The sequence below is a fragment of the Mastigoproctus giganteus genome, chromosome 3 (genome assembly GCF_048544385.1).
Source record: "Mastigoproctus giganteus isolate SK-2022 chromosome 3, ASM4854438v1, whole genome shotgun sequence".
Lineage (NCBI taxonomy): Eukaryota > Metazoa > Arthropoda > Arachnida > Uropygi > Thelyphonidae > Mastigoproctus > Mastigoproctus giganteus.
The window spans coordinates 173,855,186-173,983,522 of record NC_143577.1 but is presented as its reverse complement, the minus strand read 5'-3'; the positions used below and the strand labels follow the sequence as shown (position 1 = coordinate 173,983,522).

Genomic DNA, 128,337 nt, shown 5'->3' with positions numbered 1-128,337 from the left:
CACTTGCACCACCTAGGGATGGAGGATACGAGAAGCCAAGAGGCTCAACGGCTGATTCGGTATGGTTATTAAAGATCAGAAGGAAGGGGAGTATATTTTCTGCCACTATTTCTAAGCAAGTGGAAAGAATATCTGCAGGGAGTTGGTTGCAACGAGCAATTAACAACGTCAAATGTCCGGCAACAAGGAACCATCGATGCACGCTTCAGATGCGAACCTTTTAATAGTTTCAGCACGATTAATTATAGGACAACCTCTTTCACAGTGCCCTACTAGCTTAATCTTCCCTTTTCGAGTTTAAACACACCTTCAGTCGTAAAAGGCGAAACAAAGAGCCAATTAGCGTCTTTATCCCGTTCGCAGAGGAAGAATTGGCGATTTTGTCCAAACACCAATTATTTTACTTCTCAATAGTGGTCAATTTTCTGCTTCGTAACTTTAGAAACCCTAACTTGGAAGACCACGCGATGCCCAGAACACTATTGCCTGTAAAAGTGCCTTAATTGTTTCCTTTACCGTTCATATAAACACTGAGAAAAGACGGACCACACCAGTTCGTATCAGAAGAACTCTTAATTAAGGTGTATGTAGCTTTAACAGCGCAGTAAATCAGGCCAACGATTCCAGAACTCTGAAATAGACTGCGTTAAAGACGTTATTTTCAAAGAAGCAGCCATAGATGGTCCACTACTCTGCAAGACACAAAGAAAAGGGAAAGAAGATTGTGGTTTCACTTCCGTTATCTGCCCAGAACTAGATATAAACTCCCCTTTAGCCCTGTGAACAGAGAAGTTTCGATTTTTGTGAATGCACATTGCTAAATTTTCATATGCCAACGAAACCCCCTCCCCAAGCTTTTTATCTTTTGTTTTCCCTTCTCATTTTGCGCTTGGGTGTAATTTCATCTTAGTTTCGGTCTGCCAGCTATTTTCCCTCAATTTCTTCAAATGCCCGTGTCAGAGCAAAAGAAAGGAGCGTCGACCCTACTTGACCCTTTGTCAAATCATCAACGTATAGATCCATAATCCTTAGACTTCAATTTGGAATTTTCTGTTCAAACGCTGCTTCAGTGCACTGTGCACAATTAACTTGTAATAAACTGTATTATAATGCTTTGATTACTGTACCACCCTTTCTTTGTTACGCTTTTTCATGTTCCAGTAATCTATTACATCAGTTAATTTGTAAAATCACCCAATAATGCAAGAAGCTAGAAAATTTGTTTGGGTCAATAGTTTACAACAGATGAAGATCAAGAAGGTGAAATAATAAACTTCACGTCAGCCTTCTAAGGTACCAGCATTTAATTTTAGTAAAATGGTGCCACTTTTGTCTGTACACGCGCTACTCGTATATTATTGACTGCATCACAAATGATCGTTGGTTGGCTCGAGGATTCCATGACGCATCGACTAGCTTTTTGACGTGTTACTTCATATTGCACCAGATGTAATCTGAATCTTGTATCACAACTATAAGTGTGTTAACTTGTCAGATGTAATTAACTTTGATGAGGAATTGATTAAATTGGCATTTAGAACAATTGTTAAATATATGTTTTAATAACCGATATCTCTGTAATACGAATGATCCACGTGGAGTGTTTTGTCTTTGCTTAACCGCGAAATATAAAATTTTAATCATGCAATAGAATTATGAATATTTCGTAAAAAAAGGGGGGGGGGGAGAGAGAAAGGTGAGAGACTACTAGCATCAAAAGTAACAAAGAGAAATTCAATTGTTATTTTAAGGAAGAAATTTCCTGCTATACTTCGACAGCTGAAAGAAAGATTGATGGTTGTGTACAACAGTACTTTAGTCGCTTACCCTATGAGGAGAAGCGAGGGGGTGAAAAAGAAAGAAAGAAAAGAACTTATTAGTGGTAGCCACGTTTATCTTCGTTTCCTGTTGACAGGAATGTTCCACAAGTGCAGTCACAGCATTCCAGTGCGGCTGCAACTGATTTGGGTAGAACACGAGGCCACAGAGAAATTTAGTTTTTATTCCAATGAAATTCGCACTTGAAATGAAAAGATAAGAGAACACTTTCTGGCTCGCGGCATTCGCAGGAAGCTAAACGACACACGCGAAGTTTCTACATCCACTCGAAAAGGACATTCCAAAGGAAAAAAAAATATTTACTTTTGTTGAGGTCAAATATTTAGATGTCAACTTCGTTTTAGATTGTTTTTTTTGTTTTGTTTTCATCCCGCAACGGACTGAAGAATTCCACGCAATTACGATCAAATATACCGATGCCTCATAGCCTTAGTTACTTTGGCGTTTAACACAAGCTAACCAGCATGCAGACAGGTGTTTGTCAAGTGTGCTATTTAATCAATGTTACACAGCAGTATATAAGCATTAAGGAATAGTTTGTGGTAACCTGATTTTACGCACTGTCAGTGCTCGTAAGCAAACAGAATTCTTTTTTCCATCATCTAAATTTTTAAGCTCGATAATTCTTCTCCAAACTTTCGACAATGGAACTCGCATTTAGCATCTGTCACGTGGCAGAAAAGTTGCAGGGGCGGTACAACAGATACGGACTTGAGTTGGCAGAAACTGCGCATAGAATTAATGCAGGAACCGAAATCTCCAAGATGTCTACACTGGACTAAAAAAAGTGAAAACACTGATGGCACCAAAAGGCTAACAAGATGGTTAAATACTACTACTGTATTTCCGAGTTAATCATTCGGCTACATCAGTATGCAGCAGCAACATCACGTAATGGCACACTATGGCCACAGATGACGATGCGCCTAATAAATCCCCAAACAAACAAAAAAAAAAAAAAAAACATCACGTAATCACTTTCCTATTTCTTCATAGGGCGGGAAAAAATTCTAAACATTGGGATGCAGAACTTTGAAATTCACTTCAATGCATATTCTTAGCTGCGAATACTTCTCAGCTCTGTCATGGCTAGAGCAGATATGTGAAACTTCTGTTGTTTCTCCTCATTTCAGATGCGACGCCACTATTCATTTTCAAATTTTAGCGAAAAAAAAAACTGGTAAAAACGTACCAATTCTTGCACGAAACTGGGGTTTGTGAAATTAATAAAAATAGTCGAAAATAAATAAATCTAACCCCTAGCTGACGGTGACAAACAAACGAAAAGTTTTCTGAAATGCACTAACATACAGGTGAAGAAAAACTGATCAAAACACGGAAAAAAAGGTTACTTTATATTCGTTGTTCAATAAAATTTCAAAAATACAGCGGAACATCGAAGATATTGAACGTTCCCAAGGGAAGTAATTCGACTGCTACGTATCTTTTGTCACATTTATGCTCTCTCGATGAATTCGGTTTCTTGTTACCACGTTTCGTCTTTATATCGTATTTCCAGCTTGTGGATGATGTTCGCTCCCTTGGTTCACTACTATTCCAGTCAACTTCGACTTTTTTTCTTATCCTTCTTTCGAAACATGTCTGATATTCATAAAATATTTTTCATCGGGCTGGTTTTCAGCCCTTGATATTTGTGATTTAACAATAAACTGAACGTCAGAAGTATAAAAATAATTCCATTAACTTTAAAATAATAGATGGTAATAAGTCTTCTTCCACCAATGATGGGTTGGGTGGACTAGGATAAGCGCTGACTCAACCGAAGTCATTTCGATTCAGTATATTGTATCTGTAAAATTGTGGTCAGCTCCCTTTGTTTGAGGGCTGAAGCCCTACACCTGCAAGCGAGACTAACCAACTTTGCCACAGCTTCAAAAGTCCACAAGTGAAAAACAAATCAGAGACGGTGGTGATGTGCGCTAAAGCAACTAAGGCTGTGTGAGTCATCAGCACGGTGTTCTTCGATCGGCCTGCTTGTTTTCCGGACGAGAAACCACATTTCCGAGAAAGAACAATGCAACCGCGCTCTAGACCAACAAACTCGGCAACATTGTTAAAAAGGCAGGATTCGAACCCTTGCCTTTTTAACAAAGAATGGAGGATGATCAACTATAGCACTAACCGAACCCAAACTTCTTACAGATAGGAAAGTAGTTGAGTAGCCACTATCACCACCGAAGACCGGTTGCCAATTTACGAAAGTTTCACACCACTAGAAACATTTCGTGAGCTTATCGAGATGTTGCGTTCAAACAGGAGATGCTTGAAGAAAATGATCCAGTCTAATTATAGCACACACATTGGAAAGTTTTAAGAATTGATTCAACTAGTCCACCTGTGCAAGTGACCGAATTATGGGACGGAGTTGTTTGAGAAGTACCGAGTCTTAGGCTCCATCAGACGTCTGCAAATATAAAATATAAACATGGGATTCTTTTTCTATATTTGCAGTACTTGAAAGGATTTAGCAAAGTTTGACAAAGATGCAGGAAGTGGTCGCGAACCTCGATGTTTGTTGTAAGATATAAGATCTTACAAGCTAATTTAAATGATAATAGCTGGGTTGTCTTTCGCAAACTAAGAGATTAACTAGAAAAAAACGTTGGATATAGTGATATTGAAAGATGAAAAAAAATGTTACAAATTTAATAAAATAAAGATAGTGGGTTTTTCGCAAGGTGAGATTAAATCAGGAGAAAATTTAATGAAGGGATGGGGTAAACGTGAGAATAACTAGTAGCAGACGGATAAACTGGCAGCTCCCCATATACACGAAAACAAACAGGGACAGCAGGAATAGGTAGCGGGGATCATTTGTGAATAGGCGTGAAAGGAGTTGCTCGGGAGCAAACAATAGGACGGGAGATCGGATTAGTCGAGGCGTTTCCTTTGATCGGTGACACCGTCAGACCAAAACAGGAAGTAGGTGCACTTCAAATGTTCGGTTTCAAATTAAGACTGGCGTCTGGCTGTCTGTGATGTCAAGTTTCGTATTCTTTAGAAGACAAGGTGCGAGATGGAAATGAGTGTTTGTGGCGGTGGCCGGTCGACATCAAAGGGGCATACTGCCTGGGAACAAAAATAAAGATATTCAAAAAGGAGTTTGGATCACGCGCTAAAGGGACAGCATGGGAAAATGATATTAGCGAATGAAACGGAACGTAAATTTAAATAGAAAGGGGAAGATTGGTTGAAGTCCCGAACGGAAACGGGCCAGTAAAAAGAGGCAGTATGGAATTCAGGGGAATGCCGAACTGGAATTTGGGGAGTACAATGTGTACAGAAAGAATAGACAGGATAGGAAGGGAGGAGGTGTTATGCTGTTAATTACGAAAAACATAAAATCAAAAGAAGTGCATCCAATTGATATAGATGAACAGTGCACTGTTGAGTCAGTTTGGTGTGACATAAGCACTGCGAAAGCAAAAATAAGAGTAGGAGAGTGTGTTATAGGCCTAATGACTTGAATGAGTACAATGAACAATTGTACAGAGAAATAGAGTGGGCTAATAAATCGGAATGTCTTATAATGGGGGATTTTAACTTCCCAGATATTGACTGGAACTTGTGGGTTGGTCACTCACACACTAGTCAGACTTTTGTGGATTTATTGGATGATTGTTTTCTGCAGCACCGTGATCGAGAGGCAACCAGAGAAAGTAATACTCTTGATCTGGTTATCAACAGTGATCATTCGTGTATTAAGAATGTGCAGATAAAGGAACCACTAGGTGGCAGTGATCACAGTGTACTGATGTGGGATTTACTTAAAGATTTAATTACCATCAGGGGTAAAGGAAAGGGTTTTTGTTTCCGTATAAAGGCGAGTACAGTGGTCTCCGACAGTTTTTAAATTCTGTACAGTGAGATCAACTGACGATGTTACCAAAAGTAAATTCTAAGTGGGAAGCATTCAAGGAATTAATCGTGGAAGCTACTAAAAGTTTCATACCTATTAAGAAATATTGTTCAAGGTTTAGGCCTAAATGGTTGTCAAATGAACTAATGAGACTCGTAACAGAGAAGAAAAATGCATGGAATGCATATAAATTATCAAGCGACTCAGAAGCATATGGCAGATATAAGTTAATCTGTAATCAGGTCACAAGGGAGGTTCGGCAGGCGAAGGCAGATTACGAGAAATCCTTGGCAAAAGATGCTAAGAAAAACAGCAAGGATTTCTTTACTTATATAAACTCTAAAAGGAAGGGGATGAATCAGATTGGTCCACTTGACATCGATGGTTCGACTGTTCATGATCCTGCTGAGATAGCAAACAAACTGAATGAGTATTTTGCATCTGCATTCACACATGAGGAATTATTAAGATTTGAAAATGGCAGAAGGTTATCAAATTGTAGCAGGATACTTAATGATTTTGAAATAACTGAGAGCAAAGTGGAAGAGAAATTGTTGAAGTTAAACGTAAGAAAAGCACCTGGGGTGGATGGGATCTATCCAGTTATATTAAAGGAGGCGGCAAAGCAACTAAGCAAGCCCTTAGCCATAATTATGTGAGTGTCCTTGGACTAAGGGGAGGTTTCCACGGACTGGAGATGTGCAAATGTATCCACAATTCACAAAGGGGAATCGAAGGGTGACACGAGTAATTACAGACCAGTTAGTTTAACTTCTGTTCCTGGTAAAATAATGGAGTCACTGGTTAAAGATGCATTGCAGGATCATCTAGACAAAACTGCAGCAATAATTCAGACACAGCATGGGTTTGTTAAGGGAAAGTCTTGTCTGACAAATTTGATAGGATATTATGATGTGGTTACAAAGGAACTGGATGCAAAAAATAATTTTGATATCATATATTTGGATTTCAGGAAAGCTTTTGACACTGTTGCACATGGAAGACTATTGTACAAATTGGAGCAGAATGGTATTAAAGGTAAGTTGCTACAATGGATAAAAGGATGGTTAAGTGGGAGAGAACAGAGGGTGGTAATCAATGGGTGCTGCTCTTCTTGGACTAATGTTATTAGTGGTGTCCCACAGGGTTCGGTGTTAGGTCCACTGTTGTTTTGTATATTTATCAATGATATTGATGAAGGTATATCAGGCTTAATGTCGAAGTTTGCAGATGATACAAAGGTTGGCGGGGTTGTTAATGACAGTAATGGCAGTGTGCTACTGCAAAGGATCTGGATAATTTGGGCAGATGGGCTAAGAAGTGGCAACTGAAGTTTAACCTTGACAAATGCAAAGTACTGCATATGGGTAGAAGTAACCCCAGAGAAACGTACCAACTGTGTGGTACTATACTTAAGGTGGTAGAAAATGAAAAAGACCTGGGAGTAATTGTGCAGGCAGATATGAAGTTTTCTGAGCAATGCATACAGGTTGCCAGGGCAAGTCATGGGGTTTTGTCAATGATATATAGGAATTTTGCTAGCAGGGAGAAGGAGCTGATTATCCCTCTGTATAAGGCAATGGTCAGGCCACGCCTTGAGTACTGCGTACAGGTATGGAGGCCTCATTTTAGGAAGGATGTAGATTTACTTGAGCGTGTACAGAGAAGGGCAACAAGATTGGTGAGGGGAATGAAGGGATCCTCTTATCAAGAGAGGCTTAAGTTCTGCAAATTGCAGTGGCTGGAGACTAGGCACTTGCGCGGTGATCTGATTGAGGTGTATAAGGCCTTGAATGGGTTGAGCACGCTGAATTCTGATGGGATCCTTCCACTTGTTCAGATTACGAATCTAAGGGGGCATAAATTCAGATTAAGAAAGGACAGATGTAGAATAGATGTGCGGAAATTTGCCTTTAGCCAGCGGGTGGTTAATTGCTGGAACAAACTTCCATCTGTCGTTGTGGAAGTTGATAGGTTGAATAAATTTAAGGAGGAACTGGACAGGCATTTGGAGGGAATGGTGTGTTTTTTTTTTTTTTTTTTTTTGGCTGATGCTGCATAAGCTCATACACTTGCTTTCTTGCATCACATGCCACTACTACTACTACAAAAAGAGAGAGAGCGCAGGAAAGAAAGGGTGAGTCTCTCGAAAAACAAGAAAGGAGTTTGGGGGGGGGGAATGGAAGAGACAGAAAAATAAAGTAAGTCGGGCAGCGCCGAAATGTAGGGAGTGATTGAAAAGGGCCTAGACTAATGAAAAAAAATAGTGAATGGCAGGAGTAACGGGAAGGGCAAGGATGATAAGGAAAAGGAGTTATGAAAGACACTAAGTATGCCAGGAAAGGTAACGACCTCTTGGAGCAAGATGCATGAGAATGATCTTTAGTAAAGGAAGAGTTGCAGATTCAAACAGGAGAAAGGACACCAGACCCATGCAGCCAAGAGTTCCGGAAATTTATGTGAACCTGATTTAAGCGAAAGCAGATGAAGGAGAGCCATAGAAGATAGCCTAAGCTGGTAGCCTGAAACCTCCCTGGAAGGAAAGGAAAGAAAAGAAAGGGATAGAAGTAGGTGAGTGATATATTAAGTACACTAAGTTAGCAAGGACTGTTAGTGAAATAGTATAATAATTAACGAAAAGGGGATAGTGCTAGAAAGTAAAGAAACTTTATCACTGAAATAGAAATACTAACAGAGTTATTATGTTAAAAGGGGTTAGTGTATAATGGAAGGGAAACTAAGGAATGAATAGTAGATGAGATTGATATAACAGATATAATGTGTTAGGAAGGGTAGCAACTTTTCAAAGAAAGATTCTGAATATGTTTTAAAGTTATAGACAAGTAAGTTCTATGAGAAACTCTGGATGTGATGTTTTATTGATGAAGATTGTTGGTTTATCTGAAAAACTAGTGACAAGTAGAGACTTTAGGAAAGCTAAGACTGGTCTACAAGTATATTGTAACAGAGTGATGAGACCACAGAGCATAATGATGAAAGTATATTTGATTGTTAATATAAGAAACGGAATTGTACCCAGGAGTAAAGAAATGAGTATAGTGAATGTATAAGTGTTAAGAGTTAATTAGAGCAAGAAGAATGAATCAGGTGTTTTCATATAATGGTAAACTCAGATTATCTAGTGAATGGAAACTGTAATTAGAATGAAAGATATCTCTGAGTCGACTTTGTATATTAGGAATGTATGTTTTCTTTTATTCAATTGTATATAATATTGTATGTGTATGTAATAAATTTCATGTTTTGTTTTCACTTGAGTCCTGTTAGTCTAATCAACACACGCCTTGCTTGCCTAGTTAAGAACTTGCTCTCCCGCAATTAGGCGAGAGTCCTGGTCTCTGATTAAGGGGAATCAATGGAAATTACCCTCAAGAGCTTGAGAATCTTCTGTGATATTTGCAGAGCATGGCAGTCAAGTGGCAAAGAGTGGGGTCTTGTAAGTGAGAAGGCAACTAAGAAAACCTGAGTTAAATGTATAATAAGACAAAAGGAGATAATAATAAAAGGGTAAAATAAGGAAACGAAATCCCCCCCACACTGTGACAATGACTGCCATTCAGGGAATGTTCGCAACCCTGAAGCTGTTTCATTAATATGCAGTGGTGCACAGTAATTGCAGAATGTTAATCTCAACTTACTTACCTCTCATTTACAGAAGGAAACATCTCACACGACTCAACCACTGGGCACAGGAATAAAAACGCATTTCATAAGATCAAACGAAGGAATGAAAATGAAAAAGCAATTTCCATACGTCACGACGCGAGCGCTCTTACACATGAAATAATCCCTCCTTCCCATAATCCGCGCTTGAGCAAGGCCCCGTAATAAAGTAATAGCTGGATGATTTACCGTGTCAATAACTGTCAGCAATACGCCTTCAACTACGACCTCAGTTTGTACGTGCAGTTAAATAAGCCCAACCAGCTGACAAGATCCCAAGACAACACAGAGTGCGAGTGACACCGAGAGCACTACGTTAAAATCAATCGTTCCTCTTAGAAACAGCATTGGTGGGGATCGGGCAGAAATGTGGGGGGAGGTACTTGTAGCAACAGTTCGCGGTTTGCCATAAAATGATAGCGCATACTACGTATTTCATATGGGAACCATCGCAGACAATCTGGAACCTTTCAAACGTCGTTTGAAAGGTTCACTAGCCGCATTTAGAAGTAAACAGCAGATATGCAACAAAACAGAAGTTTCTATTGACAGGTTTAACAATCAAAAAGGAAAATAATAAACGTCATTCCGAGCGCATAGAAATGACACCTTAAGTTGAATTTCAATCAGGTTTACACAGCGTTACAGGGATATATTTCACGTTTAGAAACATAGCTTCGATATATTAAGACTTACATCCATATTTAATGGTAGAGGCCGGGAAAATACGCTCTCTAATGAAAGGCATTGATCTCTCAAATTGTATTGCTCTTTAGAAGTACAATTTCAGAGATATAAGGCAATCTGTGGTGGTCTCACACTTTGAGAGATCGATGCCCTTCATTCGTCTTTTGACGCTGTCTAATGAACGTATGTGGGAGGCTTCCTTAGCCGATTGGTCAGAGCAGGAGTACAGTAGCACATGCTCTGAGTAGACTGGGGTTCAAGCCCCTGACTGCTAAATACGGTCGATCTGCCAACCCGCACTGGATCAGCGTGGCAGATTATGATCCATTTCCCTTAACATGAATTGTTGAGGAGGCTTCCATCCTGCAGTGGATTGATAATGGCTGCAGTTTACCTTTTTACGCTAGTATGTTAAGAAACATACGGTGCACTTTATTATTTAAGCAACTTTGAACTTAGGCTGTGGCACTTAGTCTTAACTGTACTTAACACAGAGAATGAATTACAGTTAGGGTTGCTACCTCTTCAAAATCTGCGATTACTGGAGAAAGAAGAACTAAAGGCAATCCCGAAATGATTTTCATGTAAAATGCACATTTTTTAAAATTAATTTGTTAAGCGTTAGTTATGAGGGGAAAAAAAATTTCTAAAAGTGGCACTAATAATTTACATGTACGTATTTATAATTTACAGTTTAGGACCTCGCCATTTAAAACATATAATATACAAGTAAACTCTACTATTGTACCCCAGTACTGTATGGGAGCACATCAGCACACGCATTTGAGTTGACCCTGGTTTAAGACCACACTACGGCAATATTCTTTATCTTGTAAACGCTCCAGAGTATAAAGAGCCTTTTTTTGTTGTTGTTTATATTAAAAAAGCACATAATTTTAGTGGTATGAAGCTCTGGATGCAAGGAAGAAAGCTCTGGATTTTTGCTGAAAAAATGAAACTAAAAAAAATTAATAAACCACCTATTTCATTCTTTCCTCACATAAGTATCTATGCCACTAAGTTTTGAATTTTTGTTACATTATGTTTTAATATCTAAGCAATCTGCCTTTACCAGTGACAGGTTGTTAAAGTTCAAAAAAGATGTCAATGGCATATTTATTCAATGAAATACACTGAGTGGACAGAAATCATGGTATACCTACCTTTTCCCCGGATAGAGGCAGTCACAGGCATTCGGAGAAGTCAGTTCAGGAACGCGTTCCACAGGTATTTCCATCCATGCTTGCTGCACCGCTGTCTGTCCATAATTCCGTCGCATTCCTGTGTGGAGGATCCAAAGCTCGAACGGACCTTTCCACAGCATCAGGGGGAGGCCATTCCACGCTGGTAATTCAATGGCCTTAGAACCATGTTCTAGTCACCACGGCTCTGTGGGGAGGTGCATAGTCCTGTTGGATGATTCCATTGCCCTGTGGGTACACGATGACCATGAAGGGATGCAGATGGTCTTCAAGGATAGACACGCAACCTGGACCGTTCAGAGATGCATCTAGACGTACCTGAGGTCCCAACGTGTGCCAGTCGAACATGGCCCAGACCATTACCGACCGTCCACTTGCCTGAACAGTTCCTTGTTGACATGACGGGTGCATAGCTTCGTGCGGTTTCTGCAGATATTCACTCTTCCGTCCGCTCAAAATGAATGGAAACGGGACTTCGGACCAGGAGACCCGTCTTCAATCATCCAAGGTCCAGTGAAGATGTTCTTTCGCCCAGTTGAAGCGTAGAGTCCTGTTTCGTGGTAGTAGCAATGGGAATCTGGTGGGTAGGTGGCTCCGATAACCTATTGCGGCAAATGATCACCTGATGGTCTTGGTGGAGACGTTTCTGGCGCCTCCCTCGTTGAAATCAGTGGTGATTTGTGCCAATGTTGCTCTCTGGTTGGCTGAAACAATGCGAGACAGACGTCGACGGCCACGTTCATTCACCACCTTTCTCCGCCCACAGCGCTGTACATGATGAGACGTTATTCCGGAAATGGCGTATTCCCGATACACTCTTGATACTGTCGAACGGAGATAGTGACACATGGTTCGGGCACCCACTATCATCCCCCTTTCAAAGTCGGTTAACTCACGATGTTTATCCATACTGACATCGAATTACAATCTACGTGAATGCAGTGTACCTATATACCTGCCAAGTGGTGGGTTCGTCTACTAGCGAGAGGGGTGACAGCTTCGCGTTGCTCAGAGACCAGGTATCCTATGAATTCTATCCTTTCAGTGTACATTTGTGGGTGGAGGGAGGACAGCGGGTTCCGGCATAACCCATTATTCAGGGACAAGTTAAATCCTGCAATGAGGCAAATACAATTCGCTATGTGCTAATATGAAATAGAGAAACTCAAACTTCAAAAAATAACAGATTCGTTAATTGGCTGAAATAACATTTGTACTTGTAATAAAAATAGCGACTCAGATGCAGAGCTAGCTAATCGCCGTGCAGTTCACTGATATTTACAGTCATTTATTCGGTAAGCATTCTTTAATGAACTATTTATTAAATGCGTATGTTTATTACACACGAAAGAATGATTTCAATGTGCAGCTACTGAAGCACGCCGACGAAGTAATTATTTTAAGGCACAAAGCTGCACATCTTGTTGACAATTAAAACTGTTCAAATCTCTGGCTCAGCGTAATGTCTTTCACAATTCGCGAGGAAGACTACGTTAATGAAGATCTCCAAATAAGATATAAAACAAAAGCGTTTCGTTAATTAAACGCCTTCGCAGATGTCTCGCCTCCGCGAAGAACCAGCTGCTCCCTGTCTATAAAGTCCGTGGAATAATTACGGTTGCCACCTCCGGCACTATTTGTAGGAGAAACAGTTTCGTTTCTATCGCTACAGGTGGCACAGACGAAATGGAAACATGAGGGAATTCTTCCAGGACTTCAAACTGACAAACCAATTACATAAATAACACAACTAGGTGTACACGATTGATTCATTTCCTGATAAGTACTCTTGGCTGCATCTTCAAACAGAATCGAGTTGTTAAAGTCACTTTCCCTCTTTCACGAACTCGTTTACAAGAAGACGACGTTTGGCAGTTGAATCTGGGAAATACGTCCCCACAATGCTCGATTAGTTTAATGTTAAGGCAACTCAAGACATGATACGTTTCTGTTGTACGGATGTAAATTGTGCGCGAACGTTTCGAAGGTTGGTTTGTCTATAGCAACGCTTCAATTTTTTTTTTCCGAGGAAACCTTTTGAAAAATCGAGATCTTCCGCGAAACCTTAATGTCTTTAAGGGTAAGTTAATCGAACGTCTGTGACAATTCTGTTAGACGTGTGTGATTAAACACCTTTATAATGATTTTAAGTAGTTTTTAAATGGCATATTTATAAAATCTGTGTACTGACATGTTCCTTAGATGATTATCAAACAACTTAGATAGTTTTATGAAGTTTTCGTCAAGATAAGTATTATTTATTTAAGCTTAAATTTTTAGTGTGCAATGTTACTCTCTGAGCTTTTGTTTAGCATAGCTACAAACAGCAACGTTATTGACTTTTGACCCGAAGCCCTCTAGCAATTTTTCAGTTAGCCACTCCCACGTCCGAACTGTCGTCTTATTTCTTCAGACTTACTACTCTTCTCTTCGATTCCCAGCTGTGTCAATAACGGCCCACCTGCTTATTTGTTACATTCTGTTTGCTGATATTTAAAGCCATTCTCAACTCTTCAACATGCCACCTAAGGAAGCAGTTTCATGCAATGTATGTCAAAAAAAAAACAGTACGGAATTGGGTTATCTGCAAGGGAATTTGCAGTATGAAATTTTGTGATGCGTGTTCATTAATAAAGAACTTTTCTAAATTAGTAATTTAAAAAACAAAATCAGATGCCCTTCATGCAAAAGTGCTAACAAGGAAAGTGCAAATTTACAGTCCCCTAGTCAGCATCAGCTGACTAGGGGACTGTAAATTTTAGGGGAATGCCAGGATACCCCAACAGATGCTGATCTCCTTCGCAACGCTGACCATCCTTCATCTTCCCCCGTCAATATACTACAGAAGAGGTTCCCAACCTTTCTCGGTTCACGGCGCCCTTAGCGTCCCAGTAATTTTTTCACGGCACCCCTAGGCCAAAAGAAATATCTAACACAGTGGTTTTTCGACCTTTTAATATATACCTATATATAATAATTTTATTCTTTATATAGAGGTACTAAAATAAACATAAATTATAGATGGCCACACAATTAAAAAGATACAGTACAATTGATATTGTACCGTACCCTTTAATAATGAAATAAATATATAAATTTCAAAATAATAACTTTAAGTAACTTAAACCCAAATTACACGGTACCCCAAGAATGTTGTTGCGGCAACCTAATGTGCCGCGGCACTCGGTAGAAACCCACTGTACTACAGTCTCCTAAGTCTTCAGACCATATAAGGAAATCAACTAAAGATGCCTCCGCCCAAACGGATGACGCTTCCTCTCTGTCCCCCCTGCCTTCAACAGCCCCAAACAATGATCGCTCATCTGCTTCCCTGGAACAAATGCTGAGGAAGCAATTTAGAAGAACATGCAGATATTAAACAGCATCTTTTTCGAATAGAAGATCAGCAATGTAAATTCTACCACTTGCTTCTCGAACAAAAGGCTATGATCGAAAACCCTCCGGCGCCTCACCCTTCTGTTCATCAGGCTTCTGCAGTTCCAGTCCTCAGTCCAGATGCTGAAGAATTTGTTCCAGAAAAAACAGCTGAGCGATCCCAAAAATCTAGCTCTCTTTCTGTCCGAGAACATAATCGTGCTTCCTCGCAACGCGGTGACACAGGCAGACAACCGATATCTACCACTATTAGTAATCAACAAAAATCGAGCATTCTCTATATGTGCACTGTCAAAATGATTGCTCTGAGCAATATCCTGAAGTGCCTTCCCATAATAGCTTGCCTCCAAACACACCAAGTTTTAAGTTTCCCCGCAGAAACAACAGATATGCAAACATAATAGGAACAAGAAATACGCAGTCTTGTATTAAAATTAGAAACAGAAATAGTTCGACGCTTAGAAGTAGTAACATTTTTGTTAGCAGACTAGACCCCAATACTACCTCCCAGCAGATGGACCAGCTACTATTAGAGCTAGAAATTCCAGGTTAGAGCTTTCAAAATAAAAACCAAACAACCCACATATTCATCATTTAGAATTTAGCTAAAGAATTGTGACCTACAACAATATCTAAATCCTGATATCTGGCCAAATGGTCTACTCGTCATGCCATTTTATGGAGCCATTGGAGGATCGGTCAACAACTCTAGTGAAAAGTTCAAAACTAATTTTCAATCTGCTGAACTCTCTGCATAGGTAGAGAATAATAGTTCTGATTCTCATCCTAATCAATCATTTAACCTGACACCTAATACATCTGTTTGCAAACATCCTTCCACATGTCCATCTCAGCATTTTTCTTCAAAATGTAAGAAGCATAAAAAAATAAACTGTCCACGCTTATTCATTAATGGTTGAAGAATCGCATGACATCATGTTGAGTTGAAACGTGGATGCAGGAATCTTTACAAGATGTTTTCCGACTGCCGAAGACTCTCAGCTACACGCCATTCATGACATCAAGAATTAATCGTAGAGGTGGTGGGACAGCAATAATTTTAAAATCCAATTTTAAAGTTTTGAACACATAACTCTAACACCTTTAACTTTGAGGGAATTTCTCTACTAATCCAAGTTAAAGATTCTCTGCTTCAAATTTATAATATTTATATTCCGCCTGGACCTACTGATGACATCATTAATGAAGTAATAACCTGGATCAGTTCTGTTCTTAAGCCTCAAACTAACATCATTATAATGGACGACTTTAACCTTCCCCTGCCCAAATATAATTTACAAATGAAGCTGCTGTCAGACTCATTTTAGTTCTAGGAGCTAAAAAAATCGATGTCCCTGTTACAAGAGGTAATCAAGCGCTTGATCTTGTATACTCTTAACTTTCCACTGCAGGAAAAACTTAGCAGCAACATTACATTTAAATCTGACCACAAAACTATTGAACTGCAAGCAACAATTTGCTGCGGGAATCCTCGCCCTCCACCTCTGGAAATCACTAAAAGAATATCATCAATTAAATTCCTTCAGAAAGAAAAGTTTTTGCAGCTCTTAAAATACTACCCATGGGATTTTCTCAAAAATATTCCTATACAAGACGCCACCTTTCTTCTTATAAAATGTCTGATTTTTTTTTTTTTTTTTTGATTTGGTAGTTGTTGGCGCATCGGCTTCTGTGGCCATATTGCACCTCCCAAGGTTTTTGCAGTACTTTTGATCCAAGCCCGAGGCGAGAATCGAACCCGCGACCTTTGGGTTGCCGGGCAGATACTTTACCCACTCGGCTAGCCCGGTCGGCATAAAATGTCTGAATCAACTGAAAACAGAGTCGGCATCCAAACTAGTTAGAATATCTTCTCACCCCAAACCTTGGTCCAAATCCCACCTGAAACCATACTTTAAAAGTAAGCAGAAATACCACAGACAGTGGAAGAAATACGGCACTTCATCAGTACACATAAAATATAAAAAGAGCAGAGCCTTGTTTCAACTCAAAAAAATTCAGTCATACAAAAATTATGTTATGTCCACATTAAAGCACAATAAAAGAGCACTCTCTACAAAAACAGCAGCTACCTTACAGCATGAACTAGTTTTTGAATGGATAAGATGCAATATGGAAACAAGCAGATCTGACATTTTCACTGAAGGTATACAAAACAGATTTATAGCGTTTAATTCTTATGAACAAATAGACAACGTGCAACATGTGTCTCCGGGTCAAGCCCTGCTAATCAACCAACTTGTGAACAAGAATACAGTTCACCGTGCAGTTAACCAAATACGCACCGATAGCAGCGAAGGTCCTGACGGCATCCCTGGTTTTATTATTAGATTGTCCAACGTATACATCATCGATTCGTTAGTGCACATCATTTCCAGGTGCATTTCTCAGCCATTTCTTCTAAGACATTGGAAAACTTTCAGGATTACGCTGATTCCTAAAAAAGCTTGCAGAAATAACCATTCCGGCCATCGACCAATTGCCGTTTCGTCAATAATTACTAAAATTATTGAAAAAATCATGCTCCCATATCTTCAACGTGCAATCTTCACTAATGCACCTGTCAACATGCATTTTGGTCCTAGAGGACGCTCCACAACAACAAGCCTAGCTGACACCATTGTACGCATCCAAACTGCATTTCAAAATAAGGCACAATGCGATGTATTTTATTTTGACATCAATGGTGTTTTCGACAACATATATCTCAAAAAAGCTTTGAAATACTAAAAAATCATTTTCTCGTTGACACAATGTTTATTTCCTATCTTCAATAGTCTAAATCGAAGACTTCTCCTCTTCCCCACTAGTACTGACAATATTCTAGTCACAACCTCAACAGGCATTCCCCAAGGAGCCGTTCTCTCCAGTACTATATTTTCAGCATCTCTACAACCACTTCTACAAGAAAATCCAAATCTACTGGCATATGCCGATGATTTAAAGTTATTTATAATCTCCAAAGCCAGTGATGATATTCGCAAAGTTAGCAATGATGCGAATTCACATATTTATGAAATTAAGTATCTGAAAAATCTCAATCTGACTATAAATGCAAGCAAATCTGCTCAAGTTACTTATTCCCTTCAGAAACAACTCAACCACATTGAAATAAAATTTGCAGATGTCCCAATCCCAAATGTTTACGCTCACAAAGACCTTGGAGTTGTTTTTGATAAAAATTTCACCTTTAATAGCCACTATTTATATGTTGCTCAAAAAATTCAAAAAGCAAAATGGTTAATCAAACGAGAAACAGCAGCGATTCAAGACAGAAGAACAATCATTAAGCATGTTCAACGATGCATCTTTCCCATTCTGTCCTATGCTTCCGAAATCTGGTCTGGTGTTCCTCAATTAACCGTCAAGAAATTCCTTTCCATGGAATATTGGGCTCAATAATAAGCTTCGTTTTCCCCATACAATATCCAGGCAACAGCTTTATGAAAACTTAAAAACAAAGCCTCTGCAACAGATGATCAACAAGTCATGCTTCTTGCAAAGTTAATCACCTCTGCATGCGATTCACCAAACTTAGCCAATATAATAGCTATCTCCAACAGGGAAAATTCAAGACCCCAGCAATTCAAATCCAACCTCTCCAGGCTCAAACAAATGGACAGCATGTTCCTCAATGCATCTCCTCACCTCATAAATCATCACAACATTGATTGCAACAGGTTAATCAACTCTGAAGCCTACAGGAGTCAGATCTCCGATAAAATGAAGAAATATAATCCAACTCAGTACAGTAATTGCGACTGAAAGCCAAATGTCCTGTTCTGCAAATATTATTTTTAATTCATAACTATAATTCCTAGTCATTGTTAATGCCTATATGAAATCTGCTATATACATATATTTCATTATATTATGTCATTTCCTTTGTATTATTATCTGCCCCTAGCCATGATGTGTTGGGCCCATCATGCTGTGATGGGATAGCTGTATTTGAATTAAATGAATATTTATTTATTTTACAATGGATAAAAGGATGGTTGAGTGGGAGAAGACAGAGGGTGGTAATCAATGGGCGCTGCTCTTCTTGGACTAATGTTATTAGTGGAGTCCCACAGGGTTCGGTGTTGGGCCCATTGTTTTGTATATTTATCAATGATATTGATGAAGGTATATCAGGCTTAGTATCGAAGTTTGCAGATGATACAAAGGTTGGCAGGGCTGTTAATGATAGTAATGACTTCTACAACCAGCTCCAACACACGCTGGATTCAATTCCACAGACAGAAGTGATCATCCTCGCAGGGGACTTTAATGCCCACATTGGCGTGGACAGATCTGGTTGGGAAACAACAATGGGCAAGTTTGGCCATGGGAAGATCAATGACAACGGACTACGTTTGTTGTCCTTTGCCGCATCTAACAACCTGATCATTGGAAACAGCCATTTCCAGCACCCTCAAAAACATCAACTTACATGGCGAAATCCATCTGGCAAGGACTCAGCAATCCTGGACTACATTTTGATCAATGCCAAATTTCGCTCATCACTCATGGACGTTCGTGCCATGAGGGGACCTGATTGTGAATCTGATCACTACCTCATCCGGGCTAAGGTGCATCTCAAATTACGGCATGCAAAAAGATCATCTCGGTCACCCAAGCTGGACTGGAGGCAGCTAATGAATGCTGCCAATAAACAGGCATATCAGATCGCCCTATCCAACCGCTTCGAGATGCTGGCCGTGCCCGAGGATATAAATGAAGAAGAAAAGCAGATCTCTGATGCCATCCTGGAATGTGCCAAGCCCCTATGTCCACCTGCCCGACGTCGAACGCAACCATGGATATCAGACGAGTGCCTCGACCTCGTGGACAAACGGAAACAGGCAAAGTTGGTCGACTTTGAACGGTACCGGCAGCTAAACCGAGAAGTCCGACAAAGAATGACAGCAGAAAGAGAAGCATACTGGAACCAAGTGGCAGACGATCTTGAAGTGGCGGCATCCAAGAACGAGTACCGCACTCTATACCGCACCCTCAGATGTCTGAGTGGAAAGACCAAATTGACTAGTGACAACATCAAGAATGCTGATGGGACCTTCGTGCGATCACCATCCGAACGCCTGCAACGGTGGAGTGAATTCTTCAAAGCTTTGTATAATCACGACCCACCTCAGGGACCGCCAGCAACAGCACTCTCGATCGACCCCCCTGAGGTCTCCATGGTCGATGTTGAGCCTACAGTAGAAGAAGTGAAAGCAGCCATACAATCCCTGAAGAATGGCAGGGCACCAGGAGTGGACCAAGTCACCACAGAAGCGATCAAAGCCGGGGGAGATGTACTGCTTCGCCGACTACACTCACTCCTCAAAACCATCTGGTGCACTGAACAAATTCCGCTAACATGGAGGAAAGCCATTATCGTACCGATCCACAAGAAAGGTGATAACCGGGACTGCAAGAACTACCGTGGCATCAGCCTCCTTTCCATCATCGGAAAGGTCTTTATGAAGATCATCCAGTCAAGACTGCAAAAACATCGCGAGCAAACCTGTCGAGAAGAACGGGCAGGATTTAGACCCGGGCGAGGATGCTGTGATCAAATCTTTGCCATTCGTCAGTTGATGGAGGAGAGGATCAGGTGTGGACAGCGAACCGTCATTGTTTTCATTGACTTTAAGTCTGCTTTCGACTGTGTCCACCGGCCTGCCTTATGGAAACTACTAGAGGTTGAACATGTACCTCGAAAAGTCATCACACTCCTCCAAACTGCATACAACGGTTTAACCAGCCAGGTGAGCATCCAGAACGATTTATCTGAGGAATTTACCATCCAAACTGGAGTCCGCCAAGGGGATGTAGCCTCCCCGTTGCTTTTCAACATCGTGGTCGACGCCATTATGAGGCAAGCATTCAGAAACAGACAGGGCATACAATATGACAAGGATCACTATGTGACTGACCTGATGTTTGCTGATGATAGTGCTATCCTTGCCGGTAACGACGCTGAAGCCACGGACATCCTCTACGACATTGCCCGCATTGCCCGGCCATACGGTTTGAAGATCAATGCTGGTAAGACAAAGGCCCTGACAACAGATGGGTCGCAAGCCACCATCTATCTCGAAGGCGTCCAGATCGAGCAAGTGCAGGACTTTAAATACCTTGGGTCGCTGGTCCAGGAGAAGAAAGTTGCATCCACCATGGAAATCCACAGCAGAATTGGACAGGCGGCCACTGCGTTCGCCTCGCTCAAATGGTGTCTGTGGAAGAGGACTTAAAGACTAAAATCCGACAAAGACTAAAATCCGACTCTTCCGGACTTTGATCCTGCCCATTCTCCTTTACGGATCGGAAACATGGATTTGTCTCAAGTTAGATTTGAACAAACTTGAGGTATTCCAAATGCGATGCCTGCGGCAGATCTTGGGCATCTCTCTTCGCGACCGCATCACTAATGATACCATCCGCGCCAGATGCCAACAGCAACCAACCATTGCCGACCAAATCCAGAAGCGAAGGCTTAGATGGTTTGGCCACGTATGTAGAATGGGCACAAACAGAATACCATCCACACTCCTTTGGAGACAACGACCCACCCAATGGAGCATCCAACGGACCGCGCCTAGGAAAACGTGGGCCAAGCAAGTGGAAAATGACTTGAAGAGCCGACGTCTCGACCTTAACCAGGCCAGGACTGACGCCATGGATCGTAAGGTATGGAAGAACATCACAGAGCAAGTCCGAAACCCTGCGGCACCTACAGCAGCATACTGGTTGCGTGGCCAACCGCCTCCCCCAGCTGCCAGCTAAGGACCAAAGAAGAAGAAGAAGAATGGCAGTGTGCTACTGTAACAGGATCTAGAAAAATTTGGTAGATTTGTTGAGAAGTGGCAACTGAAGTTGAACATTAACAAATGCAAAATACTGCACATGGGTTGCAGTAACCCCAGAGAAATGTACCAACTGTGTGGTACTATACTGTGGTAGAAAATGAAAATGACCTGGGAGTAATTGTGCAGTCAGATATGAAGTTTTTCTGAGCAATGCAGACAGGCTGCCAAAGCAAATCATGGCGTTTTATCAATGATATACAGGAATTTTGCTAGCAGGAAAAAGGAGGTAATTATCCCTTTGTATAAGGCAATGGTCAGGCCACGCCTTAAGTACTGCGTGCAGGTCTGGAGGCCTCATTTTAGGAAGGGTGTAGAGTTGCTTGTGCGTGTACGGAGAAGGGCCACAAGATTGGTGAGGGGAATGAAGGGATCCTCTCTTACCAAGAGAGGCTTGAGTTCTGCAAATTGCAGCGTCTAGAGACTAGGCACCTGCGAGGTGATCTGATTAAGATGTATAAGGTCTTGAATGGGTTGAGCATGCTGAATTTTGATGGGATTCTTCCTCTTGCTCAGATTACGAACCTAAGGGGACAAATTCAAATTGAGGAAAGACAGTTGTAGAATAGATGTGCGCAAATTTTCCTTTAGCCAGCGGATGGTTAATTGTTGGAAACAAACTTCCATCTGTCGTCGTGGAAGTTGATGAGGGAATGGATGTGTGAAATAGTTTTTTTTTTTTTTTTTTTTTTGGCTGATGCTACATAGGCTGATACGCTGCTTGATTTTTTGCATCGCATGCCTGTATTACTACTACTAATCACTTTATTCTTGAGAACCACGACAGCTGTTACAGGCCGACATTTGACTTACATCCTCGTTTGGAAATACTGTTTTGAAGGAGATCTCGAGCTGCTACTATCTTCCCATCGTTCTTGAACCAAAGCCGATCACACACCGACTCGAAATCATTATCCAGTTATGTACGTTTAAACTGTGCGTGGATGCTCCGGTGTTTCTGAAAATCCTGTTGCTGCTCTTGCTCTGTATTACGCACTTCAGTCCCCCCCTACTCTAACTCGCAGTGTACGCACCACACAACTTATCAATTAATAACGTCCAAATGGAAACCACGCTTACATAAACCTCTCTCGGCCTTTTATATTCTAGTACAAAAACTCTACTGGGTACCCGACCTGCCTACCAGGGGCCAAGTGCGGTAACGGTGGGTCCCAACATGGGTCCAAAGGATAAATGGTCAGAAGAACAACGGTACACAACACTGCACATCCGTTCACTCCCCACATACGTTTTACATCGCACGCTGTAATTTCTTCAGATGACGAAATAGCTTAGACCTCTGCTTTGTACTCAATGGAGGTGGTTTGCGGCGGTCGCATAGCACGTACAAGTGCTCTATACGCCTTGCAACACTCATTGAAAATTATAATTTTCACTCATTACATTCAGTGAAAATTATAATTCAACATGACCTTGCCATGTTGAATTATAATTTTTTTGAAATTTTTTATTAAATACACTGAAGAATGACGAAAGAAATAGCATGACGCAATCAGTGGGGGTACCAACTGGATCATGCTTCGCTCGTGCCTGGTAGGAGTGGTAACAATGGTGGGGAGGAAAGGAATCATTTCGTGTCGCATTTTCTTGCCGATTTTTGTGAATCCACGGACGCATTTCATGTATACGTGCTCTATACGCCTTACAACGCTCACACGAATGGTGTGAGCGTTGTAAGGCGTATCAAATCACTTTACGATGGACACTCCACAACAAAATACCGTTCACTCTACGATATGTAGTAAGTGCCGGCCATTGTGATCACGTTTTACGAATTTAAATTCCATTAATGGCAATTCTAATGAGCGAAAATAGGAGGAAATTATCCACAGGATATAAAAGTAAAGATATAAAGCACAGATTTACACTTTACCTTACCAATTAACAAGATTAAATGATACGCGAAAATCGGAAGAATATTTCCCAGAGGTTAACAAAAGAAAGGAAGGCAACTGCACTGGGTATTCCCAGGTGGTCACCCTCTCAATTACTAACCCAGCTTAACGCTGCTTAATTTCGGTGATCGCACGAAGAATTTAGCCTGGTACGATAGCTGGCTGTTTAAAGTGCCTGGCAATGCGTTTACTTATAGCAACGGTAACATTTTCGTTGCGTTTTTTTTTTTTTTTTTTTTGTCAGTCCACGAATGCAAGTTTCTCCAATCTGAAAACTGCCTGGAGCGCGCCTAAAAGAAGTTTCACTTCAAAAGGGCCGGGTTCGAATCAATAAGTTTCTGGGTTCAATAAGTTCCTCGAGGAACTTATTGGCCTATTTTCACTCCATGGCGGAGTTAGTGTCAGGAGTAGACAGCAAGATTTTCACCCCAGATACTGGGATTTTTTGTTCAGCAAAACAGACAAATCAACCAGAGAACACACGCAATTTACAGACACAATACACATGAGTATTGTAAGGACCCGTCCTTACATTAATTAATAAAAATGGTTAAATATTATGAGAATTTAACTGTAATACGAATAGTGGTTTTCTGGTAAAAACAACATCAGTTAAGTAGCACTGGAATTCAAAAATACCTTCCAGTCACTCCTTGTGTAGTTGTAGCTTGTTTGTATGGAAGTTCTTTGACGAGTCAGTGAAAGTAATATACCATGACAAATCCCCCATTAAGACAGAGGCAGATGCACCATAGTAAGGGCCAAGAGTGCTTAAGCTGACCCTCTTAAAGATTTCACGGTGAGACGCTATTAGAGGTAGGCGACGTCACCAGGTGTGCGCGCGTGAGGTCACGGGAGGAGCTGTGACGCTTCTCAGTTGACCTGAACTTCCGCTTCTCTTTCTGGATTGTTCTGGTATGTTCGAGGTCCACGGAAGTTGGGGCACAAAGAATAAAGAAGACCCGCCCACGGAAGAGGAGAGGAGACAAATGAGAACACAGGAAAAAGGATGTGCAGATCTCCTATTGGCCAGGAAGAAAATAGAGGGAATTTTGAGAGGGAGATTCTGAAAAGGTTTTCGTGGCATTCTGGAAAAGTTTTCGTGAGATTCGGAAGAAGTTTTCGGAGGAGTCGGAAGAAGTTTTCGGAGCGGTCTGGAGGATGATTTGAATGAGTTGGAGAACGATACAAAGCAGAGCGGTAGTCTAATTTGGGTGATAGCTGCAGACCTGAGATAGATGGAAGCAGTGATAGAAATTCGGCATATCCCGACAGCCCGTAGGAATGTTCACCTGTAAACATGGAAGCCGTAGTGAGGAAGAAGGAAGAATCACACCCTGAGAATTATATAGGCAAAGTCAGTCGAATGAGTGGTCGAACCATTGACCTACTCGAAAACCCCTCTATCCACGGAAGAAGAAATGCTGACCGGTAAAGAGTATGCGACACTGATTGATTCCAGCCGTACAGTATCCGGTAGGGAAACACCGTAATCACCGAGATCCCCAAAAGAGCGCCCCCGCATTCCAGTACCTGAATGACCGATATGAAAGGAAGCCGAGCAGAGAGGGAAGTTCCAGGCCAAACACGTAAGTGCTAGAGAGTTTACCGAAATAGGTGTACTTAATTTATTAAGGAGAGGACTTTAGGAGAAAAATGTGTATATTTAAGTAATGAATATATGAATAAAGGGGTAATGTATTTAAGACGGACGCAGCCTATAATTTGAAGTGAAGCTCCTCATATTAATGCTTGCTGGAAGGAGAGATTATAATAGATAACTGAGAATTGTTTAAAGTTGTGAAAGGTTTTTATAATATATATGAAATTAAAGGTTGAAATTTCAATTTATTATGAGTTGATTTGTGGAGAGTATTTCTGATTTGAGTAGGGGCTAATTAATAAGTGATATATAAAGGTATGGAGGATTAACTGTTCTGAAAGGTAATGTTAAATTGAATTGATTAATATTTTCTGTTGACCTGAATGCAGAAAGGGTGTCTAATTGAATAAAATGCAATTTTTTTACAAATTGAGACACGAACTCTGAAGGTTTTTGTGAGCCAGTTCATTGGCTGGTAGTTGGTTTATTATACAGACTGTTCAGAAGAAGAGTGGGAAGAATCTATGTAAAGTGTATGACACGACCTATTGAAGTCCCTGTAAAGAACATGAAGAGACACCATGTCATAATGAATAATAATGTGTATTAGAATAGGATATCAGATGATGAAACAATTGAGTTTGAACAAGATATTTACACATATAAAGGTTAATGAATTAACAAGTCACCAGCCAAATATAGTTTGGCCAAATACTATTGCTAATTTCTGTATGATATGTTAATAAACATTGTTTTATTTTACATTCAAGTGTTGGAGTCTGTCATTCCGAAACTCAGCCAATCCTGTGGAGAAATACTTAAAATAATTAAGGTCCCCTACGAGTCAGGTAATCTTCTGAGAACAAACAAGTCAGATGCTAAGTGGGAGGATTGGACTACGGGGATATACATATAAAAAAAAAAAGGGGATAAATTATAATAATTAAAATATAAAGAAAATTAGGGCAACCAAGAAAAACAACAAATACCACAACCCCCCACAATAATACCCACACCCCCACAATAAACAAGTCCCACCCCCACAGTATGTAAATTAACTTTCCCAGTCAACTTAATGTAATAGTTTGGATCATATCAAGTTTGTCACTAAGCTTTAATGTTGTTCCTCTTCTTCTCTGTATGAGGTTTAACTTTAGGAGCTATAGTGAGGGGTTTTTAATTTAAAATAAATGTAAAACAGCGATATAATCCGTGATATCAGTACAAAATTCATTTACAAAATGGCGAATAAACAAATACAGTAATCACGTGACCAGCAGTTACCCCCCCCCCCCCCCCGGCACTGCAAGACATGTGCGCTGTATGTAAACATCCGATATCAATGTGCCATTATTTTGACAGTCCATTGTACTTTATTTTCTGGAACAACCTTCCTCCACATGCCTATTTCCCGAAAATTACAATCTACGAAATTCAAGTCTCATGTCAACAGTTCGGAGGGTGGGGGGGGGGGAACTTGAAACAAGATACCATGGTGCAAAAAGAGGAAAATAATTTCATTTGGCTTAATAATAGCTTTTTTTTTTTTAAATTGTAATTATGAAAGTTCCTACTTAATTTTTTGTAATTATATATAACTTCTGTTCTTATTTGCTACTTCTAAGTGCACCCAATACACCCCAAATAACCAGAGCGAATGATTAAAAACAGAACTCGATAATTAACGGCCTTGTAAGGATCCCTCCCTCCTACCACGCGCCATCATTCTTGACTTTGTTATATCACATGGAGTTCGCCACTTTTCCAACACCCGAAAGAGGGCTATAGACTCCTGTTTAGTACAGGATCTTCGTATGTGGTGCCAGATTCTGAACAGAAGTGCTCACCAGAAATCGAAAATGCCAAAGATTTTTATAGCGAGTTATTTTTTCTACGAAGTAATGCACTTGCACACTGGGAAAAAATTACATTACAACACTACAACATTAAATGCAGGGAATAGTTTTTAGATTACAATACAGACCATCTTCATAGAAAAGAATCGCATCCAGAGCTCACCTTTAATTTGAAGAGTTCATCAAACCAATAAACGCAAAAATCAACAACAAAAAAAAAAGTCTTGGTAACCACAAGCAAGAAAGAAAGATTGTATACGGTCATTTTAATGGAAACATAAGACCTTACCTATTATGAAGAGATTATCGATGCAGCATACGTAACGGTGAAAGAGTACCTGTTGGGTATCTGTACGCAGTTCCAATTTTACACAGGTTTACTTACCTAAAGGGATTTGTAATTAGTTGCCAGTGCACTGTTTCGCCAAGATTGTGTTAACTCGCTCTCATATCACCCTCAGACAATATTGGGGGGAGGTTTAGGGCAGTGACATCTATTGAAAGAAACCAGTGTCCTTTTAAGAGAATGCAGTTTATTTTAAAGTATTGAAAAGCGATTCGTTTTAAAAAATCAAATCAGCACCCAAATCACCAAAAAAACTCAGACCGAAAGCCTAATTCACATCTGATAAGCCAGGGGTAAATTAGTTGAAATTGCCTAATTTTCCAACTCGGCTTACTACTGACCTCACAATAATAAAATTAAAGCAATTTTATCTTTAGACTGGCATCATAATGGGAAAAAATATTGAAGCATCTTATCACCATTCAAACGCAGGTTCATAAAGCATCAGCAAAAAAAAAAAAAAAAAAAAAAAACCCTTCCCAAATCACCTGCCCATCTTCTGCTACAGTTTGTCTAGAATTTATTCAAACTATCCACCTCCACAACACCGTATGGAAGTTTGTTCCAACAGTCAACCACCGGCTGGCTGAAGGATTCTTCTAAACAGAATTCTTTTTAGAAGAACATCTTCAATTTTTTGACAATTTCTAGTATGCAAGGAAGTGAATGAGCAAAAATATTTTACAAAAAAAATAATATTTTCATAACAAGAATTTGGTATGAGAATTGTCATTTGCGATGATAGTATGCCTTAATTACCATGTAATAATCAGGTTGCATTACATTAAGAAGACGCAACATAATGCCAATCACAAGCAGAACCATGTGTGATACCAAAGTGGAAGGAGCATATACCCTCTTACTCACTGTCCAGAAAAATATCCACTTTGTTGAAACCATGATTTTTACTTCCGAAACCAACGAATGGGCAATATGAAATGACTTAACTGTAACAGAATACCTTGGCAGGTTTGCCACCTGTCCTACTTTCGGTTAGAACAGCCTTACTTTTTAACTACTGTATGTCCTACGTACTCTGAGATCCAAATAGGACAAAAAGTCTTATTAATGGTCAATTTTTTCGAATTTTCAAGGATTTTTATTAATACTGTACACATCTCTATCTTGTTATATTTTGTAACGTTAAAATGTTTCAAAATACTAAAAATGTGGGCTGAAATTTCGTTTACGGTAAAAGGTAAACTGCAGCCATTATCAACCCACTGCAGGATGGAAGCCTCCTCAACAATTCATGCTGAGGGAAATAGACCATAATCTGCCACGCTGGTCCAGTGCGGATTGGCAGATCGACCGTATTCAGCAGTCAGGGGGTTAGCATTCGCATAGGCATTTGATGCAAGAAAGCAAGCTTATGCAGCATCAGCCAAAAAAAAAAAAAAAAAAACCCACTTCCACTTCACCCCTCTGTTCGTTCAAAATACCTGTCCAGCTGAGCCTTAAACTTATTTAGGCTATCAACCTCCACGACAAGGGATGGAAGTCTGTTCCACCAACCAACCACCCGCTGGCTAAAGGCAAATTTCCGCACGTCTATCCTACATCTGTCTTTCCTCAATTTGAATTTATGCCCTCTCAGGTGATTATTCTGAGCTAGAGGAAGAATCCCATCAGCATTGAGCATGCTCAACCCATTCAAGGCTTTATACACCTCTATCAGATCACCTCGCTGGTGCCTAGTCTCCAGACACTAATTTGCAAAACTTAATCCTTTCTTCGTAAGAGCACCCCTTTGTCCCATTCACTAATCTTGTTGCCCTTCTCTGTACTCATCCAGCAGCTCTACATCCTTCTTGAAATGAGGCCTCCAGACCTGTATACAGTACTCTAGGTGTGGCCTGACCATTGCCTTATACAAGGGAATAATCACCTCCTTATCCCTGCTGGAAGAATTCCTGTATATCATTGACAATACTCCATGAGCTACTCTTGCAGCTCGTCTGCACTGCTCAGAGAACTTCATATCCGCCTGCACAACCACCCCCAAGTCCCTTTCATTCTCTACCACTGTCAGTGTACTATCACAGAGTTGATACGTTGCTCTGGGGTTGCTGTTTCCCATGTGTAGTACTTTACATTTGTCAATGTTAAACTTCATTTGCCACCTATCAGCCCATCTGCTCAACCTTTCCAGATCCTGTTGCAGCAGCATAGTGTCAGTAGTGTCCTTGACAACCCTGCCAACCTTTGTATCGTCTGCAAACTTGGACATTAACCTTGATATACCATCATCAATATCATTTATAAATACAGAAAACAATAATGGACCCAACACTGAGCCCTGAGGGACTCCACTAATAACATTAGTCCACGATGAGCAGTGTCCATTGATTACCACTCTGTCTTCTCCCCCTCAACCACCCCTTTATCCATAGCAGCAATTTGCCTCCAATGTTACACTGCTCCAATTTGTGTAGCAGTCTTCCATGTGCAACAGTATCAAAAGCCTTTCTAAGATACAAGTATATAATATCAAAGCCGTTCCCTGCATCCAGTTCTTTTGTGACTGCATCATAGTATCCAATCAAATTGGTCAGGCAAGACTTCCCCTTAACAAAACCATGCTGTGTCTGAGCTATAACTGAAGTCTTATCTAAATGATCCTGCAGTGCTTCTTTAACCAGTGCCTCCATTAATTTTCCTGGAACAGAAGTTAAGCTCACAGGTCTATAATTACTTGTGTCAGCCTTTGATCCTCCTTTGTGAATTGGGGTAACATTTGCACATTTCCAGTCTATGGGTACCTCCCCTGAGTCCAAGGAAGCTCTCATAATTATGGCTAAGGATTTGCTTACTTCCTTTGCTGCCTCCTTTAATATAACTGGATAGATCCCATCCACCCCGGGTGCCTTTCTTGTGTTTATCTTCAACAATTTCTCCTCCACTTTACTCCCAGTTATTTCAAGATTCTGTAGCTTACTGCTAGAGTTGAATACACCTCTGGCATTCCCCTCGCTGAATAACTCTTCATGTGTGAATGTCGATGCAAAATATTCATTTAGTTTGTTAGCTACCTGAGCAGGATCATCAACAGTTGACCCATCAATATCAAGTGGACCAATCTGATTCATCCCCTTCCTTCTACAGTTTACATAAGTAAAGAACTCTTTGCTGTTTTTCTTTGCATCCCTTGCCAAGTATTTCTCGTAATCTGCCTTCGCCTGCCTAACCTCCTTTGTAACTTGGTTGCATATCAACTTGTATCTATCATAGGCCTCTGTGTCATGTGTTAATTTGTAAGTATCCCATGCGTTTTTCTTCTCTGCCATATGCCTCATTAGTTCATCTGACATCCATTTTGGCCTAAACCTTGAACAATATTTCTTAGTTGGTATGAAAAGCCTAGTAGCTTCCAAGATTAATTCTTTGAATGCTTCCCATTTTGAATTTGCTGTTGGTAACATCATCAGTTGGTCCCACTGTATAGAATTTAAATACTGTCTCAGTCCATCGTAGTCGCCTTTACGGAAGCAATAACCCTTCCCTTTACCCCTAATGGTAGTTACCTCTTTGAGTAAATCCCACTTCAGCACACTGTGATCACTGCCACCTAGTGGTTCATTTATCTGCAGATTCTTAATGCATGAAAAATCACTGCTGATAATCAAATCAAGAGTATTACTCCCTCTAGTTGCCTCCCGAACATGCTGATGTAGAAAACAATCATCCAATAAATCCAGAAAAGCCCTGCTAGTGTGTGAGTGACCAGCCCCCAAATTCCAGTCAATATCTGGGAAATTAAAATCTCCCATTATAAGACTCTCTGATTTACTGGCCCACTCTATTTCCCTGTACAGTTTCTTATTATACTCATCAGAGTCATTAGGCCTATAGCACACTCCTACTCTCAATTTTGATCTCCCAATGTTTATGTCACACCAAACTGACTCGACACTGCCCTGTCCAGCGATGTCGGCTGGCTTCACTTCCTTGGTTTTTATGTGTTTCTTAACTAATAGCATAACCCCTTCCTATCCTTTCTGTAGACGTTGTACTCCCCAAATTCCAGTTCTGCATCCCTTATATCTGTGTGACACCACGTCTCTGATATCCCAACAATATCTGCCTTTGATGTTTTGAGCAATACCTCAAATTCATCAAATTTGTTTACTAAACTCCTAGCATTGGTGTACACGCAAGTATACCTGCACCTATTTCTATTCTTAGCTACCCTAACACAACCCATGTGTTTACTTGTACCGCAATGGCTCCCAGCAGTCTCTGAAATACCATGCATTTTGTTTTTCAGGCTTCTGCTCATTCTAATAGAAGCAGTGCAAGAATCTCTTTCACCTCTGCCAGTGGCTACTGTCAATCTATTGGTCTTTGTCTCCCCCCCAAGCTAGCAGTTTTCCGACCCACCTAACACTGCCTCGATAGCATCAGCAAATATTCTTGCACCCTTTCTATTTAAGTGTATCCCATCCCTGTAGAAGCAATCTCTCCTGTTAACAAGTACAGTCCAGGCTGAAAAAAATTCTACCCCTTGAGCCTTGCACAATCTTTCCAGGGCCGAATTGATCGACAAGGCTCTCATCATATACTCCCTCCTATCGTGTCTGGGCAGAATTGCAGACACTTTCAAATTCAACCCTAATTCTCGGCTTTTGTTCAACAGTGACCTGTACTTGTTAAGTAATTCTGCCGGTCTCCTACTCTTAATATCATTAGTGCCAACGTGTACAACTATATCACCTTTTGTGCCCTTAAAAGATGTTCTACAACGTCATCAACCTTTGCCCCTGGCAGACATACCCTGGTCCTGTTCCACCTATCCTTTTTACCTGTCCTTTTTAAAGGATAGGTGGAACCCAGGTCTACTCAAAGAGCGTGTGCTACTGCACTCCCGCTCATGACCACTCGGCTACGGAGGCCGTTTACCCCGCGTGTTAAGGTACGCAACGAACAGATAGTTGCGTGAAAGACGTGAACTGAGAAAAATAGTTGTAATTAGAAGGAAAAAAAAAAAAAACACTTATAAGAGGGAGGTCATGTTTTTAATCGACTTTCATTTTTGTTTAGTGAACAAAGGTTAGATTTTTAGGCGACTTCGGGAGGGATTCAAATAAAAACCGGTGTTGGCCGTGGCCAGAGGTTACCGTAACTAAATTTTACCAAAATGTGTGATTTGTAGTATCCTACTTTCAAGAAAATGTTTATACTACTTAAGGTATTCTTCTATATGCCGCTGATGCATCTAACAGGGCATTTGCCAAGGCCGGCAAGTGTGCGTATAGTATGTGCGGGTTTTGTTGAGTGCCGGCACCTGGCAACGTCGCAGCCAGGGGGGGGAAGACACTCCTGGTTACCTGCCACCCATCCTTTGCCACGTGGAGGCGCGCCAGAGTCTGCTACACTAGGGAAGAGACTTACTGGTGCCAAAATTTCAGACCAAGAATTAAGGAAGGGAAAAAGGAATTAGTATGATAAGTATGGGATGGAAGGACAGGAAAAAAAAGAGACAAAGCAGGAGATGAAAGTGGATGGCATCTCCTAGAAATAGGATGAAATAGTTTAGCAAAGTTTATTGTAGGTTACTAATGGAAAATCAGATTTAATTTACAATCCATTAACAATTTTCATAAACTACACATCAAAATGTGTGTTAGACTGCCTAACCAGCAGTGACATAAGAATCATTGGTGTCGAACGTCTTGAGACAAATACTGTACTATAGTACACAATTTCCTAGTAGGACAAACAGCCGCCAAACTAGTAGCACCAAAAGAGTTGTCACGCAACCGGTGACAATAAACGTAGGGTTACCTTACCCTCATTCATTTAGAATCCAACCAGGATGATGTCCAATCAATCTCACTCTAAATCATTAAATTAACTGTAGCATCATCGAACTGGGGGGGGGGGGAGGAAAGCCTTGATCTATAATCATAAGATCTCAAAGTTTAAATTAGACTACATCAATCTGCCACCCAGGCAGATAAATCTGAACAATTTCAGATTATCATTAAATTGCATACAGAACTTAATTCCTTAATTCTAAACAATTAAATAACTAAGCCCTTGGCAAAATCACACACGAATTGTTATTAACAATTAATCTACAAAAACATCAGGAAAGTAGATTGATCTAGATCCAACCATATTAAAACAGAGCCAAGCTCACAAGCTGGTTATCAATATTTACAATTTATACATATTCAAAACAGCAGTTTGTCTGAACAAAAAAAATCAGGTGTCCAAAACAGTCTGCTGAGAACAAAAAGTTCAGGTTCAATGTCAAGATTCCATGATACAAACCCTAGAAAATAACTCGTTATATACAAATTCAGTGAAGAATTAATTAATTCTATCACAATTCAGAAATTGACACTAGGATATGAGAAGTTCAGGGCACAAGATGAAGTCTGCCACAAACCTATCAGTCTCTCACAAACCTCAAAACTGTCAGTTCCAATAAGCCTTTTCCTTCGCTTGAACACCTTCTCTGAGTACTTTGCTAGAGCATAGTAGTTATCTTTGTTTTCATATATATTTGTTATATTTATATATGACATATATATATTTGTTTCATATACTGTATATTTGTTAACATTTGCAGTTCAGGTCTATAGTCAAGGTAACAATAACATTCGAATATCAGATGTTGAACCGTCTCCGGTACGCCACAACTACACAATGGAGAGCAACCAATCTTAAACAATTTAGTTTAAGCTACCATGTCCTGATATCAAAAAGGTAATACTTATATAAGCCAACCCAAATGATATTTATTAAATTCTGCCACTAGAGGTAAAAACTTATTCGTAATCCTACCAATTACTTATGAACTAGTTTCTTATTCTAAGTATGTCGTACTTAGTTGATATACCAAAGTTTAGAGAATGATGTTGAAATACAACAGTTAATTCCTTCTTCTGTGGTACTGTAAATAATTAAAGATCACCTCATACTTAACAGGCAATTTTCCTGCTATTACCTGTAGGGCTATAGTATAGATTATGCGAGAAGCTCTTGAAGTTGCCAGAAGAAAATCTCTGGACCTGTATGATATATTTATTCACGAGACATTTACCTGTACTGGGGTCCGAGGCACCCGCAACATAACACACTATTGGGATAAAAATGGATTTATAGTACAACTTCAAAGTGGGTTTGATACCCCCAAGAACATTTGGTTATTCTACTAAGTTTACCAGTTTTAACTTTTTTCAATATATATTTAGCATGGGAGACAAATTGAAACCTGTCGTCGACCATAAATCCTAACTACTTGTAATTTCTGACGATTTTAATTGGTTGGTCTAGAAGTCTAATATTAGGGCGTCTGTTTAAATTTAGATTACTTTTAAGCAACATGCTTAGTTTTTGTTATTGATAAATCTAATTGATTAATCTGACCTTATCATCTGACACCAGATACAGTATTAAGGTCAAAGAGTGCATCATTGACATGTTCTTCAAGCTCCCGTCTGGAGTCACCAAAAACGAGAAAGACCAAATCGTCAGCACAGGCAATTTTAAGAATTTTCTCGTGTTCAAAAGCCAGCCATCGATCAAGGACCACGTTCCAACAGAGGTCAGAGAACAGATTCTTGAGGGCAGCCACGGACGACCGGTCTCTCGCAATAGAACACAGTCCAATTATTTAAAGATTAGTAAAAACTGGGGTTATACTCCAGATTATAGGTACCTCACTATTACCTAAGTCCTGGCCGTGGCCAACGACCGGATTTTTGCTTGAATCCCACCCGAAGTTGCGTAAAAACAACCTTTTTTCACTAAACAAAAATGACTATTTGAATACAAAGAAACCTCACCTCAATCACAGAACTCGACCGGAAAAACACTGTTATTCGGCCACGCCCGCAACGTGGTGAAGCCATAAAATGGAGTATAGCTAAAATTGATATTTTACAAATAAACATTTCCCAGAAATGCCCAATTCTTGGAAGAATCTGAAGGCGGAGCAATTTCTTCCGTGGATGAATAGATAGTAACCATTCTGACTTATTTTCTTTTTATGACTCCGGTGTTTTTAACTTTTTCTCCTACTACATTTTGGCTATTTCATTTGGCCTTCAACCCCAGGGGCTCACATCTGGTGAGTTTGGGCTTGGCACACCCAGGGTCCTGAGCTGGATATCATCATTCTTCTCTTTCTTGGTGATTCCCTTCTACTTTTCTCTCTCTCTCTCTCTCTCTCAGGGTAATAGGGTAATTTGGGATTTTTTTTTTTTTTTTTTTTGGCTGGTGCAGCATAAGCCTCAGGCTTCCTTGCACCATATAGCTAATAATAATAATAATAATAATAATATGCATATTGAAGAATCCTTCCTACGAAATAAATTCGCACATGTCTACAAGCTCATGCTTCGTTTTATGCTATTAAATTACATTACGCTTCTTTACCTGATGCTATTATTATTTTACATTATTAAAACCGAACAGTCTGGAGACACAAAGCTGAATAACTGCGCATTACCGAACTTTTGTATCGATATAAAACAAATAGACAGTAAACGCATCAAAGAAAAATACTTACTGTGGAAGTAAATGTTGGACAGCTAAATATTAAAACGTGTTTCAATCTCGAAGCACAGTTCCATAACAACATAAGTTAATTAAAGCAAAATTAACAATTCGGGAGTTTGAAAACAGAACAGCTTGTTAACACCGTAATCACAAAATTCACCAAAGTAAAGAAATGACAGCAGCCACCAATCAAACCTTCACAGAGCAATCTTACAATTCCATTTTTGCTACCCTGGTGGCAATAATGGAACTACACCACTATGCAAATTGTTCTTGGAAAACTCGAGCACTTTGCGAAAACACGTTTTATTGAAAACAGACCACGTTGTTTAAAATAAATACCAAATAATTATTCTTCAGATAAGGTTTTGGTACAATGGCCATATTGTGCATTTCAGATTATTGTTTTTAATAATTCTTTAGATGAGCGTGGTGGTGATCAGAAGTGAAAGAACATATTTACCTTCTTTAGGAGATTTAAAAAATTCAATTAGTGCTATTAATATTTATTTAGTAAATAAATTACATTTATCCAACACTGCATTCGTATACTTGGAGGATTTCCAAAGATATGTTTCGATGTTAAAAGTTTTTGTCAGAGAAAACAAAAGTTTCTCATCTTTTCTGCTGATAAAAGTGGCACTCAAGTAAAATATGTTTCGCTGTAAGAACAGATAGCAGTAATTACACCGAGGAGGTAAAGATGAGTTGTATAAATGCGGCAAAGCAAGTATGGCTATGGATAGCATGCACTGTGTCTGTAAATTGAGTGTAATCCGCTGTCGATTGCCTGTTGCTCTTAAAAAGAACTCAGTCAAATTGAGACATCGGGCGAGATGGAAACATCTGTCTGTACTGCAACAGTCCGCTCTTCTGAACGAATATGGCGTAAGAAAGTCTGAATGTGATACGATATTTAGCTTTGTATGGATTTTATTTCTTTCTCTCTCAATCTTCCAGCTTTCACTTAGATTAGAAATACGAGTACGTTGCTGACAGTTCAAATACTCAGTATTACTATTGACAAATGATGCAAGCAAACTTATATAGTATCGGCCATATTAAAAAAAAAAAACTATGCACATCACCTGCCCGACCCCTCTAACTTGTCTAGTTGTTCTTCCTTAAATTTATTCAACCTACCCACTTCCACAAACAACAACAGATGGAAGATTGTTCCAACAATCAGCTTCCTGCTGGCTGAAAGCAATTCTCCACATCTATCCTTCCTCAATTTTATTTTACCTAGAGTTAGGTTATTAAATGTGAGATATTTAATAACCCATTTAATTTTTCTTGAAACATTCTTAAGACATTCTCCAAGTATCGTTGAATTATAAATAGGATAGTTTACTTAGTGGCTGATTCGTCAGTGAGTGAAATATCGAAAAGGGTAGGATATGTGGAAATTGTCACCCCCTTCAAAGAGTTGTTTCCGATTCTCTTAATTATCCTCTCCTGCATTTTTAATCATTGTCTCCCAAATTTGACTGTCGAGCAGCAATTAGAATATTGGTAACCGATATAAGCATACAACGCATGAAATGTGCCGATTTCACATTAAAGAATTAATTATAATAATATGAAATAAATTATGATTTTCATAAATAGTAATTATTTATAAGAATAAGTAAATATTCATTAAATGAATTACTAAAGATGCAAAAAAAAAAAAAAACAAGTGATTTGTAGAAATCTTTTCCATTAGAATTCATAGTGACTGGTTGCAATTCTATCGGATATAGATATCACAGACAGAACTGAGTAACTTCGCATTTATATTCTTAGCGTTTTACTTGGACTAACACTTTGTGCGCAGCGTCGGAACAAATGCACGAAATGAAAAGTGAGGCTCGTCCCGAAAGAAGTATTGTGTGCGCCACACGCAAATGGTCAAATCGTGTAATGCCCTCTGATCCTTCGCTTTATCTTAATCTCCTGGCGTGCAATTCTTCATGCATAGTACAAAGCTACTCTCGTGTCACGCCTGAAAGAATGGTCTTCGGCACGTGCAACGTTCTAAATTTTCTTTCTTCAGTCAATAAAAATAAAGCGGGTGAAAACTTCAAAGACGTGTGATCAATTGAGCGGCCAATTTATCTGTCAAAATAATGTTGGCTTCTGTCTGATTCATTCCATCCATATTGAACGTAAACTTGATTTATCCATATACATCGCAACTAATCGCGAAATGGGCATTATATTATATTATATATCTCTATACATTAAAAAAGTTTTCTTCCTAGTGATTTTTATTCGAGCCAATGGGAGAAGAGGGCGAGGCAATTACGTCACTATAATGCAATTAATTATTGACAACTGCCTCCTTAACGTTCACCAACCTCGTGAATATGCTTCCCTGTCTAACATTTGATGTTTCATTGTAACGTGTTTTGTATATTAATGAATATTGTATACTGTATTTGTAAATACAGTAATTTAATATTTTATAAATATTTTAAATATTTGTATAGTTTGTAAATATTTCACGGAAATATTTTAGTCTTTCCCTTTCCGATGCAACACTATTTCTCATGCATTATGGGAACACGAAGCAAAAGGCCTTTTCCTAAGTGACCTATGTAAACGCAGGTAAATATTTACAGTGATATTTATTCGACCTTGAGAATGCCTTGCATTACAAATGCACAGGTAAATAATTACATAGGTCATTTCCTGATTAGATATCGATCATAGTGACATAGTGTTTCTGTCTGGTGGCACTGGGGGATCTCCCTCAACTCCGCGTTTTTACTTTGTGTAGAATACAATACTCTGCATAAAGCCAGTGTGTGTGTGTGTTTTGTGAAGTATTAGTGTGGGTTGTGTTGTTCCTCTGGCCACTTAGCCTGGGGGTTTGTGGAGAGCCACTAACACCCCCAGTTTTCATAACCGCACCAGGGAGACGGGGCAGGACACACTAGGAGAGAGGGCGCCTCCGTAGCCAGGTGGGAAGGAGCAGCAGTGCATAGCACACGCTTCTTGATTAGACTGTGGTTCGAGCCCGTCACCACCAAATACGGAGGATGCGGAAAGGTCAGGGAATGACCACCGCAACATGGCCTTAGTTGCTAATGCTCCTAAAAAAAAAACTAGGAGAGAAGAAAGCTCTGACTGTGTGAACCCTGGTGTAGCCTAGACACCCAAGGAGAGCCCAAAAAAAAGGGAAAAAAATTATTGGAAAGGAGATAATGGGGAGTTGAAAGAGGGTGGAATAAAAGGAGCAGAGAACAGAGGGGGCAGTAGTTGAGGCACTCGCCTAATTTGAAAGGGGTGACAGTAAGGTGACTCTGGTACAGGATGCCCATTCTGGTCCAGAGGGTGGGAGTTGAAAGTGGGTAGTGGGATGAGCCACCCAGGGTGGGGGAAGGGGATTGGGAGATCTCAACCACCCCAGATGGTAGGAATAAAAGAACATAGGGAAAGAGATTCCTATGGTGCAGCATGCTTTTTGCAGCTCTGTCCCACACTGGCCTGGGGGTTACCCTAATGGCCAGTGTCAACATCCCACCATGCCAGCTAGGAAAAGCTACAACATGGTGTCAGCTTGGATAACTATGAGGCCCCTGAGGGCCTGCACAGCCATCAGGCTGTCCAGTGAAGAGGTTAAGGTAGAAAATGCAATTAATAATAACTTCATTCATTCAACATTCACTCAATTTTACTTTTTATAATGTTTTCTTACACTTTCTATTTTCTTTAATATTAGATTAGATATCGATCAGTGCATTTCGACAGGTGTTTCTTTTACGTAGAAAAGATTTGACTTACTCCGTCATACCTCTACATATTATATAGAAAAGAGTACGCGAGGATTGGCGAGCAAAGCGAGCAGGGGGCGAAACCCCCTAGGATATATATATATAATAGTAACTTTTCTGACTTGATGTTTAATTATATTCAGAGATTTACATCAGTAGACTTGGAAATAATTTAATGCTAATAGTCTTGGTTTAAATCCTGTCAGAAACTGAAGGAATCAAAAGATCTGTTAATCACGTCTGTAATTAGCAGATCTCAGGAGGATGACTGACGTATCCCAGTGGGCAGGAGCGAGAGTGTAACAGAACACGCTCTTTGAGTATCCAGGGGTTCAAGCTCGTGACTGCTGAATACGATTAATGTTTGTATTGATGATTTATTGTAAAGACCTTATTTATACTCCGGCAAGACTAGAGTATAAACAAAGACATACACTGTGCTGTCACTTTATTAGGTACACCTATCTAGTAGCGTGTGAGCCTCCTTTAGCCTTAAAAACAGCCTGAATTCGTCTAGGCATGGATTGAAAAAGATGCTGAAACGTTGTGCAGAAATGGAGTACCATGCAGACATGAATTCGTCACGCAGTCCCTTGAGATTCGACGGAGGTATAGGCCTGCAGCGAACAGCTCATCCCAAAGATGTTCAATAGGATTGAGATCCAGGGACTGAGCGGGCCACTGCAGCAAAGAAAAGTCATTGTCATGTTCCTGGAACCATTCCATAGTGATTCGGGCTTTGTGCAACGGCGCATTATCCTGCTGGAAGTAACCATCTGACTGAGGATAAACTGTCAACATAAACGGATGCACTTGGTCAGCAACGATGTTTAGGTAGGATGTGGCATTCAGACGTGAGTCTATGGGTATCAATGGACCCAACGTGTGCCAAGAAACATTCCCCCCACCATAACACTGCCCCCATCACCTTGCAGTAATCGTCAGACATGACAGGTCCATGGATCCATGTTGTTTTCGCCAAATTCGGAGCCTTCCATCAACATGATGTATCAGGAACTTCTACTCGTCAGACCAAGCAACTGTTTTCCAATCCTCGATAGTCCAGTGCTGGTGTTGCTGTGCCCATAGGAGGCGTGCTCTCTTTTTCTTCATTGATAACAAAGGTACGCGATGTGGCCTTCGGCTGTGGTAACCCATTCGCGACAAAGTGCGACTAGTGGTCTGTTGCGATATTTTGTTCTGCACATCAAGGTTGTACTCTGACGTGATGTTCGACATTGTGGCCCGTCTGTTTACTTGCACAATCCTAGCCATCCTCCTCTGACCTCTCTCATCAACAAGCGATTTTCTTCCACAGGAATGCCGTTAAGAGGATGTTTTCTGTTCGTTGCACCATTCTCGATACACCCTTGAAACTGTGGTGCGTGAAAAGTTCAGTAGAACTGCCTTTTCAGAGGTGCTTTGTACAGCACGTCTTGCACATTCTACCATGCCACGTTCGAAGACCGTTAGATCACTCCTTTTCCCCATTCTTGCTACGGTTTGTACGCTTAATTGATACTAGAAAGGTCGTTCTCCTGAATTTATATTCACAACTGTGGTCATGTGACTTGCAACGTTGTGGGACAAACCATTTGTGTGCACAGCAGGGGTGTACCTAATAAAGTGGCAGCACAGTGTATTTGTCCTCAAATAAACACTTTATACAATTGAAGGGTTTATTTGTCATACTTACTTCTTACCATGTCTAGTGACTCGCTACTTTTAAACATGCCCCCCCCCCCCTTTGGAATCAATACACATTTTTCATTGATGCTGCAATACTTTGATTCCGGCTGTGAAGAAAGCTTTCTCTTCGGCTTCAGAATACATTCACTGAAGTAATGATGTCATTGTTGTCGGAGAAAATGGATGCCAGCACCTATTATGTTTTCAAATTAGGACACAGGTGAAAGTCCGATGGTGCTAGATCTGATAAATATTGGAGTTGATCCAAGTTTCAAAACTACACTCATGCAGTGCAACCATGGCAGACTTGTGAGAAGGTGCATTGTCCAGGTCAGAGGCTCCCAAGAAAAAAAGGACCCTCAATTGTCTTATTTGACATACAGCAAGGTGTAACCCCAGAAGAACTCAAAGAGGAAATTTACCACAAAAATCTAAGTCTGCACCTACCTGAGGACACTGTGGAAGAAGACGTTAGCCCAAAATACAGTACTAAATCTAAAACACATTCAAATGTCAATTGGGTAATCCAGCTCTCCACACGAGCATGGCAAATCTTAGAAACACAGAGTCGCATTTTCATAGGCTGGGGTAGCCATAGGTTTAAGGAGCATATTTCAGTTACGAAATGTTACAAGTGCCTTCGCTTTGGCCACACATCACACACATGCAACCAGCGTGATTCAACATGTGGCCACTGTGCCCAGAAAGGGCACAAGTACAGTGACTCCCCAGCAAAAGATCAGCTCCCAGTCTGTGCAAACTGCAAAGCAGGGAAAGCTCCTCACCAACACTCCATCAGGGATGGGAACTGTATGGTATACCTGAAAGCCAAAAGCCAATACCAAATGAGAATTAACTATGGATAGAGGCCCCTCTACAAACTGCCACCATGAAATAAAAATAGTTCAACTGAACGCACAAAGAGCGAGGCTGGTAGCTGACCAACTAAAAGTGAAAATAGAAGAAAACCAAATTGATGTGGCCTTATTACAGGAACCGTATGTTCGCTCAGGTGTGGTCACAGGTTACTCTGCATCCTATAAAATGGTCTACTGTAAAACCGAAACCCCATGGGCAGCAATAATCATCAGAAACCCAGAAATCAGCACAACAAAGATTACACCACTCTGCACTACAAACAGTGGCTGTGCACAAATCATAACTCAGTTAGGGAATTTGTTCCTGTTAACAATATATACTCACCCTGGTGAAGACATCACCCCAGCGATCTCAACCATTCAGACGGCTCTTGAGACTCTCCCGGGGGGACGACTACTAATAGCCATGGATGCAAACTGCAGATCTCTGCTCTGGTACAGTCGCACCCCTGACAGATCTGCACAAAGAAATGGTGCAAAACTAGAAGAATTCTTCCTAGCTACAGGCCTCCAAGTAATAAACCGACCAGATCAACTTCCAACTTACAGCGGTCCCCTTTGGGAAAGCACCATAGATGTTACAGCAGCCACCCCAGACATTGCCAACAAACTAGCCAAATGGACTGTACAAGAAGCCTGGACCACGTCGGACCACAGAGCGATATCATTTTCTCTGGTTTCTCTGTGAAACGGACCCCTCCGATCCCACGAGATGTGATACGGTACAATTCAAAAAAGGCAGACTGGCAACGTTTTCGGACTGAGCTAACAAGAAGATTTCCTGAAGACACTCCACTCCCTTCAGACGATTGCGTACAGATTATTACACTGCCATAAGATTTGCATGTGATCTCTCCATCCCACGCAGAAGGCCCTACCGGTATGCAGTTCCCTGGTGGAATCCCCAACTACAGGATCTCAGAAGAAGAGTCCACCATTTAAGAAAAATGTTCCAGCAGGCTCGATCAAGGCTACCTCCCCATGAGGTAGATGCCGCCAGAGAGGCTTACCGCATTGTCAGAAATGAATACACAAAGCTAATTCGTAAAAGTAAAAAGCAAACGTGGCAAACCCTGGTATCCACTTCTGGGAATAAGGACCCCTGGGGCATCGTTTTCAAGATCGTAACAAACAAGCTGCCATACGACACTAAAGATGGATGGCTCCTCTACTTACACCTGGAAGGATAGCATTAACAATATTCTAGACACCATTTATCCCATTGAAGCTGCAGCTATGACTCAACAACAACAAGAAATAGTAGATGAAAATCACAACTATAATCCTGCCTCTGTGGAATCCCCCTTCACTAACATTGAGATGGACTTGGCAATAACCAAAATGAAAGTAGGAAAAACACCTGGTGCTGATCTGCTGGAAGTGGATGTGGTTAAAAAATTTGCAGAATGCTATCCTGTTACTCTCCTAAGCCTTCTAAATAGGTGCCTGACAGAAGGCACCTTTCCAACATCCTGGAAAACGGCAACCCTGAAATTTATATTGAAAAATCCCGACAAGCCACCACAAATTACAACCTCCTACCGCCCGATTGCCTTGCTCTCTGTAATGGCCAAGCTACAAGAACGCCTACTCCTATTTCGCTTAACTGCCAGATATGAAGAACAAAAACTTCCAAGTGACAAGCAATTTGGATTCAAAGTAGGTAGTAGCACAGAAGATGCCATTAACAGTTTAATCACTCAAGCAACTCACACAGCTTTAAATACTCCCTTGCAATCATGGTAGACTTCGCTGGGGCCTTTGATCGACTATGGTGGCCCAGTGTTCTTCGGAGGCTTCGGCAAACAAATGTTTCCAACAATCTATACAACAGTTTAAGGTCATATTTAACTGGTAGAAAAGTGTCCAAGTTACCAACAGATTCCAGACAGTGACTAGGTACATCGATCGAGGCTGTCCGCAGGGCTCTGTGCTTGGCCCTTTCCTCTGGTCTATTGTCCTGGATGAGTTCCTGGGCATGGACCTGGGAGGTGTTGAGTCCTTGGCCTTTGCGGATGATCTTGTCCTTTTGGTATGTGCTAACACCAGGACGAACCTGGAGAAAATGGCAAATGGAGCACTGGTAAAACTTCAGAACTGGGCAGCCCTGCACAACCTTACCATTTCAGGAGAGAAAACAAAGTCCATACTCCTTAAAGGCCGGCTACAAATCACAAGACCACCTACAATAAAATTAAACTTTATGCCCATACGGCTGCACACTGAAGTCAAGCTCCTAGGTATCTTCTTAGACTCGGGGCTTACCTTCCACCACCACCTAAAGTATCTAGCCAACAAAATTCAAAGGTACAGTGCTATGATAAGGCGAGTCAGCAGGGCAGACTGGGGGCTGAAGCACAAAGCTCTTACTCTGATATACCAAGCGGCATACGTGCCAATTGTGTGTTATGGTGGCTCTATCTGGTACCGAAAAGCCATCCTAGCAAGAAATAAACGTAAGCTGGATTCAATCCAGAGATTCATGCTCCTTTCAATTTGCAGGGCGTGCCGCACCGTCAGCACCCCTGCTCTGCAGGTATTAACTGGATGTCAGCCACTATACTTAGAAGTGGTTAAAAGAGGGCTTTTTTATCACTTAAGGAAGGGAGTTCCAACCCAACTGCTAAATTTTCAACTTGACACCACAAACGGCACCAGGCAGGAAAGACAACGGATAACCCAACATCTACAAGAGATATGGCAACATGACTGGGACACTACAACAAAAGGGGCCATCATAAAACGATTCCTTCCATCCATAAGCTCAACTCACCCAGAACCTCCACCCTGGTTTTCGCCTGGCCTCCATGTGACCTTTATCATCACCGGCCATGGATCCTTCCAACAAAAACTGACCGCCATGGGAATCGAGAATGATCCATGTTGCCACTGCGGCGAAGAGGAGTCCTGGGGGCACCTCATGTATGAGTGCCCCAGCTACGACAACATTAGGCTTAAATTCTTCACCACGATACAGAGAAACCCTCCTAATCAAGAATCCACTCTGCTACTCGAGGAACATACCTATAAGGCATTAACCACCTACGCGCAGGAAGCATTTGCTCTTAGGCGAGCTAAGATTGCAGAACTCAGAGCCCAAGAACTAAACCGGACCGGCGTGGGATAACTCTCTATTCCCCCGGAAAACGCAGACATAATCATGCAAACCCTAATAGGGTAGGATCTATTGCAGGCACCATCCAAGGTGCGGGATGCTGGCACTCCTTGGAGTGCGGGATTTAAGTCATCGCAAACCCGAAATGGGTAGGATATACTGCTGGCACCAAACTAGGTGCGGGATTGCTGGCACTGACCTCAGTGCGGGATCTACAGGCACTATGCCATTGACAATTACACAGGGGCACCTGTCCCCTGTGACTTTTTAAACCCACACTCTTTCCTATACTTCGCCCAATTAGGGTGGATTTATTCTCCACTGTCAACCCACCCAAATTCATTCCCCCTCAAATCCTCTATTCTTCTATGCCCCTCTCTCTCTCCCTTTTTTTTTTTTAATCTATTACTTTTTTACTTATTTTTATTAATTTATTTTTATTTTATTTTATTTATTTATTTTTTTATTATTATATATATATAATTTTTTTTTTTTTTTTTTTTTTGTCTCCGTCAGGAAGCTCAGGCAACCCTGGCGGAGGCCAGTCAGAGTATAATGGGCAGCCTGGCTCACCTCCCAGTGGTGGTGGCGGGCAACGTGGGGTTCCCTTAGGGGCCTTGCGGCTAAGCAGCCAGAGACAGAACAACAGACCACAGCACAACTCTGTCACAAACCAGACACTACACTTTTTCTGGCTTTTACAGAGATTCTGTAAATTCTTTACAGAGTACTATGGTGCAGATGTGGGAAACCACCGGTGGCGCCTTCCACAAAACACTATGCCACTATGCCACTATGTCCAGGTGGAACAAGATTCCTTCGCTGAGTTTTCCTCAACGTTTGTCTCTGATTTTTTCATGGAAACTTCTCATAAAATCTGCATAACATACTCCTGTGATTGTGTGGACTTTCTGATGGTAATCCACTAGCAACACTCCATTGGTATCCCGAAAAACCGATGCCATTACCTTGCAATAGAAAGAATCGACTAGACTTGTTTTGGAGGAGAGGGGGACGGGAGAAAGAACTGCGTTTCCTCTGTTTGAATTTTTTCTTTGTCTCTGGCTGAAAGTGATGGAGCCACATCTCTTTATGGTCACAAACCTTGCAAGGAAATTGCTGAGCTTCTTGAAAATGATGGAAATGCTTACTTGACAACTACTGTGCTTTTTTTCGTCTGCTGTTAACAACTCTGGGATTCTATCACCTTTGTTATTATGAGGTATACACGTTCAGATGAAGTGCCCAAAACTCTGGCATTGTACCGACCTGTCACTCGTCGATTATTCATCACAAGATCATGCACACTATCAACTTTTCAGGTCTTCCACAGAGTAGGTCATCTTCCAGGCTGCCCCCTCCCCCACTCGTTTTAATTCTGCTGCCCACTTCTTAACCATAGAATAAGAAGGGTCATCTTTCCTAATGTTATATCCACATCCTAAATCTCAATTTAACTGGGCACCTATGGGATCAGGAGAACGAGCTGTTCAGAATAGAGATCTACAATCATCTAATTTGCAACAACAGGGGAAGCAACTGAGTTAACATGTACCAGCATCCCTGTGGCACGCTTTTGACATCTCGTTGAGTCCATGACATGACGAATCCAGAATGTTCTGAGAGATAAAGGATATCACTCGCTATTGGATAAGTGTACCTAATAAAGTGACCACTCAGTGTATATAGCTGCCCTATGTAATGCGTGTGAATGGAGGACCTGACAAATGCTTGTAACTTGCCAATTGTTATACAGGAGTAATACCAATTTGGTTTAATCATATTTAATAACTGGGATATATTGACTAGTGTTTACTGTCCTGAGGAATGGCGGTTCTTCCCAAAACTCTGTAAAGGCCGGAGACAATGTGAGTTATTGTATAGTCTGTGTAGTACGTGTATGTGTATGTGTTTGGTTAGTATGTGTTCCCTGGGCCACATAGCTGCGGGGTTCCAGGAAACCGGGGACTCCTGTTGTCCCTCCAATCCAACACCACGCGGAGGTGGGCCAGGTGTATAGTGTGCGGTTCTTTGTTGGAAAGGAGCGCTGGGAAGCAGTTTGAATAAAGAGAGTATGGTTAAAGGGAAAGGAGGTGGATGGTATGGTATGGTAATAACAGTAGTAGTAGTAGTAGAGGCATGCAAGAAAGCAACTGTATGAGCTTATGCAGCATCAGCCAAAAGAAAAAAAAATCACACCATTCCCTCCAAATGCCTGTCCAGTTCCTCCTTAAATTTATTCAACCTATCAACTTCCACAACGACAGATGGAAGTTTGTTCCAGCAATTAACCACCCGCTGGCTAAAGGCAAATTTCCGCACATCTATTCTACATCTGTCTTTTCCTAATTTGAATTTATGCCTCCATAGGTTCGTAATCTGAACAAGTGGAAGGATCCCATCAGAATTCAGCATGCTCAACCCATTCAAGGCCTTATACACAGTGGTGGGATTCAGCCGGTTCGCACCGGTTCGGTAGAACCGATACCTAATATTTTGTTGAGTTCGGCGAACCGGTTGTTAAAATGGCACTTGTGATCAGGGCTCTCTCTAAGGTGGGCGCCTGGGCAGCCACCCAATGTGGAAATCACAAATTTACATTCCTTACTCTGTTTTTTAACGTTCATCTACGCAACAGCGTATTCCAAGTGCCCGTAGTAATGTTCATTCCATCCATAGGTGAAAAAAAATTAGACGGAACTATGCTTGTAATATTTATTTATTAATTTCATAAAACTCATCATACCTTTGATGAAATACATTTTTATTCCCTCGCGTTTGTAACTTAAGTAAACGAACATATATCGTAGAGAGAAAAAGTGCCAAACAACCAAAGGGGGGGGGGGTGACACACTGTCATTTGTTTCAGCTTTGTGTTACGCCCTAAATTCACACGAGATATTATGAGTGCTTTGGTGTTCCCCGATCAATAAAAACAATAGGAAGCTAGGACACAACGAACCAAGAGAAATATAGATTTAAAGGGTTATCTTATCGCCCATTTCGGAAGCCGTGGAAGTTCCATGTTGGAATCCTTATGCCAGTGTGCACGTGGAAATTAAGACGTTTTTATCCCGTGACAAACAGGTTTGTCGTATACATTATTCTATCATATTTAATCTGCATAGGCTATGCCATTTATAAATTCAGCAAGAAATTTTCGTTTAGTATCGATAAGATGAAGAAAATGTATGTTCTGACTGATGTTTATCAATGGTATAAGCACAGTGCTTTGTTTATAAAAGTTTATGATATGACAAAACATGGGCAGAACCAGTAAAAATATTCAAATATATAGGCACATATCCGCTCCTGCTCTATAATATATTAAAATAAAACATTTTAAAATTTTTTTGCAGTAGCCCTTAAAAGGATGAAAAGGCAACAGGTTTGACAGATTTTTTCAATAAGAAACCAAAATCAGAATTGGCCTTGGATGGTACAAAACAGTCACAAGCACAACCACTCCAACTTGAAGAAAGCAGCACGTCAATTATTGAAATAAAAAAACAATAACAACTCCAAAATTGAAAATAATCTTCCTGAATGCTGGACAGTGCAACAATATAACAATTTTAAAGAAAATATATGACGGACTGGTAATTTTTAACAAAAAGTTAGGTTGCGAGTATTGTGCAAAATATAACTTTATAAAAGAGAAAAGTATTTATGTGTCAAAAGAATGGAAAAGAATGGCATCAGGGAAAAATAAAGAGGTACACCAGGCTTCTCTAAGGAAAAAATATGAAAGAACATTTTTCATCAAAAGCTCATAACATTTGTAAAGCGAACTTAAAACAATGTGAGCAGGAGTCAATAACAAAAGTAATAGATACGATGAGTGAAAAATATTTAAGTGCTACTTGTAGCGTTTAATACAGTTTACAGGCTGGCAAAAAGATGTAAACCGTTTTCAGACATAGAAGATGAGATAGAAGTGCAAATTAAAAATGGATTAGATATGGGAATAGGAACACATTCTCGTAAAACTGCTGTGAAAATAGTTGATTTCATTGCAAACGAAATTAAAAAAGAAATATTTAATAAAATTATTGAAAATAATCTGAAAATACGTTTGATTATTGACGAAGCTTCAACGATATCCTGCAAACCAGTTATTATACTTTTCTTAAAAGTTGAGGATTCAGTTACATCACCAACAATTTTCGTTGAACTAGTTGAATTGGAAAAACAAGATGCAGAGACAATATGTTCTTCAGTTATGGAAAGTTTAAATGATGTTGGGCTTACTAAGAACTACCCAGAAAAAAATTTAATAGGATTTTGCTCCGATGGTGCCAGCGTTATGCTTGAGAGAAAATCTGGAGTGAGCACTAGGATTGCAAAAGAGTTTCCAAACATAATAATATGGCACTGTTTAAATCATCGCCTCCATCTTGTTTTAGATGATTCGATAAAGGAAATAAAGCAAATCATTTTAAAATATTTATTGGTAAGATATATACTATTTTTCATCAATCCAATAAGAACCAAATTGAACTTTCCAAAATATCCGAACAACTTGGAATTTAAATTATAAAGATTAGTAGAGTTTTGGGACCAAGATCGGCTGACTGTAGTTTAAGGTCAACCCTAGCTGTGGCGCGCTTATCCAGCGCTACATCACTATTTTTATTCAAATAAAAAAGTACTTAGGTATGGCTGCCCGTCTTGAAAATATATATTTTATAACTGATTTGGCATTGATGATTGATATTTTAAACGAAATTTCTCTTCTTTCAAATGCACTGCAAGCAAGAAATATAGACATAATAAAGGCTGAAAAACTCGTGTTAAGATCTATTAAAGCATTTCAAATGCTCGGAAAGGAAAAGGGTCCATTCGAAAAAAAAAAGCTGATGAATTAATTACTTCAGAAACCTTCAAAAATATAAAATTTGTATAAAATCATCGATTTGTCGGGCTTCCTCGGGAAAGACTTTTAGAAAACATCGTAACGAATTTTAAAAAAAGACTAATGGATTGTGAACATTTAAAAGCAAGTTGTAGCTAATTTCAAGATAGGAATAAATTACAATTTCTCAATTTTTTGGAGCCAGATTACTGGAATATTGAAGAAGTACTGGTTCCATGGAAAGCAGCTGAAGAACAATTGCTCGTATTTATTGACATTTTTAATTACCAAATTGATTTTAATGATTATCGAGATTTCGTGGAAAACGTTTTAAAAAATTCCCAGAATTATGCAATTCCTGAAAGTGTTCAAAGAGCTAAAAATATTGTCAGAACATTTACTGTAAGTTCAGCAGAAGCGGAAAGGGGTTTTTCAAAGATGAACATAATATGTTCAGAGAAGAGAAGTCGCCTACTGTTTCTAATAAATCAAACACAATGACTATTAGTCTAATCGGCCTACCTCTAAAGGAATGGGATCCTAATCCTACAGTGAAAAGATGGTTAAGGATAAATCACTCAGCCAATGATGCTCGGATAAAAGCGAAATTGCAAGTGAGGACGCCAATCAAGAAGCAATAACAGTTTCATTGTTTTTTGTCAGGTATTATTTAATATTTTTTCATTAATATTTTAAAACTCTTTCTTATAACATAATCTAGTTTTGTGGACCTTTTTTATTGTTCTTATTTAAGTGTTAACTGCATGAAATAATAAATTAAATTCCGATATATAGTTTTTTTATACCTACAACGGTCATTACGGCAGCGAACCGGTTGTTAAATTATTTGAATCCCACCACTGCTTATACACCTCAATCAGATCACCGCGCAGGTGCCTAGTCTCCAGCCACTGCAATTTTCAGAACTTAAGCCTCTCTTGGTAAGAGGATCCCTTCATTCCCATCACCAATGTTGTTGCCCTTCTCTGTACACGCTCAAGCAAATCGACATCCTTCCTAAAATGAGGCCTTCAGACCTGTACGCAGCACTCAAGGCGTGGCCTGACCATTGCCTTATACAGAGGGACAATCACCTCCTTTTCCCTGCTAGCAAAATTCCTATATATCATTGACAAAAACCCAATGACCTGCCCTGACAGCCTGTCTGCATTGCTCAGAAAACTTCATATCTGACTGCACAATTACTCCCAGGTCTTTTTCATTTTCTACCACCTTAAGTGTAATACCACACAGTTGGTACTTTTCTCTCGGGTTACTTCTACCCATATGCAGGACTTTGCATTTGTCAAGGTTAAACTTCAGTTGCCACTTCTTAGCCCATCTGCCCAAATTATCTAGATCCTGCTGCAGTAGCACACTGCCATTACTGTCATTAACAACCCTGCCAACCTTTGTATCATCTGCAAACTTCGACACTTAGCCTGATATACATTCATCAATATCATTGATAAATATACAAAACAACAGTGGACCCAACACCGAACCCTGTGGGACTCCACTAATGACATTAGTCCACGAAGAGCAGCACCCATTGATTACCACCCTCTATCTTCTCCCACTTAACCATCCTTTTATCCATTGTAGCAACTTACCCTTAAAACCATTCTGCTCCAATTTGTACAATAGTCTCCCATGCGCAACAGTGTCAAAAGCTTTCCTGAAATCCAAATATATGATATCAAAATTATTTTTTGCATCCAGTTCCTTTGTAACCACATCATAATAACCAATCAAATTTGTCAGACAAGACTTTCCCTTAACAAACCCATGCTGTGTCTGAATTATTGCTGCAGCCTTGTCTAGATGATCCTGCAATGCATCTTTAACCAATGACTCCATTATCTTACCCGGAACAGAAGTTATACTAACTGGTCTGTAATTACTCGTGTCACCCTTCGATCCCCTTTGTGAATTGTGGATACATTTGCACATCTCCAGTCCGTGGGAACCTCCCGAGTCCAAGGATGCTCTCATAATTATGGCTAAGGGTTTGCTTAGTTGCTTTGCCGTCTCCTTTAATATAACTGGATAGATCCCATCCACCTCAGGTCCTTTTCTTATGTTTAACTTCAACAATTTCTCCTCCACTTTGCTCTCAGTTATTACAAAATCATTAAGTACCCTGCTACAATTTGATAACCTTCTGCCATTTTCAAACCTTAATAATGCCGTGTGTGAATGTAGATGCAAAATACTCATTCAGTTTGTTTGCTATCTGGGCAGGATCATCAACAGTCGAACCATCGATATCAAGTGGACCAATCAGATTCACCCCCTTCCTTTTAGAGTTTATATAAGTAAAGAAATCCTTGCTGTTTTTCTTAGCATCTTTTGCCAAGGATTTCTCGTAATCTGCCTTCGCCTGCCTAACCTCCTTTGTGACCTGATTACTGACTAGCTTATATCTGCCATCGGCTTCTGAGTCGCTTGATAATTTATATGCATTCCATGCATTTTTCTTCTCTGTTACGAGTCTCATTAGTTCATTTGATAACCATTTAGACCTAAACCTTGAACAATATTTCTTAATAGGTATGAAAGTAGTAGTTTTAGTAGCATCCACGATTAATTTCTTGAATGCTTCCCACTTAGAATTTACTGGTGGTAACATCGTCAGTCGATCCCACCGTACAGAATTTAAAAACTGTCCGAGACCACTGTACTCACCTTTACGGAAGCAAAAACCCTTTCCTTTATCCCTGATGATAATTAAATCTTTAAGTAAATCCCACATCAGGACACTGTGATCTCTGCCACCTAGTGGTTCCTTTATCTGCAAATTCTTAATACACGAATGAATGGGACAGCTCGAGCCTACATTCGGTCGGGCAAAATGTCTGAACAAGCCGGACGCTTTAATCGTTGAAATCACGTCGGGTAGGTGTGCATGGTAGCAATCCAGCGATGTGTACCTCAATCTTAAAGCGTTACTGAGTCTCTTAAATCGATGTTTGTGGAGGTAATATTTGGAAATTGGGAAGATGCACAAGTTCTCACATTCTGCATGTTCAGACTGGTACAGGTAAGAATTTCCTGCCCTCAGTGTATCCTGCCCTCAGCATATCGAAGAACAAGATGATGGAACAACATGTTTGGCGGTCAGTATGGGGGGGGGGAATGGTCTGTTGTAAGCTAAGCAGGGAAGGAGAGTAATGGAGTTTCTAGGGGTATTGCAAGGTAAGCAGTAGATATTATGCTACTTAACTCTGACGGATCGGAAAACTGAAAGCTACAGGTTTCCTGGGGTTCCTTAATTCTTCTAGATTTGTTTTTCATGGTAGCAAAATTCTTGGCAAATTCAGCATTCAACTAGCGTAAAGGGAAATAAAATTACATTTTTCATATTGTACATTTTCAACTGCTACTTTAAATCCTGTCGAAATCTAAATTAAAAGCAGTTCTATGAACGTAACGGTGCCAGACACTTCCTGTATTTTCTTTTATCTGTAAATTAGAACTATAGAAATGTGCATATGTAAAGGGCAGCACTTGAAACGTTTGTTCAACTCCGCCTCGTGTCTCTGTGACGAACAGAATCACTGTAAAAGGGTCAAAAATGTGATTGGTGTAAGTTTGTGTGAGTAACGTGCATGTCCTGTTGCGTTCTGGCCACTTGGCTACCTAGAAGCCTCAGTCACCACCTAAAGAGATGATTCTGGTACTCATCCACACCACGGTGGGCCACTCCCAGTAGAGCTCGTACTGTCCCAAAAAGTGACTTTAACACATATGGCGTTACCAGAAGGTAGGCCAGGATCCTCTAGAGGCCCATTCCAGAGGGGAAAAGAAAAAAATCGTAGCGCTGGTTATTAAAAAACACTAGTGGTTAAGAGAAAAAAAAAAAAAAAAAAAAAAAAGACAGAGAGAGAGAGAGAGGAATATAAGATATGGATATACTTACCTTCGTCACCTTCCTCCTCACACAGGGTAGAAAGGGTCAGGGTTAAATGATGCGAGGCACTTTTATGGGTTTTTTTTCACTCCGTGGCTGTTAGTCGGTGTCAGGGGTAGATGGCAAGGCTCCCTCCCCCGGAAAAACTTGGGTTTTTCGTCCACCAAAGCAGGCAAATCGACCAGATAACACACGCAATCAGTTTACAGCCACAATACACATGAGTAGTTGAAGTGACATTCTACCTGGCCTATAATAATTTAGTTAATGAGCACCAGCTTTTAACTGATTTAGGAAGTAAGAAGGTCACATCTCGCACAAATTTTCTTGTGGCAAATCCAAGTGGAGCGGTGTCCCATTTGGTCTGTCAGATGCTAATTAGCTCTTTAAAGCATCTGGATTTCTCTTTCTTCATTTAAATTTAACTGGATATCAAGTTAAAAGTAGTGCTTTTAGTAGTGAAAGCAGAGGCACGATAGATGGCAAACAGATCCAAAGAAAGAGGAAACCCGCAATAACTTGCACTGCACAGGTGAAACTGTTCTAAACACTCTGAGAATAAAGAAAAACAGGCTTTGCTGGATGGAATTAAGTTTTAACTTCATTTTGCAATTGTTCTAATAATTGGCCTGTGAATTTTTTGATTTTAGTACTTATATGGATCAGATGAGGATAGAAGGAAACTAACTAGCTATTTAATAGGGTCATCACGCAGAAAGTTATTTCATCTACCCATGTGTATTGAATTTCGTGTTCTCTGGTCAATTTGTCTGCCTTGCTGGGCGAAAAAACCTTGCTAACTATGTCTGGGACTGGCTAACTCAGCCATGGAGTGAAAAAAGTCCATAAAAGTTCATCGTGGCATCGACAAGATTCGAACCTGGCCCTTTTCCATCCGGTGTGGGGAGGACAGTGATGATACCACTGTGCTATCCAGCAGACAGGAGATGGAAACTATTATTATATTAGGATCACCCGGTAAGTTATTACAATACCCATTTTTGTGTGTCTGTAAATTGGGTGTGTTCTCTTGTCAATTTTCCTGAATCAAAAATCCGTTTCTGGAGAAAAAACCTTGGTATCTACACCTGAGACTGACTAACTTAGCCACAGAGTGAAAAAAGCCCATAAAAGTTCCTTGCGTCATCGAGGGGATTCGAACCCTAGACTTTTCTATCCAGTGTGGAGAGGACAGGGGCGATACCACTGTGCTACCCACGCTGAGAGAAGGAAAGAATATGATATAACGACACCAAGGAGTTTAGCATGAATGACTACAGGGAAACGCTTGCCAAAAATTTTGACTTGGAGAGGGCCGCCTAAGATCTAACTTGGATTTAAAAAGCATTATTTTTGTTTTCATTGGATTAATTTTAAGTTTGTTAGCCAATGGCCAGGTGGAAAAGTCAGATGAAATCTGGTTTGTATTCACCTCCAACACCACATGCGAACTGCCAGAGAGCACAATTGTCAGGTCATTGGCGAAAGCAATTTTACAATTCTCGAGATAACAATCCAACCAGTTTTGAAGCACAATGTTCCAGATAAGTGGCCCCAGGACTATACCATGATGGAACCCTCAAAACATTAAAATGTTTCGAGGATTCAAGTCTTCAAGTCTCGCCAAGAAGAAATTGAACCCTCGAAAGACTTCCTAGAGATTTGAAGAAATTTTGATTTAACAATAATTGAACAGTCAGAGAAATAATTTGTATATTTGAAAGGAACATCTGGCAGACCAGAAATGTTCGAGGGCTCTTCCCTACCAGGCAATGTTGAAGGTGCCCTCGAAGTTGACCATAATAGTTAGTTCAAATTTGGACTTAGAATTTTCAATGTACCAGATGAAGTCAGACAATGCCTCCTTACAAGAATGACCCTGTAGAATGCTTTAAAACATGTGTTTTTCTGTCTGTTAGACACCACCAATTGATTATCATCAAGGAAGAGATCATCCCCTTCAGAAATGCTAAGTCAAAGATTTGTTTATAACAATGACCTGCTGACTAGAATTGGCTGTCAGAGAATTTCCAAAGTTTCATCAGAAAATGAAGATCTGAAGTTTCTGAACTAAGTTTTGGTTCTTCTCACCTGACTGAATATCATATTAGATAGTTTCTCACACTCAGCACTGCCAAGCACAGTGTGAGGTAATTCATTACATTTCAAGTTTCCTTTTGTACTTGTCACTTTGCCAAACAAGGACCATCCTACAGCAATTCTTTTTCAATAGTTTATAAAATTAAATCATAATTAGTTCCCACTGAACTTAATACATATCTACTGCTTCATCTTCGGTGATACCAATCAATATTAGAAACTTGTGTATAACAAACTTCAAATTTAAAAATAATGGACTGTCAAATTGATAAGAACATCATTGTTCCTATGCACCATGTAGTTACATGCAGCAGTAAAGTACTTCCTCACTGAACAAAAGAACAGCATCTTCGTGGTCTTGGCAGCAGAGCTACTCATGACTAAATCAAAATCATCTATCTGATTCAGTCAGTTATGGTAACTTACAAAAGAGAAATGGAAGAGTTAAGAAATATTGGTATACAAATTTACACATCACATCCTTCAACATATCAAGAAGTAATCTCAGTAAATGGATGCAGGGAAAGTATTATTAAAGAACTAAGTCTGGATTTTCAAACAATAACATATTTAATGGAATTTAAAAATGCTTTGAGCCAGAAAAAATGAACATAAAGTCTTTCTGCACAGACAAGGATAATCTGCCCAGTTATCAGCTTGTGTGGACTATTTTGAACAGTTTGCAGCAGTTTTGTGATTCAGAAGTTCTTTTATTAAGAAACTCATTAATTTCTTTTTTTTCAAAACTACTTTTGAATTCACTGCTGAAGCTTATTATTTCCATGTACTCAAATCTCCACTTTTAATACCCTTGCTATCTAGTTTTGAAGCCTACCATAACATATGCATTATCAACACCAAGCACCAGGGGTTTTTATAAGAAATGCTACATCTTTTCCGGTTGGCCACATACTCAATATTGTACCCTGCAGAATCACATTTTAACACTGACATTGAGTGCAAACTCTTTTCAATTTGATTATTTTTTCTTTTGTTAGGAAAAGTTTACAATGGTTTACAGCTTTGATTAATGATATGTGGAAGTCAAAAATGCTACATTTTTTCATATCTTCTTTCCTCTTCCTGTCTAATTTCACTCCTGCTGCTTTTGTGATTCCATGTCCAAATTTTGTTTAGTATTTCGCTATAATTTCAGTATTTCTAAACAATGCACCTCCACAATCAGAGGAAGTACATTCTATTATAAATGATGCAAATAAGCATGATGATATCATATTCACTTTGAAATGCTACATCTATTTTTCACATTTCTTTTCAAGTTTATTACATCACATCATTACATATCGTTCTTATAATTATCTGTTTGAAACTGTCTGATTACATCATATTCCCACCCATGGGTGGGCCGTACTGAGGGTGCAATGGGTGCACTGCACCCAGGCACCAACGTTCAAGGGACGCCTGAAAACCCAAAACTTACATACACATATAAAGAAAATTTTAAAGGGGGGCACCAAATTTCAATTGGCACCCGGGCACTAAATTGTGATTCGCACCTGGGCACTAAATTGCGATTTGCACCCGGGTATCACATACCATAGGAATGCCCCTGTTCCCACCACTTGAAACTGAAAAGTAATATTACAGTTTGTTTGTTATTTGGATTTTAGGAGCATTAGCAACTAAGGCCATATTGCTCCGGGGATATGCGATGGTCATTCCCTGACCTTTCCACATCCTTCGTATTTGGTGGGCACGAGCTGGAACCCTGGTCTAATCAAGAAGTGTGTGCTATGCACTGCTGCTCCTGCCCACCTGGATACGGAGGCACCAATATAACAGAAAACCTTGGGTATATATATGTATTCTTAAACACAGCTATATTTCTTTGGTAACTTAGTGAAGGAGTTGTTAAATCTAACTTAGATTTGCACCACACATACACACACCAAATAAAATATGGTTTAGCAAAAAACAGCTTATCATTTTTCACATTTTACATAACACAGACCAGCACTCCCCTGATGGCCAATTTGTTAATTAGAGATGAATAACAAATTATGCATATATTCACATAATGGCAAAACAGTTTTGCCATTATGTGAATATATGCATAATTTGTTTTCAAAATAGTTTTTCTCCATTTTTTTTCAGTGAAAAAAAATGGAGAAAAACTATGTTAATATGGCCTCAACAGAAATATAACAATACCATATTTGGTTAAAACCTAACAGTAACACAATTTACATCATATATCCTGGGGAAATTTTAGGAATATCAAAAACATTTTGGAGACACGGCACCTGTGAGGTGATTTGATTGAGGTGTATAAAGCCTTGAATGGTTTAAACATGCTTAATGCTGATGGGATTCTTCCTCTTGCTCAGCATAATCACCTGAGAGGGCATAAATTCAAATTGAGGAAAGGCAGTTGTATGCTGCATGCCTTTTCTAGATACTTCCATGGCACTGTTCTTCTGAATTGGCATCTATAATTCCCACTCTCTCTCTTTCAAAACAGTCCAAACATCCACCATCAACCAACATCCTTTTACTGTCCAACTTCAAACACAGAACCAATTTTTTATCTTCTTCGTTTATTCATTCAACTGCCATTTTCTGGAACAACCTTCCTTCATACGTATTTCCTGAAAATTACAGTCTGCAGAAGTTCAAATCTAACATCAACAAATATCTTCCTTCATCTTCTCAACCTCCAACCCAAGCACGGTACTAAGTACTATAGGTTCTAATACCTCTCATGTTTGGGGTTTCCATAAAAAAAATAAAAAAATAATGCATAATCAATAGAAATATGAGAAATCATGCAAATGGCAATCATGATAACCAAACATACATTTTATTGCATTTACGTGTTGTTATTTGGTTTTCAGGAACATTAGCAACTAAGGCCATATTGCTCCGAGGATATGCGGTGGTCATTCCCCGACCTTTCCGTATCCTCCATATTTGGTGGTCACGGGCTCGAACTCCAGTCTAATCAAAAAGCATGTGCTACGCATTGCTGCTCCTGCCCACCTGGTTACAGAGGTGCCGCATTTACGTGTACATACGGAAATGACAAATTAATGTAATAGTTTTATGTACTGTAAATAAGCAAAATAAGTCCTCCTTGAGCTGCAATTACAGCTTTGCAACGATCTGGCATAGAGTTAATCAACTTCTGGATACGGCAGACCAATTTCGTCGTACCACACCTTTACAATGCTCTCCTGCAGCTGAATCTTACTTGTTGGCTTCTTCTGAGCAATTTTAGCAACATTATGTACCAGCAATTTTCAATAGGGTTCAAATCTGTACTGTTGCCGGAACAGTCCAACACTGTAAAGCCAGCATTTCAGAGGTATGAGTGCACCTTAAGGGAGAAAAACGAGGGAAAACATTGGTGTAAGTATGTTTTAAGCTTTGTGAGACAAGACAAACTCATTATTAAATCTAAATAGAATAAAACTTACCAATTTTGCTGTGTGGCAAGGTGCTGAGTCCTGTTGAAAAATGCAGTTTTGGATGTCGGTGTGGTGATCCCTAATAATGGGTTTCAGGAACTCCTCCAAGATAGCAGTGTAAGTTTCTGCATTCACCGTTCCGTTAATAAACTGAATTCACCCCATCCCTTTGCTTGTTATGCATCCCCAGACCATCTGACTGGTGAGGAACTTTACAGTCAGTGCTATGCAGTCAGGATGGTATGCCTCCGATTTTTGTCTTCTGACATAGCACTTCCCATCCAAGCAATGCAGGTTGAATTTTGATTCGTCAGAAAAGATGGCGGTGTCTCATTGCTCTTTTGTCCGTGAAACGTGTTTTAGCCAAACAAGTCACTTCCTCATTTTTTGGGTCCACGAAGGCTTCTTCTTGGGCCAATAGGCATGCAAACCACATTCCAAAAGTTGTCTTTTGATAGTTCGTTACTTGTTTCAACACCAGAGGCCATCTCAAAGTCCAGTTTTAGATCAGGAGCACTAGCACGGCGATTGTGAAGGCATAGCTGTTTCAAATATTGATCTTGGGGAGGCGTAGTCATTCTCTTAGGGCCTGATCCAATCAAGATCTTTCCACATCACCGGCTTATGCTTTAATTTCAGCACCTGGGATACTGTTGACTGGTGCCAGCATATTTTATCAGTGATAGCATGTGTAGAAAGCCCTTCCTGGGCCAGAGCAACAGTTATACTTTTTTTTTGGTGCCAACTGAACATATGGAGCTATGCTTACACCTCGCAAAACAGGATATTAATGAGTGTATATACCCTTCCAATGCCATATTTATAGAAATGGCTGATGCAATAGAAGCATTATCTGGTACAATACCTTTTATTTGCAAAAAACAAAATGACACAATCAAACAATATCTTATACGTTTCACTACAAATGTTACTTTTTTAAGGTGATGCAGTCCACCACTGTATGTCAAAAAAAAGGAGAGAATAATCAAGTCACGAAAATCATCAAACAAATTTCATTTTGTGAATAAAGGTTTACCCAAGGATCAACAGGTGTGATCACCCACTCACACTATCAACAGCGTAATTCTGGTCACCATCAGAAAATAAATTCCATTCCTCTTTGAAAGCAGATTTTAGCAAATGTGGAGAAGTGGAAATTTGCTTCCGCCTCCAAACCTCAGATGTGAAATATACAGGATTCTAGCCTGGGGATCTGGCAGCAATAAATTCTCTAGACAACTACTATCCTTTTCAGACACTCACCAATCAACTGAGCCTTATGGGAGTGCGTTATTGTCCATAAATAAATTGTGGCCCAACAGCACTCACAAACAGCCTAGCAAAAATATCTTTCATTTCATCAAGCTTTTATCTCTATATTGTTAAACAATCAAGATTTTTCTCTCAAAAGGTATGCAGGGGTGCACAGCCATTAACAGTGATGCCTCCAACACCATCAATCCTCAACAAACAAAAACTGCCCTTTATCCATTATGTCAGAGATTAGTTTGTGCATCATATTCTCTCCACCACTGAAAATCACTATTCAGGATTTTCAGTGGTGGAATCTTGATTCCATGGAATCAGCAGAATCTTAACTTATCAGAGAACAGAACTTGATTCCATTATTGAGGGTCCGGTCTGTAATGCTATGATAAATATAGGACTCGGTTAAAAGGACACAAATTACATATTTCCTTTATTTAGCATTATGCCATTTAAGATTGTGAGACATTATCCATGTAGGCAGTAAGATAATGTCTTACTGCCTACAGCCAGTGAGAGCTAAAATTCAAGTTGGTGTACAGATATTTTTCTGCTGCATTTGGCTGTAAGGCCATATGTTGGCATTTGTTCAATGTAACTGCCTGTGAATGGCTTTCATTTTTCCTGTGGTTACATGTTTTTAACTCTCTGAACTGTTTTCATAACTTTGAGATGACACTTTTTCAGACACTGATGAACCTCACACTCCATACGTAGTTGGCCCATCTCCATCCTACCCAGAGCTCTTCACTGCTGACAGCCATCCACACAATATCTCTTCACCATGTTGCACAATCCTTTAAAACAAAACCTATTAGTTATGTTCTTTTGCCTAAAAGGAATAAGTGAAATTTAAGAGTTTGAAAATTACAAAACACCTGTGTAACACTATACAATCTAGAGTCAACTAAAAAAATTATTACTGTCACTGCTAATAATGTAACACGCAAGATAAAAGAATTGGCTTGTTCAAATAAAATAAAGGAATCTTTATTAACACAGTATCTCATATATACAGTTCTCTATTCCTTATTACATGAATTTTAATCACTACTGCAAGGTACAATTTTAAAAACTGACTATGCTAATCTTGGTCTTTTTTCTGGAGGTTTCATGCTTGGCCTAGACTGTGATAAATTTGTTGTTGTTGTTGTTGAAGCTGCTGTTGTTGCAGTTGTTGTTGTTGCTGATGATGATGTTGTTGTTGTTGTTACTGCTGCTGCTGCTGTCGTCGTTGTTGTTGTTGTTGTTGTGGACACTGAATTATCACTCTTTTCTACTTTGACTTCTGTTTTCACTTCAGTCTTGATAGTTTCATCTGTATAATTTTGATAATTAATAAATATTAATTATAATAAAAATTAACCATTAAAATGTCAGCAATTCTAATAAAAATTTTAAACAATTATGTAAGAAGTCTTACATTTTACTGAGATAAAATACTAAAAGTTTATTACACTATACCTACTGATATCTTTTGCTTAAATGGAGTTGTCTTTTTTTTAACCATGAATAGATGAATCATGCTTTCGTCAGCTTACAAAATATGAGTTAAAGGCTACAAAGCAGTTAGTCAAACCTAATGTCCAGTCATCAACTTCTCGTAGGGACAGTCAACTGAAAGCTGCAAAGTGTTCTCAGGGACAGTTGGTCACAGGCCACAAAAACAGCTGCTTACACAGTTTTTGAAATACCATTTATTTTTGTTCAAAATAGTAAAGGAAGGTATATCAGGTGCTTTATTTCTAAGGTACTAATGCTTTATCAGAGGAAACAATGATCACTTTTGTAGCTAGTACAAAATGAAACCTTTGGATGCAAGGAGAATTATGGATCTCAAGCAAGACAAGTAGTAGCAGAGGAATATATGATGCAAGAAATCAAGCTTATGTAGCATCAGCCAAAAAAAACATTTTCACACATCCATTGCCTCTAAAAGTTTGTTCCAGCTTGTTATTTTTGTTATTTGGTTTTTAGGAGCATTAGCAACTAAGGCCATATTGCTCCGGGGATATGCGGTGGTCATTCCCTGACCTTTCCACATCCTCCGTATTTGGTGGACACGGGCTCGAACCCCGGTCTAATCAAGAAGTGTGCTACGCACTGCTGCTCCTGTCCACCCGGCTACGGAGGCGCCGTTTGTTCCAGCAATCAACTATCCATTGGCTAAAAGCAAATTTCTGCACATTATAACCAAATAAAACCAGATAGGAATAATCAAATAAAGGAATCACTAAGTAACAGTGATCATAATATATTGAGGTTGGATATACTAAAAGATATAACCACTGTCAAGGGTAAAGGAAAGGGATTTCACTTTTGTAAACACAACTACAGTGGTCTTAGACAGTTTTTAAATTCCTTTTGGTGGGACCAACTGATGATGTTACTAACTTCATATTCTAAATAGAAGGCATTCGGGGAAGTAATAATAGAAACTACTAAGCTTTTTTTATATCAACTAAAGGATACCAACCTTTGGACCTAAATGGATGTCAGATAAACTGATGAGACCAGTGGCAGAGAATCCTACATCAAATACAAACTAGTCTGCAATCAAGTCACTAAGAATTAGGCAAGCTAAGACAGATTATGAGAAGTCAGTCTTGTTGACTCCTGCAGTCGTATTTTCATTTGTGATACACAGTTCTTACTGTGTTTGTGCATTTACTTCATAAGTTTGATCAATGATTTTTGATGGACAATAACCCTTACAATGTGCTTTGTCAAACAAAAGAAAGCTATCCTACGAGAGAGAGAGAGAGAGAGAGAGAGAGAGAGAGAGAGAGAGAGAGAGAGAGAGAGAGAGAGAGATACAAAACAAAACACAGTGAATATCATAACCTTCAAGGAGAAATTAGAAAGATGAAACTAGAAAAATTGATGAAACAGACTAAGGAACATTCTTTTAATCTACATTCTTTTTGAATGTAGGGACTACATTCTTTTTGAAAAAAGCAGAAATTTTCTGACAACATTTTGCTAGCGAGTTATATTGTATCAGAGAAAATTGTCAAGCACTCAAAAAAGTTACTCCGATGGTGAATTTGTCAAGGAGTGCTTAACCTCTGTTAATATTTTATATCCAGAGAAGAATGAAGAATTCGATGTCATTAGTTGTCCCAAAGAATGGTTAAGAGACACACTGAGGAAATTTCTGCAGATATAGAAAAAAGCTTAGCAATGCTGGCTTCTAAATTTGAGTCTTTTTTTTGTTGGCTCTTGATGAAAGCATTGATATATCAGATATGGCCCAGCTGGCAATTTTGACGTGAATAATGTCTATGCTGGGGGTACCCTATGGCACTCAGGCTGTCACAAAAAGTAAAACTTATAACACCTGTTATATCTCCGAAACTAATTAGACAATAGCAGAAACAATTTATACTTATTTTTCTGGGTATATAATGCCGTTGACAAATATGCAAGAAAAAATTAGAAATTTTTATATTTAATATCATTTTTTTTGAAAAAACTAAGAAGTTCACATTTTAGTCATTTGCTGTTGCGCCTTGGTTACTTTCACTCTCAATAACTTCTCAACTATGATAGATAGACAAACAGTAAGCGACAAAATTGTTCAGTAGAAAACGTTTTTACATCTATAAATAGTTTTGATGTAGCTATTATGGGTCTCGAGTAATAGCGATGCAAAGTTGAGAGTTGAAAAATTCAAGCATTTTCAGTTTGTTTTCAGAATATCTTGAAAACTATAAATGTTATACAAAATCAGTAAGCAACAAAATTGTTGCCTTTTGAGAGCTCTACAAGGATATACAACTAGATTTCAAATTGGGTTTTTAGTTTTCAAGTTGAACAACTTGTTAAAGTAACTACTTCATTTAGTTACTTTGCATTTGTCGAGCGGTGCGGTTGTGCTTCATTTAGTTAAGTTATGACGATGCCGAAAGTTACGTCAACTAAATGTGTTCAAAGATTTTGACAAAATCACAAATCTTTGATTGCTCATCTTTCTTGTTGCATTTTTATACTCTCTTATTCCACTGGTATTTTTCTATGTGTGGAAATTTGCTCAAAAAAAGCAACCATGCCCTCCCTCCCAATTATTGTTGAACTGCACCTTACCTCAACTCTTCCCAAAGTAATGGAGAAACTCTCCCCCAGCTGCCAACTCACACTATCTTGAAACCTTTTATCTGATCAATGTCTGCCAATTTGGATTCCATTACCATTGATCGGGTAATATCATGGCTTACATTGCTTATCTTTGGATAAAATCAAGTGAAGCTGAAATGATAGTGTTTTGAGTTTCACCACTCTTAGCATTTCTAAGGCTTCTGATTGTGTGTGATATAAAAGTCTTATAAACAAGCTTCTGCCTTATAGTTTGCATGCCATTTTTTTGCAATTATGTAGCCAGTTTCCTATCAGCTGCTTAATGCAAATAATGATAGATGGCCTTTTGTCTCTTAACTAATGCTGAAGTTCCCTGAGTAGAGGCATATCACAGATGTATGAAACTGGAGCACCATACTGGACTACTCTCCCCCTCCAAGGCCAAACGGGGCCCTATACACATACCTTGACTTTCTTAGAGTGAACAGATGAAAGAGCAGAGACAAAGGAGTAGAATACACCATTCTTCCAAAGTCCAGGCTGTATTTAAGATATGTCTTAAATGAAATTTGGTGGATTCTCAACATTATATTGCATCCATGTTCCTCATAACCATATTGTGGGAAATTCAATATGACCTTTTCCAGTACTACTATTGAAAAGATACCCTTTTCTAATTCTAACCGAGAAGAGTTCAAAACAGTTTCCGTTGGCACACTAACAACAGATCATAAATCCAGGGCCTCAAAATTGAATTTTGCACTTGGGGTCCCATCACAAGAATTTCTTATGCTACTGTCCCCAAGATTCTGTTTTTTTTCTTCTTTTTTCTCAATTCTTTTCCTCCTGTATATTAATGACCTTCTTCCACTGGAAATCTGTAAGTGTTTTCAATGATAAACTACATTTTATCTTCCAGTCTGAGAAACCTTGTTATGCAAAAACAATATCCATCACCAATTCCTTAAATACTGATCTCCAAGTTATTCTCTAATGGGGTGAAGAATTATTTACTTATTTCTTGCAAAATAAAGTCTACTGCTGCCATGCTAACTTTCAATAGTGCTCAGATTTCTAAACAAGATCATGTATCTTCACTGGGATAACCCTGACTTTTAACCTTTTTTGGCATAAATATGTCACCAAATATTGTGTGCTCTGCATCAAAAAAAATTAGGTTTAATCTTTTTCACTCGTGGCATTTCTTTTTTTCTAAATAGCAGCTAACTCTACATAGATCACATATCACCTATCATGATAAATAGTTCTCACGTAGCTGGGATGGTGCCCCCCCTGGACAACTTTTAATCCCCTAACTATACAAAAAAGGGCAGTGAAGTTAATTAATGACCTGTCTCGAACCACCGGTTGGGAACTGCTATCCTAGCACAATAAATATCAATAAATTAACTTTTCTGCATTCAATAATACTGTACTATGCATATACTACAGTATTGTTGAATGTAGAAATGAAAAAAGAAATGTTTTGTTTAATAGGCTGTATTCGCATGGTATTGTTAATTGTTATCAATTACACTAAAAAAATATACTAAATATTCCATAAAACATACTCCAATAAAATATAATAAAATATATTCCATAAAGACTAAGTATATTAGGCCTTTTTATTTCTGTTATAAGTTTCCACACACAAGCGTTTCTGCCAAAATGAAACAGCATTTTGTAAGGGTATATATTCATAAAATTGGTTTCATTAAAGCATGCATAACTATATTTAAAAAAAAAAAAAAAAGCAGATTAAAAACTCCCAACATGTACTTAATTCATATGATTACATAATACATTATATGCTTGTATACTATATTATTCACATAATGGATACATTATTAAGGAAATAAAAATCCTACCTGTTGTTTGCTTCTCTAATTGGGGTGGGGAAGGCAGCTTAGGTGGAAACTTCTTAGCAAGCTCTCCAAGCAGGATGTCAACTCGTCGCCTCTGAAACAAGGAACTGACTTCTTCCTTACCCCTCTCCTTTGATTTTGGTTTATCTAAAAAAAAATTCATTTTTGTCAAAAATATGGCTATCAAAATGATAATACACCAAAATATGAACTATTACGTAGGGCATTCAGACAATGTTTCTCACCTAGAAAGTAATAATGCTACTTACATAGCTGGTAGTTCGTTTTTTTATGATCAAGAACACTAATTGAACAAATATATATAAAAAAAGGTACTTATTAGCATTAGCAGAAGCATATGATGCAAAAAAGAAAGCTTACAGAGCATCAGTCAAAAAAAAAAAAAAAACACATCCCATTTCATCCATTCACTCCAAATATTTGTTTAGTTCTGCTTTGAATTCATTTAAGCTGTCAATTTCTGCAACAACTGATGGAAGTTTGTTCCAGCAATCAATCACCCACTGACTAAAAGAAAATTTCTGAACATCTATTTTACAACTGTCTTTCCTCAATTTGAATACTACCAGCATTGAGCCTGCTCAACCCATTCAAGGCTTTATCCACCTCAATCAGATCACGCAGCAGGTGCCTAGTCTTCAGATGCTGCAATTTACAGAACTTAAGCTGTTCTTGGTATGAGGACCCTTCGTTCCCCTCACCAATCTTGTTGCCTCTACACTGTTTTCATTCTAGCAACTCTACGTCCTTCCTAAAATGAGGCCTCCAGACCTGTATGCAGTACTCAAGGCATGGCCTTACCATTGCCTTATACAAAGGGATAATCACCTCCTTTTCCCTACTAGCAAACTTCCTGTATATCATTTGACAAGACTCCATGACCTACTCTGGTAGCCTGTCTGCAATGCTCAGAAAACATCATATCTGAATGCATAATTACTCCTGGTCTTTTTCATTCTCTACCACCCTAAGTGTAGTACCACACAGTCAATATGTTTCTCTGGGGTTACCGTTATCCATGTGCAGTACTTTGCATATGTCAAGATTAAACTTCAGTTGCTATTTCTCAGGTCATCTGCACAACTTTTCCAGATCCTGTTGCAGTAGCATACTGTCATTAGTGTCATTAACAACCCTGCCAACCTTTGTATAATCTCCAAACTTAGACATTAAGCCCGATGTACCTCCATCAATACCATTGATAAATATACAAAACAACAATTGGCACAACACCAAACCCTGGGGAACTCCACTAATAACATTAGTACATGATGACTAGTACATCAGTGTCCATTGATTACCACTCTCTGTTTTCTCCTACTCAACCACTCTTTTATCCATTGTAGCAACTTGCCCTTAATGCCATACTGCTCCAATTTGTATAGTAGTCTTCCATATCCAATAGTATCAATGGCGCAATAGGGCCAAAGTAGCTCTTGCGCCAAAAAAAAACCCAACAACAACAATAGTATCAAAATCTTTCCTGAAATCCATGTATATGATATCAAAATTATTTTTGCATCCAGTTCCTTTGTGACCACATCACAGTATCCAATCAAATTGGTCAGACAAAACTTCCCCATAACAAACCCAAGATGTGTCCGAGCTATAACTGACGTCTTGTCTAGATGATCCTGCAGTGCTTCTTTAACCAGTGCCTCCATTAATTTCCCTGAAACAGAAGTTAAACTAACAGATCTGTAATTACTCGTGTCACCCTTTGATTCCCCTTTGTGAATTGCAGATACATTCACACATCTCCAGTCCATGAGGACCCTCCCTGGGTTCAAGGATACTTTTATAATTATGGCTAAGAGTTTGCTTACTTCCTTTGTTGCCTCCTTTAATATAACTGGAAAGATCCCATCCACCCCAAGTGCCTTCCTTATGTTCAACTTCAACGATTTCTCCTCCACTTTGCTCTCACTTATTACAAAATCATTTAACTCCCTGTTAGAGTTTGATAAGCTTCTGGCCTCCATTTCCCTACAGAATTCCTCATGTGTGAATGTAGATGCAAAACACTCATTTAGTTTGTCAGCTCTCTGAGTAGGATCATTAACAGTCACACCATCGATATCAAGTGGACCAACTTGATTCATCCCTAGAGTTTATATAAAGAATGCTTTGCTGTTTTTATTTGCATCCTTTGCCAAGGATTTCTCGTAATCTGCCTTCGCTCGCCTAACTTTCTTTGTGACTTGATTACAGACTAGCTTAAATCTGCCATAGGCTTCTGTGTCGCCTGATAATTTATATGCATACCCTGCATTTTTCTTCTTTACCACGAGTCTCATTAGTTCATCTGACATCCATTGAGGCTTAAACCTTGAACAGTATTTCTTAATTGGTATGAAAATCCTAGTAGCTTCCAAAATTAATTCCTTTAATGCTTCTCATTTAGAATTTGCTGTTGGTAACATCATCAGTTGGTCCCACGTAAAGAATTTAAAAACTGTCTGAGATCACTGAAATCACCTTTACGATAGCAAAAACCCTTCCCTTTACCCCTAATGGTAGTTACATCTTCAAGTAAATCCCACTGCCACCTAGTGGTTCCTTTATCTGCAAATTCTTAATGCACTAATAATCACTGCTGATAATCAGATCGAGAGTATTACTACCTCTGGTTGTCTCTCAAACAGGCTGCTATAGAAAACAATCATCCAATAAGTCCACAAAAGTCTTGCTAGTGTGCAAGTGACCAACCACAAGTTCCAGTCAATATCCGGGAAGTTAAAATCCCCCATCATAAGACATTCTGATTTACTGCTCCACTCTATTTCTCTGTACAACTGTTCACTGTACTCATCAGAGTCATTAGGTTTATAACACACTCCTACTCTAATTTTTGCTTTCCCAGTGCTTATGTCACACCAAACTGACTCAACATTGCATTTCCATCTATGTGAACTGGATGCACTTCCTTACATTTTGTGTTTCTTAACTAACAGCATAACCCCTCCTCCCTTTCTAACCTGCCTATCCCTTCTGTACACATTGTACTCCCCTTATTCCAATTCTGCACTGCTTATATCTGTGTGACACCATATCTCTGATATCCCCACAATGTCTTACACCCCTTCTATTTAAGTGTATCCCATCCCTGTAGAAGCAATCTCTCCTGTTAACAAGCACAGACCATGCTTAAAATAATTCTACCCCATGAGCCTTGCACAACCTCTCCAAGGCCGAATCGATTGACAAGGCCTCTTGATATACTCCCTCCTATCGTGTTTGGGCAGAATTGCAGACACTTCAAATTTACCCATAACTTGTGAATCTTCACCTCTTGTTTTAGTCTTCCCAGGACACTGAGGTAGAAATGTTTGAGTCGTCCTTCTGATTCTGTCTATTTGGTAATCTATTAACAACATGAAATGGAAAGGTGAACTACTATTAGTATAACAAATTTACACACTTAAAAGTATGCAGGAGTAATGACCACAGTAAGTAAAATGTGTTATGCTGGACTGTAAAGATATGTTCTGATTTTCAAATATTGCCATAATATTTAAAAGAAACAAATAAATTGCTTAAATCAATTCAGAAGAGGGGAACGGACATTCTGCACAAGTGGGGGGATAACATGTCTAGAGTAATCAGATTGATTAGTATGTTTTGGGTTGCTTTCACTAGTAATCTGTGATTTTTTCTTCTTTAATTTGTCTTCTTTCGGCCCATGAACTAAATTTCATAAGTCAATGCCACTCACTGGTGACTGCTTGTTGTGCTTTTCAATTTTAGTAGCTCTAAAAAGAACTTATATGGCTTTTCTCACCACTTTTAACCTCTTATTTAAAGTTGTGAGGTTGTTACTTGCATTTGTCCAAAGGAAGCAAATGTGTATACACATGCTTCAAAATCTTTTTTACTTCAATAGCATGCATTAATTAAAATTCTTTAAATCTGTCTTTCCTTTTAGCTCTTCTTTCTAGAGAGCATTAAATGTCCATCAAATATTCATCCAATTTCACAAATAGTATACACTCCCTTTTCAGGACACAAATTAATAAAATAGCAAGGAGAACATATTACCAACAAGTGTTCAATCTCCTCTTTTAAAAACACTTAGCACCAGATAGTTTTTAAACGGAATTTCACATGCTTTCAGGTTGTTCAGAAGAATATGCCCAAATTATACCCTACAGATCCATTACCTTCCAAATGCTTACAGTGAGATAAAACTGCTTTTAATTTGACATTTTTTTTTCCTTAATACAAAACATCACCTTAATGAGCATAGCCCGGAATCACTTTCATTACTGCCATCTGTAGCAATCATAAATGGCACATTTTTTCAGAGCAACCACTGCCTTTTCTTTCCCTCCCTATGCAATATGACTAACAATACCTGCTGTTTTTTTTTTTCCACAACCATAATTTTTGCTATTTCACTATTGGAAAATTATTTCAGAAAAACACACCTTCATGATTAGCACAACAAGAGGCACATTATGGTCTATGGTAAATGATGCAAATAAGCTACATCTATTTTTTTTGCATTTCTCTCTATGCAGTGCAAGTTGTCCTTATGTTTATTATGTTTATTTGTTATTATATGATTACATTTTCCAAACTTTACAATATATGGAAAACCTTGAATAATGTATCTGTATCAGAAATTCAATATTTAAAAAATTCCAAATTTTTAAAAACTTTTCAAAAATTTAATAGCAAGGCCATAATTTTACTATTTTTTTTGCAAAAAAAAAAAAAAAAAAAAAAAAATGGAAAAAAACTCTGAAAAGGGATTGAAATAAGTAAAAAAAAAAGACACATTCTCTGTAATAAATCTACAGTACTATATATATATATATATATATATATATATATATATATATCATCATATTACACTAGTTAATGTGGTATGCAGACTTAACAGATTAGCATAAAGTCAAACTCATAACCACAGAACATTACAATAAGAAACCTATTGGCTATTTCCCAATTATGCAGATTCTGTAGAGAAACAATGCTGACCAATATTTAAAAGACAAAACTCATTATTAATAAATTTAAACTCAGTAAGATTACGTAATTTATAAGTTCTTTTTCTAAGACTTCTCCTTTTTATTTTTCCTTAAATTAGAGGTTCACTGCATACTATCATAGAAGATCCTAAATATAACATATTTGCAAAAAGAGTTTTGGCATGGACAAACAGTTAATGAAACATTAATACAAATAAAGTTGGGCTGCCCAAGACAAAACAAGCTTTCTTGAGACCTTCCTTCGGTATCAGGCAAGATGCCAAAAGACAAGTCCTTTGTGCAAACAGTAACAATAAGACCGATACAGAGTTTAATGTCAGTAAACTTCTTTTTTTTTGTTTATCTTAACATGATTTATCTGTATTTAGTATTTTTTTTTATTTTAATAAAATACCAAATGTTTATCTTAACATTTAGTATTTTTTTCTTAACATGAGATTCCTTCTGTAAAACTGCAACACATTAGAAATTGAATAAAATGTGTATTCCTTTATTCTATTGCTCAAACAGACACAAACAAAACATTTTTTTCACTGCATACATAAAACTTTATTTACATTTATACCCAGCATTTTGGTATATCTGCCAGTAGTAATATTTCTCAAAAAAGTAGGAATTGAAAACATCTCAGCTGAATCATCATTTTGAAGTTGGTGCCATTCCAGCAAACCTAACAGTGAACTGGCATGTCATGAGAGTGTGTGTTTCTCTCTGGTTAAAAGGGCATGATATCTTTATAGTGGAATTATTACAACAAGAATAAGCTTCTCAAGAGCAGAATATTCATATTCATTTTGTTTAATTTCATAGCATTAATAACTTTTCTGTAATTAGATTTTATCAAGATCATAATCAAGAACCCTGAGGTTTGGGCAGCCCCAGGGTCCAGTGATGGGCCCATTGTTGTTTTGTGTATTTATCAATGATATCGATGAAGGTATATCACGCTTAATGTCCACGTTTGCAGATGACACAAAGGTTGGTAAGATTATTAATGACAGTAAAGACAGTATGCTACTGCAACAGGATCTAGAAAAGTTAGGCAGATGGGCTGAGAAGTAGCAACTGAAGTTTAATATTGACAAATGCAAGGTACTGCATATGGGTAGCAGTAACCCAAGAGAAACGTAAAAACTGTGTGGTACTACACTCAGGAAGGTGGAGAATGAAAAAGACCCGGGGGTAATTGTGCAGTCAGATATGAAGTTCTCTGGCAGTGCAGACGGGCTGCCAGAGCAGGTCATAGAGTTTTATCAATGATATATAGGAATTTTGCTAGCAGAAACCAGGAGATGATTATCCCTTTGTATAAGGCAATGGTCAGGCCACACTTTGAGTACTGCGTACAGGTCTGGAGGCTGTATTTTAGGAAGAATATAGAGTTGCTAGAACAAGTACAGGAAGGGAAACAAGATTGGCGAGAAGAACATAGGGATGCACTTACGAAGAAAGGCTGAAGTTCTGTAAGTTGCAGTATCTGGAGACTAGGCACTTGCGAGGTGATCTGATTGAAGTGTCTAAGGCCTTGAATGGTTTCAGCAGGGCTCAATGCTGATAGGATATTTCCACTTGCTGAGATTAAGAACCTGAGTGGGCATAGATTCAAAGTGAGGAAAAACAGTTGTAGAATAGATGTGCAGACGTTTGCCTTTAGCCAGCGGGTAGTTGATTGCTGGAGCAGACTTCCATCTGTTGTTGTGGAAGTTGATAGCTTAAATAAATTAAAGGCTGAAATAAAACATTTGGAGTGACTGGATGGATGAAATGAAAAGGGTTTTTTTTTTTTTTTTGGCTGATGCTTGCTTTCTTGCATCTTATGCCTCAACTAATGCTAATGATCATTATTAACTTTTAGACTTGTGCTGTATACTTACAATAACATAAAATGATGTCATACCACTGAACTTTAATTAGAAAAAATTATATTAATTATATTATTATAGTTAGTACATGATTAACCAGGGAATGCATTTCTTTACCAGAAAGTGACTTTCTCAATGTTTTCCACATAATCCATTTAGTAGCAGCACATGACCTGTGTGTAGTCTGTTTAATTTACTAATGTGCCTGAAATATATTGCACTGTGTACACATTAACTTTTTTTTAGTAACAGATAACAGACAATACTGTGATTATGCTGTAATTCACAACTCACATATATATTCAGATTGTTACAATTAAATAATCAAAACAAGCCATAAACTTCTTAGGGATTCTTGTTTCATGAAAAATCCATTGCATTATCCTTCCTATAAGTATGCTTTTTATTGAAAAATTTGATCATTTCAACATATTATCTTATTATCCATAAAGTAGATGCTCCAAGCCTCTCAAAAAGAATGTTTTGAAATTCTGCTGGGTGCCAGACCTAAATTTCAAGAAAAGATACAAACCATTCTGCAAACTGTGATGCTCTATGGGAAGCATACAGAAGTTAACTGCCATCTACTATTTTAAAAAACACTAAAAGCTTAAGCAATATATATGAAAATTTCTGGAACGAAAGGAACCTTGTGCAACCATGCTGACTTGAAAAGAAAACAAAACTAACTTACCTGACGTGTCCTGGTCTTTAAATTCCCACCAATAACCTTTAGATGGATGATACCTAGAATATGAATTTGCTGCAAGAAAGTAAAATTACATGTATTTTTCTGAACAGATTACAACTTAAAATGTAGAATATCATAATTAGGAACAAAACTTAATGAAACTTTAAAATAAAGGTTATCATATGTAGTTAAGTCATAAAAGTTCCTTCTAAATTGATTAGATATGTCATATACATATATATATATATATATATATATATATATATATATATATATATATATATGTCCAAATTATATAAGTTATAGTGTAATGTAAGTACCTCCATTGTTTGAAAATCGATGTAACCACTGGCCAACCGTACCTCCAGTATACATGAAAAATTACATGAAAAAATATAAAATATTAGGTTAAATAACAAAATAAGCCTTACATGGGAACCCATTTTGCAAGAGACTTTGTCGAGGGCTAAACCCCTACAAAATAAAATCCCACGTTAGACTGAGCCATCGGTTTCTGTTATCATCTGCCTGTATACCAAATCCAATATCCATAATAATGGATAATTCAACTAATTTTAAAAATAGGTAATAGTAAAGACTATAAATCAGTATAAATCTAGCCGTCCAAAAAGGGTATGTCTAACCATAATTTGTAATAATACAGGCTGGATGATATTTAGCCCGACCGATCGCTGTAACATTATAAGCACAACTGAGAAATTATTAATATTTGCTGAACAATTTGCAGAAAAAGGCTAATTTAGCTAACTAAAGGCGAACGGAAAGCAGAGTAGTTAAAGCAATAGTACCTCACTCCCCCTCGAATTACTCTAATAGTTCGTGAGATATGAAAAATTAAGGCAAGAGGATAGCTAAAAGTGAAACAGAAAAGGAAAAGCAATTTATCGATATTACATCGGATATAACCGGGAGTGTAAATTCCCGACCCTAATAGTAGGGATCCTGGTTAAGTAGTAAGAGCCGGTAAAATATATATCAAAATAATGCGAAAGGAAACAGAAAAAACAGAATGGCTAATTCCTAAGATAATTTACTATAAATCTAACTTCAAAATTAAGTAGTGGCAAACTATATGTAAAGCGTTAAACAACAAAGGAGGGAATGCAGTTAAACAACAAAGGAGGGAATACCGTAGAACCAGTATGCTCCCGTCAAAGAATCTACCTTACATATGTTACCGTAGCCCAAGGTGGGAAAAAAAACTAAACGCCTGCAGCAAACGTCCAAGACGTTTATAACTGCCGCGTATACTGTGCCACCTAAGATTTATCCAATAATTCTATAAGTCCAATTATTTGTCCAATAAGTTCTATAAGTAACACTTAATAATTTTTTATATATTCGTAACACTTAATAATTTTTTATATATATTTTACAATTTAACTCTGGAATATTTGGATTCTTTATTAATGTAGGAGTTTGCCTTTGTATTAACTGGTCTACTAGGATCCTCCTATAGCGTTATTAAATTGCTTTATCTTGCTTTATCGTATTATATCATTATATTTAAAAGTTGGTATCAGGATATTAAGATATTATATTGCAGGTTATTATACTCTGAGTTTGGTATGACTTGTAGTTGACTGCTAACGGTACTTCCCATTTTAGATATTGTCACATTTTAATACTATTATGAGCTACTACACTTCGAATAATCATAAGATACTACGTCGGTCGCGTAGGCTAAACTGTACCGCGGATTCCACTGCGGCTATGGGTGATCCGATAAGTAACCAAACTAGCCAGATTGCATCTAATGCGTTAGGCTTACCAAGTAACTGTCTCGTTAATGATACCATTAATGATACTATGGATAATATAGCCACTAACTTACCCTCGGACACGAAGATATATACATCGGAGCAATACTTAAAATTCAAAAAATGCAATAATATTAGATGTCAAATATGCCCTGCTATGAACATTAAACATGTCTCAAATAATACTGACGATCCGGTTTTCTGCCATTCTAGGGGAGCCATTTATCTAATTACTTGCAATAATTGCATGGCCAAATATATTGGACAAACGGGAGGAGAATTACATATTAGAATTAATGGGCACAGATCACATATTAATAACTTTGTTAACAAAAATGACATTGAACTGCAGCACTTTCAAATACATAGCTTCAAAATATATTACTATCACTATACTAGAAATTGAACATAAGCACAGCATTAGATTATATCGTGAAAACTGCAATATACTTAAATATAAAACCCTTTACCCATACGGTCTCAATAGCTTGTTTAACGGACGTAATTATAACAATGGTAGTTTAGAGACATGTGTATATAAACTATTTCGAATGGCAAATAGATCCCATTATAAATTGCCACGTAGCAAGAAGAATAGCAAAGTTTATAACAATACTGGTAACGGCAATCTAATACACACTAAACATACTTTAGGCAGATTTGATGAAGTACTGGATACATGGGATGAACCTAATATAAATATAAAACGCATACATGATATAGTATTTGGACTCAAGCATAGCAAACTTAAAGCCTTAGAAAAAATTAACTTGACATATCTACACCGTAACCAGCATCTTGACCACTTACTCAAAGATATCTTTAAATATCGGCTGGGTAATAAACCTGTTATCGATAACATCTATATTAATATTAAATACAGCAACATTATATTTGACAGCTTATTGTTCAAGGATATCTTAAATAAACATATTAATGATTTTCCACTCAAAAATAAGAATATAGTAACTAGGTTCGGTTACAATAAACCTTTTGGACTGATGGCTTGTAACTATAAACAGTTAGCATGCAACTTAGATAACTTCTACAAGGAGGCTATCTGCCACTGCCACTTGCCACAATACCATGATTATGTAGATATGCATCATATGCATGTAATTCTCAGTTCCTGGTGTGGAACCAACTTGGTTCCACACCAGGAACTGAGAACAGTACTTTCCCATGGTTTTAAATACAGACCTAATACTAGTCCTAATGCCAACTATATTACCAAACAATTACACTCTGACCTTATGCAATTTTGCCTTAAACTTGCATATAAGTATAATTTACCACTAGAGGCCTTCTATAATTGGCTGGTACTTACCATCAGCGAACTTAATCAACATATATGTAGGAAGCTTTTACATAGGAAGCAACATACCAATAGAGATAGCAAAAGATATAACATGCAGTTAATCAAACGACAATTAAAGGATTTACAGGATATATTTATCATAACTACTATAGACAAGGCCGCCAATAATTATAGTTTCATCTGCAAAAAATTCTACGCCTCACTGTTATACAATGAGCTACATAGCAGTGCTACATACGCTAGATCAAACGGTAACCTTGGTACTATTACCAAGAAGCTACTAGCTATGCAAAAAAAGTTAAAACTTAATAACTACAACACTAACTTTCCTTTTTTGTATATACCCAAATTTCATAAATCGCCTATCAGTTTCAGATTTATAACTTCATGTAGAAATAGCTACTCAAAGGTCCCGCATTGTAAGCTAGTTGAACTGCTTAGGATTATCTTCAATACTATAAATTTCACTAGAATTATTAGTAATAATAGACCTATTTTAACCTTTATAAAAAATAATAAGCATAACATCAAACACATAAATACATATGATTTCAAAAACTTATTCACTAGCATCCCGCATGATAGTTTAAAATTGGTTTTAAATAATTATTTCACAGAATATAGCGATTTTTTACCCTGCCAATGTAATTACTGGGATAACCTACTTAACCTATGTATTTCCAACAGCTATATTTATAATGGTAGCAATATTTTCTTACAGCATACTGGCATAGCTATGGGGGCGAGTAGCTCGTGTCTTATGGCCAATCTATATCTACACCATTTTGAAAATAACTTCGATAAAGATATCAATATGTTCAGATATATAGATGACTTAATTGTGTTCAACTATACTAACTTTCATAGAGAAGCAGTTAAACACTACCCGCAGGATTTGGTTCTAGAGGTCACTAACAAGAGTGACTCTGGTAAAGCTGCATATCTGGATATAGACATGCATATTAAGAATAATAATCTAACTACCAAGGTATTTGACAAACGCAAAGAATTTAATTTCAAAACTATAGACCTAACCAGTTGGGGTACTAACATCTCAATACGAATCCTTAAAAACATAATAGTGACACAAGGTATCAGAAGATTATATATCTGTAATAATAAAAGTGATGTTATAGACACACTGATCGATCTTAAGCATATTTTATTAGATAACAGTTTCCCACATAGTTTTATTATGAAACATATGAGTACTGCTTTGTCAATAGCCCTAAAACAATACCACGAAGATCTAAACCTGTTGGATACCATGGAAGCTATTAGGCATACCGTATATTGAATTACACGTACGGTATATAGTTTCTCTGTTTTAAAGGAATTATTATCTGGTATAGTTTCTCTGTTTTAAAGGAATTATTATCTGGTATAGTTTCTCTGTTTTAAAAGAATTATTATCGGTTTTATACATCAGTATCTATGGAGCGAGTTGTTTACTAATTAGCCTTTGTATATACATGTACATACTAGGTACTGCTACATAAACACGCTATATATAGCTTACGCCTTAGAAAAGTGGTACCTATATGTGTTTTTACAGTAGGAATTAATTCGTTTATATTTTACTAAGATTTCTCTTCGACATCTGAGAATTATTGGTTTTGTTTTCTCTACTATAGAGGGCGCTGTTATGCTTTTGGTTCATCCCAAACCTGGCTATTATTGGACAAATCTTAGGTGGCACAGTATACGCGGCAGTTATAAACGTCTTGGGCGTTTGCTGCAGGCGTTTAGTTTTTTTCCCGCCTTGGGCTACGGTAACGTATGTAAGGTAGATTCTTTGACGGGAGCATACTGGTTCTACGGTATTCCCTCCTTTGTTGTTTAACTGCATTCCCTCCTTTGTTGTTTAACACTTTACATATAGTTTGCCACTACTTAATTTTGAAGTTAGATTTATAGTAAATTATCTTAGGAATTAGCCATTCCGTTTTTTCTGTTTCCTTTCGCATTATTTTGATATATATTTTACCGGCTCTTACTACTTAACCAGGATCCCTACTATTAGGGTCGGGAATTTACACTCCCGGTTATATCCGATGTAATATCGATAAATTGCTTTTCCTTTTCTGTTTCACTTTTAGCTATCCTCTTGCCTTAATTTTTCATATCTCACGAACTATTAGAGTAATTCGAGGGGGAGTGAGGTACTATTGCTTTAACTACTCTGCTTTCCGTTCGCCTTTAGTTAGCTAAATTAGCCTTTTTCTGCAAATTGTTCAGCAAATATTAATAATTTCTCAGTTGTGCTTATAATGTTACAGCGATCGGTCGGGCTAAATATCATCCAGCCTGTATTATTACAAATTATGGTTAGACATACCCTTTTTGGACGGCTAGATTTATACTGATTTATAGTCTTTACTATTACCTATTTTTAAAATTAGTTGAATTATCCATTATTATGGATATTGGATTTGGTATACAGGCAGATGATAACAGAAACCGATGGCTCAGTCTAACGTGGGATTTTATTTTGTAGGGGTTTAGCCCTCGACAAAGTCTCTTGCAAAATGGGTTCCCATGTAAGGCTTATTTTGTTATTTAACCTAATATTTTATATTTTTTCATGTAATTTTTCATGTATACTGGAGGTACGGTTGGCCAGTGGTTACATCGATTTTCAAACGATGGAGGTACTTACATTACACTATAGCTTATATAATTTGGACATACCTAACGACCGATATAATGTTCTATCGTTTGATGGCATTAATCGGTTAGTTCTATAAGTAACACTTAATAATTTTTTATATATATTTTACAATTTAACTCTGGAATATTTGGATTCTTATATATATATATATATATATATATATATATATATATATATACACACACACACACACATAATATTTTCAGTGATGTGTGGCCTTGGTAATTCCTTGCTTATAAAAACATCCACTTCTCTTAATCAAAAATTACCTGTGATAAAAAAATATATTTTAAATTACTTTAACTGATTTTAAAATTTATTACATCAACAGTTATACACGTGTCTTTATTTGAATAACAATAATCTCATATAATTTGGGAAGCAATAAACTTAAAGATATAAAACAGATAATAGGAGTAATGTATTTGATAATTAGCATTAGCATTAGTAGAGGCATTTGATGCAAGAAAGCAAGCTTATGCAGCATCAGCCAAAAAAAAAAAAAAAAAACCCACTTCCACTTCACCCCTCTGTTCGTTCAAAATACCTGTCCAGCCGAGCCTTAAACTTATTTAGGCTATCAACCCTCCACTACAAGGGATGGAAGTCTGTTCCACCAACCAACCACCCGCTGGCTAAAGGCAAATTTCCGCACGTCTATCCTACATCTGTCTTTCCTCAATTTGAATTTATGCCCTCTCAGGTGATTATTCTGAGCTAGAGGAAGAATCCCATCAGCATTGAGCATGCTCAAACCATTCAAGGTTTGAGCATGCTTGAACATGTTTGAGGTAATGCATGTGATAATGAAAGACATAGGAGTAATTGCACTGCACAATCCAACATGATGTCTTAACAGTGCAGGCAATCTGATAGGACACCACATAGTTTCTGATCTATGTTAAAGAAATTTTGTTAGTAGGGACAAGGAGGTTATTATTCCATTATATAAAACCTTGGTTAGGCCGCCACATTATTGGTATAAATAAGAATTCCTACACAGAGTGACTTCATTTCTGTGGGTTGCAAAGTCTCGAGACAAGACCTGCCCGGGTACTTGGGTTATTTAAGGCTATAAATGGCTTTAGTAAATTAAATAATAGGAATGATGTTTTTCTTTTGCAGTTGGCACAAACTACAGAGTACATATTTAAATTAAGAAGACAGTTGTAGACTGGATATTAGAAAATCTTCCTTTAGCCAAGGACCATTAACTATTGGAACACCATGCATCTTTTTAACAACTAAGTGCTTAGGTAAATTTAAAGAAAATTTTGAAATCATGCAAAATAAACATGATTTCCTTGCATCAATTTGCCACTTCCCCTTTAACTAAAATATAATAACCATTCAAAATCCAACCATACATAGCTGTTTCTCCTTTATATATCCTCACATATCATTATTTAATTACTTTGTCAAAGATTAACTTGTCTTAAATCTGTAATATTTAAACAGGCATAAATAAACAAATCTACCATAACTGTTATTTAGAAAACAACACAAATAATAAATGTGATTTTATTTCTTTATCAGACAATAATTTGTTTTAATGTAATAACTACTGTGTTTAAGATAATTCATTCTCATTGAAACGGTTTCACTTCTTTTCAATTCTATGCACAACATACCAATTTTTGACAATGAAGATTTTTTGTTCCTTTAATGTTGTTAATTTATTTGTGCAACATTCAAAATCTTTATTAGGTGAAAGAATGAACTCTGGGTTCGAAAGAGACTAATTTACAGACCCATAAAAAAATAAAAATAAAAAACAGGAATTGATGAATTAGCATTAGAAACATACGATACAAGAAAGCAAGCTTATGCAGCACTGGTCAAAAAAAGAAAAAAGACCTTCCCATTTCACCTATTCATTCATTCCAAATGTTTGTCTAGTTCTGCCTTTAATTTATTTAAGCTATGGACTTCCACAACAACAGATGGGAGTTTGTTCCAGCAATCAACCACCGACCAGCTACAGGCAAATTTCTGCAGATCTATTCTACAACTGTCTTTCCTCAATTTGAATTTATGCCCCCCTTAGGTTCGTAATCTGAGCAAGAGGAAGAATTCCATCAGAATTGAGCCTGCTGAACCCATTCAAGGCCTTATATACCTTAATAAGTTCACCTTGCAGGTGCCTAGTCAGATGCTGCAATTTGCAGAACTTAATCCTTTGTAAGAGCACCCCCTTCATTCCCCTCACCAATCTTGTTGCCCTTCTCTGTACTCATTCTAGCAATTTTACATCCTTCCTAAAATAAGGCCTCCAGACCTGTACATAGTACTCAAGGTTTGGCCTGACCACTACCTTAGACAAGGGGATAATGCTACCCTCCTTATCCCTGCTAGAAACATTCCTGTATATAATTGACAAGACAGCATGAGCTACTCTTGCACTGCTCAGAAAACTTCATATCTGACTGCACAATTACCCCCAATCCTTTTCATTCTCTACCACCCTCAGTGTAGTACCACACAGTTGATACATTTCTCTGGGGTTACTGCTACCCATAGGCAGTACTTTGCATTTGTCAGTGTTAACTTCAGTTGCCACCTCTCAGCCCATCTGTTCAACTTATCTAGATTGTGTTGCAGTAGTGTACTGTCATTAGTGTCATTAACAACCCTGCCAACCTTTGTATTGTCTACAAACTTGGACAATAACCCTGATATACCTTCATTAATATCATTAATAAAACAATAATGAGCCCAACACCGAACCCTGGGGACTCCACTAATAACATCAGTCCACAAAGTGCAGTGTCCATTGATTACCACTCTCTGTCTTCTCCCACTCAACCATCCCTTTATCCATAGCAACAATTTCCCCTTAATGCTATACTGCTCCAATTCGTATAGTAGTCTTCCATGTGCAATAGTATCAAAAGCTTTCCTGAAATTCAAGTATATGACATCAAAATTATTTTTTGCATACAGTTCCTTTGTGACTGCATCATAATATCCAATCAAACTGGTCAGACAAGACTTTACCTTAACAAACCCATGCTGTGTCTGAACTATAACTGCAGTCATGTCTAGATGGTCCTGCATTACTTATTTTGAACTAACTAGAACTCAGATAAATACAGGTAACCCTCGTATAACATGGTTATTAGGTTCCTGTAAAATGCGAAACCATGTTATACAGGACTAAGAAAAAGTACATAAAGGGGGGTTATGTTGCAACAGCTAACAAAAATACACTATTTCTTTAGCAAAACTAACAAAAATACACCATTCTAGATTTCATGTATCTTCTGCTCTCTCTAAAAAACCAGTAATCTGGGTTTGTTTGCTTTTGCTTGATAATTCTTTGTGAATTTCATCGTATGGAACTAAGCATTTCTGAAGCTCTCTTTTGAACTTTAGGCTCCTTTCATTCAAGAATCTGCATTCAAAAAATAAGATTCTAAGTGCTTGGCTAACTTTATGCCTTCCTCTATGCTTTTTAGTGTAAAATTTGGAAGTTTGAATTTCATCTGCGATATCATCATCTGAATTGATTTGATTTTACCTCCAATGCTATTTGTACCAAATCCGCTACGCTGGTTTCTTTTTCTACCAGTAATTCTCAAACATCTTCAGTAATCATATCTTTTTTAATTTTTTTAAGAGCATCGGTGACTAAGGCCATGTTACTCTGTGTATATTGTCTGTGTCCTGAGGTAAATTTTCTGTTTTGTTGGATGAAAAACCATGCTATGCTCGCCCGAGCAACTCAGCCATGTTGTGAAAAAGACCCATAAAAATTGCTCCTTTCACTGACGGGACTCGAACTCAGGTCTTTTCCAGCCAGTTTTCCAGCCAACTGTGCTAACCACGAGGGCTTCAGTAGTCATATAATCAAAAACCTTCCTCTCCTACTGACATGGCAAATTCTACTATCGAATCGATTCCATTTTCTGCCCATTCAATCATATTTCCTGAATGAAATGACTCTGGCCAAACATTTTTCCACATACATTTAATGTTGACAGTTTTACTTCTTTCAGCAATAAAGCTATGATTATGATACATTCCACAATTGAGAAATGTTTCCATGCCTCCATTACTTCATTGGATTCAGAATCAATTTTTGCCAAAATCCATTGTAATGATTTTCTGATGGAATGAGTTTTAAAGATGGATAAAATGGCCTGTCCTAACGGCTGACTGAAAGAAGCTGTATTAACCCAGTACAACTGTAGCGGTAAGAACATAACTTCAATGTTTGGATGACTTAAATCTTTTAGATGGCCTGGTGTGCTATCCAATAGTAATAAAACTTTGAAATCTAGATTTTTCCACAAGTTCAATAGCGCAGAACATAACACAGGAATTTTCCAACAAAATAAAATACAGGAATGTCTCAATGATTTTGACTAGCGAGTCAACAGCGGGTATTAAAAAAGAGTGGAAACACTGAACAATCACATCTAACATAACAGCAAGGTTTTCCCCGCACAAAAGCTCAAAAAACTGTTATGCAAGTTTACCAAAATTCACTAACCGAGGATTGCCGCAATTTATCAACGGTGCTAGAGTGAAACCATGTTGTAGAAGTACCGTGTTATACAGGGGTTGCCTGCACTGTTTTTGTCAGCTACATAAGTGTAACAATCCATTCTCCTAATAGAAGTATTATGCATTTTTATCACATGATCAATCAAAATATGTAATAAATGGAAATGCATGTCACTGGTTTAACTTTGCTTATACATAGTGAAGTTTATTGTATAAACTTCACTATGTATAAGCTTGGCTTCTCCTGACTACATAACAAGTCAAGAAAAAGTGTTCCAGAAAGGTTTTAAATGATATGTTGCAGTTTCAGAACTTATAACAAAATAAAAAGACAAATTTGAAATTAGATGACATTTAGTATATTAGTATCATATAATAGTTCATGTAAAACAACAACAGTTCATACTGTTTCTTGCATAAAATTTGATTCATTCATGTAATAAAAAAATCTTTTAACAGGCAGAGGCTTTCCAACCTACAAAATTCAGCTTAGCAGTTTGTTATTACAAAATAACAGTTAGGATTAACTGAAATTTGGACACAAATGTCAGCTATAGTATATGCAATTCATTCTCATAAACAGAAACCTTGTGTTACATATGATTGAAATAATGTATTAAAAAAAAAAAAAAAAAAAAGGTCAGTCTAATTAGTGTGACTGACCTATCAATTTATTTAACTACTATCAAGTTTAAACTTCTATACATTATTAAAGTTTAATTTCTAATAAAGATTCTGCATAATGCATAAATACATTTAACAACATAGAACAGATGAGTTTCTATTACAAAACTTAATCCAAATTCTCCTTTTGAAAGGAAGACAGTATTTTGTTTATTAATGCAGTACGGTTTTACTATCCATGTATAATAGTTTTTTAGGGGGATATGAATAACATCCCCCAAAAAGAAATAGTATCACTTTTTTTTTATCTAATTATCTAATTTAAATTATCTAATTTTTTATTTAAATTATCTTTTTTATCTAATTTAAAATCTAATATCTTAACTGAGGATCAACTTAGAAAGTGAATCAAGCTCCCCGGAATTACATAGGGCTTAAAATGCAATTGGTAAGTTTGGTGGAAGGGACTATAACTCTCTGATGGCCAAATGTTGAGTCATTTTTGTGATGATCGTAAATGGATTAACAAGTTCCTTCTACTTCCAACCAAGATGTTGATGAGTTTAATCTGTGGCGGATGTTGACCAACTTGATCAGCAACAAGCTTCCTGCAGTGCCTTGTGAAGACATATCAGACTAAGCCATATGAAGCATGAAATTTGCCCACCTATCACCATTTATTGCATTACCAGGTTTCTCCAATTAGCATAAAATTTCTTGCTGGGTTTATTCTTATGCAACTATGTAGGAATTCAGGATGGTGATTTAAAAGGACTTGAACAGAGAATGTGCAACATAGCCACCGGAGCCTCAATTGGTAGAGTGGACATTGTTAGTCAATTACATGCTTGAACCAAGGTTCCACAGGTAAAGAAAACTGTCTACATCAAAAATCCCCCTAAATAACTCAATGGGAAGGGAGGAATACCAATCAGCATCATTCAAGTCTGCACAAATAGTCAGATGAGTCTTCAATTCCACAACGGGCTACTGGACCAGGTTTTCCAACCTTTCATCTGCAGACAACTTGTGTCCATAGGATTTGACAATAAAATGGAAACATGTAGTATACATTAGTTTGCTACAAGTATACCTATAGCAAACTAATATATACTACATGTTAAATGTGACCCCACATACTATATTTAAAAAAAATAGTTGGTAATATATTCGTCTAGACAGTTTAATATTTCCTGTGGTTTGCGGCTTCTATTTCAAATATAAAAGTAGTCTGTATTTGAAAAAGATTGAGAAACACTGCACTAGACAGCCTGACAACTAGCATGCTGCCAGAGATTCATCCAATATGAGACAAACCACTGAAAAGAGCCGGAAAAAGAGGAGATAGAGTCAGCGCACTTCTATCTCCTCTCATTGGTGAAAAGATATTCATAAAGGCCGCTGTAGCCTAGTGGTCAGGTGCGCGGGTGCATAAGTACACGTGCCTTGAGTGACCGGGGTTCAAACCCGTGACTGCCGAATATGGTGCTGTTTCTTGTATTCTCTCTATCTTGTGAACTCCTCTGACCGTTTGGTTGTCCCGGAGTATAAACAGAAAATTTATTTATTATTATTATTATTATTTTTTTTTTCATTTATTGAGTAAAGCAGCCTCTAGCCAAAAAAAATCTGGCAAATCTGCCATACATATTTTGTTTGTTTTGTTGTTTGGTTTTTAGGAGCATTAGCAACTAAGGCCATATTGCTCCGGGATATGCGGTGGTCATTCCCTGACCTTTCCGCATCCTCCATATTTGGTGGTGACGGGCTCGAACCCCGGTCTAATCAAGAAGCGTGTGCTATGCACTGCTGCTCCTTCCCACCTGGCTACGGAGGCGCCTGCCATACATATAGAAATAGTATAGTACAGTATACAATTATTTACAATACAAATTTCACATTCACATTACAAATCAAATGTACTGTGCAATGGTCATCATCTCCTCCGCTACAGTACAACAACCTGGCAAGTAGGCTACAACAGAAACCGATAAAGAGACACTTTCACAGTGAGCACAAGCATCACATCCTAGAGATTGATCATCGCTGGTATTCTCGAAAAGACAAAGAGTTCAACAAACAGCCATCTACCACCAGCCAGAGAGCTCAACAGAAGTTACTCATATTAACCAGCAAAACCAAGCTGGAAGAAGGTGTTATTGCAGGATCAAATCCAAGAAAAACAACTAAGGCTTCTTGCCAACTGTGTTGGCAGCAGCAGCAGAAGTGGACGCCCACCCATTAAGGAAACAGAGTACCAACATCCTGTCCACCTCTGCAAAGAATTTTCTGTTCCTATATAAAAAATAACATACTGTTCCATGTAGAGAAGAGGGTACAGTCCACCAATTCATCCATTATTCAGCCTTAACTCTTCCAATTGCAAAAGTATATTCCTTCTCACGAAAAAAGAATTTCCAAAATTTTGAAAGGCAATAAAATTTTACCTTGTGTTAGTAAGTAATGGTTCAATCCTATCCACCACATGAGTTATATTATCAACATTATTCAGTAAATCCAAACAATTAAACACAACATGTTCCCATGTTTCCAGATTACTATACATACAGTTGCATCTTGCTACGATTCCAAGACTATTCAGTTTAGCAAAAAATGATCCGTGACCTGTTAGTAAGAATGTACAATGTACATTTGGTACTAACCAGATTGGTTTAATATAATTCAGCACTAACATAAGGGAAAAATTTTAATGTTATTCTACCTTTTTCCAAACAATTCTATTTTATTAGAAAACAATTCTATTATATTATTTTTGTAAAAGGAGCTCCCAAATCCTCTTCTTTTTGTTTCTCAAGTCATTTAAAGTGTTACTTTCGACGTCCAGCAACTCAGATTTTATACCTCTTCTCAAATAAACGGATAGACCTCTAAACGCTAACTACAAATCAAGTGGCATTTTGCCAGCTAACACTTGCAAAGCTTCTGTGGAAACCATTCTGAAGGCCATAACCATTTTGAGTAACATAACTCAATGTATAGAATAAATCTTTCTGGTGTTGCTTACTTTTATTGCATGGCCAACCCAGATTGATGCACCATACGTAACAATCGGCAGAAAAATGCAATCATAAATTAAATGGAGTGCTTTCCCCTTTATGCGCCATTTTACCCATGTTATTCTTGAGATAATTGCAATAAATTTCTTCCCTTTCTCTGATATATAATTAATGTGTGAGATCAAGTACATGCCACTAGCAATACATATTCCAAAGTATTTAATCATTAACACCATATGGAAGGAAATACCTTCAACCTTACGAATGGTGGTCTACAAAGAGCCAATTTACCCTTCAACATCATGATTTTAGTTTTGGATGTACAGATTGTCAACCTATGTAAATCACACCATTTGCATAATTCTTTCAATATGTAATCAGACATAATTTCAAGCTCCTTTCTGGTGTTTCCATGCAGAAGTATTACCATATCATCTGCATAAGCTCTTGTGTGTGAGTGGTCAAATTCTCTCTTGAGCCAATCTTCCAAAACCAAGTTCCACATTAAAGGACCAAAAACAGATTCCAGCAGACAGCCTCAAGTCACACGATGTGTAATTGATCCAAAATTTGTGAACTAAAGAGTGAAGTGCATCCTCAGTACCTACACCAGGAGTGAAACCATATTGTTTGTTAGAAACGCCAATATTACTTCTTTGCAGATAGCAATCCACATGGCTAAAAGCTTCTCATGAACTTTACCAAGACCAGGAAGCAATGCAATAGATCTATATGAAGAAGGTGAACTGGTTGGCTTGGTTGGAGATTTTAGGATAATCTTGAGCAGTGCATCCTTCCAAGGAGACAGAAATACACCACCTCTTAGACAGTTATTAAAAACTTGTAACAATTCATTCAAATAAAGATTAGAGAACTTTTTGATTACATCTCCCTCCAGTAGGTCCATACCTGGATATTTGTTATTTTTAATGGACTTAACAACGGTGAGAAATTCATCATGGGTAAAGGGTAATTCTTCAATGTCGTTACCATACAATTCATTCAATGCCTGCATATGACGATGTTCTAGATTAACACATGGTTATCAGCCATGTTATCATTACCTATGAGGTGATCTAAGATAACTCATGGAATCTTCCCGACTACACGTCTCAGTGGCGCCCTTGCCAATGGAATATATAACATCAGCAGCTGCTCTGAATTTGCCAGTACAAATTTTATAAGCCAATCCCCAAGGGTCATTATTTCCTGCTGTTTTCACCAACGTTTTCCAGCAGTCATATTTCTGTTTAGCGATAGCATGGACATATTTATTATGAAGACTTCGATAGTCTTTCTCTAATCAAATAACTTCCAAGGCACTTTCCCTGTTTGCGCTTCTGAAATTGCTTCCTAACCTTATTAACCTGTTTCAATAGAGTAAGCTGAGGTGTCTACCACTTAACTGGTCTATGTTTTATCTGTTTCTGTTTCATAGCAGTTACATACGCATCATAGATAAGTTTTTGCAAAAACCCCACAGAGTTATCACCTGTCACGTTAGATAACTCAGACATCGCAATCACGGCCCACTGAAGACTTCTCTCAAAGTTATCCCAGTTTGCATGCTTAACAGAAAAGAGCCTTAATTGATTCAGGCCAACACTGTTTTCCCTATGCGTATTGATTTCATAAAATATCGCATGATGATCAGTCAAATTTGACTTTCCATCCACAGACAAATCTAGTAGCAATTGAGTTTGTAAGATTTGCATCTATGTTTAATTCACCATTTACTATCCAAAAGGTGGACTCCTCCCCAGGTTGATTGTGAACCATAAGCTTCCGCACCGCTATCGTATCATCTTGTATGATATCGTATCATATCAATTCATCTTGTATCATATCAATTCATCTTTTATCATATCAATTTATCTTGTATCTATCATATCATCTTGTATGATATTGTATCATATCAATTTATCTTGTATCTATCATATCATCTTGTATGATATTGTATCATATCAATTCATCTTGTATCTATCATATCAATTCCTGTATATCAAAATGATATACAGGAATTTTTCTAGCAGGGATAAGGAGGTGATTATTACCTTGTATAAGGCAATGGTCAGGCCACACCTTGAGTACTGTATACAGGTCTGGAGGCCTCATTTCAAGAAGGATGTAGAGCTGCTGGAATGAGTACAGAGAAGGGCAACAAGATCAGTGAATGGAACAAAGAAGTACTCTTACGAAGAAAGGCTTAAGTTTTGCAAATTACAGTGTCTGGAGACTAGGCACCAGCGAGGTGATCTGATGGAGGTGTATAAAGCCTTGAATGGTTTGAGCATGCTCAATGCAGATGGGATTCTTCCTCTTGCTCAGAAAAATCACCTGAGAGGGCATAAATTCAAATTGAGGAAAGACAGATGTAGGATAGATGTGCGGAAATTTGCCTTTAGCCAGCGGGTAGTTGGTTGGTGGAACAGACTTCCATCCCTTGTCGTGGAAGTTGATAGCCTAAATAAATTTAAGGCTTAGCTGAACAGGTATTTCTAACGAACGGAGGGGTGAAGTGGAAGGAAGTGGGTTTTTTTTTTTTTTTTTGGCTGATGCTGCATAAGCTTGCTTTCTTGCATCATATGCCTCTACTAATGTTAATCTAAAGCCTTCCCTCTATCATCAGTAGTGCCGCTGAACCAAAGTGAACTCTTGGCATTAGAATACTTTTACTGCAAACAATACAGGCAAATCTGCAAGATCATCAAGAACACTATCCATATAAACTAAATATGGCCGAATGTCAGAGTTGTATTTAAAATATATTGAAACAAATTACAAATGCACCAACAGAGACTGAATGTTAGCACAAACTGCATGACTGCTAGATAAGGATTCAATTTTAGTTAATACTAAATCAGAATTAAAAACAATTATTGCAGCTCTCACTACTGGACAAGGATTATATATTACCCTAAAGGAAAGGGGATAACCAACTATCTTATCATTCACATAATAAGGTTCCTGGATGCAAGCAACATTGATATTCTCATTGACGTAAAATTTTTATTTCATCTGCAACAGAACGAGAATGCTGCGCATTCAGCTGCATTATTTTCAAACGAACTTATATTGTGAGTGTACTGATTTGAGTTACAGTAATTCGGACTATTTATTTATTTTTATTTTTTTTTTTGGTAGTTGTTGACGCATCGGCTTCTGTGGCCATAATGCACCTCCCAAGGTTTTTGCAGTACTTTGATCCAAGCCCGAGGCGGGATTCGAACCCGCGACCTTTGGGTTGCCAGCCAGGCACTTTACCCACCTGGCTAGCCCGGTCAGCTTCGGACTATTGGCCATAGTTATGAAAGGAATCAGCCATGTGCAGTTTAATTAGTTTAAGTACTCTTTGATATTCTGGACACTTTTTGTCACAAACAGAATGGTCTTCCACATGATTTCTAGCAATATAGTTTGAACATGCAGCCTCTTTGTTAATATCTTTGCAATTTTTATATGTATGACCTTTCCCAGCAACGATGGTTGCATATGGGATCTCATCGTCTACATGTTTTGGTAGTATGCCCAAAACCCTGACAATTGTAATATACAGTCACAAGATAGAAATCGTTTAACCTGTATGACATCAGTCCAACAAACAAGTGCTGCTGTTGCATTAGAAACATTTTAATTCTTTGTGAAACCTTCAAAATCCAGTTATTCCCAGAATCACTCCTGTTTCTACTTATGAAGCGAACAGTGACCTCAGCAATCATCTCCTCTTTCGTCAATCCCAAATGCAAAAGATTTTTCTCATACATGTCACATAGAAGATCATCCTTCTGAACTTCCTTACTAACATCATACACAATTAACTTCATTCCAGGTTTTTTGGGAAATCCAAAAGCTAATTCAAGCCGTGTCAATTGTTTGCATTTTTTTATTTCTTCTATACCTTTTTTAGTTTGCATCTATGGAACAATGCAAAGATCAAATACGTTTCTTACTTTCCATATCCTGATCCCTCTTCTCATTTCCTTATCCACAGCAATTCGAACATCTTCCCTACTTTTAAGTATAGAGTCGTCATTAGCTTGAATTAATAAAACATTCTCATCATCGTAAGATCAAGCCACTTCATTGTCTGAGGAACTCACTTTCAAGCCTACATCCTTTGCAACAGAAGTTACATCACTCTTAACTACATCATTATAAAGTTTCAGATTTTTTTCAGTTATCCGTATCTTGCCTATAATTCTGAGAAGATTCATGCATACACTGTATCCATTCCTTAAATTTCTCATTCTGTATTCCAAGTTCCAAAACCATGGCTTCAAGAAGATCCCATCTAGACAGTATCCCTCTGATTGAACTCCGATTGATCTCTTGGGCAAAAAAGGAAATCTTCCAAATCTTTGCACAATTTAAATGTTATTCCTGTAAAGCTATGAGTATTATCTCCTCCAAAATCACCATCTGCACGAGGCAGTTTCTTTCCCCAGAAGTCATGTGTTTTGATAACAGGATTAAAATTCATGTTTTCGTTCCTAATTTATTTTGAACACAATGACAAGATACTCACTTCAGTGTCATTCCCTATCTGAATTTTAGCTGAAGAATTTTCATTTTTCTCAGCCAAATTCATATCACTCTGAATATTTTTCTTAACTTTACATAATTCCTAATCCCAATCATTTTTAGGCACATTGATCTTGACTTTCCTCTTATTATTTTGTCTTAAAATGGGAGATCTACTACACGATGAACACAGTGATCCAACTGAACTTTCTTCCCCACTGTAGCATAATCGTCTCTGACGACGTGTTTTGATGGAATATTCAGATCTATGTGGTGTCAAAAGTGCAATGTCCTTATCATCCCTATTATCCTCACTATCTAATTCTTGTAACATGATAGCTTTACCCGAGAAAACCTCCTCCCATTCCAACATCTCACCTACACCTCCAGATATAGAGACCTCAGGAGATTCTTTGCTTTGACTCAGTGACAATTTACCTATATACTTGGATCCTGAAATTCTAGCTTACACGAAGAATTCCAATTCTTCCTTAATCTACATTTTTTTTTTTTTTTATTACAAGAAGCCACTAATAACCGCATTGGGATACTACCAGGTTTCTTCCTTCGTTAACAATGGCTGTATAGGACTTTGCTATTTAAATCTAAAATTCTTTAAAATTATATATCTTTTCCGCTACGAAGACATTTTGTTCCAAAATTAGATGAAACTAATCAGTCAGATATACCCTTCCACCTACTTGACGCCCCCTTCATCCATACCTTGCAGATTTTAAAAAGTCCTTTATTGAAAGTGGCTGTCTTTTGGTGAAAAGACAGCCACTTTCTATAAAGGAAAGCCTTGTTTTAATTTTACCTCTTATTGTGCTTTATTAGAGAATTGCAATGGCCACATAATCTGAGCCTAAAAATTTTTAAGCTTAATTTTTCATCTCAAAAGAAGTCTGCCAGAACATAAGATACCGTTTTAGTGTTAAAAAGGTATCTTATGTTCAGAAGATACATAATGCACAGAAGTGGTCTTATTACAATAGTGTAATACCAACAAAATTTTCTTTCAAAACCACATTATACCAACAAATTAAATCCAAACATCTTACCTTCTTCAAAGGCTGACTGTAAATTGTGAACTATGGTAAGCTAGAAAAACAAAATACAGTCCTCTTAATATTGAATCAAAATATATCGGAAAGTATTCAATAAAAAAATTTAAATGAAACCAGATCATAAATGAATAAACATTTGCACCTAAACCTGATAACTGTGATCTGCTAATTGTTCCGATGCTGGTCAAAGCAATTAGTGGATCACTTGTGAAAGTAATGTTTGTGCAAATATGACACACACCTCTTCATGTAGTTGAAACTAAGTTCTGATCAGTGTGTATGTTGAAAGCCTGCAGCTCCACAGTGAACTGATTACAGCTTTATTGGAACATGACATATCAGAAGCAATACACTGTAAGCTTGTGGGAACAGTTTTGTCATATATGACTTTAAATATAGTGCCATCCCCCCCCCACACACACACACATCATATTATAGTCTGTTGATCAGCAAAAGTCTTAAATAATCCAGCTGTTGCTGCTGATAGATTGAACAAGTACTTTATTTAATTATCTGTACAGACAAAAGGTACTTGAATAGTGAAGCAAGACTGTGAAAGTGATGTTGAACAGTGTTGTTGTCTGACGGCACCAGGGGTTTCCCCCATCTCTGCTGATGATGAGTAGTATGAAATTACTGATACTGAAATTACAGTTGCTTTTTTTTTTTTTTTTTTTAACTTTAGAAGTCTAAAGGCCAGAAAGGCTACTGGAGCTGATGGCATTTACCAAGTAATTTTAAGGAAGATAGCGAGATTGCATTGAACCATTAAAATTAATTATGAGGGAAACATTAGATTCAAGAGATTCCTTTCAATTGGAGAAGTGCCAATATATCACTGATACATAAAGGAGGTTCTAAGACTGAAGTGGATGACTACAGACCAATCAGTTTGACCTCTATTTGCAAAAATCATGGAGGCAATGACAAAGAGAGCAGGACATTTAAATAGAAATGGGATTCTGAAGTACAGAAAATAGGTTTTGTAAAGGGGAAAATCAATTGGACATCAGTCATTTAGATTTAACAAATGTATTTGACATAGTCCCTCATAAGAGGTTAATGTATAAGGTTAAGTTGGGATTACAGTTAAGATTCTAAGATGAATTGCAGAAGGATTACAGAGCAGGAGGAAGCAAGTTGTTGTGATTAATGGTTACCCATCAAATTGCCTAGTGTTAGAAGTGGAGATCCTCCAAGGATTGGTTCTGGGGCCATTGCTGTTTCCATTTTTCATAAATGACATCAATGAAGGGATAGAAGATATAATTGCAGATGATGTTAAATTAGGAAAGTAGCTAATGATCAGTAACAAGCTGTGGCCCTTCAGAATGACTTGGATAGGCTTCAAGGATGGTCAGAAAAGCGGCAACTATGTTTTAATGCAACAAAATGCAAGGTCTTACACTTAAGGAAAAGCAACTCCCAAAATTACTTATACACTTGGTGAGGCTGAATTAAAAACAGCAAAGGATTGTTTATTTGTTATTTGGTTTTTAGGAGCATTAGCAACTAAGGCCATATTGCTCCGGGGGATATGCATTGATCATTCCCTGACCTTTCCGCATCCTCCGTATTTGGTGGTGATGGGCTGGAACCCCGGTCTAATCAAGAAGCGTGTGCTACGCACTGCTGCTCCTTCCCACCTGGCTACGGAGGTGCCCTACAACAGCAAAGGAAGGGATTTGGAAGTTATGACAGAGGTGAACACAAAGTTCTACAAACAGTATAGACAAGTGGCAAAGAAGACCCATGGTACTGATTTAATAAAAAAAAAAGTCTAGAGTTAAGGAGGTGATAATAGCACTGTATAAGACAATTTTAAGATCACATTTGGAATACTATGTCCAAGTATGTAGCTCATAACTAAAAAAAAAATAATCAACAGCTTCTTGAAGGGGGGGTGGGGTCCAACGATAGGCAATCTGCTCAATGAGATCTGCAAAACGGTAACCACATTAGAAAAGACTTCTGTGGGCTACAGAGCTTGGCAACCAGGAACCTTAGGGGAACTTGATTGAGGTTTATCAGGCCGAGGGAATAGTAAAATGAATGAGGGCAAAAATTTTTACTGTTATGTTATGATTCCAGAACTAAAAGCCATAAATTCAGATTACACAGAAAGAGGTTTAGACTGGACTGTAGGAAGTTTTCTTTCAACCAGTGAATTATTAATTACTGGAATAAGTTACTTCAATGGGTAGCTTGAGACTGATAGTTGCTGCTGTTGTTGTTGTTTGTAGTTTTACAGTACAAAAGCTATTGCACCTGTTCAAGTTTTTCTATTACCTGTCATGTTGTTACTGATGCTATTATATTAGATACAGTTGGTAAGATTTATTACAATGAGGAAGATAAAGAGTTCATGTATAGCTGATTGGTCTCCCAGAATAAGCTGAAAGGTTAACATGTGCATGTGATTTGAAAGCTGACTGACAGGCTATTTGGTAACATGGGCATTCTATGATTACATAGTTTACTGTGAGTTGGGAAAGACATTGAGGGCACTATCTAATGAAAGATTGTCTTTCATTAGAGGTAAGAGTGCATTAAATGCATGCATCCGATACAAAGCAGGGCAAGGATAACCTCTTTGTGCCTGTTTGATCAAAAACTTGATTTCCAGCATTTCAGCTGCTGTTTCTAGTATAATTTGTTGCATGTTTCAGATTGCTAGGTTTATGTCCATATGTATTTAGAGACTTTTCGAATAACATGGATAAAGTAACTGTATGGAACTTTATGCATGAGAGAGAGAGAGAGAGAGAGAGAGAGATCATTAATGGATATTTTGCAGCCTAATCAGAATGTTCATCGTCCAATATTCTAGAATGTCCAGGAATCCAAACAAATCTAATTCTTTGCTGTTTTGCCCTCAGGTGAGATAAGCAGGAAAGAACTTTTCTTAGATATGGATGAGAAGGATGATCTTCTAGTTGTAAGGCATATATTGCATTTAATGAATCTGTAAAAATAATACTTTGTTCAAGGGAAGTTTTGTCAATGTGATCCAGCTTGAAACTTATAGCAAACAGTTCATCACTATATACAGGTACACCGCCGATTTTCCGGCATCCTTGACACCTAAGCCTTGCCAGACCAACAGAGGTGACATAATAATAATTTAAAAATATATCTCTGACCCACTAATTATACACCACCTGTGTCTCTAAAGCACCATGACTGCTAGATACTTAAATTAAACAAATATTAAATGTAAATTAAATGAAATATAGATACATTAGTATCAAGGAAACAGAATTATTAATTAAATATGAACTGAATGATTCAATGACACATTTTAGTACCATATAAATGAAACAGATTTATTAATTATTGTACTTACAAAGAACGTTGCCGTACTAATACTCCAAAAGCAGCAAATTTTAGAATTTAGTGAAACTGTAGAGCTAACCACAAACATCTGGAAGGTTGAAGGCTTTCAGGATTACAGTCTGTTTCATCATTATTTTGTGATATTGCAGGGGGACATCCGGGGTACATGAAGTTGAAGCCATAGGATTTTCAGATGTAGGCCTGCTGCTATGGCTCATATTCTTCTTTGATATCTTTTTAAACATTTCATCCAAGCAAAGTCATTTCCTGTGCTTTGATCTTTCCCTCTGTAATTTTTCATGTGTCAAATAAAAATCCATTAGCTCTTGTTTTGTCACAAAGGTGCACTGTTCTAACCCTTTGATTAATTCACCTGACAAATCAATTAACTTGCCAATTAACTAGACCTTTCTGCTACATCTGTTTCATCTTCATCACTTTCATTGTTTTCATCAGGATTTAGAACAATGTCTATAATTTCAGAGTCGGTACAGTGATAAATAACAGATGTTTCTTCATTGACACCCATCCCCTCGGCCAAGTTTTTTCATTCAGTCTACTTGCTAGATCTGTGGTAACAGGTCCTGTAACACTTTTGCATATTCAAGCAACTCATGAACAACCTCTTTCTCCTTTGATACATGAAATCCTGTAAAGTCATTGTCAAAATTTTCATCTAATGAATTATCAACCATCAAGGCAGGCCACAACTAATGCCAGCCTTTCTTCAGTGTTGATGCTTAAGTGTACCTTCTCCCAGGCACTAGCAATAAACCAAAGCATATCTTTCCAGTTAAATTCTTTAATAAATATCTCTTATAGGTTTGCCAGCATTAACCACATCTAACATACATTTCATGGTGCAGTATTCCTTGGTCTTGGGGTTGGATAAGTGATATACAGTTTGGTGGTAAATACACTATATAAACATTTACCTTACATAAAAGTTCAGCTCTGGAATGAGCTGAACAGTTGTCCAGAATAAGAAGAATTTTGCAATCCTCAGGTAGGCCTACAGATGTGCAGTGTGCTCTTGCTTCTGGGACAAAAAACTTAAAATCATTCTAAGATAATCTCGGTGGTAATCCAACCATTTTTATTTGCACATTATATTACTGGGTAAATTTTAATTTTTTTATTTTTTTTATTGTTTATATTTTATTATTAAATTTGATCAATTATTTATATATATATATTTATTTATTTTTATTTTTTTGGCTAGTACAGCAAAAACATTTGTTATTTTTGGTTTTTAGGAGCATTAGCAACTAAGGCCATATTGCTCGGGGAATATGCGGTGATCATTCCCTGACCTTTCTGCATCCTCCGTATTTGGTGGTGACAGGCTCCAACCCTGGTCTAATCAAGAAGCGTGTGCTACGCACTGCTGCTCTTTCCCACCTGGCTATGGAGGCGGCCAGCAAAAACATGTGCCTTCCTTCCATTATGTGGTTTATACTAAAGTGAATGAGAAGTGTTCTATTTGACTTCAGCTTGTCAGTATAAAATATACCTGTAAATAATCTTCCTAAAGGTTTTCTAACAAGAACAAATCACCAGTGAAGAAAAAGGTGTATAATATATTTTATATAATTATTTTATATTTTATATTATTATATATATATTATTATATTTTATATTAATATAATATATTTTATATATTATATTAATATAATATAATAATATATTTTTTTAAAAAAACAATTAATTTTGAGTAATGTACAATATTTTCCTAGCACAAAACAAGTGGTCTCAATATTTACATTTCGGCACTGATTTTTAGGTTTACCATACAGCTGCCAATAAATAATTTTCCTAAAAATTCTGTTAATAGGTCACATAGATATCAAATAAATATGTTATAAATCAAAGGGGATTTCAAAAAAAATTCTTTGAATAGCATACACAATCTTTGTGCCCAATGTAAAATGGTTGCAAAGCTTTCTCTGCTTGACACTAGTTTTTGGCCATTTATACTGGGAGTGTGAACCGATATTACTTGAAGTTTTGTTACCAGATAAAGTAAATATCCAAGAAGGTATTCAAAAAACAATCTGTTATGAGTAGGATGCTCTTTATTTTGCACCTAATTAACACAGATTCTGCTTTCTGTTTCTGTATCAATTGCAATGATGAGTTCTTTATGGAAATTGTATTCATTACCTTCAGTTAAGTTAATTCTCCAATGATATGCAAATATATCTTTGTGCACAACTAAAATAAAAAAAATAATAAAAAAAAAGAAACAGTAATTATTTCACACATGATACAAACAAATAATAAAGTGACTTAGCTGTTTGAAACCATGGAGGAGTCTCACAATACAGGGAACAAAATCTAATTTTTGTGAAGTAAACCAAAAACTCTTTGTAAAGGAAACCAAAAAGTTTTAATTTTTTTTTTAAAATGATTAAAACTTTAATTAATATTTTTTTTTATTAAAACACTATGTATCAAAATTTCAAAAAAAAGAGGTTACACAGAAGTAGTAGTGGCATGTGATGCAAAAAAGCAAGTGTATGAGCTTATGCAGCATCAGCCAAAAAAAAATTTTACAAAACAATCCCCTCTAAATATTTGTCCAGTTCCTCCTTAAATTTATTTAACCTATCAACTTCCACAACAGATGGAAGTTTGTTCCAGCAATTAACACCCGCTGGCTAAAGGCAAATTTCCACACACCTATTCTACATCTGTCCTTCCTCAATTTCAATTTATGTCCCCTTAGGTTCGTAATCTGAATAAGTGGAAGAATCCCATCAGAATTCAGCGTACTTGACCCATTCAAGGCCTTATACACCTCAATCAGATCACCTCACAGGTGCCTAGTCTCCAGCTGCTGCAATTTGGAGAACGTAAGCCTCTCCTGGTAAGAGAATCCCTTCGTTCCCCTCACCAATCTTGTTGCCCTTCTCTGTACACGCTCAAGCAAATCTACATCCTTATTAAAATGAGGCCTCCAGACCTGCACGCAGTACTCAAAGGCATGGCCTGACCACTGCCTTATACAGAGGGACAATCACTTCCTTTTCCCTGCTAGCAAAATTCCTGTATATCATTGACAACACCCCATGACCTGCCCTGGCAGCCTGTCTGCATTGCTCAGAAAACTTCATATCTGAATGCACAATTACTCCCAGGTCTTTTTCATTTTCTACCACTTAAGTGTAGTACCACACAGTTGGTACGTTTCTCTGGGGTTACACTTCTACCCATATGCAGTACTTTGCATTTTTAAATGTTAAACTTCAATTGCCACTTCTCAGCCCATCTGCCCAAATTTTCTAGATCCTGTTGCAGTAACACACTGCCATTACTGTCATTAACAACCCTGACAACCTTTGTATGTTTTGTTTGTTTGTTTGTTATTTGGTTTTTAGGAGCATTAGCAACTAAGGCCATATTGCTCTGGGAATATGCGGTGGTCATTCCCTTGACCTTTCTGCATCCTCCGTATTTGGTGGTGACGGGCTCGAACCCCGGTCTTATCAAGAAGCGTGTGCTACGTACTGCTGCTCCTTCCCACCTGGCTATGGAGACGCCCCCAACCTTTGTATCATCTGCAAACTTCGATACTAAGCCTGATATACCTTCATCAATATCATTGATAAATATAAAAAACAACAGTGGACCCAACACCGAACCCTGTGGGACTACACTAATAACATTAGTCTACGAAGAGCAGCACCCACTGATTACCACCTCTGTCTTCTCCCACTCAACAACCATCCTTTTATCCACTGTAGCAACTTACCCTTAATACCATTCTGCTCCAATGTGTACAGTAGTCTTCCATGCGCAATAGTGTCAAAAGCTTTCCTGAAATCCAAGTATATGATATCAAAATTATTTTTTGCATCCAGTTCCTTTGTAACCACATCATAATAATTTGATGTGACTGCATCATAGTATCCAATCAAATTTGTCAGACAAGACTTTCCCTTAACAAACCCATGCTGTGTCTGAATTATTGCTGCAGTCTTGTCAAGTGTTTTGCAACAGACAATATCTTTTCTGCTAGTTTTCCAGCCATATCATTAAAGCACTTTTCTTTGACAGTAGATTGAGTTGCACAGATAAGGTGGTTGAAGAGTGCATATGACTCAAAAGTACCTTGCACGCCCAGAACATGAGATTAAAACATACTATAAAACCAATTTTAAAATTTTTTAAATATATTTAAACATTTAAAATCACTAAAGGTAACACAACTGTTACTTTCATGTAATGCATATAATTTTATGAATGTGTATTACTCACTGTATCACACAATTTTTTTTTCAGTCTTGCATCCTTTTTGTAATCCTTTTTTAATTAATTTCAATTAGTTTAAAAAAATAAATAAATATATTATTTGCTCTTGCACAAATTATAATGTCAAAATCAAGAATAAAATTATAGAGTGAACAGTTTTAAATTATTTCTTGCCTTTATTCACTGTTACTTTCATGTAATGCATATAATTTTATGAATGTGTATTACTCACTGTATCACACAATTTTTTTTTTCAGTCTTGCATCCTTTTTGTAATCCTTTTTTAATTAATTTCAATTAGTTTAAAAAAATAAATAAATATATTATTTTCTCTTGCACAAATTATAATGTCAAAATCAAGAATAAAATTATAGAGTGAACAGTTTTAAATTATTTCTTGCCTTTATTCCAAGCATATAATGGAATGGTAGAGAAAGGCCACCATGAACCTGCTTGCGTTATTTTTTTGTGGGTCTACTAGAGGAAAGCAAGTGCTAAAATATATGTTTAAAGAAAATGTATAACAAAAATTTCCTATACAGTAATATACTGTTCAGGAAACATTTAAGTTAAAAAAAATACTCAAATAACTGTTGAATTTTAATTCATACAAAAGTATAATAGGAATACCATTCGTGAATTTATAACAGAGTTCAAATCCGGAGCTTGGTACACTATCCCTGCCAAAATGTAGTAATCTGCAAGAGGAGTAACTGAAAATAGAAAATTTGACATTTTTAATAACATAAAAGTTAGACATCTATTTAAACTATTCAAGTATTTAGAAATGCTTACAAAGAAAGAAGAATATTGTTAATTATTTAATCAGCTAAAAATGTCAATTTGGATTGAGAGATCAACTTCAAGTTACTGAAGCCACATTTTTAATGAAAAGTAATTCATTTTTTTTTTTTTTTTTATGAGCAAACACAAAATGCACTAGTTTCATACAAGCAGACTACAAGTTGTCTTTAATATGCAATATAAATTACTGGATAGCTCTTTTTTAAATAACGAAATGCTACATGGGAAAGAGCTTCTTCTGATGACTTACCTTAACCTTTCAGGAGTAAATTCCCTGAGTAGCAAGTTTCTTAAGAAATTTTGAAAATTCATTAAAAATGAAAATTTTGTACATAAATATTTTTTAAATACCAATCTGCTCTTATTTTAACTTTGTTTTCCAGGCTAGAGTAAAATTATCAAATATCAAATCAGATTTTCTTTTAAAAAAAAAGAGCTCGAATAATTGTAAAAAATCATAAAAAACTCATTACTTCTATTTATTTATATAATATTGCTATATCTATTTGTCTTCTCACTGGTTTGATTTCATGACCTTCCATATCCAAATTCCAGAAAATTTCAGCATTTGTAAACTAAACTGAACAAAAGTGGCTGACAAGAAAGATCTCCTCCTCCAATTTAAAAATTTAAAAGCTATTTTTATACTGTCGTATATATATATATAAACTACTCATCCACTTATTGATAACATGGAAAACAGTATTATTGAAAAGATTTCAAGATAATTTGTGTTTAAATAATAACTCTTTTTTTAATAAAAATTACAAACATGAAAGGTATTAGAACTTTTAATAATCAATACTATGCATGGATTGAAGGTAAAGAAAACAGAAGATACTAGTTAATAACAGTAGAATTTCTGTTAAATGATATCAGAATTTCTTGTTGAATTTCTGTAGATTGAAATTTTTGGGGTTATTACAGAGTACAGAAATAGAAGTGATAAATGTGGAAGAAGAAAAGTTTGTTCTTGAGTTTCAAGTTGGACAATGAATGGATGTTGGCTGATTGCAGCAGATGCCTGGACTGGTTTGGAAGTGAGTAGGGGAATTACAGATACAAATTCAAAAGAACAGGATCTGTGGAAGTATCTACAGAAAACCAGTGTGGCAGAAACTGAATGTAACAGAAACCAAAAATAACAAATGTGGCAGAAAATTAATGTCTATGGGGGGGGGAGAGAGAGAAAGAGAGAGCAGAGATATTTTGCAAGATATGGTGATTAATTCACCTGAATTCCTTCCTTTGAACAGTCTGAAAGCTTGAGAGAGGTTTAAGGGACTCCACTCCAGACATCCAAATGATATCCCAAGGAAGGGAAGATTTGAGAACGTTAGATTTATACAAATTGAATAGCTGTTTGGCAGAAAAGTAACGCAAAGGAATAAGAAGAAAACACGGTTTTTTTTTTTTTTTTTTTTGATAGAGGAAGCAGTATTTTTGATGTGCTTTTTCCAAGAGACATTAGAAGTCAGAATAATTCCTAAAAGTGATATACAATCATATTAAGAAATATAAATGTTATCAAAAATGAGAATAGTAGCAGTAGATCCTATTTCTATGAGAAATAAAGGAGTATGTTTTAGAAGGACTGAAATTAACTAAGTTTTCTTTGTTCCATTGAAAGATTACTTGGAGATTGGATTTTAAGGAATTGGTGATAATATTCAAGAAGTATTACAAAGCATCAGCCAAAAAAAAAAAAAAAAAGAATAGGATTTCCAATCAGTGGAAGGAAACTATTAATAAACAAGACAGAAAGAGTGCAAAACAGAATTGAATCTTGGAGAATACTAGCAACAGCAGCAGCAGTGGAGAAGTTATGACAGAAGAACAGAAAGAACTAGGCACCCAAAAAAAAAAAAAAAAAGGTGGCTATAAGAGGAGTGTTTGAAAAGTGGCCTAAGTATGAAAGGTTTATTTGAGGTGTGTAGTAACATGTTACTTTTCAACATAGTAACATACTCTTTGGAGTCAATACTTCCAGAAACATATCTTGCATCTTCATGATAAAATAGCCAAGTATACATCTATGCTTGTCTGTCTTTCGCATCAATCCTGGGGTATTAACCATCATATCTTCGTCTTTTGTACAAAGTGGTGTTTGTTCCGATTTGTACCTATGGCGCTGCCGCTTGGTTTTAGTATATTAAGATTGCCATCCAATAGAAACTCTCTCTATCCAAAGACGTATGCTCTTATTGATGAGTCGTACCTTTCGCACTGTCTCGACAGCTGCGCTCCAGGTTTTAAACGGTTGCCTACCTCTGAATCTCCAAATCACTTATCGAGATTTTTGTCATAACTTCACCACTAAAAAGTCAACTTTTTAGACTTCACTGTTAATATCCACTGTGATCCTAAAACTGAAAAAACTTGTTGCTGGAACCACCTGGTTCAACTCTGGCAAGATTGGTGGTTTTCTTCTTCAAAAGGTATGGTCACAAGAAAGTTTATTCCATCTGTGTCCTTTGCCTTACAAAAGTCTATTCTAAAATGGCTCAGTCCAAGTCTCTGCACTCTTTTTCTTCTAACTGGTCATGGTTCCCTTTGTGCTAAACTTGCTATGTTTAACCTGTCTAATTCTCCCCTCTGTAACTGTGGCAGCCCAGAAGACTGGCAGCATGTTCTTTCACCTGTCTATATTACTTGGATCTTCGTCAGCCTCTGTCTGTTCTGTGTCAACCATTCTCCCCAGGCAATGAGTCTTCTCTCTTGGACTCCAAAGAAAAATTTTATCTTCTGCAAGGTTTTGCACATAAAGCCTTTGCCAGACGTGGACAAATCATCAGTAGTGTCCCAATTTCAGGAACTACTCCTATTCCAGCTCTACCTCCAGTCCAGACCAGCATCTCTATCATCGCCATCTCGTGATACCACCACCACCACCATCGTCGCTACCACCATTTTTTTTAGCTCAAGTACCATCTTTACCACCATTTTCGACTTGGACAGTTGGTTAACAAACGTGTATGACGCCGAGTGACATCACTGTGCCTTCTTGACTTCTATTTCCTGCTAACCTCAGGTTGGTCCTGAGGCGGGGTCATCTGCTGGCACCACCTTACACTGGTGCATGATGATTTTTTTTTTAATTTTATTATTATTATTTATTTTATTTTTTTCCATTTTATAAACTTATTTTTATCTTTATTTTTACAGAATTTTATTTTTTGACTTATTTTTATCTTTAATTTTTCTGATTTTTTTAAAATTTACTGTTACATTTAATTTTATTTGCTCATATTTTGAATGATTTCGGCATTCAATAAGTGACATTTGAGGTTTGCTATAGTTTGTGCTCAGCCTTCTCGCGGTGTAGACGGGTATCAGGATGCACCACCCTGGTGCTTGTTGCTTCCTGATAGCAAAGCGGCCAGAAACAACTAAACAGCATAACAAACACATACATGGCACAAACATAGCATTACACACATTTCTGGCCTTTCTACAGAGTTTTTGTAACATCACAGTGTACCACTGCGGAGTTGAACTAGCGTTTGGGAGACACCTTACGTAAGATACTATACACATCTACATGTCTTTGGAGTCAATACACTTTTTTCCCCAATGCTACAATATACTGATTCCAGCTGCAAAAAAAGCTTTCCCTTGGGCCTCTACGAATGTATCCACTGTTGCAATAATAACGTCGCTGTCGGTAGGAAAATGGATGCCAGCCAGAAGGAATCGACTTGGCTTTTTTTTGGAGGGGGGAAGCATTGTACTGCTCCTTTGTCTCCAGCTAAAAGCAATGTACCCACCCACCCACATCTTACTCATGGTCACAAACCTTGCTAAGAAATTCGCTGGATCTGTTTTAAAACGCTGCAACTGTTCACTTGACAACTCTTGTGCATTTTTGATCTGCTTTGGGACCCATCGTGCTAACATCTTTTTCATAGTGAAAACCTTTATCATTATGTGGTACACACATTCAGCTGAAATGCTGGCAATGTACTGAACTTCACTCATCAATCACTCATCACCAGATCATGCACAAGGTCAACAACTTCTGAAGTGATGGACATTGCAAGTTTTGCATAGTGTGGGTCATCCTCCAGGCTGTTCCTTCCTCATTTAAATTCTATTGACACTTCTTAACAATGGAATAGGAAAGGGCATCCTCCCACAATGTTGTAACCATATCCTCACAAACCGCCTTTAGTATTAGTCCCTTTTCTTCCAAATACTGAATTACTGCACCGTGACTGATTTTGTCTATCTTTCCTCATTCATGCAACTTTGTTGACTTCAGGACCTATAATTAAAAAAAGAAAAAAAAACAAAAGACATTACTGAAACTGCATGGAACTTGGTGGGTTACTATTTGAAGTGTTATATATTAAGTACAGAAAATTTTCAACATCACACAATTAGCCTTTCATACTCAGACCGCAAACTTTTCAAATGCCCCTCATATATAAGATGGGAGCTTGTTTAGAAGACCTTTATGGCAAACACGGTCAAAAGCTTTGGAACTGTGAAGAGCAACTGCTTGAGTTTCATAGAGCTTTCCCACCAAATCTGTCCAAAGATGAATAACATAAGTCAATACATCACCAGTAGATCAACACTGACTGAATCCATATTGTGACTGCTAATCAAATGGAAGGTTTCAAGATAGTTTAAGAGTTGGCAGTTGATGGATTTCTACATTACTTTGAAAAAGAGTAGAGTAAGTACAATGGGATGATAATTAGGAGTATTTGTTAGCCTTTTTAGAAACTAGCTGGATATAAACAAATTTTGATGAAGAATAAAATAAAGGAGGAGCTCAGGAATGCAGGTTTTTGGAAAGTGAGAAAATGCCACCAGAGTCCTGGAGCTTTCCCAGCACCACGACTGTTCAGAATTTTTCTAACATCCTTCTGTTCTGTCGGAAGACTATGGAAGGCATCGAGTGGAGTGTAATGATTATGGTAGGAAGTGGTTTACAAAGATCATCAATACAAAAGTTAGTAGAAAAGTGCGATGCTAGTAAGTCAGCTTTATCTTCAGATGGGGATGTAACAGAACCATCAGGTTATACTGGAATTGGAAATATAGATGGATGGAAATTTCAACCAATAGCTTTGGTAAGAGACCAGAAGTTTAGACTATCTTTTGAACAAGATGTTCAAAATCGAGTTTGGATTGATTAATAGTTCTTTTACAGATGTTTCAAGCTTTAGTAGTGACAGAAAATAAAGCTGGAAATTTGGATACAAGCCAATTGTGATGAGTGACGTTTTTCTTAAGCAGCTTCAGAACATTTATTGGAAAAATCAAAGTTTACTTGAAGGATAATATTCAGGGCAGAAAATGGAATAAAGAATTTCATCTCTACAAGAAGAATTTCGCTGACATGATCCGAACAAATATCAACACTGGAAGATTTAAAACAGTAATCCAACTGTGGAAAATGGAGTATAAATCATGCAGATCATACTATTTTGCATTCTTGTAATGCTAAATGATATGCAGCTGAGAACTGTTACAACAGGGGGAGAGGTTCCATTGGAGAAAAGACCACGCCCAAGTTATGATCAGGTAGCTCAAGAACCACTAACACTGATTTCTATCGATGAGAAAAAACTCAAGAAAGTTAGGAGAGAAGATCCAAAATTAGTAAATCTTAGAGATGGAACATCCAAGTGGACATACGCATAAGTACCACCTTTGAAGTGAAAGAAATTGTAGAGTGAATAATTAAAGATGAGCAAAACTGAGAGAAAATGAGATAAACTGAGATCAGCAGTAGGTGGGGCAACCAATAACTGGGATTCCGTCAGAAAAAGTAGTAGTAGTAGTAGTGGCATGTGATGCAAGAAAGCAAGTGTACGAGCTTATACAGCATCAGCCAAAAAAAAAAAAAAATAAATTACAAAACAATTCCCTCTAAATGTTTGTCCAGTTCCTCCTTAAATTTATTTAACCTATCAACGTCCACAATGACAGATGGCAGTTTGTTCCAGCAATTAACCACCCGCTGGCTAAAGGCAAATTTCCACACACCTATTCTACATCTGTCCTTCCTCAATTTCAATTTATGTCCCCTTAGGTTCGTAATCTGAACAAGTGGAAGAATCCCATCAGAATTCAGCGTACTTGACCCATTCAAGGCCTTATACACCTTATACATCTCAATCAGATCACCTCACAGGTGCCTAGTCTCCAGCTGCTGCAATTTGGAGAACTTAAGCCTCTCCTGGTAAGAGGATCCATTCGTTCCCCTCACCAATCTTGTTGCCCTTCTCTGTACGCACTCAAGCAAATCTACATCCTTATTAAAATGAGGCCTCCAGACCTGCACGCAGTACTCAAGGCATGGCCTGACCATTGCCTTATACAGAAGGACAATCACCTCCTTTTCCCTGCTAGCAAAATTCCTGTATATCATTGACAACACCCCATGACCTGTCCTGGCAGCCTGTCTGCATTGCTCAGAAAACTTCATATCTGACTGCACAATTACTCCCAGGTCTTTTTCATTTTTTACCACTTAAATGTAGTACCACACAGTTGGTACGTTTCCCTGGGGTTACTTCTACCCATATGCAATACTTTGCATTTGTCAATGTTAAACTTCAGATGCCACTTCTCAGCTCATCTGCCCAAATTTTCTAGTTCCTGTAGCAGTAGCACACTGCCATTACTGTCATTAACAACCAACCTTTGCCAACCTTTGTATCATCTGCAAAGTTCAACATTAAGCCTGATATATCTTCATCAATATCACAGATAAATATACAAAACAACAATGGACCAAACACCAAACCCTGTGGGACTCCACTAATAACATTAGTCCACGAAGAGCAGCACCCATTGATTACCACCCTCTGTCTTCTCCCACTCCACCATCCTTTTATCCATTGTAGCAACTTACCCTTAATACCATTCTTCTCCAATTTGTACAGTAGTCTTCCATGCACAACAGTGTCAAAAGATTTCCTGAAATCCAAGTATATGATATAAAAATTATTTTTTGCAACCCGTTCCTTTGTAACCACATCATAATATCCAATCAAATTCGTCAGACAAGACTTTCCCTTAACAAACCCATGCTGTGTCTGAATTATTGCTGCAGTCTTGTCTAGATGATCCGGCAATGCATCTTCAACCAGTGACTCCATTATTTTACAAGGGACAGAAGTTAAACTAACTGGTCTGTAATTACTTATGTCACCCTTCGATCCTCCTTTGTGAATTGGGGATACATTTGCACATCTCCAGTCCATGGGGACCTACCCTGAGTCCAAGGATGCTCTCATAATTATGGCTAAGGGTTTGCTTAATTGCTTTGCCACCTCCTTTAATATAACTGGATAGATCCCATCCACTCTAGGTGCCTTTCTTATGTTTAACTTCAACAATTTCTCCTCCACTTTGCTCTCGGTTATTACAAAATCACTAAGCACTCTGCTACAATTTGATAACCTTCTGTCATTTTCAATCCTTAATAATTCCTCACTTGTGAATGTAGATGCAAAACACTCATTCAGTTTGTTTGTTATCCAAGCAGGATCATCAACAGTCGAACCATCGATATCAAGTGGACCAATCAGATTCATCCCCTTCCTTTTAGAGTTTATATAAGTAAAGAAATCCTTGCTGTTTTTCTTTGCATCCTTTGCCAAATTTTTCTCGTAATCTGCCTTTGCCTGCTTAATCTGCTTTGTGACTTGATTACAGACTAGCTTATATCTGGCATAGGCTTCTGTGTCGCCTGATCATTGATATGCATCCCATGTATTTTCTTCTCTGCAACGGAGTCTCATTAGTTCATTTGACACAACCATTTAGGCCTAAACCTTGAACAATATTTCTTAATAGGTAGGAAACTTTTAGTAGCATCCACGATTAATTTCTTGAATGCTTCCCACTTAGAATTTGCTGTTGGTCCCACTGGTTTGGTTTGGTTTTTTTTTTAGGAGCAATGGGTCGGAAAACTGCTAGATTGGGGGGATATAAGGACTAATAGATTAATAGTAGCCACTGGCAGAGGTGAAAGTGATTCTTGCACTGCTTCTATTGGAATGAGCCGCAGCCTGGAAAATAAGAGGCAGGATATTTCAGAGACTGCTGGGAATCATTGGGGTACAAGTAAACACATGGGTTGTGTTAGGGTAGCTAAGAAAAAGAACAGGTGCATGTATACTTGCGTGTACACCAATGCTAGGAGTTTAGTAAATAAATTTGATGAATTTGAGGTATTGCTCAAAACATCAAAGGCAGATATTGTGGGGATTTCAGAGACGTGGTGTCAGACAGATATAAGGAATGCAGAACTGGAATTTGGGGAGTACAATGTCTACAGAAAGGATAGACAGGATAGGAAGGGAGGAGGGGTTATGCTATTAGTTAAAAAACACATAAAAATCCAAGGAAGTGAAGCCAGTCGACATCGCTGGACAGTGCAGTGTCGAGTCAGTTTGGTGTGACATAAGCATTGGGAGATCAAAATTGAGAGTAGGAGTGTGCTATAGGCCTAATGACTCTGATGAGTATAATAAGAAACTGTTCGGAGAAATAGAGTGGGCCAGTAAATCAGAGAGTCTTATAATGGGGGATTTTAATTTCCCAGATATTGACTGGAATTTGGGGGCTGGTCACTCACACACTAGCAAGGCTTTTCTGGATTTATTGGATGATTGTTTTCTACATCAGCACGTTCGGGAGGCAACTAGAGGGAGTAATACTCTTGATTTGATTAGCAGTAGTGATTCTTCATGCATTAAGAATCTGCAGATAAATGAACCACTAGGTGGCAGTGATCACAGTGTTCTGATGTGGGAGTTACTCAAAGAGGTAACTACCATTAGGGGTAAAGGGAAGGGGTATTGCTTTCGTAAAGGCGACTACAATGGACTGAGACAGTATTTAAATTCTATACAGTGGGATCAGCTGATGATATTGCCAACAGCAAATTCAAAATGGGAAGCATTCAAAGAACTTATCTTGGAAGCTACTAGGCTTTACATACCAACTAAGAAATATTGTTCAAGGTTTAGGCCTAAATGGATGTCAGATGAACTAATGAGGCATATGGCAGAGAAGAAAAATGCATGGGATACATACAAATTAACACGTGACACAGACGCCTATGATAGATACGAGTTGATCTGTAACCAAGTTACAAAGGAGGTTAGGCAGGCGAAGGCAGATTATGAGAGATCCTCGGCAAGGGATGCGAAGCAAAACAGCAAAGAGTTCTTTACTTATGTAAACTCTAGAAGGAAGAGGATGAATCAGATTGGTCCACTTGATATCGATGGGTCAACTGTTGATGACCCTGCTCAGGTAGCTAACAAACTAAATGAATATTTTGCATCGACATTCACACATGAGGAGTTATTCAGCAAGGGGAATGCCAGAGGTGTATTCAACTCTGGCAGTAAGCTAGAGAATTTTGTAATAACTGAGAGTAAAGTGGAGGAGAAATTGTTGAAGATAAACACAAGAAAGGCACCTGGGGTGGATGGGATCTATCCAGTTATATTAAAGGAGGCAGCAAAGGAAGTAAGCAAACCCTTAGCCATAATTATGAGAGCTTCCTTGGACTCAGGGGAGGTACCCATGGACTGGAGATGTGCAAATGTGACCCCAATTCACAAAGGAGGATCAAAGGCTGACACAAGTAATTATAGACCTGTGAGTTTAACTTCTGTTCCCGGAAAATTAATGCAGGCACTGGTTAAAGAAGCACTGCAGGATCATCTAGACAAGACTTCAGTTATAGCTCGGACACAGCATGGTTTTGTTAAGGGGAAGTCTTGCCTGACCAATTTGATTGGATACTATGATGCAGTCACAAAAGAACTGAATGCAGGGAATAACTTTGATATTATATACTTGGATCTTAGAAAGGCTTTTGATACTGTTGCACATGGAAGACTGCTGCACAAATTGGAGCAGTGTGGCATTGGAGGCAAATTGCTGCTATGGATAAAGGGGTGGTTGAGGGGGAGAAGACAGAGAGTGGTAATCAATGGACACTGCTCATCGTGGACTAATGTTATTAGTGGAGTCCCTCAGGGTTCAGTATTGGGTCCTTTATTGTTTTCTGTATTTATAAATGATATTGATGATGGTATATCAGGCTTAATGTCCAAGTTTGTAGACGATACGAAGGTTGGCAGGGTTGTCAAGGACACTACTGACACTATGCTGCTGCAACAGGATTTGGAAAGGTTGAGCAGATGGGCTTCGAGGTGGCAAATGAAGTTTAACATTGACAAATGTAAAGTACTACATATGGGAAACAGTAACCCCAGAGCAACGTAACAACTCTGTGGTACTACACTGACAGTGGTAGAGAATGAAAGGGACCTGGGGGTGGTTGTGCAGGCAGATATGAAGTTCTCTGAGCAGTGCAGACGGGCTGCAAGAGTAGCTCATGGTGTATTGTCAATGATATATAGGAATTTTTCTAGCAGGGATAAGGAGGTGATTATTCCCTTGTATAAGGCAATGGTCAGGCCACACCTAGAGTACTGTATACAGGCCTGGAGGCCTCATTTCAAGAAGGATGTAGAGCTGCTGGAACGAGTACAGAGAAGGGCAACAAGATTGGTGAATGGGACAAAGGGGTGCTCTTACGAAGAAAGGCTTAAGTTTTGCGAATTACAGTGTCTGGAAACTAGGCACCAGCGAGGTGATCTGATAGAGGTGTACAAAGCCTTCAATGGTTTGAGCATGCTCAATGCTGATGGGATTCTTCCTCTTGCTCAGAATAATCACCTGAGAGGGCATAAATTCAAATTGAGGAAAGACAGATGTAGGATAGATGTGCAGAAATTTGCCTTTAGCCAGCGGGTGATTGGTAGGTGGAACAGACTTCCATCCCTTGTCGTGGAAGTTGATAGCCTAAATAAGTTTAAGGCTCAGCTGGACAGGTATTTCGAACGAACAGTCGACTGGCTTCACTTCCTTGGATTTTATGTGTTTTTTAACTAATAGCATAACCCCTCCTCCCTTCCTCTTCTGTCTATCCTTTCTGTAGACATTTTACTCCCCAAATTCCAGTTCTGCATTCCTTATATCTGTGTGACACCACGTCTCTGAAATCCCCACAATATCTGCCTTTGATGTTTTGAGCAATACCTCAAATTCATCAAATTTATTTACTAAACTCCTAGCATTGGTGTACACGCAAGTATACATGCACCTGTTCTTTTTCTTAGCTACCCTAACACAACCCATGTGTTTACTTGTACCCCAATGATTCCCAGCAGTCTCTGAAATATCCTGCATCTTATTTTCCAGGCTGCGGCTGTAGAAGCAGTGCAAGAATCACTTTCACCTCTGCCAGTGGCTACTGTTAATCTATTAGTCCTTGTATCCCCCCCAATCTAGCAGTTTTCCGACCCACCTAACACTGCCTCGATAGCATCAGCAAACATTCTTGCACCCTTTCTATTTAAGTGTATCCCATCCCTGTAGAAGCAGTCTCTCCTGTTAACAAGTACAGACCAGGCTGAAAAAATTCTACCCCTTGAGCCCTGCACAATCTTTCCAGGGCCGAATTGATCGACAGGGCTCTCATCATATACTCCCTCCTATCGTGTCTGGGCAGAATTGCAGACACTTTCAAATTCAACCCTAATTCACGGCTTTTTTTCATCAGTGACCTGTACGTGCTAAGTAATTCCACTGGTCTCCTACTCTTAATGTCATTAGTGCCAACGTGTACAACTATATCACCTTTTGTGCCCTTAAAAGATGATATCCGCTCTACAACGTCATCAACCTTTGCCCCTGGCAGACATACCCTGGTCCTGTTCCACCTATCCTTTTTACAAAGCATGTTCCCCGTTTCCCTGACAATAGAGTCATCAACAACTACTAGTTCCTTTGGGACCAGCGCATTCTGCCTTGGGGGTTGCCGCTGTGTTGCGCGATGACCAAGTGCAAGCTCTGGCATTGGTGTGGGCAGCTGAGAGCTTGATGGGCCCCTCACTTGTAATCCTTCGAGGGCATCCACCCTGTCCTTCAAGCTCTCATATAGGCCCATAACAACGCTGAGTTGTCGCCTGATTTCCTGACACTCCTTGCATCGCACACATACAAAGACATCCCCCATGGCAGTATCATGTCCCATACCTGACTGCTCCGCAAACATCAAGAAAATAGTGCATCTTAAAAGGCTGTGATTCAGAGGACAACTGCCCCCCCTCAGTTCTCCCCTGGGCCACAGCATTCCCATTAGCTTGAGCCTTTTGCTTTGCTGCTCTGGTTTGAGTCATGATTTAGATTTACTTTCAATAAAATTTCAATTTCTGTACAAAATTAAATCCTAAACTTGTATCCAAACACAGTTATAACACTATATTTATGTTCCAGTAACGAGTGTTATCTACGAAATCTACTAAATATTTACGTTTCAGTAACTAGTGTTATCTACGAAATATTTATGTTTCAGTAACGAGTGTTATCTACGAAATCCCTTTATATAACTTTCGTATCAAGTTATGTATTAATTATTTATTTTTACTAATTATTTATGTTACGTAACCTAAGTGGTTATATGTATAGTTAAAAGTACAATTTAATTGCCAATGAAGTTCGACAAGATTAATAGATTTTACTGATTAATTTTCCCGTAACAATGGCGGCTATTTATGAACGGTAAACACGTGTATTTGATACCCTTTCCGATACTAAGTAATACCTACAAAATCTCTATCTAAGTTACTTTAAACTTAAGTACCGTAAATAGGAATATAAAGCTACTCTAGAAAATAAGTTAATATTTCAATTTAAACTAATAAAGCAGAAAATAAATCAGAAAAAACTTCTCTGTTCCAAGAGCAGCAGAAAGGCACGTCCGCACCGGCAACTCTCGTCCTCAGAAAATAGTTGATCCATATTATATGATCCATATTATAGAAAATAGTTGATCCATATTCCCACTAATTACCAATAGGTTCAGTCAGGTGGACTATCTAGTGGCCAGCCTGTAAAAACCATTTTAAAGCTGTACCTTCGAAATGTACTGGATCTCACTGTGATGCCCATCATTAACCTCAAAAGACTTTACTCATACTACGTGATAAAAGAGTTTGCTGGAGCCTATCTCTGGAGACTAAACATAGGTTTCAATAATCCAAGCCTCCAATAATCAAAGTGGTGGTGTTGCACAGAGTGATGAGATTCAGACCGTGCACCTTAGATATACCATCATGAAGATGCAAATAGAGGATTTGGTTGATGCAGAATGAGAGAACTTTGGTTTGGTTCAGTGAGTCACACATGGGACGTGAATATAGGTTCCATCAGAATTTTAGACTCCCAGGAAGCAAGCCCTAGATGTCATATATGGAAGAATGTCTGTGACAGGCCTCTGGGACCATGGACACATTTTAGATATGGAATACTTGAAAATAACCTTGAAAAACATATACATATGTCCAGAAAGGGTTAAGCAGTTAAGAAGTCACTATTTTACTAGTCATAAACAGAGTAATCATTTTAAGAAAGAATCCTTGTAATACTGACTTGTAGAATAACACCACTTGATGCCTTATTAGGGAGTAAAGAGGATGGAAATCCATCATCTTTGAAGCTTTACAACAAGTAATCAGTAGATAATCTTACATGGGATGTATAACTGAAAATTAATTATTAAAGGAATAGAGTTAATAAGTCTCATATCTGTTGATTATACAAAATTGTTCATTACCCTTAAGCTTTTATATAGCTATTTATGTAACATAAGATGATGTATGAAGGAGAAGACAGTGAATAGTAAAAAAACCAACCACACTTGGGCAGATAAAACCAACCACACTGCTCATTTTTAAAACACAGCAATAATAGCATTATTATGGATTCACTGCATTCTACATACATTTTCTGATGCATATAAATGGATTAAAGCTTAAGAACAATGTTCAATACTATTTTATTACCCCCCTCCATATAAGGATGAGAAGCCTTCATTTGAAATGTCCTACAACAATGCCATAGTTTAATACTTGAATAAAATTTCCTCTGAAAGGAAAGTTTATTCAAGTGATGGTTGCTGTTTTGAAGGTTTCTAGCAATTTAATTATAATCCTAGCCCTTTAATACTATATAAGGGCTAAGGCTAAGACTCAAATAAATGAAAATAACCTATTAAGTTTTACTAAACATAAAGCTGATACAAAGATTTAAAAAAATAAACAAACAAAAAATTCAATTTACCTTGGGTTGGTGAGTGCCTGTGCTGTTTCCTGATTACATAAAGAATAGGTTCTTGTACATGAAGAAGATAGTATTCCAAGCCAGTCATGTTTCTAATCAAATAGAGCCCTTTTAAAATTTAATGAATTTAAACTAATTTTTAATAAATAACCAGTAAATAATTATTTATAATCAGTAAATATAATTGCTGTATTAAGCAAATGTTTTAATTATTAAACAGTAAAACTATAACCTAACAAAATTCAGAAAATTTAATTTGTACAACATAAAAGAAATACAACCCATCAGTGCTAAAATGGCACAGCTTGATATATTCCTATGAAAGGAAATTTAACTGCAGTGCTGATTGCTGTTTTGGACATTTCTGGCACTTCATCTATGATGCCAGTTCATATGGTATGTTAGTTCCTAAGGTTTTTATTATATATATTATATCTGTACAAGTGTATGTATGTGCATTCAGGAGCAGATCTGCATGCTGCAGGAAAGCTGAAAAACCAGGAAAAATCCATGGGGAGAAAAATCCTTCTCTTTGCACCTCAGATCAGCACCATAATCCACACAATCTTTCACATAACACAACCACATAACACACAATAAATGCACACATCCATATGGAAATGGCAATAAGTATATGACCAATTTGTTCTTTGAGTTAACGTTTCACCATAACCCTATAGGAAGAAATCTAAATAATGTAATGAGAACTGCACCAGATTGTAACTATGTTATCTGATTTTTCTCAGCACCCGGTATGATGATGATCAATTGCTCCCTCTAAGCTGTATGACCATGCACAAGTTAAATTCATCTAGTGCACAGCCTCTGATTTTCTATAAGTAGCAGTAATTCCAAAGTAACATACCAACTGTGTGATACTACAATCAGGGTAGTTGAAAATGAAAAGGACCTTGGGATAACTGTGCAGTCTCATATGAAGTTTTCTGAGCAGTGCAGATGGGCTGCCAGGACAGCTCATGCGGTTGTGTCAATGATATACAGCAGGAGTGGCCTACTTAATTTGTGATGTGATCTACTTTTTTCCTTCAAAATGTGCCATGATCTACCATCTCAAAAATTACATTGCACAAGGTGCACAAATCGAGGGATGACTGTATATTTAAAATTCGCCGTGATCAACTGAAATTAAATTCGTGATTGACTGGTAGATCACGATCAACTCATTGGCCACCCCTGATAAACAGGTAAAGAAATGAATTTATCATAAATTTCACATTCAATCTTTAATGATGGTTCCAACTCATATATTTATATTATTTCTTTTGTTCTATCATGTATACTATCAGAATTTTTGAAGAAATGAAATAATGGAATGAAATATTTATCTAAATATTTCATCAAACAAAACCATGACTTCCAACATGTAATGATTGGGCTTGGAAATCATTTTTCAGAAAGACGTAGATAAAATTTTATGTATTTTAACTTCAATTTTCTTGAATTCAAAAATACCATTTTCATTTTGATTATTACTTCATTGAAAGGTTTTAATTCCTTCATAAAAATGTTTCCTTCTAAACTAATTTTGTGTGCCCAACACTATAAAATTTGATTTCCTGTTAAAACTTGAAACTGTTAAGGCGCAATATCAAATATGGTGCTGAATCAGAAACAAGCCCTAACACATTCATATAAGAAATATCATACTCTTAAAATGTCAAAAATAGCTTGACAACACATGGTAGCATTTGCAGTCTCTAAATAATTAAAAGATGCAAAATATACCTTCTGTTCATAAGAAGCAACACTTTTAAATAAAACAGCAAATGCACAGTATCCCTTTTTATCTGATGTTTCATCTACTACTATTACCATAGGTTTATCTTTGGCATTTTGTTTGATTTCTGCTTTAATGCTGCAAATTGACAAATACGATCCACACACGTTATATCCCCATAATTTTGTAAATATTTGTTGAAACATTGTCGCACTACCAGATCCAATTTTCCAGAGGAATGTTTGTTTTGAGGTACATTAATAATGTATCTTGAATAAAACAGACTTGTTGTCCTTCATGTGCTTCCTGGCATCCAAAATCCTAGTTGTTGACTGGCAACTGTGAGATTGGACGGTAGAAGGTTCCCATAGTTGCTTAACATTTTTGATATGTTTGTCCAGATTATCCTTCTTCTTCCAGTCTAGTCGACAATTGCAACGTTTACGCATCAAAATATTTTCATCATTTATGTAAAAGCCTTCTCCTCTGAATATTGCTGCTGTATCATGAACATCAGTCTGTGTTCACTCCATGATGTTAGGATTACTACAAAAATAAATATTTTCATATTATTTTTACTGAATACAATTTTAGTATGCGATTATTCAATAATCTTTACTTACACTATGAAAATACAAATGTGGTTATTATTTGGAAAACTTACCTTACGTGTGGTATGTAATATACCAATTACGTGAAAAATTTAGGAATCAGAATAAGTTAGAAAATAAGATTGTTTGTATAAAATGTTTTAACCACCAACAATAACAGATAACAATGAGCAGCAGCCAAGCAAGCTAAGAGAACTTACATAGTGACTTCCATTTCGAGTTTCCTTCCACCTCCTTATGCCGCCCAGAACTACTTACCCTAAGGCGAGCCGACCGGGCTAGCCGGGTGGATAAAGTGCCTGCCTGGCAACCTAAAGGGCGCGGGTTCGAATCCCGCCTTGGGCTTGGATCAAAGTACTGCAAAAACCTTGGGAGGTGCATTTTGGCCACAGAAGCTGATGCACCAACAACTACAAAAAAAAAAAAAAAAACTCTAAGGCGAAATTAGAAGGGAAGGAGCCAATCAGAGTGCTCAACATGTTAACAGTCAGAAACTGTTTACCATAAAGAATAATTTATGGTTTATGTCATATTAAGTGCTTGACTTGATAAAAAAGGGTATATTTTAAGGAGTTCACATTTTTTAAAGTAATTCTTAATTTTTGCATTAATGTCACATTTATTAAAAATTTTGCATTTATTTCACATTTATTGCAAAGTGCAAAAAACATGGGTCTCTATCTATTGTAAAAGTTGTGTTTTGTCATTCTTGTCTCTTTGGGGGCATATTATGCTCGCATTATATCCGAAACTGCAGTATAACGAGGCATAGTATATTGAGATTGAACTTTATCTGTGTGGTGGAATAAACAATATCAACTGACTCTTTATGTGCAGTGAAGGCAGAGTGTTGCTGCAGTACCATGTTATGGAGTTGTTTTAGTAGAAATCCTTCCTTTGCATTAATGACATGTATATCACAATGTCTGATGGCTATAGACTACTTGACCATTTGTAGATCAGGTCCATCCAGTAATGCTCCTGTTTTTCCTCAATATGATTATGCTTTGCAAATGGATGATAAATCATCATGTCAGTAAGCCATAAATGAATAAATGTGTACTTATGAATTCTCAAATGACATTTTTGAAGCCTATGTTCTTTTTCTTCCCTTGGCCAGCCAACTCTTTCTAGATCTGTACAACATAAGACATTTTGTATCATCTTCATTTTATATTATTTTTATTCAGTCTGATTACCAGTAATATGCTTAATTTACATACATTTTAAAACTAAAGTTTTACCCTTAATTCAATGTTATTTCAATGTAACTTACGTGAGCTGTTCAGCACTGAGCCTTTGCATCTTTACAATTTCATTATTGCATGTCCTGTCATAAAATGGGTTGGTTCTTTCAGAAAAATAATCCATGACATTACTGGGATTTAGAATGGGTATCCATGCACTATCATGCCAAGATATATATAATGGATTATCTGTAAAACAAATGGCAAGTGAAATGCTGAGCAGAAAATTGTAAAAGGAACAAAATATGAAATCACTAATAAATTTTTAAAAAAATGTAACTACTTGCAAATTCTACAGCCACTGAATATTGTCAACTGAAAACTTCATTCCACTAGTAACATTAAATTTAAGATAAATGTTTTGGTAAAATTTTTGTTACCAGGTGCTATATGCTCCAATCTACTTTTGTTAAATGATTTAATATCTGTTGAATCTTAATCAGAAGAAATCAGCACAAAAATAATTTCCTCAATAAATGGTGGGGGGGGGGGGGGGAACATGAAATTAATGTACAGGTAACCCTCGTATAACACAGTAGTTAGGTTCCTATAAAATCTCGTGTAGTGTGAACCGTGTTATATGGAACTAAGAACCAATACAAAAAGGGGGATTACATTCCAAGAGCTAACAAAAATAAACCATTTCGTTAACAAAACTGACAAAAATATAACATTCTATATTTTGTGTATCTTCTGCTCACTTCAAAAAATCATTAATTTGGATTTGTTTGATTTTCCTTGATAGATATTTGTAATTTCATCGTACGGAACTAAGCATTTTTGAAGATCCCTTTTGAACTTTGCTCCTTTCAGTGGAAGAATCTGAATTCAAAAAATAAGATTCTAATTGCTTGGATAACTTTACGCCTTTCTGTATACTTTTTAGTATAAAATTTGGAAGTTCAGAATTTTCATCTGTGCTATCATCCTCTGAATTGATTTGATTTGCCTCTGATCCCTTTTCCACCAAATCCGCTTTGCCAGCCTCTTTTTCTACCAGTAATTCTTGAACATCTTCAGTAATCATAATTTTATTTATTTTTTTTTTTAAGGCACATTGGTGACTAAGGCTCTATATGTGCAAATTGTGTGTTCTGATGTTGATTTTCTTTTTCTGGATGAAAAACCCGTATTTCCAGGAGAAAAAAACTATGCTACCCTCGCCCGAGACCGACTAACTCAGCCACATTGTAAAAATACCCATAAAAATTCCTTCCATCATCGATGGGATTCGAACTTTGGTCTTTCCACCTGGGTGGGAAGACGGCAATTCTACTAACTGTGCTACCCACGAGGGCTTCAGTAGTCATACCAAAACTTTCCCCTCCTACCGACTTAGCAAGTTCTGTTACCGAATGGATTCTGTTTTCTGTCCATTCAACCATATTTCCTGAATGAACTCACTTTGACCATACATTTTTCCCACACACATTTAATGTTCACAGTTTTACTTCTTTGAGTAATAAACTATGATTCCAATACAGTCCACAATCGAAAAATGTTTCCATGCCTCCATCACTTCAGTTTTCCATCATTTCAATTCGGAATCAATGTTTTCCAAAATCCACTGTAACAATTTTCTGATTTAATCAGTTTCAAAAGTAAATATAATGCCTTGATCTAATTAAAGAAGTTGTACTAGGTGGTAGGAACATTTCTTCAATGTTTGAATCAACAGCACAGAACCTAACACAGGGATTTCCGAATAATTTTTTTTTTTTTTTTGCATAACAATTAGCAAGCCAAAAAGGGGGGATTCACAAAAAAGAATGGAAATGTTGAAAAATACATCCAACATAATAGCAGAGTTTTCCCTGCACAAAAGCTTAAAAATACTGTGTTATGCAAGATTACCAAAATTCTCTGTGTTAGAACGAAACTGTGTTATATAAGTACCATGTTGTGCGAGGATTTATGCACTTTATCAATCGTGTTAGAGTGAAACCGTGTTGTAGAAATACCATGTAAGGGGGGTTGCCTGTATCTATTAAAGGCATTAGAATACATATGGAAAGTAAACGTGTGCATTAACCTAGGTTTGACTGGGACAATGGGATAAACTTTAAACTTTGGAATTATGAAAATGAAAACAGTGATGACTCTTAGTAGCCAAAAATATTAGATCTTGAGATATGAATAGGATCTTGGGTAATCTCTTTACTATCCAAGAGGAATTCTCTACACAAACCTGGATACTGTTTTGTGGAAACTGCAGATTGCAAACAGAAATATTCATGTCCTGGACTAACTACTTACTGGGAAAATGGATGTGCCTGATGACACTTAGCCTGGAGTATTGGTTCTTGAGATTGCAAGAGGCAGGATAAAAACACATTTTCAAGATTAATAAGGTATTATATTTATAAAAATAGGCATATTTTATAAAAAAAAATGTGTTTATTAAAATAGGTATAATTTTTTATAAACATAATTCCTTATTACAATCTCTGAAAATATTAAAAGATATTTTAATATTTTCAGATACAAATCAGATTCTCCAATATAGAATCTTTCAATGATTTTCATTAAAATGGATTGCATTAATCTATATATTTATAGCTAAATGAGCCCCTCAAAACACTTACCAATTGGAAAATTGCTAGAATAGTTAGCACCCTTATGTCAACTACAGGCTAGTCAGACCCATGCAGATAAATGACCGTGGAAAAACCTGGATACTGTTCTATGGAAACTGCAGATTGAAGACAATCATTCATGCCTTGGCTCACCTACTTAACTAGGAAAATGGATGGACCTGATGTTTGGCAAGTGATTTCTCAAATGGAGTTGGCTAGAAGTCCTAAGAGAACCCTCTAATACTGCCCAGTTTTAGGCTAGAAACATTGCATGCCTTAATAGTATATTTCCAGTAAACACTCCTATGATGTCCAGAAAGCATAAAATTGATGCATTGCTGTACTGTGGAGGCAAATCCAGAGTACAGCAATGCATCAATTTTATGTAACTACAACTTCTATCACCCCAATCAGTATTACCACATCTCCAGTAGGAAGCAGGTTGACAAAGTGCTCAACCATGATGTCAACATGAATGGGACTTGCCACGAGCTGCAACATGGAGACGAATCTAGGAGTACAGACAAAACTTTGACAATGTTTCTGCTGCTGATTTTTGGTGCCTTGATAATGTTGGTAAAGAAAATGTTGGTATTATATTGTTGCTTTTTTTTATCAACTGTATGGAAAAGTAAGCCTGTGCCAAGGTCATTACATATTTTAGAGTATGATTATCAACACTTGTCATGATGAACCAAAGACGACAAATGAAGAGCAAGAAAAACACTGACAGGGAGAAAATTGAGTATACTGAGTTATGCAGAGCCATTAGAAAGAGACTCAGAGAGGACATAAGAAGATTTAACACAAGAAATGTAGAACAAGCATTAAGGGAAAACAAAGGATTTAAATCAGCAGCCATGAGCAGTAATACAGAAAGACAAATGATACTGAAACTGAAGAATAGCGATGGTGTACTTATAAACAGCAGAGAAGGCATAATTCAAATAGCAAAAGACTACTATAGAGAATTATACAAGGAGCGAGGGAATGATACCAGCAGTGGGGAAGATGGATTGCAAAGTAGCAACACATACGTCATACCCGATATTCTTCCTGATGAGGTAGAACATGCATTGAAGAAAATGAAGAATCGGAAAGCCCCAGGGGAAGATGAAGTTACTGTAGAGTTGTTAAAATTGGGAGGAAGAGACATAACACAAAAACTGGCAAGGCTCTTCACAAAGTGCATTAGAAAAGGTGCGATGCCTAAGCAGTGGAATAATGCAATCATAGTTTTGCTGCATAAGAAAGGAGATAAATCAGAAATTGGAAATTATAGACCAATTAGCTTGTTATCCCACATCTACAAGTTGTTCACAAGGGTCATTACTAACAGATTAGAAAGAATACTTGATGAGAATCAACCGAAAGAGCAAGCTGGCTTTAGGACAGGATTCTCAACTATGGATCACCTTCACGTAATATCACAGCTAATGGAGAAAGCAAATGAATATAAAACACCATTATGCCTGGCATTTGTGGATTATGAAAAGGCATTTGACTCCATACAGCATAAGGCAATGTTTCGGGCACTGGAAAGACAAGGCATAGATACTCCATATATTATGATTTTGAAGAAAATATATGAGAGTGCTACATCCTTTATTAGACTAGACAAAGACAGTAGCAAATTTAAAATCGAGAAAGGAGTTCGACAAGGAGACACAATATCTCCGAAGCTGTTTACTGCTGCCCTAGAGGAAGCTTTCAGAAGATTAGACTGGTCGCAGAAAGGAGTCAATGTGAACGGAGAGTACCTAAACCATTTACGATTTGCAGATGACATTGTGGTCATAAGCCACGATCCCAAAGAATTAGAGGAAAATCTTAATCAGTTATGCACAGTTAGTAAGGATTTTGGACTAAAGATGAATATGGCTAAAACAAAAGTAATGATGAACAAGTATGCCATGGGAAGGGAAATAATGATTGAAGGAGCAGTAATTGAAAAGGTGGAGTCATATACTTATCTGGGACAAGTTATTAGCTGTAATAATGATAAATGGCTGGAAGTCAAGAGAAGAATAAATTTTGGATGGATAGCATTCAGGAAATATAGTCACATACTGAAGAGCAATATCCCAGTTTGTCTGAAACGTAAAATAATGAATCAATGTATACTCAGCACCATGACTTATGGAAGTGAAACTTGGGCACTCACCGAAAGAATGGAAGAGAAGCTAAGAACTACACAGCGAAGAATGGAACGAATTATATTGGCAATCAGACTGTTAGATAAGAAGAGAAACACATGGATTAGGCAGCAAACTCAAGTAAAGGACATTCTTATCAAAACTAAAGAACTAAAATGGTCTTGGGCAGGACACATAGCTCGAATACATGATGACAGATGGACTAAGAAAATAACAGAATGGTACCCAAGAGGAGCTAGAAGAAAACCTGGAAGACAAAGGCGGAGATGGATAGATGAAATTCATGAGTTTTTGAGTAGTAAATGGATGGCCAGTGCTCAAAACAGAAGGAACTGGAAAGTTGCTGGAGAGGCCTTCATCCTGCAGTGGATTGAAAATGGCTGATGATGATGATGAATTTCAAATGCCTTTCTAGTCTGATCACTAACAAAATCATTCAACTTTCTTGAAGATTTTATGCATATCTACATCTGACTGGCCATTCCTATATTTAGTGTATCCACGTGGAAATAAAATGATGTAATAAAATAAAATAAAATGGTAATGATGATAACATTGCATTATAGTCTTTAAACATTTTGTGTGAAAACACAGGTGAAGATTTCTTTCAAAGCCTTGTGATGTTAGTTTATATCATTTTATTATAGCCACATATAACAAAAAAAAAAAAGTCTGAGCTTATCTTCTTAGGGTAGTTATTATAGCTACTGATTTTCATAATGAAAATCAGTAACCACATGGATTATAACAATTCAGAAATGAAAATTCCTCTTAGTGAATCAAGTTCTGGTTTAACAGATATTTCCAATTTATCAGATATTACTGATAATTTTGTATTGGAAATTGAAGTATCATAAATTTTGTTTTGATCAGACCCTAAACAGAACAGTTCCAAGCAGATTGCATTTGTATTTTCATGTGGCGACCTTGTTTCAATATGACAGATCAAAATAAAAATATCCCTATCAGGGTGCACCTCACTCCCTGCCCCAAATTATTGTACATTTAGTTTAAATCATACTGTAAACAAATGATTTCTAAATAGGTAGCACTTACTGTATTTCCCCATGTATAAGATGCACCTTTTTTCGAAAAATTTGGGGTCTAAAAACTGGGTGCGTCTTATACAGTGGTTGTAGATTTTTTTACTTGCATTTCCCGCTTTTTCGTGCTTGTTGTCTTTGCGCTCATTGTTTCGTACTTGTTACCGGTATATTAGGTTACATTTTGCCACGTTCTGCCAGAAAATTGCTCAGAAAAGATTTTCGTACAGTGCTGAATTCAAGTTATGAGGAGTTGTATGAATTTTATGATGAATAAAACTTGAATTCAATAACTTTATGTAATACATTTTTTTTTTCAAATTTCGGGCCCCAAAATTAAGGTACGTCTTATACATGGGGAAATACGGTAAATCAAATGGTGAATATTTTGTTTCAAGATGGTGGATAAAAATTAATTATGGTGCTCAATTACCTAGATGGGTTAGGGGAGGGAGAATTACGTGATAAATTTGGTTTTGATCAGAATATTCAGAAATGTTTACTAGGTAACACACACGCAATCTGATAAGCCAACTCATTTTTGGAAAGTATACTAAAAAATGTTACAGCCTTTGAATGTTTTCTTGAATTAAAATGGATTATTAAGTTGTCAATTTGCAAATCGTGTTCTTATATTTTATTACCTCACTCACTTTTTCAGCATTGAGATTAGTTCAGAAATTCAAAAGCAATTGCAAACTTTATAAATCTATCACACTTTAACTTTATTCTTTCTTTTAAAATGAAATAAATAAATTAATAAATAAAATTTTTAAAAATCATTACCTGAACAATCTGCTCCCAGTGAGAGAGAGCAGATGGTTTGGAAAATTTTTGACATAGACTGTTACAGAATTAGGTTAATGTTTACATGCAGGTACCCCTTCCAACTGATCGCTGTGAGTAGTCCGTGAATAGACTAACCACTATGGTTAGTCTTAGTTAGGGTGTTTTCAAATCGGGAACTTGTTTTCTGATTTTAAAACAGCAGGGGGGGGGAGATAAACACAGCGGGCTCGGCATGTCAATCACTGCCACTCACAATGATCAATCGAAAGGGGTACCTACTTGTAAACCTTAACCCAGAATTATATAAGAGAAATATTACAAAACTAATATTATGGTTAATCATGAGTACAAGGTGAATCTTTGCAACAATGAGTGATAAGCAGGCCTAGCTCAGAGGACTAAATCATCCAATCACTGCGGAGTAGTGATTGGAAGATCTAGTCCTTGGAGGAAAATCCATTCCCAATTTTAAACCTTTAAATCAGCAGAAAAGGGGGGGGGGGGAGGATATCACTTCTCAATTTTAAACTAGTGCCAAAAGGGAATAATTGGGAAATTTTTCTCCCTTTGCCATTGGTTTTAAATTGGGTAACAAAATTTTACACAGGAATAGAGGGCCCACAGTATCCACTCTAACCCAAAATCATTATGATTAACAGCCATTCACTGTGAAGAAGTGCAGGCCTGCCACCACTCATTGTCACAAAGATCCATCAATAAGAACCTTGTACTGAAGCCTAACCAATATTATTAATAAAATTAATCTGCTTCATACAGTTTATACAGACAGTGCCATTCCACCTAACATAAGTAGTAAGTATGGTATGCAGTAAATGTTTAACAGTAATTTTATCCTACTGTAGGGAGATAAAACTGAGAATTAAAAGAAATTAATACTTTAAAGCATTTAGGTACAAAGTTTTCATTTTTACAAAACTTAAAAATTCAACAAAAAAAAAAAAAAATTAATCCTGAGAGCCCACAGCTGTGAAAATTTCACTGTGGAGATGCCCATTCCCACGTGGGAATGGGGTGTCACAGTGAATTCTCGAAAGCCTGTTGGGCACCAGAGGGGAGACAAATCCCCGTCGATGTCCAACAGGCTTTCGAAAATCTGATCAAACTGTGGGAAACGAAATCATCAAATGTATGAATGGTCGATGCATATTGCTGAAAAACAGACTCCGTAACTACAAAATTTTTCTGTGTAGAAACAAATTTTGAAAATAAAACATTGGAAACCTTACTTTCCGATTGCCTTCGTATTACACGTATGTGTTTATCTAAAAACCAATATTCAAAAGTAACACTAAAAAGACAAAATAATGCTGATATTCAGAACTAATGTTTGTCACGTACCTTTAATATCAACCATTTCTATTCAACTTACTGACAGAAAGTAACCTCCAAAACTAGAACAGCACACTTATGGTTGTTTTATAAATAATATTTTAATTCACGTTCTCATTAGCCCACAAGAACATGCTGCTAGTCAAAGCTAGATTTATTTTGTTCGGGGTTAGTCATTTTTTCAATTTTAGTACAATGCAAATATGATAGGCTAACGAAAACGAAAACAAAAACATGCTCACACACAACGCTTTCCAACACGTACTTTTACTGAAATGAAGAGTGTAGCCATCTATTGCATTTTTGATGAACTAAAATCAAATAAATTAGAAAAAATATAATACTGTACTGTATATTTTAATTTCGTCCTACTACTTAATGAGAAAATAATAATAAACGAAAACAATTATAGCATGGCACTGTATCTGTCTAGCCAGCTCCGG

At 37.7% G+C, this 128,337-nt stretch overlaps 1 protein-coding gene across 1 annotated transcript; it reads right to left on the bottom strand.

The window, feature by feature from the left end:
• Window positions 1–61,774: 61,774 nt before the first annotated feature.
• LOC150088419 (mediator of RNA polymerase II transcription subunit 6-like) lies at window positions 61,775–128,114 on the bottom strand. The gene is made up of 8 exons (XM_090370768.1): window positions 127,904–128,114; window positions 120,010–120,169; window positions 116,385–116,476; window positions 102,039–102,121; window positions 93,813–93,852; window positions 74,314–74,382; window positions 66,746–66,889; window positions 61,775–62,118 (listed from the first exon to the last, which is right to left on the bottom strand). The coding sequence occupies exons 1-8, from the start codon at window positions 127,917–127,919 to the stop codon at window positions 61,880–61,882; spliced, it is 843 nt and encodes a 280-aa protein (XP_090226894.1). The 5' UTR covers window positions 127,920–128,114; the 3' UTR covers window positions 61,775–61,879.
• Window positions 128,115–128,337: the final 223 nt, after the last annotated feature.

Coding starts and splice junctions, on each gene's coding strand:
- LOC150088419 (XM_090370768.1), bottom strand. Junction 74,383..93,812: donor ACAGTCAGCCTTTGAAGAAG/GTAAGATGTTTG, acceptor ACTTTCTTGCAG/CAAATTCATATTCTAGGTAT. Junction 66,890..74,313: donor TAAAGACCAGGACACGTCAG/GTAAGTTAGTTT, acceptor ATTTTTTTTTAG/ATAAACCAAAATCAAAGGAG.